At 42.3% G+C, this 128,585-nt stretch overlaps 1 protein-coding gene across 2 annotated transcripts; it reads left to right on the top strand.

The window, feature by feature from the left end:
- Positions 1 to 26,765: 26,765 nt before the first annotated feature.
- LOC139368141 (forkhead box protein O1-A-like) lies at positions 26,766 to 95,240 on the top strand. 2 transcript variants are annotated; one of them, XM_071106735.1, is made up of 4 exons: positions 26,766 to 27,632; positions 91,881 to 92,072; positions 92,352 to 93,820; positions 93,971 to 95,240. In XM_071106735.1, exons 1-3 carry the CDS (start codon positions 27,036 to 27,038, stop codon positions 93,783 to 93,785), a joined length of 2,223 nt encoding a protein of 740 aa, XP_070962836.1. In that variant the 5' UTR covers positions 26,766 to 27,035; the 3' UTR covers positions 93,786 to 93,820; positions 93,971 to 95,240. The 2 variants fall into 2 exon arrangements, with proteins under 2 accessions (XP_070962836.1, XP_070962845.1); XM_071106744.1 differs by having other exon boundaries at positions 26,777 to 27,632; positions 93,957 to 94,156.
- The last annotated feature ends 33,345 nt before the right edge of the window (positions 95,241 to 128,585 follow it).

The raw sequence follows: 128,585 nt of genomic DNA, 5'->3' as shown, positions 1-128,585 counted from the left end.
CCGGGAACGAAAATAAATTCATTTCTGCAAGACGGATATGTATCTAGCCCTATAATGCACTAAAGGAGCCTAATGTTACTCCTTAGTCCAAGGACCTTCCTTACATGTTCTAAAGCTTCTTCGGGATCGGTGTCCCTTCCACCAGAAGGTTGAGCTAACGTATGCTAATGCGATTAGCATAAGGTTGTAAGTAACAAGAACATTTCCCAGGACATAGACATATCTGATATTGGCAGAAAGCTTACATTCTTGTTAATCTAACTGTACAGTCCAATTTACAGTAGCTATTACAGTGAAATAATACCATGCTATTGTTTGAGGAGAGAGCACAATTTTTAACATTAAAAGTTATTAATAAACAAATTAGGCACATTTGGGCAGTCTTGACACAAAATTTTGAACAGAAATGCAATGGTTCATTGGATCAGTCTGAAACTTTGCACATACACTGATGCCATCTAGTGGCCAAAATCTAAATTGCACCCGGGCTGGAATAATACATTATGGCCTTTCTCTTGCATTTCAAAGATGATGGAACAAAAAAAATACAAAAGAACGGTTCTTTATTATCTTTTACCAGATCTATTGTGTAATATTCTACTACATTCCTTTAACATTTCCATAAACTTCAAAGTGTTTCCTTTCAAATGGAACCAAGAATATGCATATCCTTGCTTCAGGGCCTGAGCTACAGGCAGTTAGATTTGGGTATGTCATTTTAGGTGAAAAAAAAAAAAAAAGTGGCTAATCCGTAAGAGTGCAAATTGGCTCTGGAAGCCAAAACATAAAAATATCCTAAACGTGAATCGATTCTCAATTGCGGTTCTACTATCATACCACATCAAAATAATTTCACAAATGCAAAATATACACTTAATTGCAGCCGACAATATTTTTCAGTGACAACACGTTTGTGGCGTCTGTCTTCCGTTTATACACTGGTGTTCGGGAGACGCTTATAGCTAGCAGGTCTTCCGTCTGTTTTATGTAAACAAGCACTGTAACATGGAAATATGGCCTTGTGGGAGCCTAACCTTATAAATGTGTGTTCACCATGGAAGACAGACGCCAGAAACGTGTTGTCACTGAAAAATACTGTTGGCTGCAACTGTTTAAAACACTGTAGAGTAAGTGTGTATTTTGCATTTGTGAAATTATTTTGATGTGATATGACAGAGGGATTTATGTTAAGTTTGAGTTTTTTGACCATTTTTTCCCGCTGATAAAGATATGATCCTTATGCTTCCAAAACCATACCACAAGCATTGCGTGCTAATGTGGATTCATGGATTCATTGTTACAGCAGCTGACGGAGTCCTAGCCTAGCTTATTTTTTTGGTAGTGACTTATGTAGTCACATGTTACAAGGTTATATAATAGTATGCATTGTTACAGCAGCTGACAGAGTCCTAGCCTAGTTTATTTAGGTGGTAGTGACTTATGTAGTCACATGTTACAAAGTTACATAATAGGATTCATTGTTAGCATGGTGCTACACAGGAGACTGCAGAAGTGTAATTACAGAACATATTGTAACATTTGGAACAAGACATCTTGTAATTACATATACATAAATCATGAGTAATTACACATGGAATAACTCATGGAATGACAAGCTGAGTTGTAATTACATATCCTTGTTCCACTTATGTACTAACCTATATCGCTAAAACGTTTACAGCGTAATTACATTTAACTGCTATGTTATAAATACATATATTACTATTTAGTTACACATTAATGTACACTTAAGGTAAAGCGCTACCCATGAATGAAAAAGGTCCTCCATATTCACTAATCTGTTCAATTGAAAAAATATATGTTTAAGGAAAGGATGGTCCCATAACCAAGGATAAATGTGACTGACCGGCAGTCATTTGAAATGGTGTTTTTTACAATGGATAAAAGTAGAGACTCAGAGCTATAAAATGGTATATCATGCACTGCAGTTGACCAACAACGAGAAAGTAATTCTGCTTTGAAAGTTGATAAACTTGTTACCCCACTTTTGAGAAAATGTCCCTTTAATGTTTTGGTACACCTACTAGAGAGCTCTTCTTTGTCTACACCCATTCAGCATCGTTCATACCCTCTTAAGCCTGAGCCCCACCCATCTCACATGTGAGGCCATGTGCTAAACAGAGTGAGTAGTTTAGTAAATAACCAAAGATTTCAAGACAAAGTGATGAAAGTTGTAGAAAGAGTACACTTTATCTAGAACTTGGCCTATATCCTAGTCTGACTTTGGTGCAGGTGTTCTTCACATTACCGTCTCTGGTAAACACACTATATCAAATACAATCTATGTTTATTTGTCACATGCACAGGGTACAGAAAGTGTAAACGTTACAGTGAAATGGCAATATCAAAAATAGTAAGCGTCCAGATAAATATTGCATACATCTTTTATAATTATTAGATTATTCTTACACAGACACACTTGTCTAAATTGATGGGTCATGTAATCATCTGAAGTGGAGTATTTTGATTAGACATGTAGCTGGCTAGCTAACTAAACAATGAACCTAATGGTGCTTTCAAGACAGCTGGGAACTTGGAAAAATACGAGGTCAGAGATTTCAGTTCCCAGTTCCATGTTGTTTTGAACACGGTAATAATCCCAACCCATACTGATTGTCATAGCTAGCCACCATGCACAAATCTGCAGGTTGCTAAAGCTGACCAACTAGGTTCAATGTTAGCTAGGTTCAATGTTGCAAATGGCATTCTGAGATACAAATAATCTTACTACACATATCATACATGTAACACTAGCTAGCTAACAGTAAGCTTTAATGTCCAATGAAAACGACTTTGACTAAATTAGAAACGTATAATATCGAAAATGTAGCTAGCCAGACTCTTACCCGTATCCATGACTGAAAGCTTCTCCCTCTGTTATGGATGCCATGGTTGCCTTTAGTTTGACGATGTAATCCAGAGAGGTGTTTTATACAACAGCCTTTCTGTGTTCTCTATTCGACTCCCTCCACATATTTGTAATCAAACGGCAGAATTTTCTCCATCTCCTTAGCTATCATACTCTGCTTCCACCGAGCATTACATTTCAGAACTCTGTCAACTTCTTCCGCGACACCACTGTTGATCACCGTTTCTTCCCCATCACTGTGAACAGAAGTCTCTTCAATGTCTAGGTCAATGAAAATGTGTTTACCTAAATCAGAGATTTCCTCATCGTCGGACTCATTTTCAGCATGGCATGATCGTCCTCCAGAAGGTGGAGAGCAGTAGCAGCACCTTTGCAGTTCTACTACGTAATATCTTTTAAAGAAGAAGCATTAGAAAGGATTACCTACACATACTGATCAGCTCATATTGTAGACAGAAGCAGCTACATGGCAGACCAATTCAAACTAATTTCTCAGCATGTCCAGCCCACCCATTATCTCAGCCAATCATGGCTAGTGGGTTCCTGTCTTTTTCCATGGCTAAACCATTACGGTTCGTAATTTAACAATTTTATTTGTTTTTACAGATGGCATACAAGTTTGTTCTTAAGGCACATGAAATTTCACATGTTCCAGAAGGTATTTCTGCCCCCCAAAAAACACATTTAAATAAAAAATGTAATGTTGACGTTCAAATGCCTCTCCTAATAAGTAGTGATGTGTGACATACTCTTAATTTCCTGAAACAGGTCACAATTGGCTTCTACTTAGTTCAATCAAACCTTTTTACTTATCAAGCATCAGCCCAGCTGCTGGTTTTTACACCAAAACACAGGTCACATGGAAGTATGCCAGTGAAACAAACCGATTGTGAGATAAATCCCATTGTTTAAAATCCAGTACATTTCAGTTGGTATGTCTGGTGCTCCTTCTACAAAGGAACACCAGACACTGTATCCACCTGTTTCCAGGTGGATATAGACAGGCCTTCATGGTAACCGTAGTATACCAGGTGGCAAAGCCGCCCACCATGCTTTGCCCTGTCTGGCAATTCCCATACGTAACCTGTTTCCGGCTCCAAAATCTTGGACGAGGGGTTGGGTTTTTGAAAGGCTTGCAATGTTATTACTGCTTAACACTGTTTGGCAATGCAATGATATAAGATATATAAAAAGACTAACTACATTATTGAGGGAAAATGACTGACTTATTACACCTGTGATACGTGATTGTCACCTAGCTATCTTAAGATGAATGCACTAATTGTAAGTCACTCTGGATAAGACTGTCTGCTATATTTTGATTTCCTATTATGAATGATAAGAAGCCATCTGTGCTCTTTTAAGGTCCTTACTACTAGATAGTGTCTGTTACAGGTGCATAGGAGTCCAAATAGGAATACTGGAAAAGATTGAGACCCGCACTGTCGAAAAAAAGAAAAAAGGAATAAATCCAAAACTGAGGCTTGAATGCAAAATAAAGATGCTTATTAAAATAGCACCGTGCCAAAACAAATCAGGTGAAAACAAAACATGGCCTCAGGCCATCATCAGTGTAAATCGTTGGCACAAACACCTGGCTTCTATTTCAAGGATAATTGCATATGTCACATGATCCAGCAAGACAATGCATCAGAAAATCTATAAATCAGTGCTTAGTACAACAGAATGCATGAGATGATATACAAAATGTACACATGTGGACAGAGAAATAACAAATGATTGCTTTAACATAGGGTATACCATGTCAACATTTCCTCAGAAAACATAACACGGGATTGTAATAGAGTAGGTAGCTAGAGAGACCACTAGATGGGGGTATGCAACACCAGTGAGAGGCACGATACCAGTTACCAGTTACAGAATACACTTCAATAACAATGCCTGATGGGTGGAGAGTTTTTAAATGAACTCTCAACTGCGTTTATTTTCAGAAAACTTAACATGTGTAAATATGTGTATGAACATAACAAGATTCAACAACTGAGACATAAACTGAACAAGTTCCACAGACATGTGACTAACAGAAATGGAATAATGTGTCCCTGAACAAAGGGGGGTCAAAATCAAAAGTAACAGTCAGTATCTGGTGTGGCCACAAGCTGCATTAAGTACTGCAGTGCATCTTCTCCTCATGGACTGCACCAGATTTACCAGTTTTTGCTGTGAGATGTTACACCACTCTTCCACCAAGGCACCTGCAAGTTCCCGGACATTTCTGGGGGGAATGGCCCTAGCCCTCACCTTCCGATCCAACAGGTCCCAGACGTGCTCAATGGGATTGAGATCCGGGCTCTTCACTGGCCATGGCAGAACACTGACATTCCTGTCTTGCAGGAAATCACGCACAGAACGAGCAGTATGGCTGGTGGCATTGTTTTGCTGGAGGGTCATGTCAGGATGAGCCTGCAGGAAGGGTACCACATGAGGGAGGAGGATGTCTTCCCTGTATCGCACAGCGTTGAGATTGCCTGCAATGACAACAAACTCAGTCCGATGATGCTGTGACACACCGCTCCAGACCATGACGGATCCTCCACCTCCAAATCGATCCCGCACCAGAGTACAGGCCTCGGTGTAACGCTCATTCCTTCGACGATAAACGTGAATCCGGCCATCACCGCCGGTGAGACAAAACCGCAACTCGTCAGTTAAGAGCACTTTTTGCCAGTCCTGTCTGGTCCAGCGACGGTGGGTATGTGCCCATAGGCGACATTGTTGCCAGTGATGTCTGGTGAGGACCTGCCTTACAATAGGCCTATAAGCCCCAGTCCAGCCTCTCTCAGCCTATTGCGGACAGTGTGAACACTGATGGAGGGATTGTGCGTTCCTGGTATAACTTGGGCAGTTGTTGTTGCCATCCTGTACCTGTCCCACAGGTGTGATGTTCGGATGTACCGATCCTGTGCAGGTGAAGTTACACGTGGTCTGCCACTGCGAAGACAATCAGCTGTTTGTCCTGTCTCCCTGTAGCGCTGTCTTAGGCGTCTCACAGTAATTTATTGCCCTGGCCACATCTGCAGTCCTCATGCCTCCTTGCAGCATGCCTAAGGCACGTTCACGCAGATGAGCAGGGACCCTGGGCATCTTAATTTTGGTGTTTTTCCGTCAGTAGAAAGGCCTCTTTAGTGTCCTAAGTTTTCATAACTGTGACCTTAATTGCCTACCGTCTGTAAGCTTTTAGTGTCTTAACGACCGTTCCACAGGTGCATGTTCATTAATGGTTTATGGTTCATTGAACAAGCATGGGAAACAGTGTTTAAACCCTTTACAATGAAGATCTGTGAAGTTATTTGGATTTTTAGTAATTATCTTTGAAAGACAGGGTCCTGAAAAAGGCACATTACTTTTTTTGCTGAGTCTAGAACATCCACCTTCATTCTGTCTGGAGAAGACTAAGTTCAAGATTACCACCCCTACGTGAACATTTTATCTGCTGTATAGCACAGAAGGACATGGAGGAGACGGGGTGACCGGTCTCTGAGAAATGATGTGCAATAGGGAATGTGGGGTAATTTCTCCTTACAGCTCTCTTGTGTCCAATAATATGCGTTCTTATCTGTCTACTGGTTTTACCCTCATATTGCTTATTGCAAGGACAGGAGATACGGTCTATGAAGCTAGAAGAGCTGTATGTGAGGAACTGTTTGCTAAATATGCTCAATTTTTTATAGGAATCCCTACATGTCGCATAACTGCGGCAGGGGTACAAGCCAGTCACCTTGTCCAGTCTTCTGCCATTTATTTTCGGGGGGACATGAGTGTCAACCCGATTAATTAAGTCCCTGACATTCCTGGCCGTGTAATGTGAAAAGAGAGGAGGGTCAGAGAAAATATTTTGGCAAGCAGGATCAGCCATTCCAATGCTGCTTTATCACTCCCTTGATATCATCACTCAAAGGAAAACATATAGTGGTACAGACACATTCATGTTTTGGGATTTTTTACTTTTATCCTTTCAGGTTGACCTCTCATCAATGGTACATTCTTTACGGAGAGCATCATCAAGCCATTCTTTAGGGTGTGAGCTTGCCTCAAAATATTTTCATAGTCTCATTTCAAAAGTCTGTTTCATGTGCTTCAGTCTCAGAAATTGTGTGTACGGTAATCCCTTCTTCAGAAATGCGGGATACACACCAGAGGTATGTAGGATACTGTTCTTGTCTGTAGGCTTTGTATACAAAGTAGTGGACAAGGACAAGAGATCAAGGAAGGTTCTCACCCTGACTAATCTCGGCTGTGAACTTGATATATTGAACCATATCATTAAGGTAAGCGAGAAAATCATCGAACACATTGAGGGACCATTCGAAATGAGAAACACCTTATCAATATATCTTTGAGAAAGGGTTAGGGTTATTGTGCCAATCTGTTTTTATTAAAGGCACAGTCATTTTAGTGTATGTAAACGTCTGACCCACTGGAATTGTGATACAGTGGAATAAGTGATATAATCTGTTGGAAAAATTCTGTGTCATGCACAAAGTAGATATCCTAATCGACTTGCCAAAACTATAGATTGTTAACAAGAAATTTGTGGAGAGGTTGAAAAATACGATTTAATAATTCCAACTTAAGTGTATGTAAACTTTCGACTTCATCTGTAAATAGCGGGTGCTTACAGCGTGTCATGTGGGAGAATTATTGGTGCCACTCCAGGGTTTTTAAAAGGGTGTGTACCGTCTCAGGCCAGTTTCTAAACCTATTGCGCCCACTTGGGATTTGACTTTGGTTTTGGATGTGCTGTGTGAGACCCTATTTGAATCAATAGACACTGCAACAGACACTGTGGATCCTCTCTTACAACATTGCACTACTCGTGGCTTTGGACTTGACTAAATGTATGATTGAGGTCAGGGCTTTGTGATGGCCACTAATATACCTTGACTTTGTTGTCCTTAAGCCATTTTGCCGCAACTTTGGAAGTATGCTTGGGGTCATTGTCCATTTGGAAGACCCATTTGCGACCAAGCTTTAAGTTCCTGACTCATGTCTTGAGATGTTGCTTCAATATACCCACATCGTTTTCCAACCTCATGATGCCATCTATTTAGTGAAGCACACCAGTCCCTCCTGCAGCAAAGCACCCCCACAACACGATGCTGCCATCCCTGTGCTTCACGGTTGGGATGGTGTCCTTCGGCTTGTAAGCCTCCCCTTTTTTCCTCCAAACATAACAATGGTCATTATGGCCAAACAGTTCTAATTTTGTTTCATCAGACCAGAGGACATTTCTCCAAAAAGTACGATCTTTGTCCCCAAGTGCACTTGCAAACTGTGGTCTGGCTTTTTTTATGGTGGTTTTGGAGCAGTGGCTTCTTCCTTGCTGAGCGGCCTTTCAGGTTATGTCGATATTGGACTCGTTTTACTGCGGATATAGATACTTTTGTACCTGTTTCCTCCAGAATCTTCACAAGGTCCTTTGCTGTTGTTCTGGGATTGATTTGCACACTTCGCACCAAATTACATTAATCTCTAGGAGACAGAACGCGTCTCCTTACTGAGCGGTATGACGGCTGTGTGGTCCCATGGTGTTTATACTTGGGTACTATTGTTTGTACAGATGAACATGGTATCTTCAGGCGTTTGGAAATTGCTCCCAAGGATGAACCAGGCTTGTGGAGGTCTACAATTTATTTTCTGAGGTCTTGGCTGATTTATTTTGATTTTCCCATGATGTCAAGCAAAGAGGCACTGAATTTGAAGGTAGGACTTGAAATACATCCACAGGTACACTCCAATTGACTCAAATGATGTCAATTAGCCTATCAGAAGCTTCTAAAGCCATGACATAATTTTCTGGATTTTTCCAAGCTGTTTAAAGGCACAGTAAACTTAGTGTATTTAAACTGTTAGAAACTGTTTAAATTGTTAGAATGTACTATCTAATACTAGCCTGGTCCAGTGGTTCCCAACCTTTTTTGGCCATTGTAGCCCCCCCCCCCCCCCCCCCCCATTACATCTTGCTCTGCCCAGAGTGCCCTCAGAACACACCCCTCATGTGCATTTTACATGTAGGCATAAGAAATTAGTCTTTCTAAGTACCCACTTCAAATATTGGTTCCTGATTTGGAACCACTGTCCTAGTCTATCTACATAAGCCACATTAGGCAATGGTTTGTCCATCTGTTCCTTTCATCCCAATTGTCATTTCATTTGACTGGTGTAAACAAGGGATAGGGGATTTTTCACCATAATGCACCAGTCACTTTATTTAAGATTAATTAATGTGAATGATCAAGAGCACACTTCAGGCTTAAGGACATAGGCTTCATCCTGATTCTCTACCCTTTTTCAGAAGTGTGCACATGCACACTCCTTGTTATGGATTTAAAAGTATAGAAATGCTGTAACCATTGGCTAGTGGAAGTTTAAATTCATGGGAGGAGGTGTACTACTTTGGAAGAATCCTGGAGAATTAAGATGCAGAAAGAGAAAAGAGACACAGCTTAGCACCCAAAATAAGAAATGACACCATGTCAAAAATCTTAATTATATCGACTGTGTCACGACTTCCGCCGAAGTCGGGTGGTGTTCGGCGAGCGACGTCACTGGCTTTCTAGTCACCACCGATCCATGTTTCAGTTTCGTTTTGTTTTGTCCGTATTACACACACCTGGTTTCAATTCCCTATCATGTTCCTTATTTAACCCTCTGGCATACGTTTCTGTTCTGTCCGTGATTGTTGGTGTCTTTAGTGGTTGTTGATTGTGCTAGTGTGTATGTATGTTCCTATTTGGAATTTGTGCTTGACTTTTTGAGTAAACTCAGTTGTGTTGCTCAAAACCTGTGTCCTGCGCCTGACTCCGCTACATCTCTGCACCCAATTGCTGAGACTGATTGGTTCTGTATGAGGTCACCTGAAGAGATATCCTTCAAGTTCTCAATGGTGTTGATGCTTTGCCTCCAGTCATTGCTGACATCTGCCAAGGAGTTCTGAATGTCCTTTATATCCCCCATGGCCTTAGGGAGCTGAATGAGGCCTGTACGTATGAGGCCTTGTCTAACTGGGAGTGGATGGCAGCCTGGAGAGTGGGGACAGATAATTGTAAACAGTTCAGATAGGGCTTTACATTAACCAAAGGCCAGTACATATTCACAGAATCCAATGCTTCTACTAAAACTCCAGATCTGAATGGGTGACCAATAAATCATTGGATTTATGTCAGTTGCTAGGTCTTAGCTAGTGAATGACTGCTTTTCTCATGATTATGCTAGCTAGCAATGGCTCCATACCAGTGGAGGCTGGTGGGAGGAGCTATAGGAGGACGGGCTCATTGTAATGCCTGGAATTGAATAAATGGAAGATAGCATCAGGCTACAACGTTAGAGTTACACTTATAGAAAACTCTTATTAACAGTGACTTGGACAATAGCTTCCAAAAACTTATAATAAATAAGAAAAAAGCTTGCTACCTAGACAGAAAAGTAAGACATTTTAACTTACCCACCGCCATGGCAAATGGACTTCTTTGTTGGACATGCTCAATCAGGACATGCACAAGCAGATTGGCTGTCATCTCAGCTGTTTACAGCTAGCATTAGACAACCAGCTAGGAATCGTAGCTAAGACTTCAATGTCTCTCTGGTTGATAACGTTAACTAGCTGGGTCAAATAAATGTATAGCCAGATATGAGTATTTCTGGCATAGTTATAAATGGCTAGCTTGGTAAATACCTGGCTAGGTAGCTAACGTCATAACTTTTAGGACCTAGATGTGATCGCTGACAGGAAAATAAGTAATTGGTAATGTCAGCTAACAGGATAGCCACTTCACTCCGGGAGACCTGTAACTTACATGTCAATTGTATATCCAAGGTGTACAGGTCTCCCGGAATGAAGAGGATACTAGCAGGGGGAATGCAACGCTAACAAGCAAGCCTGTAGCTAGTTAACGGTGTCGCGTTTCCGAATGTCGCATGTCTGTAAATAGCTATTCAGATAGCGAGAACTTGGCTAGTTTGGTTTTCTGTGACATAATTTTAGCTAACTAGATACTTAGATAATTTGCTAGCTAAAGGTAGTCTCCTCTAATATTACAATGGCACCGTTCTATAACTTAATAACTTCAGGGGGAATTCCGAGTGGCTCCCGAGTGACTCCCGAGTGGCTCCCGAGTGGCTCCCGAGTGGCTCCCGAGTGGCTCCCGAGTGGCTCCCGAGTGGCTCCCGAGTGGCGCAGCTGTCTGTCTAAGGCACTGCATCTCAGTACTAGAGGCATCACTAAAGACCCTGGTTCGATCCTGGGCTGTATCATGATCGGGTGGGCCACAATTGGCCCAGCATTGTCCGTGCTAGGGGAGAGTTTGCCTGGGGTAGGCAATCATTGTAAAATAAGAATTTGTTCTGAACTGACTTGCCTAGTTAAATAAAGGTTCAAATTTTTATTTTTTTTAATAACCAGTTGAGCTGACAGCCGTTTTGCACTGTTTCGCTGTGACTTTAGTCATCAATCTAACAAGAGGGCTATTTTATTAATGTAGCAGTGTTTCCCCCCCTAGAAAGCTATGACCTTTGGCTTTCACCTGGAATTGTTTATTTATGTCTGAGAAAAAAAAAACAATTTTCAAGCTATATGATCTAGTACCCAATAAAAGTATAATAAAATATATACTGTACAAATATGATGACATGATAAAAAAAATGTGACTGAATAAGCCTTTTCAGACTTTATAATATGTCCATATACTGTTATAATCTGTTTTAGGAAAATCTACCCAAAATGGCTCCCGAGTGATACATATTTTAAGTATAGGCCCTTTGACGTAATGTTGCAGTGAAGTGATATTCATCAATGTAATGATGTACCCGATCACCAGAGGGAGGCAAATACAAGTTTATTCAACAGAGAACTGGATTGCTGTCTTCTGACTTATACAACGGTGGGAAATCAATAAAATAAGTCATGTAAACATATACACTACCGTTCAAAAGTTTGGGGTCACTTAGAAATGTTGTTGTTTTTGGAAGAAAGCACATTTTTTGTCCATTAAAATAACATCAAATTGATCAGAAATACAGTGTAGACATTGTTAATGTTGTAAATGACTATTGTAGCAGGAAACGGCTGACTTTGTATGGAATATCTACATAGGCCCATTATCAGCAACCATCACTCCTGTGTTCCAATGGCACGTTGTGTGAGCTAGGCTAATTTATCATTAGAAAACCCTTTTGCAATTATGTTAGCACAGCTAAAAACTGTTGTGCTGATTAAAGAAGCAATAAAACTGGCCTTCTTTAGACTAGTTGAGTATCTGGAGCATTAGCATTTGTGGGTTCGATTGCAGGCTCAAAATGGCCATAAACAAAGAACATTCTTCTGAAACTTGTCAGTCTATTCTTGTTCTGAGAAATGAATGCTATTTAATGCGAGAAATTGGCAAGAAACTGAAGATCTTGTATAACGTTGTGTACTTCTCCCTTCACAGAACAGCGCAAAAGTCTCTAACCAGAATAGAAAGCGGAATGGGAGGCCCCAGTGCACAACTGAGCAAGAGGACAAGTACATTAGAGTGTCTTGTTTGAGAAACAGACGCCACACAAGTCCTCAACTGGCAGCTTCATTAAATAGTACCCGCAAAACACCAGTCTCAATGTCAACAGTGAGGAGGTGACTCTGGGATGCTGGCATTCTAGGCAAAGTTCCTCTGTCCAGTCCTCTGTCCAATGTCTGTGTCTTTTATTTTAATTGGTCAGTCTGAGATATGGCTAATTCTTTGCAACTCTGCCTAGAAGGCCAGCATCCCGGTGTCGCCTCTTCACTGTTGACGTTAAGACTGGTTTCAGAACAAGAATAGAATGACGAATTTCAGAATAAATTTATTTTTCTGGCCATTTTGAGCCTGAAATCAAACCCACAAATGCTGATGCTCCAGATACTCAACTAGTCTAAAGAAGTACAGTTTTATTGCTTCTTTAATCAGAACTGTCACGCCCTGACCTGAGTATTCTTTGTTTTCTTTTTGGTTAGGTCAGGGTGTGACATGGGTGATGTAGGTGTTTTTGTACTGTCTAGGGTTTTTTGCAGGTTTATGGGGTTGTTTACCATCTAGGTGTTTTTGTATGTCTATGGTTGCCTAGATTGGTTCTCAATTAGAGGCAGCTGTTTATCGTTGTCTCTGATTGGGAACCATATTTAGGCAGCCATCTTCTTTGGGTATTTCGTGGGTTATTGTCTATGTGATGTTGCATGTTAGCACTCAGTTTTGATAGCGGTCTGTGTTGTGTTGTGTTGTGTTGTGTTGTGTTGTGTTGTGTTGTGTTGTGTTGTGTTGTGTTGTGTTGTGTTGTGTTGTGTTGTGTTGTGTTGTGTTGTGTTGTGTTGTGTTGTGTTGTGTTGTGTTGTGTTGTGTTGTGTTGTGTTGTGTTGTGTTGTGTTGTGTTGTGTTGTGTTGTGTTGTGGTGTTGTTGTGTTGTTGTGTTGTTGTGTTGTTAGGTTAGTGTACTTCGTGTTTTTCGTCTTTCATTAAAAGGATGTATTCACATCACGCTGCGCTTTGGTCTCCTCAATACGACGATCGTGATAAGAATAACAATTTTCAGCTGTGCTAACATAATTGCAAAAGGGTTTTCATTTTTTAATTTTAAACTTGGATTAGCTAACACAATGTGCCAAGAGTGATGGTTGCTGATAATGGGCCTCTATTCGCCTATGTAGATATTCCATAAAAAAATCTGCCATTTCCAGCTACTACAGTCATTTACGACATTAACAATGTCTGCACTGTATTCATTTTAATGGACCAAAAAATTTGCTTTTCTTTCAAAACAAGGACATTTCTAAGTGATCCCAAACTTTTGAACGGTAGTGTAATTTAAAAACAATAAGTAATTCTGTAATTCTGAAGGATTCCTTTACTAATGATTATGGTATCTAGCTAGCATAATTAATGTTAGCTGGATAGGTGGCTAGCAAGTACCTCTATGTTCAACGTTTAACGTTGTTAGCTAGACACAAACAGAATGATATGTACAAAAAGATCGACATTTAGATCGACATTGAAGATCGACATTAAGTTGCACCGAATGTCATGCCTTTCAACGGAGTGGCAACACAAGGCTCCATGCGGTAGAAGGCTCCGTTGTTGCGAGACACTCTGCGATGTCTTCAGTCTAGCCTCATCATAGACCGGAAGTTTCCAAAACACAGAAGATGAAAATATTGATGACTTTGTAGGATAGCTAACATGTTAGCAACTTGTAAATGATTACCCATTCCTATAAGTAAGTTCTAATAGGAATACTTATAGTAATGATAAATAATACACATTGGCTTTTGAGGCAATTATATTATATGACTGTTGCTTCCCGTTTAAGTTTATTGTTATGGTAATGTGTGTAATTTGTTTTTGATTGTAATTATTAGGTGGAGGTCGCTAGCTACAATGGTATCTTCAACCTAGCCTAGCTTTTAGCTAGCTAGCTGCTCCGCAGTTCAAGTTTACCGTAACGTTACAGAAACACGTTGAGGTAACTAAACAAAAAATAACTGATTATCACCTGAAACAATATATGTATCCTGTCTTTTAGAAGTCAAATGGACATCTTACAACGTATTCACCCTCCTAAGGTATTGTAATATAATTATGTTGTAGCACCATTAACATGCAAGTGTGGTAAGAATAAGGTTTGGGGTATGACTTTTCTTTAGGAAGCAAAGCAACTCCCTTTCATTGAATCATATGCCAAGTATTCTCATTCTTCCACCCATCTTACACAATGGAACTACAAAGTGTGTTTTTAAAACAAGACTATAAGTAGGAATTTGCTTTCTTAGTTTTTTCTCAACCTCCTTTTCATGTCAAAATGTTACATGTGAAAAATAATTTCACAATAATTATGCCATTCGGTTTCGGTCACAAAAGGTAATCTGTGAATTGCCCACAAGGTGGCAGTATTTTCCCTATTGAAGTGACTGCTCTGCTCTCTGTCACCCACTGCTCAGTCACTGCCGCACATTATCCCGTTTCTACTTGTGCTCAATTTTCCATGAAAGACAGAGGCCCAGTCCCAAATGGGACCCTACACCCTACACCCTACGCCAGATCTGGGCAATTATTTTCCATGGAGGGCCACATTAGAATATATTTTTTGCCACCTTGGGCCAGAATCATATTACAGGATTATACATCATGTGTATGACTGTGTTGACAGATATATCTACTGTAAATCACATCCAGATGTGCTACTTATTTTACTTTTTTTAACATGCACAGAAATAAACCACATCCATGTTCTCCTTTTGGTAGGTATTTTCATTATTAAACATGCAATGAACTACACAGAGGGAAGAGTATTCTGTGCATTCAGCACCACGGACAGAACTCTTGTTAACGGGGATGCACAAAAACACAAGAAAGAGAGAGCTCAACATTGCATTTAAAATACTCAATCAGTGTGAGGAGTGAAGTCTCTGATGGGCATTGACTAGAGCAGTGAAGTCAGGTATAGTTTCTGACGTCTCTATGCGCAGGATTGCTGAGAGGTGAGAGTCAGTAAGAAATGATCTGTGCCTTGACTTGTTATATTTCATCATTGAAAATGTCTGTTCGCATACATAGGTTGACCCAAACAGTACAAACAACTTCTGAGCATGACTCCTAATCTTTGGAAAGTTTGTTCATTGTTCATTTATGCTTAGAACCTCGTCAGTGACATTGTTTTGAATAGTTCTCCAATCACAGCATCCGATTGAAGATCGATAAGCTCAAGTTGTAGGTCAATTGGAGCGCTATCCACATTGAAGGTGAAAGGAGAGGAAACAAACAGCATGTCATTTTCCAACACTTTGAAATCCTCAAAACTACGAGAAAACTCATAGTTCAAAGCACGCAGCAGCGATGTGTACTTCTCCCGCTGGTCATCTAATAGGGAACAGACTAGTAGTGTCGGAAGGTGGGTAAGATTGGTGGCTTCTACTTGGCGGGTCAGAAGGAGTCATTTTCCCTTGAAGGCTTTGACAAGGCTGTACATCTGATTAGCAAAAAAGCCCTTCCCTTGTAGTTTGGAATTCAGTTAATTCATGAGGGACATGATGTCCACGGTGAAGGCAAAATCAGCCAACCATACTTTATGTTGCAGTTGAGGGAAATCCACATATTTTCCTCATTTGCAAAAACTCAACAATCTCCAAATTCAGGTCCCAGACCCTTTTAAGCACCTTCCCCAAACTCCGCCATCTCACGTTTGTGTGGTAGGGGAGATCTGCATGACCCGACTCTGTCTCTTCCAATAGTGAGACAAACTGCCTGTGGTTTAAAGATTATGCTTTTATGAAGTTTACCACTCTAGTGACTGTATCCACAACATGGCTCATTTTCAGAACACATATACAGAGCACCTCCTGATGAATAATGCAATGCAGGAAAATCATTTTCTGATCTGGGTTCAGCTCAGCTCAAAAGGACAACGTTTCTCCCTGTCAAGGTTGAGCACCCATCATTGGTCACACTCGAAAACTTTTGCAACACACTTATTAATCTCCTCCAATAAATCTTTCCCTGTGGTTGTGCTCTTCATTGACTGCACTGAAGCAAGCTCCTCTGTAATTTCAAAGTCTGGGGTTATGCCTCGTAAGAATATCAACAACAGCACCGTGTCACTTGCATCACTGCTCTCATCCAGCGCCAAGGAGAAATAGGTGAAATCCTTTACCTTGTCTTTCAACTGTTGTTCCATATTCTCTGCAATGTCCTCAACAGGCAGTGTCACTATTCGTCTTGACAGGGAAACATTTTCTTGTCGGGGCAAGGTATTGCTGCAGAGTCAATTAAACATTCTTGTCAGGTGTGTGCGTACTGACAGCGAAGTCAGGTGCAGGAGAGCAGAGTGTTGTGAACAGGCGCACACTTTATTGAGGCAGGAGAAACCAACAGACGGACGCAACTGCGTCAAAACCTCCAGCCAATATACCAATATAACATGGCTGAGTCAAATAGGAATGCTGACTTAATAAAGTGGTGATTGAAGAGCTCAGCCATGTGCTTCTTATCAGTAACAATCACATCACATCAACTTTAATCACATCAACTTTAAGGGAGATGGGCAGCTGTGAGGAGGAGGGTTTATTCTCCAGATCTTTAACCGTTTTCCAGAACTTCTTGGGTTAGACCCACAGAGAGAGAACTGCTCCTTAAAAAGAAGGTCCAAGCGTCTTCAACAGAGGGGGTCAAGCTGATTCTATACCATTTTACAGAGGCCAGTTCATGAAGGAAGGCTTGCTCATTTAAGTTTTTTAGCAAGAGTCTATGACAAATCAGGACAGGTCGTTTCACTGAGCAGCCATTACGAACACAGACTGTAAAACAGTGATCACTAAGGTCTTTACAGAAATCACCAGACTGATACCTATCAGGGTTATTTGTGTGGATAACTTTCAGTAGAGTAGCTTTTTCTGGGTGTTTGGAGTCATACCTTGTGGAATTGGTAATAATCTGAGAAAGATTTAAGGAGTCCCATGACTTTAGGACTTGGTCAGGTGGTTTAAGCATGTCCCAGTTTATGTCATCTAGCAGGACACATTCAGACTTAGTGTAAGGGGCCAGGAGAGAGCTTAGGGCATGGTAATGCCTCCAATACAGTAATAGTTCCATCTTGTTGTCTGATAGGCTAGGTTGAAGTTTCACTATATTGTTTATACTAATCACCTCCTCTCAGATCTCTACAAGTGCATAGGGTGTAGACTCTAGGGGTCCACTTGGGATTGGACCAAATACTGCACTGAGTGTACAAACTATTAGGAACACATGCTCTTTCCATGACATAGCCTGGCGCACCAGTTTGAGTGTGTCAAGAACTGAAACGCCACTGGGTTTTTCACGCTCAACAGTTTCCAATGTGTATCAAGAATGGTCTACCACCCAAAGGACATCCAGCCAACTTGACACAACTGTTGGAAGCATTGGAGTCAACATGGGCCAGCATCCCTGTGGAACACTTTCGACACCTTTTATAATCCATGCCCTGAGGGCAAAAAGGGGTGTTCCTAATGTTTTGTACACTGGTGTATGTGTGCAAGTTTAAGGACCAGAGGCAGATACAGGTTCAGATGTCCGACACAGGTTGCCTGTTTTAGCCAATGGGGTAATTGCCTGTGTGAGGGCAGTAGAAGTCACAAGGACGGACAGGTACCACTTGTATGGCAGGCTGTGTCCAAAATGGCAACTTATTCCCTACATGGTGCACTACTTTTGACCAGAGTCATAATCAGCCCTGATCAAAAGTAGTGTGGAATAGGGTGCCATTTGGGACCTAGAGTCTAGACAGGATAATGTGGTCAGACAGTGTGCTCAGGTAATTGCTCTTTGGCAGTGGTAATGTTAGGCCCAATGAAAGATTTTATGCTTACTGAATTCTCTGAGTCAGTCCCCTGTATTCAAGCCTGAGTGCCAGTCTGTTTGCGCTATCATGCCAACTCCTTGTCACTCATTGTCATGCCAAAACAATTGTTTTGAGCAATGGAGTTTGCAAGAGCACAAACAGATCTGGAAACAGGCTAAATGGATTCCCTTCTTTTCACTTTCCTGTACTTCCTCTTGCTGTCTTACAGAAGACACCGTGCCTCCAGACTACTACGCTCTAAAAAATGCTGGGTTAAAAACAACCTCATTTGGTTAAATATTGGACAGAACACAAGTTGGGTTATTTTGACCCAGCCAGTTGGGTTGCAAACATCTCATTACCATGCCCTGCTCAGATCAGAAGACTGGAGGCGTGGCTTATTTGGGGCGTGGCTTGCAGGTCGTTTTTTTTGGGAGGACCAACCATGATAGTAAATGTCATTCCAGTGAATCTGTTCAGTTGTAATGTCAACACATGCTGAGTTAGAGCACTGACACTCTTATAGCTTTAATAAGACTTACACAAAAGTATGAGTTCCTAAATGCTGGATTACCCCAAAATTGGTTAATTTAATCATCGGTATGGTATTTATTCAATTTCATGCAGGTTTGACCCTGCAGATGGGTGTTATTATGATGTAATCCATCTCTTAAGGTCTGAGAGCATGAGTTTGTTTTATGTGCTTGATGTCAGAATGCACTCACTGTTTCAAAATGTGATTGTTACGCAACAGAACAGTTATCCTGCACTGCCCTCAAACCAAGGCATGCTGCCTGCTAATGATCTATAGGCTGTTTCAATTTACCAATTTAAAGTTGTTTTCAAACAACAGTTTTATTTTCAAACAACAGTTTGAAATGAGGATTTCTGCCTCCTCATTAATGCACATAAAAGTACCCCATTTTACTGGGGCAGCCAATTTACTTTTGAGGCATGCTATGCTAATGTAAGGCCAGGATTAGCTAGATGAGCCGGGCAAACTACTCTCTTCGAGCCCAAGCAGTCCCCCAGTGTTTCCCCAGGTCAAGTATGCAGACACACCCCCAGTTAGAACCCGCATGAACTTTTCCCCCTGGCGCATGTTCCAGCTGGCGCCCACATTGCCTTCATTGCTGTTTACCTTATTCAAAAACTTTGGACATGTGTGCATTCCCATCAAAGTATGTGATCTTATATCATAATAGTTTCTGTATATTGTGTTATATAGTTTCTACTGTAGCAAACCATATTTCTGTATGGAGGATAATGTATATGTGTGTATTCCTTTATAACCGCAGACAAATCAGGTACTGATTTCATAACCTTTACAGTGTTTAATTGTGCTTATGTAGGTAACTGGCGCCGGAGGGGATGGCTGCAGTTGTACGGCCTCCTAACCAACTGTGCTATTTTGCTAGTTTTTTTGCGTTGTTCATAACTCAATTTGTACATAATGTGTTGCTACCGTCTCTTATGACCAAAAAGAGCTTCTGGACATTGGAACAGCGATTACTCACTTCGCGAAGAATATACTGCTTTGTCAAGACAAGGCCCAAATCCCTGTCATCAACGAGAAGAAAAGACAGAGAATAAGGGGGATGAGGGTGGGTGCCTTGTAAGAATTTGCAGATGAGTAGGTAAACCACCACTAGCCTCCGTATTATTGGCCAAAGTGCAATCATTGGAAAACAAACTGGACGATCTACAATTAACCTCTCTAGGGTATGTGGGAGCGTCCCACCTGGCCAACATCCAGTGACATTGCAGAGCGCCAAATTCAAATACAGAAATACTCATTATACAAATTCATAGGTTTAAAGATTAACTTCTTGTGAATCCAACCACGTGTCAGATTTTAAAAATGCTTTACGGCGAAAGCATACAATGCGATTATTTGAGAACATACCCCCTGGAGATAAGTCATTACAAACAGTAACCAGCCAAGTAGAAGAGTTACACAAGTCAGAAATAGAGGGAGAATTAATCACTTACCTTTGATGATCTTCATATGGTTGCACTCAGAAGACCTTCATCTATTCAATAAATGTTCCTTTTGTTTGATAAAGTCTCTCTTTATATCCGAAAACCTCAGTTTTGTTCGCGTGTTTTCTTGAGTAATCCACAGGCTCAAACGCAGTCACAACAGACAGACGAAAAATACAAATTGTATCCGTAAAGTTCATAAAAACATGTCAAATGATGTTTATATTTAATCCTCAGGTTATTTTTACCTAAATAATTGATAATATTTCAACCGGACAATAATGTCGTCAATATAAAAGGTAAACAAGAAAGGCACTCTCACGGCGCATGAAAAAGCTCTCTGACACGGCAGGGTCCACTCATTCACACTGCTCTTACTCCCTCATTTTTCAGAATACAAGCCTGAAAGAATTTCTAAAGACTGTTGACATCTTAGTGGAAGGCATAAGAACTGCAATTTGAGTCCTAAATCAAAGGATACTGAAATGGCATTGAAAAGAAAACTACACACAAAAAAATCCTACTTCCTGAATGGATTTTTCTCAGGTTTTCGCTTGCCAAATCACTTCTGTTATACTCACAGACATTAGTTTAACAGTTTTGGAAACTTTAGAGTGTTTTCTATCCAAATCGACTAATTATATGCATATCCTATCTTCTGGGCCTGAGTAGAAGGCCATTTAATTTGGACACACTTTTCATCCAAAATTCCAAATGCTGCCCCCTACCCTAGAGAAGTTAAGACTATCCTACCAACGGGGCATTAAAAACTTGAATATCTTAAGTTTTCACTGAGACTTGGCTGAATGACAACACAAATAATATAGAGCTGGCTGGCTTCTCAGTGTTTTGGCAGGACAGAGCAGCTACATCTGGTAAGACGAGGGGCAGGGGTGTGTGTCTATCTGTCAATAACTGCTGGTGCGCAAATGTCTATTATTAAAGAAGTAAGAAAGTTCTCATCTATATTATTCGTAGCTGTCTATTTACCACCACAAACCGATGCTTGCACTAAGACCGCAATCAATGAGCTGTATAAGGCCATAAGCAAACAAGAAAATGCTATTCCAGAAGTAGCGTTCCTAGTGGCCAGGGACATTAACAAAGGAAAACTTATTAAATCTGTTTTACCTAATATCTACCAGCATGTCACGTGCAACCAGAGGAAAACAACTCTAGACCACCTTTACTCCACACACAAAGACTTATACAAAGCTCTCCCTTGCCCTCCATTTGGCAAATCTGACCATAATTCTCTCCTCCTGATTCTTGTTTACAAGCAAAAACTAAAGTACCAGTGACTCGCTCAATACATAAGTGGTCAGATGACGCGGATGCTACGCTACAGGACTGTTTTGCTAGCACAGACTGGAATATGTTCCGGGGTTAATCCAGTGGCATTGAGGAGTATACCACCTCAGTCATCGGCTTCATCAATAAGTGCATCGACGACGTCGTCCCCACAGTGACCGTATGTACATTTCCCAACCAGATGCCATGGTTGGGAAACAACATCCGCACCGGGCTAAAGCTGCCACTTTCAAGGAGCGAAACACTAATCCGGACGCTTATAAGAAATCCCACTATGCCTTCAGACGAACCATCAAACAGGCAAAGCGTCAGTACAGGACTAAGATTGAATCCTACTACACCGGCTCTGATGCTTGTCGGATGCGGCAGGGCTTGAAAACTATTATGGAATACAAAGGGTAACCCAGCCGAGAGCTTCCCAGTGACGCGAGCCTACCAGACGAGCTAAATGCCTTTCGTGCTCGCTTCGAGGCCAGCAACACTGAAAAATGTATGAGATCATCAGCTGTTCTGGATGACTGTGTGATCACGCTCTCCCTAGCTGATGTGAGCAAAACCTTTAAACAGGTCAATATTCACAAAGCTGGATTACCAGGAGGTGTACTCAAGGCATGCGCGGACCAAGTGTCTTTACTGACATTTGCAACCTCTCCTTGGCCAAGTCTGTAATACCCACATTTTTCAAACAGACCACCATAGTCACTGTGCCCAAGAAAGAGAAAGGTTTGAAAGGTTGATCACACCATCATGCCAGAAACCCTAGACCCACTCCAATTCACATACACCCCCCCCCCCCAACAAATCCACAGGTGATGCAATCTAAATCGCACTCCATACTTCCCTTTCCCACCTGGACAAAAGGAACACTTATGTGAGAATGCTATTCATTGACTACAGCTCAGCGTTCAACACCATAGTGCCCACAAAGCTCATGACTAAGCTAAGGACCCTGGGACTAAACACCTCTCTCTGCAACTGGATCCTGGATTTCCTGACGGTCCGACCCCAGGTGGTAAGAGTAGACAACAACACATCTGCCACGCTGATCCTCAACACGGGGGCTCCTTAGGGGTCCGTGCTTAGTCCCCTCCTGTAACCCCTGTTCACCCACTAATGCGTGGCCAAACACGACTCCAACATCATTATTACATTATTACATTTGCTGACAACACAACAGTAGACCTGATCACCAAAAACGACGAGACAGCCTATAGGGAGGAGGTCAGAGATCTGGCAGTGTGGTGTCAGGACAACAACCTCTCTCTCAATGTGAGCAAGACAAAGGAGCTGATCGACTATAAGAAAAGGAGGGCTGAACAGGCCTCCATTAACATCGACGGGACTGAAGTGGAGTGGTTCGAAAGTTTCAAGTTTCTTGGTGTCCACAGACAGATTATTTCACTTATAATGTACTGTATCAGAATTCCAGTGGATCAGAAGTTTACATTCACTAAGTTGACTGTGCCTTTAAACAGCTTGGAAAATTCCAGATGATGATGTCATGGCTTTAGAAGCCTCTGATAGGCTAATTTTCAGGCTTTGCCACATTTCAGGCTTCAAACATAAAGATATAAAACTGTATTTTTTTGTGAAGAATCAACAACAAGTGGGACACAATCATGAAGTGGAACGACATTTATTGGATATTTCAAACTTTTTTAACAAATCAAAAACTGAAAAATTGGGCGTGCAAAATTATTCAGCCCCTTTACTTTCAGTGCAGCAAACTCTCTCCAGAAGTTCAGTGAGGATCTCTGAATGATCCAATGTTGACCTAAATGACTAATGATGATAAATACAATCCACCTGTGTGTAATCAAGTCTCCGTATAAATGCACCTGCACTGTGATAGTCTCAGAGGTTAAAAGCGCAGAGAGCATCATGAAGAACAAGGAACACACCAGGCATGTCCGAGATACTGTTGTGAAGAAGTTTAAAGCCGGATTTGGATACAAAAAGATTTCCCAAGCTTTAAACATCCCAAGGAGCACTGTGCAAGCGATAATATTGAAATGGAAGGAGTATCAGACCACTGCAAATCTACCAAGACCTGGCCGTCCCTCTAAACTTTCAGCTCATACAAGGAGAAGACTGATCAGAGATGCAGCCAAGAGGCCCATGATCACTCTGGATGAACTGCAGAGATCTACAGCTGAGGTGGGAGACTCTGTCCATAGGACAACAATCAGTTGTATATTGCACAAATCTGGCCTTTATGGAAGAGTGGCAAGAAGAAAGCCATTTCTTAAAGATACCCATAAAAAGTGTCGTTTAAAGTTTGCCACAAGCCACCTGAGAGACACACCAAACATGTGGAAGAAGGTGCTCTGGTCAGATGAAACCAAAATTGAACTTTTTGGCAACAATGCAAAACGTTATGTTTGGCGTAAAAGCAACACAGCTGAACACACCATCCCCACTGTCAAACATGGTGGTGGCAGCATCATGGTTTTGGCCTGCTTTTCTTCAGCAGGGACAGGGAAGATGGTTAAAATTGATGGGAAGATGGATGGAGCCAAATACAGGACCATTCTGGAAGAAAACCTGATGGAGTCTGCAAAAGACCTGAGACTGGGACGGAGATTTGTCTTCCAACAAGACAATGATCCAAAACATAAAGCAAAATCTACAATGGAATGGTTCAAAAATAAACATATTCAGGTGTTAGAATGGCCAAGTCAAAGTCCAGACCTGAATCCAATCGAGAATATGTGGAAAGAACTGAAAACTGCTGTTCACAAATGCTCTCCATCCAACCTCACTGAGCTCAAGCTGTTTTGCAAGGAGGAATGGGAAAAAATTTCAGTCTCTCGATGTGTAAAACTGATAGAGACATACCCCAAGCGACTTACAGCTGTAATCGCAGCAAAAGGTGGCGCTACAAAGTATTAACTTAAGGGGGCTGAATAATTTTGCACGCCCAATTTTTCAGTTTTTGATTTGTTAAAAAAGTTTGAAATATCCAATAAATGTTGTTCCACTTCATGATTGTGTCCCACTTGTTGTTGATTCTTCACAAAAAAATACAGTTTTATATCTTTATGTTTGAAGCCTGAAATGTGGCAAAAGGTTGCAAAGTTCAAGGGGGCCGAATACTTTCGCAAGGCACTGTAAATCATACTTTTTGGAGAAATGTCCTCTGGTCTGATGAAACAAAAATAGAACTGTTTGGCCATAATGACCATTGTTATGTTTGTAGGAAAATGGGTGAGGCTTGCAAGCCGAAGAACACCATCTCAACCGTGAATTACGGGGGTGCCAGCATCATGTTGTGGGGGTGCTTTGCTGCAGGAGGGACTGGTGCACTTCACAAAATAGATGGCATCATGAGGGAGCAAAATTATGTGGATTTATTGAAGAAACATCTCAAGACAGCTTGGTCGTAAATGGGTCTTCCAAATGGACAATGACCCCAAGCATACTTCCAAAGTTGTGGCAAAATGGCTCAAGGACAACAAAGTCAAGGTATATTAGTGGCCATCACATAGCCCTGACCTCAACCCTATAGAAAATTTATGGGCAGAACTGAAAATGCGTGTGCGAGCAAGGAGGCCTACACATCTGACTCAGTTACACCAGCTCTGTCAGGAGGAATGGGCCAAAATTTGCCCAAGTTATTGTGGGAAGCTTGTGGAAGGCTACTCAAAACGTTTGAGCTAAATTTAGCAATTTACTCAAATACTAATTGAGTGTATGCAAACTTCTGCGAATGTGATTAAAAAAATACAAGCTGAAATAAATCATTTTCTCAACTATTTTTCTGACATTTCACATTCTTAAATAAAGTGGTGATCCTAACTGACCTAAGACAGGGAATGTTTACTAGGATTACATGTCAGGAGTTGTGAAAAACTGAGTTTATATGTATTTGGCTAAGGTGTATGTAATCTTCTGATTTCAACTGTATATTCTGTATATAGGCTTTTTAAAAATGTGTACATTTCTCTTTTTTTTATGAATATATCGAACAACAACAGATTATACACATTTTGGCCAAGCTATCCGTGGAATAAGTTTAGAGGGTGTTAAATAATATTACATTGTATTATATTTTATATATACAGTTTATGTTCTTAACCCATTAATGCACTGTAATGTAAAGCTAAAATCCTGAGTTGCCTCATGAGCGTAGTTCAACTATAGTACCCCATTAGAACCCAAATTGTAAGCTTGTAAATGTAAAAAAACACTGTATAGGCTCAAAACATTGTTCAAAAATATAATTTTGCTATCGTGGGATGGTCAGTCCATCGTTCTGTTTATGAATTTGAGAGTGTTTATAATCCTCCAGGCCCATCCCTAAGCTTTTTACTAAAACAGAGGCTTGTAAAATTTCAGGAAATTAGCTTGAAAACGGCAACATTTTATCTCTTATGCCAAGAGGTGGGCTTTTAAAATCTTCCTTTCCTGGTCCAAAGAACTGGTTCGTCCGGCCATGCACTGCCGAAGACATAGTAAAACTCCTTGTATGCGATTCCTATCTCACTCAAGTTAGAGGATCCCTGATGAATTTGCTATCACAAAATGGGTCCCCGGCCTCAAAAACTTTGAGAACCCCTGCCATAAGTCATTGCAAAATATGTAGAATTTCAGGAAATTAACTGTAAAACGGCAAAAACGTCTCTCCACCCCACAGCAAAATGTGTAGAATTGCAGAATATGTACTGTAAAATTGCCAATATTTCTCTCCACCCAAACCAAATCTCACTTAGGGCCCCCATAAAGGATAGAGCCAGCCATGCTATGTGTTATAACTGTTTATTATATATACCATTCTATAAAATGTTTATTACATTTATAAGCTATATATAATAAAGAAAATATAACAGTTAATAGTATATAGACGTTATTAATTATTTTATAAATCCAAGGCTTGTCCAACATTATATAAAGTATCTTAGGCCTATACTTAACATTGACACGCCAGACAACTTTCCCCTAAGAAGTAGCCAACAAATGTTTTAACAGACATAACTCGAAAACACATTGCTCTGACCCGCTTGCACTTCCTTCAACATTTTCCATGTTTAAACGTTTTAACTCATTGCTCTGGCCCCCGTTTTCAGGGTGGGAAATATTGTTCACGTTAGAATCAGAACAGAAACATGTATTATGTCAAAACCAAGTCCTGTTTACCTTATACACATACCATTGGTGGCCGCTGACTGTCACTCAAGGTCTTAGTGGGTGTTACCAGTTGACTTCGTAGGATTTACGAACGTAATAGATCTGTGATTGACAGTAGACAACGACAGTCAGGCGCGATAGACACTACGAACAGAACACAGATACACTTTGCCTGTAACCGCGCAGTTTTAGATAAAGGACATCCAGAGTGAGTTGTATTTTTTTATTCCATCATCGCAAACAGACGGTTTTCAACTAGTGCCCTCTATCAGAGTTCATGAAGAAGTGACGACGCTTTTTACACTTTTACATTTGGTGCCTGGACTGGACGATTCATTGAGTGTCTTTATGTGACAGTTGAGCTATTTGTCCGTTTACTTTAGAGATGGCAGATTTACCGCTGCCGCAACAGTTGGTTGATATAGACCCGGATTTCGAGCCACTCTCGAGGCCCCGGTCATGCACCTGGCCTCTGCCTCGACCAGAGTTCATCGAACCTGCCTGCTCAAACACATCTTCACCGGCGCCTTCAGTCAAACAGGAGCCTGTCGAATACATCAGTAACCTCACTTTTTTAGAAGAGTCAGAGGACTACCCGGAGGATCAGAAACCGCTTGTTTTGTGCAATGATTTTCAGTGCCAGGGGAACTGCATACACCCGCAGCAGGAGAAACAACATCCACAGCAGTTACAGCATCATCAGCAGCACCCGTGTCCTCAGCTGCCGCACCAGCAACAGGTGCCCCCGGTCTCATCCCCCAACGGGTCGAATTCGGTGGCCGCCGCCGCAGCCGTGCAGAGGAAAAGCAGCTCGTCGCGTCGGAACGCGTGGGGGAATATGTCCTACGCGGACCTCATCACCAAGGCGATAGAGAGCTCACTGGAGAAGCGACTCACCTTGTCTCAGATCTATGACTGGATGGTGAAGAGCGTGCCATATTTTAAGGATAAAGGAGACAGTAATAGCTCAGCAGGTTGGAAGGTAAGCAATACTTATCAGTTCTTACGTGATATCTATATAACATTATGTAGGCCTATTTTATAACCAACTCGTTTTGTAGTAAATCCTGTTTAATTTTTCAAGTCAATACAATTACGAGATTTAATGCCAAGAATGTCCCACTTCATTAATTCACTGTGTGCCACAATGTCCTGCAGTGCAGCGTCATGGATAGATAGAAGTATCTGGGGATCACGGAGCAGTGATAAAAGACAATAACCAAATTGTGTATAATTATGAAGGACGGCTGATATTCCCCCCACCTGTTGCATGTACATGGTGCCGTGGTCTCACCCAGTGAGTACGGTGCGGTCGGTGGCTGGTTAGGCATTGTCTATTTTATCAAAGCCAGATTTACTCACAAATAAACCTTGATGAAGCCCAAGTTCACCATACAACATATAACTCCAACAACCAGAGTGACATAGGCTATTCACCGAATTTGACAAACAATTTTCACCAAATGTATATACCAAATGTAAATATCAAGCTATACAAGAAATAGCCTCTGATGGCGGCATATTTCATGTCATCCAACAAAAGGACACACTGTTCAACTCAGCTCAGCCATAGAATAATGGAGCCAATACAGTGCATTCAGAAAATATTCAGACCCCTTGACTTTTTCCACATTTTGTTACATTACAGCCTCATTCTAAAATGGATTAAATCGTTTTTTTTCATCGATCTACACACAATACACCATGATGACATCACAATACCCCATAATGACAAAGCAAAAACAGGTCTTTAGAAATTTCTGCAAATGTATAAACCCCCGAAATAACACATTTACATACAGTACCCATCAAAAGTTGGGACACACCTACAATTTTTTTGTTCTTCTAAATTGTTACTATTTTCTACGTTGTATAATAATAGTGAAGACACCAACACTATTAAATAACATATGGGATCATGTAGTAAGCAAAAAAGTGTTAAACAAATCACAATATATTTTATATTTGAGATTCTTCAAAGTAGCCACCCTTTGCCTTAATGACAGCTTTGCACACTCTTGGCATTCTCTCAACCAGCTTTACCTGGAATGCTTTTCCAACAGTCTTGATGGAGTTCCCACATATGCTGAGCACTTGTTGGCTGCTTTTCCTCCACTCTGCGGTCCAACTAATCCCAAACCATATCAATTGGGTTGAGGTCGGGTGATAGTGGAAGCCAGGTCATCTGATGCAGCACTCAGTCACTCTCCTTTTTGGTCAAATAGCACTTACACAGCCTGGAAGTGTGTTTTGGGTCATTGTCCTGTTGAAAAACAAATGATAGTCCCAGTAAGCGCAAACCAGATGGGATGGCGTATCGCTGCTGAATGCTGTGGGAGCCATGCAGCCTTGAATTCTAAACAAATCACCTGTATTTGGGGAGCTTCTCCCACTCTTCTCTGTAGATTCTCTCAAGCTCTGCCAGGTTGGATGGGGAGTGTTGCTGCACAGCTATTTTCGGCTCTCTCCAGAGATGTTCGATCGGTTTCAAGTCCGGGCTCTGGCTGGGCCACTCAACGACATTTAGAGACTCCCAAAGCCACTCCTGCGTTGTCTTGTCTGTGTGCTTAGGGTCATTGTCCTTTTGGAAGGTGAACTTTCACCCCAATCTAAGGTTCTGAGCGCTATTGTGCAGGTTAGCTACATTCTTTGCTCCGTTCATCTTTCCCTCGATCCTGATTAGTCTCCCAGTCCCTGACACTGAAAAACATCCCCACAGCATGATGCTGCCACCACCATGCTTAATCGTAGGGATGGTGCCAGATTTCCTCCAGACGTGACGCTTGGCATTCAGGCCAAGGTGTTCAATCTTGTCTTCATCAGACCAGATTATCTTGTTTCTCAAGGTCTGAGAGTGCTTTAGGTACCTTTTGGCAAACTCCAAGCAAGTTGTCATGTGCCTTTTACTGAGGAGTTGCTTTTGTCTGGCCACTCTACCATAAAGGCCTGATTGGTGGAGTGCTGCAGAGATGGTTGTCCTTCTGGAAGGTTATCCGATCTCCACAGAGGAACTATAGAGCTCTATCAAAGTGACCATCAGGTTCTTGGTCACCTCCCCGACCAAGGCCCTTCTCCCCCGATTGTTCAGGTTGGCTGGGAGGCCAGCTCTAGGAAGAGTCTTGGTGGTTCCAAACCTTTTCCATTTAAGAATGATAGAGGCCACTGTGTTCTCTGGGACCTTCAATGCTGCAGAAATGTTTTGGTACCCATCCCCAGATCTGTGCCTCGACACAATCCTGTCTCAGACCTCTAGGGACAATGGAAACAGTATTCCCCTGAGCTCAATTCAAATCTCATAGCAAAGGGTCTGAATATTTATGTAAATAAGTTATTTCTGTTTTTTATTTGTAATACATTTGCAAACATTCTAAAAACCTTTTTTCACTATGTCATTAAGTCGTTTTTCTTTGTCATCATGGGGTATTGTGTGTAGATTGATGAGGGAAAATATTAATTTAATCAATTTTAAAATAAGGTTGTAACGTAACCAAATGTGGAGAAAGTCAGGTGTCCGAATAATTTCTGAATGCACTGTATATGGCACATTTCTTCTCACTAGTTTGCAATACAAACACCATAGACAGGTTGGTTGTTTAGCAACGAAACCAGCGTGTGCGCGCAACTATGTTTTGGACAGGGTTGGCTTAAATTGTTGACAACCTGTAAACTATGTTTTGGACAGGGTTGGCTTAAATTGTTGACAACCTGTAAACTTTGTTTTGGACAGGGTTGGCTTAAATTGTTGACAACCTGTAAACTATGTTTTGGACAGGGTTGGCTTAAATTGTTGACAACCTGTAAACTATGTTTTGGACAGGGTTGGCTTAAATTGTTGACAACCTGTAAACTATGTTTCATCGCCGATGTTTATTGAAAACATAAATGCATTTACACAATTTGCACTTGTGTCTCTCAAATACATTGTAACTGTTAGCTATACGGAAAATTTGAGCTGTATTAGCAATGACATGAAATCAGTCAAAACACCTCAAAAGACATGGAATCAAGAACACGATAAAACTAGCTTAAACAAGTCACTTACAATTCCTCACATGGCAGTTTCTTGTCATTTTTGCTAACTATCTGGCCATCCAGAATCAAACCAACACACTGACTTTAAAACATTTAAAACGTCAAAGTGTCATCAAAACACAATTCTAGCTTGATAAATCAAATGCATGAAAGCGATGTTGTCTATTATCATGTTCATTCACAAATGAGAATAGTCTATGCTCAGGCTTAGGCTATAGACCTTTTTTTCTTAACACCTTAGGATAGAATATTTGGGAAATAAGATACTGTTAATAACTTTAACTTTAATTTAAGATTTTATGATAGGCCTAGTAGGAGGATAGATTATTGGCCATTTAGTTTTCAACCTTGCGTGAATGCATTTTCCCGGCCCGCATGGGTCATTATTAAGCCTAAACTTGATTAAACTTGTCATTAAATGTTTCTATAGGCTATTGATATGGTTTGTTCTCTCTAGTTATTAGTCCCATTGCTACCTTACGTTTTTAGGCTATTAAAACCACCTTTTGAGATGGAACTCTTGTCACATTCACAGTTTGATTGGGAGAAAGCCATGCATAAAACAATAAAAGACTAGCCTAACCCGCAACCAAAAATGCATTCGTAAGTCTTTCATGTTGAACTTCTCTGTGAAAAAGTGATAAAAATGATCAAACCTGGCTTTCATTTGAACACTGATATTGTAAGAAACGACATTCCTCTCATCTCTGACCGGCTGCCTGCTCCAGGTTGCTGTGTCTGTCAAGCTGAGTGTGGTGCCTGCGATCTGATGATATTCTGTCCATTCCTCTGATGAAGGTCAGGACGATACAGCTAATTCGTGACCTTAATTTATCAATCAAGTACAAGGGAGGAACAAAAATCCACAGACACTCAGCAGAATGACTTTGACACATGTACAAGTGTGTAGTGTATTTTTTTTAACGTATCCTACTCCCCCAAATACACCCTCAGATAGTGGGGTCAAAACCAGGGACCAGCCATTATTGGCAGCAACCCTGGAGCAATTATAGTTAAATGCCTTCCTTGCTCAAGGGCAGATCAACAGACTTTTCATCTAGTCAGTTTAGGGATTCAATCTAGCAATCTTTCAGTTATGGGACCAACCACTCTAACCGTTAGGCTACCAGGGTACACCAGCATGGAGACCTAAAGCAGCACCTAAAATTTTACCATGCCGTCACGTTAATCTGAGCGAAGTCATCTGACCTCCCTGTAACGCAAGTCCTGCTAACATGCCCCGTACACTCACACTAGGCTGTGAGGTCACAGTTTGTCTTGTGATTTAATGATCAGTTTGACATATTAAGTCTTGTGGGGCCTCAGTGTGTCTGGTGACTGCTACTAGGAATCACAGATTCAGAGGTGCGGATTAGACCAGCCTGACCAGGGATCAATAGCATTCTTCCTGCTTTATGCTCTGGTTTACCATGATGGTTAGCTAGATGGTCATCTTTAGCTTAGTTGGTAAAGCACGGCGCTTGCAACAGCAAGAGAGTGGGTTTGATTTCCAGACCACCCATACGTAAAAATATGATGCATGCATGTAAGTCACTTTGGATAAAAGAATCTGCTTAATGGCATATATGATAATCACATTGTAATTCTGAATTGAGTTGCAAGTTGCTCTTTTTTTTTCAGTTCTTGAATTTGAATTGGCCACACCCCACAGGAAACGTAATTTGAATTAAAACCTCGTAAATGTTATTAAATGTAATTGAAAATGTAATCTACGTAATCCACAAAAGTAATTATTTATCATGAGAGGGCCATAAACAATAAATAGTAATCCTGCATACTCCAAGAAAGGTTCAAATCTCACCTTTCTGGTAAAAATTGTTATAAATTGCTGAGGTATAGTCACTTTTGAGGACAAAATCTCAAGTACAAATATGATACAAATATTATTTATTTCCTATTCAACAAAACTGTATGAATAAGGCTTGAAATGACTCATATCATTTTAGTATATTGAATTTATAAAACAACTAACTATAAGATTTCACCTTCTTTATAACTGTAAAATACATATTTGTATATTTAGCGTTAGAGAAAATGTGCATATTTTCTAAAGTTCTCTCTTGATCAAAACATCTGCCCCTATTGCTGTCAACGTCTCACAGATATCTAAGTAATCTTTTTTTAAATATATATATATTTTTACCCCCTTTTTCTCCCCAATTTCGATCTTGTCTCATCGCTGCAACTCCCCAACTGGCTCGGGCGGCGAAGGTCGAGTCATGCGTCCTCCGAAACATGACCCGCCAAACTGCCCTTCTTAACACCCGCCCGCCTAACCCGGAAGCCAGGCGCACCGACACCAATGTGTCGGAGGAAACACCATTCAACTGACGACTGAGGTCAGCCTGCAGGCACCCAACCCACCACAAGGAGTTGCTAGAGCACGATGAGCCAAGTAAAGCCCCCCCGGCCAAACCCTTCCCCGATGCTGGGCCAATTGTGCGCTGCCCCATGGGACTCCCGATCACTTCCGGTTGTGATACAGCCCTGGACCGAACCCGGGTCTTTAGTGACGCCTCTAGCACTGCGAAGCAGTGCCTTACACCGTTGCGCCACTCGGCCTGATCTCATCTTTCATTTCATATTAATCTCTTCCGTCTATGACAAACAGAACGTTTTTTTTTGTTTAAAATCAATGAATTATTTTAGATTACTGACATGAAATCCATCTCTGAATGAGCTACAGCGACGGAACCACTCTAGCCTGCTGCGCTACGGTGTACGGATTCCAGGCATGTATGTTGTTAGTGGCTGTGACGTAGATTTCATCCAGGAGTTGATGGGACAGTCGGAAGAGCGAATGAAATGGTACGAGGGACATCCCAGCTTCAAGTAGTGTCAGATTTCACATCCTGCTTCACATAGGCAGAAGAGACATACTCCTGTGTCTGTGAGAATCAGGGCTAACCCTCAATGCAATTAATTTCGAACTATGGTGTCCAAATATACATTTTAAAGTGAAAATCTCTATCGGAACCGGTACCAGAACCCAAAACAGGGGACTTTACATATAAGAGAAGTTACATTTTTTATTCAATTAAATTCAATGAAATTCAAATGACTTAATTGCCATAGTAATGTTTATTTTGACATGTAGTATAAGGTCATATTTAAAAGTCATTCTCCTAAAACAATTTGAAATAATTAAAGTGGTCATGTTGAGGGTTCAGTTGTCTATAATAGTTGATAATTCCTTACTTATATTGAAATATATACGTTACATACGTTACGTTATTCTAAAATGGATTCAATTAATGTTTTCCCTTATCAATATTCACCAAATACCCGATTATGACAAAGCGAAAACAGGTTTTTAGAAATGTTCGCAAATTTATTACAAATGAAAAACAGAAATATCTTATTTACATAAGTGCAGACCTTTTGCGATGAGACTCGAAATTGAGCACAGGTGCATCCTGTTTCCATTGATCATCCTTGAGATGATTCTACCACTTGATTGGAATCCACCTGTCTATATAAGGTCTCACAGTTGACAGTGCAGGTCAGAGCAAAAACCAAGCCATGAGGTTAAAGGAATTGTCCGTAGAGCGCTGAGACAGGATTGTGTTCAGGCACAGATCTGGAGAAAGGTACCAAAACATTTCTGCAGCGTTGAAGGTCCCCAAGAACACAGTGGCACCTAAAGGACTCGTGGACCATGAGAAACAAGATTCTCTGGTCTGATTAAACTATCAGACCAGAGAATGCCAAGCGGCACATCTGGATTAAACTTGGCCCCATCCCTATGGTGAAGCATGGTGGTGGCAGCATCACACTGTGGGGATGTTTTTCAGCAGCAGGGACTGGGAGACTAGTCAGGTTCGAGGGAAAGATGAATGGAGCAAAGAATAGAGAGATCCTAGATGAAACCCGCTCCATAGTGCTCAGGACCTCAGACTGAGGCGAAGGTTCACCTTCCAACAGGACAACAACCTACGCACACAGCTAAGACAATGCAGGAGTGGCTTTGAGACAAGTCTCTGAATGTCCTTGAGTGGCCCAGCCAGATCCCGGACTTGAACCCGATCGAACATCTCTGGAGAGACCTGAAAATAGCTGTGCAGCGACGCCCTCCATCAAATCTGACAGAGCTTGAGATGATTTGCAGAGAAGAATGGGAGAAACTACCCAAATACAGGTGTGCCAAGCTTTTAGCGTCATACACAAGAAGACTCAAAGCTGTAATCATTGTCAAAGGTGCTTCAACAAATTACTGAGTAAAGGGTCTGAATACTTATGTAAATGTAATTTTTAAGTTTAGGATTTTTTTATACTTTTGCAAACATTTCTGAACCCGTTTTTGCTTCATCGTTATGGGGTGTTGTGTGTGGATTGATGACGGGGAAAAAAAGATTTAATACATTTTAGCACAAGGTTGTAACATAACACTGTGAAAAAAGTCAAGCGGTCGGAATACTTTCCGAATGCACTGTATTTAAAAATATCAGAATTCATTAGATCAAACATCTCTTGACAAAGAAAAATACTGTTTGATATATTTGAGTTGTAAACAAACTAATATTTGAAATGGTATGTGTATTCTTTGCATTAATAAGTGGCATATATCCCTTCGATAAAATATTTGCCAAATTAATGAGATTTTCATGTTTTATGTTGAATTGGTTTGAATTGCTTGGAATTAAATTCTACTTCCTTGAATTCAAATTCAATTCAAATTCTGCTTACTGTGGTGTGGGATCAATTCATTGTTTTAATTGAATTAAATGTAGAAATTCCGAATTGACCCCAACATTGATATTTATGTGTCACGTTCGTTGAATGAATGAGACCAAGGCTCAACGTGATGAGAATACATCTTCTTTAATGAAATGAAGAAACTTAACAAACTTACCAAAACAACAAAACGAACGTGAAGCTATATATAAACAAGTGCAGACACAGGCAACTAACCATAGACATACAAAACCCCTAGACAGGAACAAAAACACATACATCACCCATGTCACACCCTGACCTAACCACAAATCATTCAAAAAACGAATGGTAATAAAATGTACAATAAAGCCTTTATAAATGGTTGTTTGCCGAATCTGTGGACAGGAATGGAGGCCTACTCACAGGCACAGGTAACTGTGTGTTTAGAACTGCCTCTCATTCACTCCACTACAGAGCTGAAGTTTTTGCGTATCAGTCTTGAGTATGTTATGTTACTCTTATGGATGCCAGGCACCCCTCCCTTCTTCAGGCTAAAAATAGAGGATTACCTGGAATTACCTGCGATACTCCAGAGGTGTGTTTCAAGACGTAACAGTTATTGCCATTTGCCCTCGTTCTCCTTGTTAAAGGTCAGTGTCAACGTTCCATGCGGTCATGGGATGTTTCTTTGGATCCACTTTTAAGCTTTAGCTGTGGGTATGTGTGTCAGAGAGAGAGAAAATAAGAAATCGAGAGAGACAGAGAGAGAGAGAGAAGAAATAGGAAGAGAGACAGAGAGATAATGAATAGACAGAGAGAGAGAGAAGAAAGAGAGACTAGCAAAGTCTTCTCTCTGTCTCATGGCAAAATGTGTAGAATTGAAGGATATTAGCTTAAATTCTGCAACAACAAAATATGTCTCTGCCCCATGACAAAATGTGTAGAATTGCATGAAATTAGCTTGAAAATTGCGAGAGAAAAAATCAGCCTTGCCCAGAAGCCGCTTCTAAAATGTGGCCTTCCAGGGCCTGAGACTTGGTTCGTCCGTCCGTGCACTGCTGAATTTATAGTAAAACTATGAGTGGGTCCCTGATGAATTTGCTATCACAAAAGGGGTCCTCGGCCCTAAAAAGTTTGAGAATCCCTGCTCGGAGGTTCCCCTCTAGTATAGAAAGGCTATTGTATTATGGTCTTCTTTTCAGTCCAGCATTTCGTTATGATGGACTCAGCTCAGCCAAGACTGAAGAATAGTTTCTCTCCATCATAATAGACTTGCTAAAGAAATGTCCCAAAGTAATTTACACCACCTATACTTTATGCACATTTTATTTCAGAGTATTGCATTTACTGTCCTTCTAAAGCAGAATAAATGCTATATTTTCTCACATAATCCTTTTTGACCCAATTTAACTATGCCTATAGACACAGTGTCCATGATGCTATGGTTTGTTTGTGTGTCAATCCTGAATGTTTGGTTCCTTTTAAACTCTAACACAAAAACACCTCTGTTTATTTTAGTAATGTATTACTCTGTGTACCTGTCCATATTCCTCAACAGCACTGTTTATGTAGCAAAATACCCTGCTGCTGGTGGCTGTGCAAATGTTTAACAGTCAGCATTGATGTGGCTGGTTGCTGGATGAACCTTGGTACCCCAGCAACTTTTAAATTCCAGAGGAGTGAGGGAAGAGAGCGGAGAGATTCCCCCCTGTCCAGTGATACAGCACGTGCTTCGGCCTCCCTCCTCTCTGTCACTCATTTTAGTGACTTCTTTCGAAACAAACAAGTTCTAGAACCTCTGTCGGAAAACTAGAGAGAGAGACCCGTAGCAGACTTATCTGAAAGTAAACCAAACAAAACACACTATCGGTCGATACACACAATGATATTGTAGGACAAGAGAAGCACAACAAACAGTGAGTGAGTGTGTGTGTTCAGAGTTGGTCACGGAAAGATTTGGCATGCACTGCAGGTTATTGGCACCCAAATGCACTGCATGACTCCCGTGGACACAATGACACAATTCCCTGTTGTTGTCCATTCTACAGCGCTCTGAGTTTGTTGTGGTGTCTTACAGACATCCAGGCAATCAGAGAAAGCTTCACTTAGCTCTATTTCGCCACTTAGTGTTGGGTCACACGTGAACAGCAGACAGTGACACTGCACTAGACTAGACAGTTGTAAAAGTACCATAAGCCTCAGTGGAGCTGGTCTGGCACTAGGCCAGTTCAATAAGAGCTATCATAATGCTGGCACAGGAAGTTGTCTCCTTTACTACAGCACTGTGAGCTGAGAGCAGGCTTGGGCTCAGACTAGAGGCCACATGTATCAAGCATTTCAGAGTAGGAGTGCTGATCTAGAATCAGGTTCCCCCTGTCCGCATCATCTTATCCATTGTGATCTTAAAGGCAAAAATAATCCTAAATCAGCACTCTTACTCTGAGACACTTGATAGGCTACACATAGCCCTGGACTAGGGTGATTGACTGCTGTAAGTGTGTGGTTGGAAGAGTAGAGAGAGAAAGAGCAATGAGAGAGCCCAATGGATATTGCAGAATAACAAGAAGAGCATTGCTTTGGGGATTCGTCATAGAAGAATTCTCCTCCTCGACGTTCGCCAAAGACATTCCTTAACGGCTTGTTTGTGCTTTTAAAAATGCCCCACCAAGGTTATTATAGTACACTAAAACTGCATCTAAAACTAATCATGAATAACTATTTAGTAAATTGAAATAAAATAATGAAGAAACCTGTTTGAAAAACTTAAAGTATATGAAGCTTTGAATCCAAAAAAACGAACTAAAATGAAATAAAAACCATATTGAATTTCTCCTTTACCCAAATCCAGATAGCTGATGTTCTGAAAGAGCTGCAAAATCTGGACCCCTACAAATCAGCCGGGCTAGACAATCTGGATCCTCTCTTTCTAAAATTATCTGCCGAAATTGTTGCAACCCCTATTACTAGCCCGTTCAAACTCTCTTTCGTATCGTCTGAGATTCCCAAAGATTGGAAAGCTGCCGCGGTCATCCCCCTCTTCAAAGGGGGTGACACTCTAGATCCAAACTGCTACAGACCTATATCTATCCTACCCTGCCCTTCTAAGGTCTTCGAAAGCCAAGTTAACAAGCAGATTACTGACCATTTCGAATCCCACCATACCTTCTCCGCTATGCAATCTGGTTTCAGAGCTGGTCATGGGTGCACCTCAGCCACGCTCAAGGTTCTAAATGACATCATAACCGCCATCGATAAGAGACATTACTGTGCAGCCGTATTCATCGACCTGGCCAAGGCTTTCGACTCTGTCAATCACAACATTCTTATTGGCAGACTCGACAGTCTTGGTTTTCAAATGATTGCATCGCCTGGTTTACCAACTACTTCTCTGATAGAGTTCAGTGTGTCAAATCGGAGGGCCTGTTGTCCAGACCTCTGGCAGTCTCTATGGGAGTGCCACAGGGTTTAATTCTCGGGCAGACTCTCTTATCTGTATACATCAATGATGTCGCTCTTACTGCTCTTAAACGCAAGTAAAACTAAATGCATGCTATTCAATCGATCACTGCCCGCACCTGCTTGCCCGTCCCGCATCACTACTCTGGACGGCTCTGACTTAGAATACGTGGACAACTACAAATACCTGGGTGTCTGGTTAGACTGTAAACTCTCCTTCCAGACTCACATTAAGCATCTCCAATCCAAAATTAAATCTAGAATCCGCTTACTATATCGCAACAAAGCATCCTTCACTCATGCTGCCAAACATACCCTCGTAAAACTGACCATCCTACCGATCCTCGACTTCGGTGATGTCATCTATAAAATAGCCTCCAACACTCAACAAACTGGATGCAGTCTATCACAGTGCCATCCGTTTTGTCACCAAAGCCCCATACACTACCCACCATTGTGACCTGTACGCTCTCGTTGGTTGGCCCTCACTTCATACTCGTTGCCAAACCCACTGGCTACAGGTTATCTACAAGTCTCTGCTCGGTAAAGCCCCGCCTTATCTCAGCTCACTGGTCACCATAGCAGCACCCACTCGTAGCACGAGCTCCAGCAGGTATATCTCACTGGTCACCCCCAAAGCCAATTCCTCCTTTGGTCGTCTTTCCTTCCAATTCTCTGCTGCCCACGGCTGGAACAAATTGCAAAAATCTCTGAAGCTGGAGACTCATATCTCCCTCACTAGCTTTAAGCACCAGCTGTCAGAGCAGCTCACTGATCACTGCACCTGTACATAGTCCATCTGTAAACAGCCCATCTATCTACCTACCTCATCCCCATACTGTATTTATTTGTATTTTTTTTGTGCTCCTTTGCACCCCAGTATCTCTACTTGCACATTCATCTTCTGCCGATCTACCGTTCCAGTGTTTAATTGCTATATTGTAATTACTTCGCTACCATGGCCTATTTATTTCCTTAACTTACCCAATTTGCACTCACTGTATATGGACTTTTTTAAAATTTTGTTCTAGTGTATTAGTGACTGTATGTTTGTTTATTCCATGTGTCGAATTGCTACGCTTTATCTTGGCCAGGTCGCAGTTGCAAATGAGAACTTGTTCTCAACTAGCCTACCTGGTTAAATAAAGGTGAAATAAATAAATAAATAAAAATATTTATTCTATTTTTTGGGGGGAAAAAAATCTAATTAGTGTTTCAAGCACATTGAGATTTACTTCATAATTTAAAGATAGACTCAGCGAGATAACATTGCCACAAGCAGCACCTCAAGATAGTGGGAGCGTGTTTGAGTGGTAAGGTTAAAGTCACCAATGGTACACGAAAGCCGAGGACTGAAGTCGGGGGAGGTGCATCTGCAACAGCTGAAAGTCAGATACTAATGTGGTTTTCTAACAGCAAGACTCAGATCAACATCGCAGTTTTGCAATTTTTTATATAAAGAATATATATATTATAATGTTGAATTTAACATGTATCTAACCCCCATATCACACATTACACACTGAAATCATAATATAATATTATGTGTGTACACATTGTAAAATCAGTTAGTGAGAGAGAGCTTCCAATATCAAATATTGTTGTAAATATCCACTGTACACATAAATAATGGCAAATTGGTTCCTGCTTCAGTCATGTCTTTGCTCACATTTGTGTGGGTTAAACAAAAACACCAATGATTGGTTGACAATAGAGCCTTCGACAATGCAGGCGATGGCTGCAGGAGGAAATTGGTGAAGAGCAACTGCAGAAACATGCAGTCGACTGCAGTCAAAACTTCATGACCTTTGATCCCAGGATTTTTGTAAAGTTCCTGCAGTTGAAATGTAGGCGCAAGTCTGACAATTTTATCCCCAGAATGCAACACACTTTGAAATGCTGACTTGACCAAAGTGATCTGCTCAAACGTGCCCATTGATTTTAGTAGACAGAGTATCCACACTACAAAGTGGTAGCCACAGGACCAAAATAACAGAGTTTAGCCTCGCGTTTCAACACTCTTGGTTGTGGCGAAGATTTACTGTTTACTTCATGCATCTACGTCATCTCGCTGAGTCTACTTTTAAACCTCACCTAACCTATGACCTGACCCATCACCCCAACAAAACAAAAGCTACACAACACATAAATGTCTCCTAGCCTCCCATGTATAGGCTACTTTATGTCCCTAATACTAAAACAGAAACAAAATATAAATGTTTTTATAAAAGTTCAACTAAATAAAAACTAGTCAAGTGGATCTGAAAACTAACTGAAACTAAACTGAATTTCATATAAAAATCGTAAAACTAAATAGAAAAAAAACCAAATAGAAAAACACAAAACTATAATAACCTTGGGCCCCACATACTATATTTTGGGACTCTAAACCAATCCCTCTGGGCGAAAGGAATGTATAAAATATATATAATAATGCACAACAATATTCTTGTATGGACCGTCATTTTCTTTTTCAGTCAAAACACTTGGACTCTTACAAGATCTATTTCATGTTTTTTATTTTGGCGCTATCTTGCCAGCGCTGTCTGAGGCTAAGTGTTAATATGGATGTGTGAGTTCAGATAGGGTAAGAGATGTTCTGCAACAAAAATGTACTGGAATTGGAATGCCCTGGGCCAAAGCCGTGGTAGTTAGTTAGCTCAGTGGTGATGATACAGGAGAGGAGAGCCGGGGAGAACCGACTCGGGAGGTGAGGAGGATTATGTGAGCTACACTTCTAATTAGATCAGATACACAGACAGACAGATGGAATAACAAATAGAAGAGGAGATGCAGACATAGTTAGAAATACAGAATGACAGGTAGCTGTGGACTGACAGACAGTCAGGAAGACAGGCACAGACACGAACATGGACTCACAGGGATTAAGCCTAGCATTTTAACTCATCTCACACATCCTTGTGTGCTTGACTTGTTTTCAATTGACGTTCTGCACTAAATGCCTAATAGTTGAGTGTTAAGGGAGTTCAAGTGCAGACAGAAATACTTCTGAGCTGTAGTACCTCCTCTTCTGTGAGATGAAACTAACAACCTTATGTCAGGAAATGCCTGCAGAGCTATGTGTGACTGACTGGCTGCCGGGGCTGAACAAAATCAGTTTCCCTCGTGTGAAAACCGTACATGTACAAAACGGCTTCGTCACTGCATGAATTACTGCCCTGTCTATAAAGCAGCCGTTTTCCTCCTAAATATGTCTGATATATGTCCGTTTTCCTCCTAAATATGTAGGGACGCTAGGCGCTGCTAGTAGCCACAGACCTTATTTTAGGCCTGAAAACCATAACTCAATTAAATGTTCTTCTTACTTGCTAAAACAAACAACAGTTTAGACCAGCATTAATTTTAATCTGGTCGGACGCTTGTCAAGCTATTGTGACCAGCATGGTCTAACTGGTGCTGCTGGCCGACCAGCTTTTGTTGTGTTCTCGCTGGTGATCAGTATTTGCTGTGTTTTCAACACTGGTAACCAGCATTAGCTAAAAAATACTAGCATCAAGTCACATTATACAGCCTTATGAAGACATGATTCATTCCTGTTGAAATCCAATCAGAGTGAATTCCCACAAACTGCATTCAGAATGACTGCCAGGATTAGAACAATACACGAGACTACCTAAACCATCTAAACTGGAACAATCATTTCAGTAACAGGTGAAATAAGTTAAACTAACACCTTAGATTAGTTTAGTTTTGTTATTTATATTTGTGTAGTATAAGATACATGAATTGATTAATTAATCCATCAATGGACAGTACATGCAAAACACAGATATTGAAACAAACAATTTAAAAAAATCTAACTGCAAAAGAGCATGCTGGGAAATATGAAAAGTACAGGTGTGGTTTTGCAGACCAGCAACATTCTGATTACTTGGGAGTCAGCCTCATTTGAGATTGGATCTCACAACTTCTCAGTTTCCTGCTTTGCCACTGGATCTGTGAGTATAATAAAGATTGTTAAAAGACTAGAACCAATAGACATTCTGTCATTTTTTCCCTATGGGGGAACCCTTTTTGGTGCCACATAGAACCCTTAGATTTGTCCCTATAAGGGAACCCTTTTGAGTTGCATTAGAACTCTCTCATGAAGAACCCTCTGGTTCCAAGTAGAACCATTGACAAGTTCTACAGTTATACTTATAGGATACTTCAGTTATGCATATGGCACACATTGTTAAAAATGACCTGTAATTTGATAGTAAGTTACCGGCTACTGAGTTGTAGTAACTCAGTTTAGCTGGTGCCCTTCATTCAATAATCCAGCGGTTTCCCTCCTTCAAAATGCATACAAAATGAATCCCAAACGTTACCAATAAACTTCTCCAAACAAGTCTAACAATGTTTATAATCAAACCTCAGGTACACTAATACGTAAATAAACTATACAATTTAAGACAGAGAATTGTTATTGTCTTTACCTACAACAAAGAACACGCTCTCTTCCACGAGCATGAAAACACTACAGACAAAATGGGAGCCACTTAGGAAATTCTAGCTAATTTTTCCAAAAACAAGCCTGAAACTCTTTCTAAAGACTGTTGACATCTAGTGGAAGCCCTAGGAACTGCAATCTGGGAGGATTTCATCTCACAATAAACATGACAGCCATTGAAAACAGTGGTAGGCTGAATTTTTTTGTTGTTGATGGCTTTTCCTCTGGGTTTCGCCTGCCATATCAGTTCTGTTATACTCACAGACATTATTGTAACAGTTCTAGAAACGTTAGAGTGTTTTCTATCCAAATCTACCAATTATATGCATATCCTAGCTTCTGGGCCTGAGTAACAGGCAGTTTACTTTGGGCACGCTTTTCATTTGGACGTCAAAATACTGCCGCCTACCCCAAAGACGTTAAGAGATAACTTTTCATTTTCCAGTAACTTGTAGTAATTTAGATTTGAACTGAAGGATGTTCAGCTTATGTTTTGATTCAGGGCTGGGTTTATTTTAATGTTACCACCCACCAGCGTAGTGCTGTTTATTAATCAGAAACAGCTGCAAAGTTATTCCTCTTTGAGACTGAGATGAGCCAAACAGCCTTGTGTCCACTTGGCCACAAATTAAAATAGAGGGTGCAAACTTGTTTTGACACCTGCACTTTTTTTACCTGAAAAAATCATAAGCCATTGGATAATTTGTCCCCAATTTTTTTTTGTTAGCTAGTCTGTATATAAAATGATGTATGACCATTTTATAAATTGTAGCCACTGGGATTTTTGCCCATTCTTCAAGGCAAAACTGATCCAGCTCCTTCAAGTTGGATGGGTTCCGCTGGTGTACAGCAATCTTTAAGTCATACCACAGATTTTCAATTTGATTGAAGTCTGGACTTTGACTAGGCCATTCCAAGATATTACATTTTTTCCCCTTAAACCATTCGAGTGTTACTTTAGCAGTATGTTTAGGGTCATTGTCCTGCTGGTAGGTGAACCTCTGTCCCAGTCTCAAATCTCTGGAACACTGAAACAGGTTTCCCTCAAGAATGTCCCTGTATTTAGCACCATCCATCATTCCTTCATTTCTGACCAGTTTCCCAGGCCCTGCTGATGAAAAACATTCCCACAGCATGATGCTGCCACCACCATGCTTCACTATGGGGATGGTGCGCTCGGGGTGAGGTGTTGGGTTTGCGTCAGACATAGAGTTTTCCTTGATGGCCAAAAAGCTAAAAAAAAATCTCATCTGACCGAAGTACCTTCTTCCATGTTTGGGGAGTCTACCACATGCCTTTTGGTAAACACCAAACGTGTTTGCTTATTTTTTTCTTTAAGTAATGGCTTTTTTTGGCCACTCTTCCGTAAAGCCCAGCTCTGTGGAGTGTACAGCTTAGTGGTCCTATGGACAGATATTCCAATCTCCGCTGCATAGCTTTACAGCTCCTTCAGGGTTATCTTTGGTCTCTTTGTTGCCTCTCTGATTAATGCCCTCCTTGCCTGGTCCGTGAGTTTTGCTGGGCGGCACTCTCTTGGTCGGTTTGTTGTGGTGCCATATTCTTTCTTGTTTTTAATAATAGATTTAATGGTGCTCCGTGGGGTGTTCAAATGTTCTGTACTTCTCCACAACTTTGTCCCTGACCTGTTTGGAGAGCTCCTTGGTTTCCATAGTGCAGCTTGCTTGGTGGTTCCCCTTGCTTAGTGGTGTTGCAGACTCTGGGGTCTTTCAGAACAAGTGTATACTGTATATACTGAGATCATGTGACAGATTATGTGACACTTAGATTGCACATAGGTAGACTTTATTTAACTAATTATGTGACTTCTGAAGGTAATTGGTTGCACCAGATCTTATTTAGGGGCTTCATAGCAAAGGGGGTGAATACATATGCACTCACCACTTTTCATTTTTTATTTTTAAGAATGTTTTGAAACAAGTTATTTTTTCCATTTCCCTTCACCAATTTGGATTATTTTGTCCATTACATGAAATCCTGGACTATTTTGTGTATGTCCATTAAAGCTAGGCCTCAAAATAAAGCCTTATGAGCTATTTAATGTATGGTCATAAAGAGTTTAATTATAACTTTAACACTTGCCACAGGACTGAAAGTTAACAAATTCAACAACCATGTCTCTGTCACTAAAAAGTACAGTCATGGGTGGTAACTCTACAATTCACTCAAAAGGAGGGGGGGGGGGGGGGGGCATCAAACATCCTCAAATTCCAGAGTTGTGTGCTCATATCCCTGCCTTGTCCGTGTCCTCTAGAGTTTCCTGAGCGGATGCCACTGCTTGGCCTTTTGGGTCTGCATCTAGTGCACTGCTTTTGACCAGAGCCCACAACATAGGGAATAAGGTGCTATTTGACCAGGAGACCAGGCCCAACCAGGCTCTGTCTCTCTCTCTCTCTGAGAAAGAAGGGCTAGTTGTTGTTGTATCTTCTCCTAGAACTTCCCTTCCCTCTCTGGTTTTACTGTATGAAGTGATGTCTGACTGTATATGTTTAAAGCAGTGAGAGTAGTGTGCAGTGGTTTGGGTTCATGTAGCATATAGCTTTATTGATAATAACAATAACAGAGATCTGAAAATGCTGATAAGCAGATGACAGTCTCAATGGTGGACTCATGATAATTTGATTTATTTGTTACATGTCTATAATTTGACTTATTTTGTGTATCTTTAACTGTCATACTTTGTCTAACCCATCGTTCATAATACATGTTCGATATAACAACATCATGCCTGTATGTGAATGCGGCCATCTGTGTGTCTGACTGTCTGTCTGTAGTGTGTATGCTGCTATGCGACCAGAAATCAGTACAAGACTCAGTTTAGCAGTGGGACAATCTTGGGGGGTGGGGTAAGGGAGTGTGTGTGTTTGTGCGCGCATGCATGTGTGTTGGCCATGGGGTGAGTTGGAGTGTGGTATTGCATGTAGTCACCATGAACTCTAAGGATTGGAATCAAGCACTTTAACCACTCATGACCACAAAGTCTCCTGTCTGAGCCTTTAGCCCTCAGCCTTGTCCTGCAGTAGAGGACCACTCAAATAGGACACACAGGGTGAGCTGCAGCCTGAATGTTTGTGTGGGTCAGTCAGAGAAATCCTTGACATGAACTGAGGTCATGGCTTTGGTACTGAGGTCATGGCTTTGGTACTACTTTGTTGTCAACAACCAATATATAAAACACAAGAATACTGCCATGACAAATATCGCATAGATTGTGGTTTGAAATATACAGTACCAGTCAAAAGTTTGGACACCTACTCATTCAAGGGTTTTTCTTTATTTTTATTAATTTCTACATTGTAGAATAATAGTGAAGACATCAAATCTATGAAATAACACATATGAAATCATGTAGTAACCAAAGTATATTTTATATTTGAGATTCTTCAAAATAGCCACCCTTTGCCTTAAGGACATCGTTGCACACTCTTGGCATTCTCTCAACCAGCTTCATGAGGAATGCTTTTCCAACAGTCTTTGATGTAGTTCCCACATATGCAGACATCATCTGTTCAACTACTCTGCGTCTCACAAAAACACAGCGATTGAAACCAAAAATCTCAAATTTGGACTCATCAGACCAAAGGACAGATTTCCACGGGTCTAATGTCCATTGCTCGTGTTTCTTTGCCCAATCAAGTCTCTTCTTCTTATTGGTGTCCTTTAGTAGTGGTTTCTTTGCAGCAATTCGACCATAAAGGCCTGATTCACTCCTGTCTCCTCTGAACAGCTGATGTTGAGATGTGTTTGTTACTTGAACTGCAATTTCTTAAAATAATGATGGACTGTCATTTCTCTTTGCTTATTTGAGCCGTTCTTGCCATATTAGGGACTTGGTCTTTTACCAAATATGGTTATCTTCTGTATACCACCCCTGCCTTTTCACAACACAAATTATTGGCTTAAACGCATTAAGAAGGAAAGAAATTCCACCAATTAACTTTTAACAAGGCAGACCTGTTAATTGAAATGCATTCCAGTTGACTACCTCATGAAGCTGGTTGAGAGAATGCCAAAGAGTTTGCAAAGCTGTCATCAAGGCAAAGGGTGGCTACTTTGAATAATCTAGAATCTAAAATATATTTTGATTTGTTTAACACTTTTTTGGTTACTACATGATTCCATATGTGTTATTTCATAGTTTTGATGGTGATTGGGTCTAAATCGATGTTTGTCGTTTGGTAGTCTGAATTAAATGTCCTTGTCTTTAACTGCCATTTCCTGAAAGTCAACACATTTTTCTCAGCCTCAGAAGCATCTGCCCTCACCAGATTTTGTATCGTTATCCTTAGACGTATTATCCAGAATTATACATCGGTAATTGTTAATATGTTTTATTTTTGTTAATTGTAGATACCATTTTCTCTGAAAAAAATGGATTTTTTTTGTATTTTACAGATAGAAAAATGTAATGTTTTTATCCACAATCGGGCTGTGTATTAAATCCATTCCTGGAGTGTCTTAACCATATTAAACCAAAATATTTAGGCTGACTTCATCCAATGTCCAGAAAAATGGATTTGCGTGATATGCATATATGTGCATATTCACAGAATTAGCATATTTTTATACAATATTCAAGAAATTGTTAATACAAAAGTACTAGTTTTGTGTCTACACTCATTTTCTAGAGAGTGCTGTGACAAATTCTCCTGAAAGACAACCTCAAAGAGCATCCTCACTTGTTGCTTGCCAACTGTCATTTTCCTTTAATGTACAACTAAAAAACACAACAGGAGCTTTTCATGTCATGTAATGCCGGCCGATCCCAGCCCCAACCCCAGCTGCCAAGCCCCTGGCCCCAGCCCCCAGCCCCCGGCCGCCAAGCCCCGGACGGTGGAACCTTTGGCGATTGGTTATTTTTACCCCTTCCTGTAAAAACAGCAGCAGCTCGGTTGGTGTGTTGGTTCGTCCCCCACAATGAACTATGATGCACATCCTGCTGACTGGCTGGAAAATAGCACCGGCCTGCTGTTCACATCTCCTCCCTTTGCCCTGAAAAACATAAGGGCCAGGCAGGGAGAGAGGGGAGGGAAGGAGGGAGGGAGAGGTATGGTTCCTGGCTCAGGCTAATTATGTGTATGTGCGTGCACGTGCATGCGTGCATGTGTTTTCTCTAGCTGCTCTCCATTCTCCACAACGGTCATTCCCTGTGCTCACTGTGTTGTCTATCACCTTATCAACAGTTTTCTCACTGCTCTAGTAGTGATCATATCTCTAAAAAGGTCATAGGTCAGAGCTTATCTACAGTACATATTTAGTATGTACAGTAATTACACTACCATAATTCTGAAACAATATAGGGTGTGGGAAATCATTCCCCAACACCACACCCAGTGATACTGACATAATGATGATAAGGGTGATAGTAGATAGTAGGGTTGGGTGGTATCCAGATGTTCATATCGTCATACCGTCCTTCTCTCATATAATATATATATAATAATATACATTATTACCACGCTTAGTATGCATGCGCCATATATTTATGTGGATGCACCATGTATTTATGCGGTGGACACTTGATACGGTCACATGATATTGTTGTGGTATGTCACAAAATCATGTTACGACCACACATATTCATTTTATATATCAATATTTTGCTAAGTCTCGCTAAGTGGATGGGTCTCTACAGAAGGTGTAAACGGTACAGCCAAATGGTTACTTGCATAGTAGCAATATCAGAAAAAGATAGTGTCAAAATAAAATAATATCAATAACAATATCAGTGGTAGAGGTAGTTATATGCATACAATCAGGGGTAGAGTGGCTGAGCAGCGGGATAAAAAATAGTAGCAGCATCGTATGATGTGTGTGTTAGGAGAGAGTCATTTGAATAGAGGCACTGCAGATAGTGCTGATGAACTGGTCCGCCCAAACCACGCATGAACAAGGGAATCTATATTCTCAGAGCCTGTTTCTGTTCTGCCTTTGACTTTGGTACAGGGCATGTGATGTCCATAGCCTCTTCGTCGCAAAACTCCCTGATCTTCTCAAAAAGATACATTTGTCGAGCTGTGTCAGCGTTGCGCAGCAGCTGAAACCTGGTCCCGACAGTCCGAACGCTCCTTGGCGACAACAACACCAGGCTCCAGAGCATCGAAGTTGTAAAACAGTGAATAATAACAACAAAAAATCTTGCAAAACATCAATTCACTTCCCAAGTTTAGATAAGAAGAATAACCTCAAACAATGAAAATGATTTTCACCTGAAGTGCTGGTACTGCTTGATCTGTGGCAACGGCCGAAAGTACGGAGTCAGGTGTTGTTGCCAGTCGTAGCTTTCACCAGCTCCATACCATCCTCCAGTCCAACCAGCTGTGGGATGTTGACCCCTGTCACAGTGCTGTCCTTTACAACACCAGCAATCTCAGACAAAGTGTTCACTCTGGTCTTTCTGAAGTGCTGCTTGATGAGGCCGAACCACCAGTCGGGGGCAAACTTGGTGTAGCCTGTGATCAGGAAGTGAAGGTTCAGACTGTGGTGTAGCTTGTACATGTTCCACCAGGCACAATACCAGAGCACAGACTTGTTCTTGTTTTGGCCACTGCAGTTATCACAATTCAGGTCCACACGTGTTTTCCCAACTCTGTAGTTGGTGAAGAAATGGTGCATGTAGTTGATGACTGCGCTGCTGCCTTTTCTTGCTTGGGCCAGCTCTCTTTTTGATGGGAGGCATTAGACCATTCTCCTATGACTGATGGAGGAGATTCATGCGTGTTCTACTGATGCTGAAAGACAGATACAAATATTTTAGCATTATTATACAATAGATGTGAAATGGCATCACTACACACACTTCATACACGTAATGTTAGCTAGCTAGCCAGCTGTATAACGTCAGCTGGCTAGCTAACAGCAAGCTTTAACTAGCAATACAAACCGATTGTCATAGCTACCTAAAGTTAACTAAATAGGTTCAATGTTAGCTAGCTAACATTAGGCTATAACTAGCAATGCAAAATGGCAATTCTGAAAAACATCACTAACGTTACACACAATTCATACACGTAAATTAATGTTAGCTAGCAATCCAGCCATCTAACATCAGCTAATGTTAGCTAGCTAACAGAAAGCTTTAACTTGGGGTCTTTTGTTTAGACAGGTCACATTAACATTAGCTAGTTAAAAAATGACCTAGAATCACAATCCATAGAGTAACATTACTAGCAATACAAACCGATTGTCATAGCTAAAGTTAACCAAATAAGTTAGGTTCAATGTTAACGTTAGCTAGCAAGCCAGCCATCTAACCTCAGCTTACGTTAGTTAGTTAACAGCAACCTTTAACTTGTGTTTTTTTGTTTAGATATGTCACGTTAATGTTAGTTAGCTAACAGAAAGCTTTCACTTGGGGTCTTTTGTTTAGACATGTCACATTAACATTAGCTAGCTAAAAAATGAACTATAATCCCAATCCATAGAGTAACGTTACTAGCAATACAAACCGATTGTCATAGCTTATTGTCATAGTTAACCAAATAAGTTAGGTTCAATGTTAACTTAACTTACAATGAAAACAACTTTCTGACAAAATTAAAACGTATAATATCTGAAACTATAGCTAGACTCTTACCCGTATACATGGATCAACGCTTCACGGCAGACTGCAACCCCTTTCATTGAATAAGACGTCATGTGTCATTTCTGTTTAGTTTGCACAGTTTGTTTGGCCCGTTGTATTCCACCGATTTCAAAACTCAACTTCTCCCGTGACAACACCACTGTTGATCGCTGTTTCTTCCCCATCACCGTCATCAGAAGACTTTACAATGTCTTCGTCAATGAAAAGGTTTTTACCTAAATCAGGGATTTCCTCATCATCTGATTCATTTTCAGAGTCAGAGAGTGTCAGCATGGCCCGATTGTCCTCCAGAAAGTAGTCCATCACAACTTTTTCCCACTGATCTTTGTTGATAGCGCCTACTAAATTCAGTGCAGCAATGTTATTGAGAGCAGTAGCAACATATTTGCTGTTCTCCATGGCTAACATTATATCTTTAGAAAAAACGGCATTAGAAAGGACTATCTACGCATTACGAGCAGCTCATTTTATAGACACAAGATGCTGAACCAATCTGAAACTCATCTCTCGGCATGTCCAGTCGACTCATTATCTAAGCCAAAAATGGCTAGTGAGAAGGTTCCTGACTTTTTCTTTGGCTAAACCAACTAGGCTCTTATTTTAACAACTTTATTCGTATTTACAGATGGCATAAAAGTTTGTTAGTAAGGCAGCTGAAAGTTCAAATATTCGAGAAGGCATTCCTGCCAAAAAACACATTTTGATTAAAAAAATATTTAAAATGGCTCTCCTGTGAAGTCGTGACTAGCGACATATGCCTAGTTTCTAGTTTTTAAATAATAATAATACTGTCGCTGAAACAAAGACGATTCTGATGAGTTGTCCTGCAGAGTTATTCGAGGAAGGAAAGAGAAGAAGGCTCACATCACTCTCTCACTTAATCTAATTACTGCTCTTTTTGTAGCTTTAGCAACTATGTGTGTGTTTTCTATACCTATTTCCTTATCTCCCTGTAGGCTTTACAGATGCTCCCCACCCATTTGCTGCAACCCTTCTAATTTAGTGTACCTTGCGCGCACAACCCATGTGGAATTCCGGGTCTCTGGCAGCGTTTGGAACTGCCGATCTGCAGTCAAGAACGGCGAGTTTATCTCAGCCTATGCTTCCCTTCAGCCACTTTACTTTTTGGCACTGACATAGATCACTCCAGAGAACACGGCTAATCCAGCTGCTCTCTTCATCTGACTATGTTTTCTCTCATAGTCCGAGAGTTTCTGGTCATCGCAGGGGTGGCACAGGGCTACTCATTTCTCCTGAATTGAGATTTTCTCTTTTCTCCCTCTCCCACCTGTCCATCTCTTCATTTGAATTCCATGCTGTTGCTGTCACTGTCACTTGTCCACTCAAACTTGTTGTCATTTAGCTTATCAAAGTTTGACACTTTGATAAATTATTTTCCTGACGATGGCTCACTGCTCTTCCTACTTGGCGACTTCAACCGCCTTCGATCCATTTCTTTCCAACTCACACTTTCCCGTCCTTGCCTCTTTTGACCTCACCCTTTCCCAATCCCCTCGAAAGGCAGGCAATATGCTTGACCACATCTTTACTAAAGGTTGCGCGCCTACTAATCTCACTGCAACCCTGATCACTACTTTGTTTCCTTCTCTGTCTCCCTTTCCTCCAACCCTAACCACTCAGGCCCTATCCAGATGGTCATGCGCCATCACAATCTTTGCTCTATCTCTCCTACTACTCTCTCTACTGCAACTCTCTGTTGGCTGGGCTCAATGCTTGTGCCATCAAACCCCTGCAACTTATCCAGAACGCTGCAGCCCCCCTGGTTTTGAACCTTCCCAAGTTCTCTCATGTCACCCCGCGCCTCTGCACACTCCACTGGCTTCCAGTTGAAGCTCACATCCACTACAAGACCATGGTGCTTATTTATGGAACCGCAAGAGGAACTGCCCCTCCCTACCTTCAGGCTATGGTCATTGGACCTCCCACCCCTACAGGAGGGTAGCTCCCGCTCAGCCCAGTCCAAGCTCTTCTCTGTCCTGGAACCCCATTGGTGAAACCAGCCTCCCCCTGAAGCTAGGACAGCAGAGTCCTTGCCCATCTTCCAAAAACATCTGAAACCCTACCGTTTCAAACAGTATCTTAAATAATCCCCCTCCTCACCTCGACAAGAAAACCATCACTTGCACTTGTTCTCCCACCCCCTTCTAGCTCTGACTCTACTGACATTTCTATGCCTGTGATATGTGGTTGACCCACCTAGCTATCTGACTGTTAGTCGCTCTGGATAAGCGCGTCTGCTAAATGACTCAAATGTCAAATGAAAATGAAGCTATTTAATGCCGAATGTGTTGTATTTCTGTGAAGGAAAACTATAGTTGCACATCCCTGATCACTCTATTGAAGCAACAAATCAATACACAGTTTGACTCACCTGCTCCCGCTTTCTCCTGTTGTGCTATTTACAAATACGTGACTGGCTCAACTTTTCTGGGGAACTACGGTAAGCTTCATAATGTAAAATAATGTGACAGGTGAAATGAAGAACTCAATCTGCTTAATCTCCTAATGTAAATTGACTTCAGGTATTGACTCAAAAAGTAGCTACAAATATTAAAATGTATTGCAAAACTTAAAAGGAATTGTTTCAATGGTATTGACCTATTGAAAAACCACCCCGTGGCTATTTCCAAATACCCCGGTATACGGGGTTGATTTTGCAAATACAGCAACTTTTGGATGTTAAATGTTTTGGAAAGTGAAACCTCTTGAAACCTCTTTTTGTCTATCTGAATTATTTCTTCACTTTTGTCTGGAAACAAGATCTAATAGTGGCTGAGACCATACCATTTAAGAATATAAAGATTTTTATTGGTCTCCCCAAATACCCGAGGGGAAATGTCACTACCACCACGTCTCAAAATTTGCTATTTTAGTTGAAAAGGAAATTACAGAAATTCAATTGTAAGGCATTCTGCATTGGGGCAGGTGACTTTCTCCTGGTACACGCCAAACCCAGATTCGTCTGTCGGACTGCCAGATGGTGAAGCGTGATTCATCACTCAAGGGAACGCGTTTCCACTGCTCTAGAGTCCAATGGCTGCTAGCTTTACACCACTCCAGCTTGGCATCGTGCATGGTAATATTATGCTTGTGTGCGGCTGCTCGGCCATGGAAACCCATTTCGTGTAGCTCCCGACGAACATTATTTTGGCTGACGTTGCTTCCAGAGGCAGATTGGAACTAGGGTGGTGAGTGTTACAACGTTGGACACATAATTTTTTACACGCTACGTTCTTCAGCACTTGGCGGTTCCTTTCTGTGAGCTTGTGTGGCCTACTACTTCTAGGAGAAGTAGAAGGAGGAAGGGATGGAGGTAGATGGGACGGAGACAAGAGAGGAGAGAGGGAGAGAGATGATAGAAATAGAGAGGGAGAGAGAGGCTTGGTGAAGGGGAGAGAGGGAGTGGAGCGGGAACGAGAGAGAGAGGGGCTTGTTGAAGGAGAGGGAGGGTTGGGAAATGGGCTTTCACAGGGGGAGAGAGACTTAAGTAAGACGGGTGTCTGTCTGGAACTGTCAGCTGACTGCTGGGGCTGTGGTTTAGAGCTCAGGGGCTGAGGAGGGCTAAGGGTTTGAGTACAGTGCAGGGTCTGTGTGTGTGTGTGTGTGTGTGTGTGTGTGTGTGTGTGTGTGTGTGTGTGTGTGTGTGTGTGTGTGTGTGTGTGTGTGTGTGTGTGTGTGTGTGTGTGTGTGTGTGTGTGTGTGTGTGTGTGTGTGTGTGTGCCTACCTGCCATCCTGCATCTGTGTCTATGTGTGTGAGGTTGAGGCCTGAGAGGGGCTGTGCAGAAGCAGTACAGTGCAGGGTCTATGGTGCAAGAAGCAGACTGTGTGAGGCTGTGGAATGTGTGGCACGCTTGGCCGCTGCATTGTCCTACAGTTCCAGTCAGCCAGCGACAGGATAATCACATCCCTTACACTACACCCCACCCCTCACTTCCCCCTCTATTCGGGGCACTGGGGGGCCTCTGGGCCACCACTAACAATACAACACACATCATATAAATGCAAGTATTTAAGAGGATTCATCAGGCTGGCAGGGGGCTGTTGTAGGGCAGACAGACTGGAAGAACATGGGGTGGTTTCTATAGTAGTAGAGGATTCATCAGGCTGGCAGGGGGCTGTTGTAGGGCAGACAGACTGGAAGAACATGGGGTGGTTTCTATAGTAGTAGAGGATTAATCGGGCTTGCTGGGGCTGTTGTAGGGCAGACAGATTGGAAGAACATGGGGTGGTTTCTATAGTAGTAGAGCATTCATCGGGCTTGCTGGGGCTGTTGTAGGGCAGACAGACTGGAAGAACATGGGGTGGTTTCTATAGTAGTAGGGAGGACGGATAAACTAGTTTGAAATTGTTTTTACTGTTGTTGTTTTTCTATATGTGTTGGTAGAAATATGTTGTAGTTAGACCTTGTTGTAGACCAGGTTAAAACACAAGCTATAAAGTCACTTTGAACTCAGTCAGTGTGCCTGCCTGCCTGGGTGCATTTGTGGTGAAACAAAGCAAGTGGAAATAAAAACGCAGGCCAGTTTCCTGCTTCCAACCTCTTCCTCTACCAAACTTCTCAGCCATTCTCCAATGCTCTAACAACAGATTCCCACAACTCTTCAAAGTTTAAGTGGGCATCAGCACATGTCATCCTAACCCATGTTAGATATTGGACGTCATATCGATATCTGCAGATGTTGTGATGACTAGCTGACCACGTCAAATCAAATCAAACGTTATGGGTCAATATTGGACCAATACAACAAGTGTAGACCTTACTGTGAAATGCTTACTTATAAGCCCTTAACCAACAGTGCAGTTCAAGAATAGTTAAGAAAATATTTACCAAATGAACTAAAGTCAAAAATAATGAAAAGTAATAACAAGGCTATATACAGGGGGTACTGGTACCAAGTCAATGTGCGAGGGTACAGGTTAGTCAAGGTAATTTGTACATGGAGGTAGGGGTGAAGTGGTGAAGCTCACATTGAGGGAGAGGTTGTTGTGCTGGCACCACTTCCCTATAGGCTGTCTCATCGTTGTCGGTGATCAGGCCGACCACTCTTGTGTCGTCTGCAAACTTAATGATAGTGTTGGCCACGCAGGCGTGGGTGAACAGGGAGAACAGGAGGAGACTAAGTACATAGCCCTGTGGGGCCCCAGTGTGGATCAGCGTGGCAGGTATGTTGTTGCCTACCACCTGGGGGGCGGCCCGTCAGGAGGTCCAGCATCCAGTTGCAGAGGGAGGTGTTTAGTCCCAGGGTCCTTAGCTTAGTGATAAGCTTCGTGGGCACTATGGTGTTGATTGCTGAGTTGTAGTCAATGAACAGCATTCTCAATGAACAGGTGTGGCTTTTGTAAAGGTGGGAAAGGGCAGAGTGGAGTGCGATTGAGATTGCGTCATCTGTGGATCTGTTGGAGGGGTATGCGAATTGCAGTGGGTCTAAGATATCCGGGAGGATGCTGTTGATGTGAGCCATGACCAGCTTTTCAAAGCACTTCATGGCTACTGACGTGAGTGCTACGGGAGGTAGTCATTTAGGCAGGTTACCTTCTCTTCCTTGGGAACAGGGACTATGGTGGTCTGCTTGAAACATGTACGTAGGTATTACAGACTCGGTCAGGGAGAGGTTGAAAATGTCAGTGAAGACATTTGTCAGTTGTTCTGTGCATGCTTTGAGTATACGTCCTGGTAATCCGTCTGGCCCCATGGCTTTGTGAATGTTGACCTGTTTAAAGTTCTTTCTCACATCTGCTACCGAGAGTGTTATCACACAGTCGTCCAGAACAGCTGGTGCTCTCGTGCATGCTTCAGTGTTGCTTGCCTCGAAGCGAGCATAAAAGGCATTTAGCTCGTCTGGTAGGCTCGCGTCACTGGGCAACTCGCGTCTGGGTTTCCCTTTGTAGTCTGTAAGTTTTCAAGCCCTGCCACATCTGACGAGCGTCAGAGCCGGTGTAGTAGGATTCAATCTTAATCCTGTATAGATGCTTTGCTTGTTTGATGGTTCGTCTGAGGGCATAGAGGGATATTTTATAAGCATCCGGATTAGTGTCCCGCTCCTTTAAATTGGCAGCTCTAGCCTTTAGCTCAATGCGGATGTTGCCTGTAATCCATGGCATCTTGTTGGGATATGTACGTAGGGTCACTGTGGGGACAATGTCGTCAATGCATTTATTGATGAATCTGATGACTGAGGTGATATACTCCTCAATGCCATTGGATGAATCCCGGAACATATTCCAGTCTGTGCTAGCAAAACAGTCCTGTCGCGTAGCATCCGCGTCATCTGACCATTTTTGTATTGAGCGAGTCACTAGGACTTCCTGCTTTAGTTTTCTCTTGTAAGCAGGATTCAGGAGGATATAATTATGGTCAAATTTGCCAAATGGAAGGTGAGGGAGAGCTTTGTATGCATCTCTGTGGGTGGAGTAAAGGTGGTCTAGAGGTTTTTTTCCTCTGGTTGCACATGTAACTTCCTGGTAGAAATTTTGTAAAACGGATTTAAGTTTCCCTGCATTAAAGTCCCCGGCCACTAGGGGCACCGCTTCTGGATGAGCATTTTCTTGTTTGCTTATGGCGGAATACAGCTCATTTGCTTATGGCCTTATAGAGTTGGTTGAGTGTGATCTTAGTGCCAGCATCGGTTTGTGGTGGTAAATAGACGGCTACGAATAATACAGATGAGTACTCTCTTAGTAGATAGTGTGGTCTACAGCTTATCATAAGGTACTCTACCTCAGGCTAGTAATCAGGCTAGACTTCTTTAATATTTGACGTCGCGCACCAGCTGTTATTGACAAATAGACACACACCCCCACCCCTCGTCTTACCAGACGCAGCTTCTCTGTCCTGACGGTGCATGGAAAATCCCTCTAGCTCTATTTTATCGGTGTCGTCAATGAAACATGAGATATTACAGTTTTGTATGTCTAGTTGGTAGGATAATCATGTTTTATTTTATTTTCCAATGGTTGCACGTTAGCCAATAGAACGGATGGCAGTGACAGTTTACTCGCTCGCCTACGAATTCTCAGAAGGCATTCCGACCTCCGCCCTATTTTATCTCCATTTTATCTTCACGCAAATGATGGGGATTTGGGCCTGTTCCTGAGAAAGCAGTATATCCTTTTCGTCGGACTTGTTAAAGGAAAAATCTTTGCCCTGTTCGAGGTGAGTAATCGCTGTTCTGATTTCCAGAAGTTATTTTTGGTTATAAGAGACGGTAGCAGCAACATCATGTACAACATAAGTAAAAAATTAAGTTACAAACAATGCAAAAAAACAAACAAATAGCACAGTTGGTTAGGAGCCTGTAAAACGTCAGCCATCCTCTCCAGCGCCAAACATGCATGTTTCTTCAGCTGATGTGGCCAAACCATTTCCCTCACTCACAAAATCTCTCTCCTGTGATTGGAGGTTTGGTTTTAAGAGGCTGTTTTGGAAGGATGTAGACCCAGGTATTCTCTAAGAACATGAAGTATGGCTGCCATCTTCAAAAGGCAGCAGAGGTCCCTTCTTCCTGACTCATTAGACGTTTCCCCCTGACTTCCCTGGGACGCACGCACACACATTCATGCACAAACACATACAAACACACAAACACATGAACACACACACACCCACACACTTAGCCCCAGTGTGTTCATGGTGCCCTTTAGGGGGCCACTGTCTCCTGTGTTTGGCAGTCAGAAAGGCCATATCAGCACCAGGCAGCACTTCCTGAGCGGATATGATGGAGAAGGGAGTGCAGTGCTCTGACTGAACTGCCCACTAACAAGCCCAATGGGGCACTGAGGTCTCTCGCTCTCTCTCTGTTCTCTCTCTCTCTCTGTTCTCTCTCTTTCTCTCTATCTGTTCTCTGTTCTCTCTGTTCTCTCTCTCTCTCTTTCTCTCTCTTTCTCTCTCTGTTCTCTCTCTTTCTCTCTGTTCTCTCTGTTCTCTCTCTCTTTCTCTTTCTGTTCTCTCTTTCTCTCTCTCTGTTCTCTCGCTTTCTGTTCTGTCTCTCTCTCTCTCTCTGGCATAACACTGCTCTGGCTTCGTACAGAGTACTGCAGACTATCACAGCACACACACACACACACACACACACACTTAGTCATGTACTTATGTCCAACACACACACACACCCACCCACACCCACACCCACATACACACACAATCTGATCTTCTGAAATCCATTATATAAATCACAGAGAGAGAAAAAAAGAGAAAGAAATGGTGAGAAATAGAACATGAGACAGAGAGAGGGAGGGAGAACGAGAGACAAAAAGAACGAGAGAGGCAGGACAAAGAGTGTGACATGGTGTGAAGAAAAATAAAGAAATTAGAGTTAATTCCTGTTAAGACTATTTGGCCTTTTTACCATGTATGCAGAAATGTGAGACATTCATTTTCAGATTAGACCCAGTCAGAGATGACAGTTTATAATATCTCTGTCTAGAATTTATGCCTCAATTTCATACTGTGGAACTATTACAAGTCTGAATATATCTGTCATAGCTTCAGCCTGTGGAACTAAGACTGAGTCCTTATTATCATGCAAATAGACCTACACGGGGAATATAAAACATTAAGGACACCTGCTCTTTATTTGACGTAGACTGACCAGATGAATGCAGGTGAAAGCTATGATCCCTTATTGATGTTACTTGTTAAATCCACTTCAATCAGTGTAGATGAAGGGGAGGAGACAGGTTAAAGAAGGATTTTTAAGCCTTGAGACAAATGAGACATGGATTGTGTATGTTTGCCATTCAGAGGGTAAATGGGCAAGACTAAATATTTAAGTGCCTTTGAACAGGGTATGGTAGTAGGTGCCAGGTGCACCGGTTTGTGTCAAGAAATGCATAGCTGCTGGGTTTTTCATGCTCAACAGTTTCCCGTGTGTATTCAGAATAGCAAAGATGTCCCGAAGGACATCCAGCCAACTTGACACAACTGTGGGAGGCATTGGAGTCAACATGGGCCAGCATCCCTGTGGAACACTTCCGACATCTTTTAGAGTCCATGCCCCGACATATTGACCCTGTTCTCGCAAGACTGACCTGAAGATACCTCTGTATCCCAGCGAAATCGGTGCCATGCAAGGTTGCCATGTTTGCAGTTTTCTAGACAAATTGGGCTACTTTAAAAACAATGTTGCAGGTGAAAATATTTTGGTCAAGAATTGCAGGTTTTGGGCTACTTCTACATTGCACCGCAGCCGCCGTGGCATTTCTCTCTCTCTCAAAACGAAGATTTCACTGTGACCTGCTGCTGCATCAGGCAGTGAGCAGGCTGTTGCTGAGTGAGTGTGCGGTGGGGAGGGCTGGATGTGTGTGTCACATGACCGAGGAGAGTGAGTGAGGAGACTCACTTCCTGCAAACTTTTTACCGGTTGTAGGTAGGCTATTCAAATCAAATGAAATGTTATTTGTCACATGCGCCAAATACCACAGATGTAGACCTTACAGTGAAATGCGTACTTACAAGCCCTTAACCAACAATGCAGTTCAAGAAATAGTTAAGAAAATATTTACTAAATATTTACTAAATCAACTAAAGTAAAAAATATTAAAAAGTCACAGAATAAAATAACAATAACGAGGCGATATACAGGGGGTACCGGTACCGAGTCAATGTGTTGGGGTACAGGTTAGTTGAGGTAATTTGTACATGTAGGTAGGGGTAAAGTGACTATGCATAGATAATAGCGTGTAGCAGCAGTGAAATGAGATGTAGGCCTATCAGGGGCCATAAATCAAATCAAATGTATTTATATAGCCCTTCGTACATCTGCTGATATCTCAAAGTGCTATACAGAAACCCAGCCTAAAACCCAAAACAGCAAGCAATGCAGGTGTAGAAGCATGGTGGCTAGGAAAACTTCCCTAGGCCAGAACCTAGGAACCAGGCTATGAGGGGTGGCCAGTCCTCTTCTGGCTGTGCCGGGTGGAGATTATAACAGAACATGGCCAAGATGTTCAAATGTTCATAAATGACCAGCATGGTCAAATAATAATAATCACAGTGGATGTCGAGGGTGCAACAGGTCAGCACCTCAGGAGTAAATATCAGTTGGCTTTTCATAGCCGATCATTCAGAGTATCTCTACCGCTCCTGCTGTCTCTAGAGAGTTGAAAACAGCAGGTCTGGGATAGGTAGCACGTCCGGTGAACAGGTCAGGGTTCCATAGCCGCAGGCAGAACAGTTGAAACTGGAGCAGCAGCATGACCAGGTGGACTGGGGACAGCAAAGAGTCATCATGTCAGGTAGTCCTGAGGCTCAGGTCCTCCGAGAGAGAGAAAGAAAGAGAGAACTAGAGAGAGCATACTTAAATTCACACAGGACACTGGATAAGAGGAGAAGTACTCCAGATATAACAAACTGACCCTAGACCCCCGACACATAAACTACTGCAGCATAAATACTGGAGGCTGAGACAAGAGGGGTCAGGACAGTACCCCCGGATAGGGCCAAACAGGAAGGATATAACCCCACCCACTTTGCCAAAGCACAGCCCCCAGGTAGCCATAGGCTACCTGCATCTAGCTCAGCAAACCATGGCAAAATGAAATTACAATCATAAACCCAGATTTTAGTCAGTAGCTTATGCTTATTGAAATTACAAGTCAAACTCGCAAATAGTCCATTTGTAACGGCGTATGGTCTCAACATCTGGCACATAATAACAGCACAATTGCCAGAAAATAGCCTGACATTCGTTTTTTGAACTTTGTCCAATTTACACAGAGATTTCGAGATCCTCTCTCCAACTTTCATCACTCAAACTCGCCTGTCGGATTTTTCTATAGTTATGCACATGCGCAAACAGGATTTATTTACAATCATAGTTCAAACAAGTTCAGTCAACATCCACGGATGGAAAATGATCTGGCGAGGTTAATAAAGGAAAATTATATTTTCTCTTCAGACATATTCAAATTCCTTAACGTCACGTTAAGCTTGCAATTTTTTTTATTTTGATGGAAAACCAAATTTAGCTTCTGACGTTGTTACGAATTACATCGATATTCCTTCTTAATCCAATCGATAACATTTTGGAAAAAGGGTTTATTGGATAAATGTGGCAACTCCTCTCTTGCTGCACAAAAAAAAAACATGTTAGGAGAGTTTTCAGGCCTTGTGGGCGGGCTTTGAATAGTCATTGGTCTGGAAATGTTTTGCTAGACATGGCAACCCTGGTGCCATGAATAGGCTAGGATAGTCTACAGTGCATTCGGGAAGTATTCAGACCCCTTGACTTTTTCCACATTTTGTTATGTTACAGCCTTATTATGAAATGGATAAAAAAAAAAAATTCTCATCAATCGACACACAATATCCCATAATGATAAAGCGAAAACAGGTTTTTAGAAGTTTTTGCAAATGTATTAAAAATAAAAAACGGAAATACCTTACATAAGTATTATACGGACGGCAGGTAGCCTAGTGGTTAGAGCGGATAGAATCCCGAGCTGACAAGGTAAAAATCTCCCCCTGAGCAAGGCAGTTAACACACTGTTCCCCGGCACCGAAGACATGGATGTCGATCAAGGCAGCCCCTCGCACCTCTCTGATTCAGAGGGGTTGGGTTAAATGCGGAAAGACACATTTCAGTTGAATACATTCAGTTAGACAACTGACTAGGTTATCCCCCTTTCCCTATTCAGACTGGAGTTGAGATTGGAGTCAACTCGTGGTAAATTAAATTGATTGGACATGATTTGGAAAGGCACACGCCTGTCTATATAAGGTCCCACAGTTGACAGTGGATGTCAGAGGTTGGAGTTTTCCAAAAGGCACCTAAAGGTTCTCTGGTCTGATGAAACCAAGATTGAACTCTTTGGCACGAATGCCAAACGTCACGTCTGGAGGAAACTCCATATGGTGAATTATGTCGGTGGCAGCATCGTGCTGTGGGGATGTTTTTCAGGGACTGGGGCTGTTAGAATAGTCGAGGGAAAGATGAAAGGAGCAAAGTACAGCAAGATCCTTGATGAAAACAACGCAGGAGTGGCTTCGGGACAAGTCTCTGAATGTACACAGTACATTTTACTGGTGGTCCCAGAAATCAAACCCACTATCCTGGCTTTGAAGTGCCATGCTCTACCAACTGAGCGACAGAGACCTGGAATCAGACATAATGAGTTGTTTTCTGAAGAACTGGTACCTCAGCTACTGTTAATACAGCATGTAGATATGAGCAGCAACATGAAGTGTTAGACTGTCTATGCTAGTAAAATGTGACTCTCTCGGTCCATTAAGCCTGATGAAGCTTTGTTGTTTTCAACCTGACTATGCGCTCACTCACAAGCAAATTAGCAGGCCTGGCATAAAAAGGTCACTCATCACGTTGCTTAGTGTTCACAGAGGAGAGTATGCAACCCAAATGGCACCATATTCCCTGTGTTGTTCACTAGTTTTTACCAGAGCCTTATGGGCCCTGGCCAAAGTAGTGCACTATATAGGGAATAGGGTGTCATTTGGGACATAGACGTCATGTTGCTTAGTGTTCACAGAGGAGAAGGCTGCACTATACTAGGACCATTAGAAGTCCTTCCCAAATGGCACCATATTACCTTTGTAGTGCACTACTTTTGACCAGAGCCCATAGGTGCCATTCAGCTCTCTCTCTCTCTCTCTCTCTCTCTCTCTCTCTCTCTCTCCCCCCACCCTCTCTCGCTCTCTCTCTCTCTCCCCCACCCTCTCTCTCTCTCCCCACCCTCTCTCTCTCCCCTCTCTCTCTCCCCACCCTCTCTCTCTCCCCTCTCTCTCCCCACCCTCTATCTCTCTCTCCCCACCCTCTCTCTCTCTCTCCCCAACCTCTCTCTCTCTCTCTTTCTCTCTCTCTCTCTCCCCCCACCCTCTCTCACTCTCTCTCTCTCCCCCACCCTCTCTCTCTCTCCCCACCCTCTATCTCTCTCACCCCACCCTCTCTCTCTCTCTCTCTCCCTCCCCACCCTCTCTCTCTCTCTCTCTCTCTGTCTCCAGATTGTGCAAGAAGAGTGATGTTCATCTGCACCCATTGTGCACATGCATCACTACTGGCCTCTTTACAGGCCCGTAACACCAGCCAAGACTGCTCTCTCTCTCTGTTTCTCTTTGACTCTGCTTTCTGCTCAACTCTCATTTTGTAATTGTCAGTTTGCTCCTGGGCTAGCGAATGTGTGGAGTGAGAGAAAAAAGAGGTCGGTGGTGGAGAGTGTCAAGGGGGAGAGAGACAGAGAAAGATATAAAGCTTGAAAGGGAGAAAAGAGAAGAAAGAGATAGAGAGTTATGTACAGGAAGAGCACATAAGGATGTGGGTAGCCCATTCAGCCTGTCATTGTGAACGTCTCTTCTTTCTCTCTCTCTTGTCTCTCTCTCCATTTATTATCTTATCTCCGTAAGACTCCAGTTCTCTTAAACCTCTTAAACAAATCTCAGCAATGTGAACATGCTTGTCGTTCTAATCATGACCGTCGGACCCACTTGAAAACTGACACTGACAACTGTGTATCTTAAAAAGCAGGAATGTTCTTTGTGCTGTTTTGCTAACACTCTTATGGTTGTTGTCAATCTCCTGGAGATACTTTTGGCAGTTACAATTAGTGAGGTTGTGATGCTTCTGTCAGTTAGTATTCTCTCTGTAGATAGAGCAGTCAGTATACCCTCTATTAGCTGTCGAGGCTGTTCGGTCACCCAGGGTGCGCCTGGCAGGATCTGGGTCTTGTTGTGACCTGTGACCGTTAATGTGATCCTCCTCACACCTCACTAGTCTCAACAGCTGGGACCATGAACTGGTTATTCATATTAGAAAGATGATGATTATGTTGTTGTTGTTGGAAAACAGTTCAGTTCATCATTAAGACTTAAATACGTCGGAGCACTTGAGAATCACCACCAAGACCGATGCCTTAAATCAAGACATCTATCTCCTGGATACATCATAGAGTATATATCATCTCTTTAGAGGTCACCGTTTACTCATAGACTTATTTATAGACTCACAGAACAATGGGTAGAATAGGGAAGAGGAGAGTGTCCAGTGGTCACATGGTGAGTGGTGAGATGTAAAGATGCTTAGCACTGGTTAGCAGATGCTTAACTGTCTCAGATAAACAGATGGATGGTCGGGCAGACATGCAGACAGTCAGACAGACATATGGACAGACGGACAGATAGACAAACAGACAGGAAGCAGATGGGACCAGGGCATCAAACCATCAGATGTGATGACATTGAGAGGTGAGAGGGGGATACCTTTATATCCCATTGGCTGACTGCCCTCTGCTAACTTTAAACCCCACACCATGAACATGCACACCACTGGCATCTCTGACTTATTGTGGGCAACACTGGAAATAGACCAGAGAGGAGACATTCTCCTACAGAAAAGCTGTATGTCGCCTGTGAAAATGAACCTACAGTACAACAAACTGTTTGTTTGCTTAGAGCACCTTTGAATTGTAAATACGTTTGTCATCAGTAGAACTGAAGGTGCCAGCAGCAGGCCTGCCTCTTAACGTGCCTGTAGATTCAGTAGATAGCTATATAATATATATATATATATACCGTTTAGCAGACTTACAGTCACACATTTTACATATGAGTGTCCCCAACAGGAATCTAACCCATAACCCTTCGCACTGCAAGCGCCGTGCTCTACCAACCGTGCTACACAGGACCAGAGACACAGATACATAGAGCAGATGATATCCACTCATAGCCAGAGAAAACAGAGGTTTCTGTCTGTAGGGAAACACAGATCTAAGGGATGGAGTTCACACTGCTATCATTTATCTAATCTCCCATACCTACCTCTCAGCCTGACACTTTGGCTCTACTTTGGTTTTGAAGACGGGGTGCCTCAAATGACTCACTGGGTATTTTTTTGGGCAGGGTTGACATTTTAGGGTATTGTTTCTGAAGAAGAGTGGGAGGAGGGGACACCCCCAACCCAGAGTCATTGATGTTGTTGAGGTCTCTTCTGCTGTGTCCTGCAGAGTGAGACCTGTTTCAGTTTAGGGATTTAAAAAATGTCTATTTCACTTTTATTTATCCAGGTAAGTCAATTAAGAGCACATTTTTATTTACAATGTCGACCTGTCAGCGAGCGAGCGCACCACGTATAACACACAAGTAGGTGAAAAAATATCATACAAACAACAATACACATAATGAACAGTCAGCAATACATTTAGTAATAGGCAGGATTTAAGAGGCAGGGGGAAAACACATGCAGTTTTTAGACTAGCCCCCCAGAGGAATGGCCATCTCTCCTTTGATCCCCCCCATATTTTTTTATTGAATTTTAAAACATACAATCTACTTGCAGTGAAGACACTAAACATTTATATTACATTCCAGTCATCTAACAGACTCCTTTCCAGAGCGACCCACAGGAGCAAGAAGGGTCAACGCCCTGCTCAAGGGCACATCGACAGATCTCCCACAAGATCTCTTCAACCAGTCAGCCACCGGCCCAAGCTCCCAACCGCCAGGCCACCAGCTCTCCAAGATCCTCCCACAGTTTCCCGAGTGCTGCCCCTCAACCATCCTAGCCCCCACCCCACATTCCCCTCCAGTAAAATAAAATGATTCCATTTCCCCTCCCCAAAGACCCCACCGCCATGCACCAACATCCAACAAAATGAACAAAAGAGAGAAAATGAAAACAGAAAACAACAATACAACAAAAAATCATAACAGACCAAATGAATATGTTTGAGTGTATGGCACTATTTACATATGTGTATGTTTGTGTGTGTGTGTCCGTGTGTGTGTGTCTACTGCAAGATGCAGTAGATGGTATATGTGTGTGCGTTTGAATGCAAGTGTGTGTATATGCATGTGTACACGCGTACAAACACCTGTGCAGCATCAGCCTCAGGCAAGCAGACATTAGATGTAAAAACTTTGCCCCTCAGTGTCATTCAAACATACTTTTTTTTAAATAACGTTTTTTTTCAAACATCCTATCCCACGCCCAGCAACTCCTCTCCCACTTGTCAACCCTCAGCTTCCCTCCACCCATCCCTCAACCCATCCCTCCACCCATCTCTCACCCATCCCTCCACCCATCCCTCAACCCATCCCTCAACCCATCCCTCCACCCATCCCACCACCCATCTCTCAACCCATCCACCACCCAACCCACCACCCACCCCTCAACCCATCCCACCACCCATCCCTCAACCCATCCCACCACCCATCTCTCCACCCATCCCTCCACCCATCCCTCCACCCATCCCACCACCCATCCCACCTATCTCTGCTGGCCACCCTCTTCTGAATTCTACGCACCATATATGTTTAACATCCCATTTGTATCTATCTAATCAAATAGATTCCACATATTGTGAATACTTATAATCAAATCAAATCAAATTGTATTAGTCACAAACACATAGTTAACAGATGTTAATGCGAGTGTAGCGAAATGCTTGTGCTTCTAGTTCCGACTGTGCAGTAATTCTAACAAGTAATCTAACAATTTCACAACAACTACCTAATACAGACAAGTGTAAAGAAATGAATAAGAATATGTACATATAAATATATGGATGAGCGATGGCCGAATGGCATAGGCAAGATGCAGTAGATGGTATAGAGTACAGTATATACATATGAGATGAGTAATGTAGGTTATGTAAACATTATATAAAGTGGCATTGTTTAAAGTCACTAGTGATACATTTATTTCATCCAATTTTAAATTATTAAAGTGGCTAGAGATTTGAGTCATTATGTTGGCAGCAGCCACTCAATGTTAGTGATGGCTGTTTAACAGTCTGATGGCCTTGAGATATAAGCTGATTTTCAGTCTCTTGGTCCAAGCTTTGATGCACCTGTACTGACCTCGCCTTCTGGATGATAGCGGGGAGGACAGGCAGTGGCTCGGGTGGTTGTTGTCCTTGATGATCTTTTTGGCCTTCCTGTGACATTGGGTGGTGTAGGTGTCCTGGAGGGCAGGTAGTTAGCCCCCGGTGATGCGTTGTGCAGACCTCACTACCCTCTGGAGAGCCTTACGGTTGTGGGCGGAGCAGTTGCCGTACCAGACGGTGATACAGCCCGACAGGATGCTCTCGATTGTGCATCTGTGCATCTGTAAAAGTGTGACAAGCCAAATTTCTTCAACCTCCTGAGGTTGAGATGTTGTTTCCTACCCTCACCACCTGGGGGCGTCCCGTCAGAAAGTCCAGGACCCAGTTGCACAGGGCGGGGTCGAGATCCAGGGTCTTGAGCTTAATGACGAGTTTGGAGGGTACTATGGTGTTAAATGCTGAGCTGTATTCAATGAACAGCAATCTTACATAGGTATTCCTCTTGCGTTGTCTGTGGACCTATTGGGGCGGTAAGCAAATTGGAGTGGTCTAGGAGGTGTGCATGGCGGTGGGGTCTTTGGGGAGGGGAAATGGAATCATTTTATTTTACTGGAGGGGAATGTGGGGTGGGGGCTAGGATGGTTGAGGGGCAGCACTCGGGAAACTGTGGGAGGATGATGATCCTTTACTAGTCTCTCAAAGCACTTCATGATGATGGAAGTGAGTGCTACGGGGCAATAGTCATTTAGCTCAGTTACCTTAGCTTTCTTGGGAACAGGAACAATGGTGGTCCTCTTGAAGCATGTGGGAACAGCAGATTGGAATATGTCCGTAAACACTCCAGCCAGGTGGTCTGTGCATGCTCTGAGGATGCGGCCGGAGATGCCATCTGGGCTGGTAGCCTTGTGAGGGTTAACACGTTTAAATGTTTTACTCACGTTGGCTGCGGTGAAGGAGAGCCCGCAGGTTTTTCTGAGCTGTTAAATTGTGACTACTTTGTCTCTATACTGACACTTAGCTTGTTTGATTGCCTTGCGGAAGGAATAGCTACACTGTTTGTATTCGGTCATGTTTCCGGTCGCCTTGCCATGATTAAAAGCAGTGGTTCGGGCTTTCAGTTTTCCTAAAAGTATTAGTAATTGACTGACCAGGTGTCTCCAGATCTCCCAACAATGTTATTTTTAGGGTCAATTTTAGATTAATGTTATGCTTTTTCAGCCATTCCTGAACCTGAGACCATAAACATGCTACCTGAAAGCAATACCAAAACAAATGGTCTATTGATTCTGTATCCTCACAACAAAATCTGCAGAGCTGCAATGATTGTATTCCCCAAATATTCAACATTTTGTTGGTGGCAAGAATACTGCACGATAATTTTTGCTGAAAAACACTTCTTGAATTTTTTTATGTTTCAACTCATACACCCTGTACCACAGGTCTTTTATTAAACAGCACATTTGAGTTCAACCGTAATATTTGTTCTATCTTTTCAGGGGGATGAAATTCAAGTTGTAACCAGCTCTGCAATGCTTGTTTGAAAAAGAGAGATACTTTGAAAAAGGTTTCATTTTCAATTAATCGAAAATGAGACTGTAACAGCTTTCTTCTGTGGACGAAGGAGAGGACCAAAGCGCAGCGTGGTTAGTGTTCAACATGTTTAATAAAGACAATAAACATGAACACTACAAAAATACCAAAACAATAAATGTGAAAAACCAAAACAGTCCTATCTGGTACAAAGACAGAAGACAGGAAACAACCACCCACAAAACCCAACAGAAAACAGGCTACCTAAATATGGTTCCCAATCAGAGACAATGACTAACACCTGCCTCTGATTGAGAACCATATCAGGCCAAACATAGAAATGGGAAAACTAGACACACAACATAGAATGCCCACTCAGCTCACGTCCTGACCAACACTAAAACAAAGAAAACACAAAATAACTATGGTCAGAACGTGACAGAGACATGGCAATCTTTAAACAATGGATGAGCTTTTCTTAGTAATCCACTTGAGAACCATTTAGGGTTCAAGTAAAACCGTTTGTATAAGTGAAGCTTTTAGAGAGAGGTTTAGTGCTTTTATATTTAATCATCTCAACCCACCCAGTTCATATTCATTATATAGATAGGCATGCTTTATCTTGTCTGGTTTAGCATCCCAGATAAAGCAAAATATTTTTTGCTCATATCATTTGAAAAACCAATCATCAGGAGTAGCCAGTGCCATTAGTAAGTGAGTAAACTGAGATATTAAGGAGTTAATCCGTTTTTGTACTAGTTTTCTATTGAAATTCATTGTGGAGAGCTCATTGTGGAGAGCTCATTTATATATTTTGTGATATGAATACCAAGTATGTCTACTTCACCATCAGTCCATTTTATAGGTAAACTGTAGGGTAATGTAGAAGTTGCATTTTTTTTAAGATCCAATATTGTACACATCATAATTAGGTTTTAGTCTAGAGAATCCAGAAAAGTTATTTAGAATTTCAATGAGAATCGTATCTACCTTGCGGACTTAATATAAAACTTGAGACATCGGCATACATGGCCACTTTTGTTTTTAAGCCTTGGATTTCTAATCCTATAATGTTGTTCTATGCACTGCTTGTAATAGCTGGCATTTCGATGGCCATAACGAATAGATATGGTGACAGCGGAAACCCTTGTTTAACTCCTCTTGACAATTCAAAACTCTCTGAGAAGTAGCTGCTATATATTATTTTACACCTGTGGTTGCTGTGCCATTTTATAAGAGACTCATCGAAATTGAAAACATTTATGAATTAAATCCAATTTTACTTTATCAAAGACCTTTTCAAAATCCTCTATAAATACCAGGCCTGGCTTCTTAGATGTTTCCTGTTGTTCTATTATTTCTAGTAGTCATCATATATTATCTCCAATGTATCATTCATGTAAAAAACCTGTCTGATCAGGATGAACAATACCTGGTAAAACCTTTTTATTTCTGAGTGCTATGCATTTCGCAAATATCTTTGCATCACAACATTGAAGTGTAAGAAGCCTCCCATTTTTTAGATGGACTGGGTCTATATATTTGCCATCAGGGTCTTGTTTTAAATAATAGAGAAATCAGACCCTCCTGCTGAGCACCTGATAGACTACCATTTTTATAGGAGTAGTTAAAACAAGCTAATAATGGAGCTTTTAGTATATCAAAAAGGCTTTATATACCTCTAACAGAATGCCATCAAGCTTGGGTTTTTTCCAGACTAAACGGATTTAATAGCCTCAAAAAGATATTCCTCTGTATCTTGGCCTTGGTTCTGATCTTTTTGTACATTTTTTTATAATCGTTTGGAAAGTATTCCTTACACTGATTGTCATTTAGAGGGTGAGGATGAGACAGAAAAGGTCTACATCTATGTAACGATCGGCGTTTGTGGAATTAGACCAAGATGCAGCGTGGGGTAGGTTAATCATATTCTTTAATGATAACCAGAGAAAACAAGAAAGAGAGAACCAATGAAACGTACAGCCTTGTAGGGCTTAACAGCAACAATACAAGGACAAGATCCCACAACATAGGTGGGAAAAAAGGCTACCTAAGTATGATTCCCAATCAGAGACAATGATAGACAGCTGCCTCTGATTGGGAACCACACTCGGCCAAACACAAAGAAATACAACACATAGAATGCCCACCCAAATCACACCCTGACCAAACCAAATAGAGACATAAAAAGGCTCTCTAAGGTCAGGGCGTGACAGTACCCCCCCCCCCCCAAAGATGCGGACTCCGGCCGCAAAACCTGAACCTATAGGGGAGGGTCCGGGTGGTAATCTATATTTGGTGGCGGCTCCAGTGCGGGATGCAGACCCGGCTCCACCTCTGGCTCCCCCCACTTTGGTGGTGCCTGGGGACCCTCTCAGCAGGCCCCGGACTGGGGACCCTCGCCGCAGGCCCCGGACAGGGGACCGTCGGCGGAGGCCCCGGACTGGGACCGTCGCCGGAGGCTCCGGACTAGAGGCTTGGTGCCATGGATCATCCCTGGAGGCTTCGTGCCATGGATCATCACTGGAGGCTTTGTACCAGGGATCATCACTGGGGCTTCGTGCCCTGGATCATCACTGAAGGCTTCGTGCCATGGATCATCACTGGAGGCTTCTTGCCATGGATCATCACTGGAGGCTGGGTTCGTGGAGCTGGCACAGGATATACTGGGCCGTGGAGACGCACTGGAGGTCTGGAGCACAGAGCTGGCACCACCCTTCCTGGCTGGATGCTCACCCTAGCCAGAAAACTGTTGGGCGCTGGCATAGGACGTACTGGGACGTACTGGGCTGTGGACGTACTGGGACGTACTGGGCTGTGGAGATGCACCGGAGACACAGTGCGCCGAGCCATCACAGGATATCCTGGAACGAAGAGAAGCACTGGAGGCCAGATGCGCTGAGCCGGCACTATCCGTCCTGGCTGAATGCCCACTCTAGCTCAACAAATGCGAGGAGCTGGAATGTAGCGCACCGGGCTATGCATGCGCAGAGCCACATAACATGGTGTCTGACTAGTCACACTCTCCCAACGGAAACGCCAATCTCCCCGTCTTTTGGGGGGGGCTGCCTCTCGTGCATGCTTCGTCGTGCCAACTCCTCGTATCTTCGCCGTTCTGCTTTTGCTGCTTCCATTTCCTCCTTAGGACGGCGATATTCTCCAGCCTGGCCCAGGGTCCCATGCCTTCCAGTATCTCCTCCCATGTCCACTCCTCCAGAAAACGCTGCTTGGTCTTTTTGTGGTGGGATCTTCTGTAACGATCGTCGTTGGTGGAATTAGACCAAGATGCAGCGTGGGGTAGGTTAATCATATTCTGCAAATCACACCCTGACCAAACCAAATAGAGACATAAAAAGGCTCTCTTAGGTCAGGGTGTGACAATCTACTTCAAATATTTAGCTTTCTCTTTTAAAATATAATTAGGAGAATCATAGATGACTCTGTCTTCAGTAAAGAAGAGTTTCTGCAAATTATTTTTGGTTGCGTTCCTGTGTTGGAGATTCATTTTTCTCCATATTCCATCCAGTTTGCTTTATTTTTGTAATAGATTACATTAGATCATTCTTGAATAAGTTCCTCAAGTTCTTTTTGTTTTTCCTCCAGCTTATTTTGTATCTCTGTAGTAACGTTTTTATTGCCATCTATCTACTATTAGTTCATGTATTTCCTTGTTAGTCTTGTCTCTTTAGACTGGAACTGCTTTTTTATTAATGATGCGTACGGAATTGAAGGACCTCTGAAGGTACAGTACATTTAAAGGTATCCCAAACAATAAGGGGACTTTGATTACATTTCCAATATCCCCGTCCACGTGGGAATTCTGTAAGAGTTATGTGAAAGCCAATTAGATGTCAGGATGAGTAAGACTATAATGTGTGATGTCTAAATAAATAATAACCCAGCCATTTTGCATTGTTGATTGTCGATGTGTGTAACATGAAGTGAGTATAGCCTCAATATTCAGGATGATAATTGTAATCATTATCGTATCACCATCATAGTTGCATCATATTTACATTAAACATAACTCTCATAGAAAAAAACATCCTAGTATTTCCATATTTCCTAGCATTTTCTAGAGACGTCTTCACTACAGTACAAATGTATACCGTACAATATGTTATTATTTCCCAACGTCCTTGTTCTGATATCTTCCCATTGCTTGTTGAAAACAAGACAACCAAAAAACACATTACATTATAGAAAAGTTCTCAACAATAGAGAGAGAGGAGAGAAGATAGAGAGAGTGAGAGATCAAGTGTGTGTGTGTGTGTATCAACTTCATAGTGTTCAGATATTTTTACAGTCCCCATTATTTTTTCTGGAGCCTGATGTCCCCATAGAATTTAGTATAGCCATGGCGTTATGGAGCTGTCGCAGAAGAGCTGTCCATCTATAAAGCGTTTGTTCACAATGATAAAGGCACGCTTGCCCTTCTCCCTCTGTTGCCTTTACGCCGGTCGTTTATCTCCCTTGGAAATTGGTCATTGAGCCCGAATTTGGCCCCTTTAAGCTCCCTTCCCCTGCTTTTGATCATCAAATCAAATGTATTTATATAGCCCTTCGTACATCAGCTGATATCTCAAAGTGCTGTACAGAAACCCAGCCTAAAACCCCAAACAGCAAGCAATGCAGGTGTAGAAGCACAGTGGCTAGGAAAAACTCCCTAGAAAGGCCAAAACCTAGGAAGAAACCTAGATAGGAACCAGGCTATGAGGGGTGGCCAGTCCTCTTCTGGCTGTGCCGGGTGGAGATTATAACAGAACATGGCCAAGATGTTCAAATGTTCATAAATGACTAGCATGGTCAAATAATAATAATCACAGCAGTTGTCGAGGGTGCAGCACCTCAGGAGTAAATGTCAGTTGGCTTTTCATAGCCGATCATTAAGAGTATCTCTACCACTCCTGCTGTCTCTAGAGAGTTGAAAACAGCTGGTCTGGGACAGGTAGCACGTCCGGTGAACAGGTCAGGATTTCATAGCCGCAGGCAGAACAGTTGAAACTGGAGCAGCAGCACGGCCAGGTGGACTGGGGAAGGAGTCATCATGCCAGGTAGTCCTGAGGCATGGTCCTAGGGCTCAGGTCCTCCGAGAGAGAGAAAGAAAGAGAGAATTAGAGAGAGCATACTTAAATTCACACAGGACACCGGATAAGACAGGAGAAGTACTCCAGATATAACAAATTGACCCTAGCCCCCCGACACATAAACAAATGCAGCATAAATACTGGAGCCTGAGACAGAAGGGGCCAGGAGACACTGTGGCCCCATCCGATGATACCCCCAGACAGGGCCAAACAGGAAGGATATAACCCCACCCACTTTGCCAAAGCACAGCCCCCACACCACTAGAGGGATATCTTCAACCACCAACTTACCATCCTGAGACAAGGCCGAGTATAGCCCACAAAGATCTCCGCCAAGGCACAACCCAAGGGGGGGGGGGGGGGGGCGCCAACCCAGACAGGAAGATCACATCAGTGACTCAACCCACTCAAGTGACGCACCCCTCCTAGGGACGGCATGAAAGAGCACCAGTAAGCCAGAGCCCCTGTAATAGGGTTAGAGGCAGAGAATCCCAGTGGAAAGAGGGGAACCGGCCAGGCAGAGACAGCAAGGGTGGTTCATTGCTCCAGAGCCTTTCCGTTCACCTTCACACTCCTGGGCCAGACTACACTCAATCATATGACCCACTGAAGAGATGAGTCTTCAGTAAAGACTTAAAGGTTGAGACCGAGTCTGCGTCTCTCACATGGGTACGCAGACCATTCCATAAAAATTGAGCTAAATAGGAGAAAGCCCTGCCTCCAGCTGTTTGCTTAGAAATTCTAGGGACAATTAGGAGGCCTGCGTCTTGTGTAGGTATGTACGGCAGGACCAAATCAGAGAGATAGGTAGGAGCAAGCCCATGTAATGCTTTATAGGTTAGCAGTAAAACCTTGAAATCAGCCCTTGCCTTAACATGAAGCCAGTGTAGGGAGGCTAGCACTGGAGTAATATGATCAAATGTTCTGGTTCTAGTCAGGATTCTAGCAGCCATATTTAGCACTAACGGAAGTTTATTTAGAGCTTTTTCCGGAAAGTAGAGCATTGCAGTACCTAGAACCTAGAAGTAACAAAATAATGGATACATTTTTCTGTATCATTTTTGGACAGAAGGTTTCTGATTTTTGCAATGTAACGCCGAGGTCCTTCACATTTTTATTTGAGACGACTGTAAGATTAATGGTTGATCAGCTCCCTAATGATCAGCTCCTTTTGTTGGTAGTGTTCACATTTTGTGATAATCGGTCAGGGACCCTTGGTCTTGTCACTCCGAGCTCCAAGTCTGTGCACTCGGTGGAAAGCCACCTTGTTTACGGTCTATAGAGGAAGTTTCAAGGCGGATTTAGGTAGAGTGCTTGCTGCGTAGTCTGGTTGGACTATTATTATCCCTGGACCTGGGAACCTAGTTCCCAAATGGCTGCCTGCTGCTCCAAAGCCCGAGAGCTAGACTGTCCCTTTTTATAATTACTTCAATATAATATACATTCATACCATTCTCATTCTCCAAGTGGAAATCTTGTTTGGATAGCTCAGAAACTGCACAACACTTGTCATAAATGGTTTGGTTTGGTTTATTTAATTGCATTTACTAGTTTACTGTCAATGTCTTTGTTGTTTTTGTTTGGAGAGCACGTGTCCAGTTTGTCTGTCATGTTTAATGTTGTGTGAACATGCACGCTTTAGTGTGCGTAGATATACCTGGCCTGCGCCCCAAGAATAGGTGTGGCCAAATGTACACTACATGACCAAAAGTATGTGGACACATGCTCTTCAAAAATCTCATTCCAAAATCATGGGCATTAATATGGAGTTGGTCCCACTTTGCTGCTATAACAGCCTCCACTCTTCTGGGAAGGCTTTCCACTAGATGTTGGAATTTTGCTGCGGGGACTTGCTTCCATTAAGCCACAAGAATAATAGTGAGGTCATGCACTGATGTTGAGAAATCAGGCCTGGCTCGCAGTCGGCGTTCCAATTCATCCCAAAGGTGTTTGATTGGGTTCAGGTCAGTGCTCTGTGCAGGCCAGTTAAGATCTTGACAAACCATTTATGTATGGACCTCACTGTGTGCACAGGGGAATTTTCATGCTGAAACAGGAAAGGGCCTTCCACAAACTGTTGCAACAAAGTTGGAAGCACCGAATCGTCTAGAATGTCATTGTAGCTCTAGCGTTAAGATTTCCTTTCAATGGAACTAAGGGTCCTAGTCTGACCCATGAAAAACAGCCCAGACCATTATTCCTCCTCCACCAAACTTTACAGTTGGAACTATGCATCGGGGCAGGTAGCTTTCTCCTGGCATCCGTCAAACACAGATTTGTCCATCGGACTGCCAGATGGCGAAGCGTGATTCATCACTTCAGAATACCCATTTCATGAAGCTCCCAACGAACAGTTCTTTGGTGACTTTACTTCCAGAGGGAGTTTGGATCTCGGTAGTGAACCACCGACAGATGATTTTTACGTGCTACTTTCTTTAGCCCTCGGCGGTACGGTTCTGTTTGCTTGTGTGGCCTACCACTTTGCATCTGAGCCGTTATTGCTCCTAGACATTTCCACTTCACAATAACAGCACTTACAGTTGACCAGGGCAGCTCTATCAGGGCAGAAATTGGACGAACTGACTTGTTGGAAAGGTGGCATCCTATGACAGTGCCATTCTACTGCCAATGTTTGTGTATGGAGATTGTATGGCTGTGTGCTTGATTTTATACACCTGTCAGCAACGGGTAGCCAAATCCACTCATTTGAAGGGGTGTCCACATACTTTTGTATATAGGTGTATTTAAGTGCCCATTTGAGGAAGTTCCAGCTAGTTAGTAACGTTTTGGGTAAGGAGAGGCAGTATCTGAGCCTGGTAGACCCCACCAGGAGAGGCTTTTTCTTTTGAATGCCGACATTTTGATGTCAAAACTTTGTAAATATTACCGTCACCTTTGAAACACCAGCGCAGTGTAAATAAATCCAACACTCATTTGCACCTCTACTGTACTTGCATGCCTCCTGCTGAATCTTGTACTTGAATGCCCTTATTTTACGCTGACACAGCGCAGCGGAGATGGGCTACAGATTTCCCGCCAACCAATGGTCTCAGTGGTCTCGGAGTCTCTGAATTTCAACTTGATGTTTATTGTGGTATAGTGTGATATAAGCAGAATTCAATATAATTCCAATGCAAGAACCCCCCAAAATGTAGCTCGCTGATTTCATCTGCCCCCTGGCGCCGGGTCTGACCTGGTGACCGAACAGGCTACCAGCTGGGGGGATAGCTCCAGGGGCCCTTGGGGGTGGGCTGGGCATTCATGGCCAGTTTGGCGGAGACCCGGGGGGGGGGGGGTGCTGTCGACATAGGGTCGTCAGCACACCACAGGGTCGTCAGCCTGCCAGGGGTGGTCAAATCTCCCATCCCTGAAGTTGAACTTTAACCGTTAATAACTGGCACACAAGAGCATGTCTAGACGTGCATTTTCCCATAATCAAATCCATTTTGGGATAAAGTGTAATATAGGATAAGGTGAAGACAGCAGGGGTGGAGGAGGTGGGGGGAAGGCGTTCTGGGGGGGGGACAGGTCCGGTTCGAACGTTGGTAACTGTAGGGTGAGACCAAGAGAGGGGCACTCCATCCAGCCAGCTTCCTGCTCTGACCCACGGAACTTACTCTGCCCCCCAGAAGGAAAGTGTCACTTACCCAGTCACCTACCTCTAGGCCTCAGAAGCCCTCCACTGACTAGAGGCCCAGTAAGCCAGAAAAAGGGGGGACAGAAAAGCCAACCTCCACAGATGCTGCCTGCTCTGCTCTCCTGAAGGACAGTGTCACACACACCTATTTACATAGGCCTTCTCCCTGGGGTCTACCTGACTTCCAGACAGGCTCCCACGGACCTGGTGACCTCTTCTACTGTCAAAGCACCCGTTTGGTTCTGACTCCTACCTCACCCTCCTTGGCTCTCTTTGGGCATCACCCATCACCACGTCCCGGCCAGGGCTCAGCCACCTCCACAACCTCGCCCCCAAGGCGAACCTGGGCCCCACACTCAAGCAGCCCTCTCCCGGCCACGAAGAACTCTATTGCTTCGCTGTCAGGGACCTGCAGGCCTCCACACCTACTCTCCCAGTCCAACACCCCTCTCTCTGGGCATAACCCATGACCAAATAACTGTATGTATTTAACAGTGGATGAAGGATGTATTGCTGCCTCGATCAGAGCTCTGGCCTGACTTGGCTTTTTATTTGCAACTCTGCCTAGAAGGCTAGCATCCCCGGGGTCACCTCTTCACTGTTGATGTTGAGACTGGTGTTTTGCGGGTACTATTTAATGAAGCTGCCAGTTGAGGACTTGTGAGCCGTCTGTTTCTCAAACTAGACATTGTAATGTACTTGTCCTCTTGCTCAGTTGTGCACTGGGGCCTCCCACTCTTTCTATTCTGGTTAGGGACCGTTTGCGCTGTTCTGTGAAGGGAGTAGTACACAGCGTTGTACAAGATCTTCAGTTTCTTGTCAATTTCTCACATGGAATAGCCTTCATTTCTCAGAGCAAGAATAGACTGATGAATTTCAGAAGAAAGTTATTTGTTTCTGGCCATTTTGAGCCTGTAATCGAACCCACAAATGCTGATGCACCAGATACTCAAGTAGTCTAAAGAAGGCCAGTTGTATTGCTTCATTTATCAGCACAACAGTTTTCAGCTGTGTTAACATAATTGCAAAATGCTTTTCTAATGATAAATTAGCCTTTTAAAATTCTAAACTTGGATGAGCTAACACAACGTGCCATTGGAACACATTAGTGATGGTTGCTGATAGTAGGCCTCTGTACCCCTATGTAGATATTCCATAACAAATCAGCCATTTCCAGCTACAATAGTCATTTACAATATTAACAATGTCTACACTGTATTTCTGATCAATTTGATGTTATTTTAAAGGACAAAAAAAATGCTTTTCTTTCAAAAACAACAACATTTCTAAGTGACCCCAAACTTTTGAACGGTAGTGTATATTGACTCTATGCACAATCACAGGACTCTACACACTCACTCACACACACTCACACTGACACTCCAACACAAACACACACTTAATTTTGTCACACACATAAAACGCACAGACATTCATACTGACTCTACGCACACACACACACTCACATATAATCATCATATACGCTGCTGCTACTCTGTTTACCATATATCCCTTTTTACAGAGTGGTGCGACAAACAAAAAACATCCAGTCAGCAGCAGTCCTGTGGGAGAAAACAAGCCCAGTTCCTGTTGCGTCATGCTGATGACAGAGTCAGGATTTGACGTAAACAGCATGAGTCCATGGCCCCTTCCTGTGTGGTGTCAACGGTACAGGCTGGTGGTGTAATTGTGTAGGGAATGTTTTCCTGGCACACGTTAGGTTCCTTGATACCAATTGAGAAACGTTTGAACGCCAAACCATGTAGAATAAATGCCCCAGAGAATTCAGACTGTTCTGTAGGCAAAGGGGTGTCAAACCTGGTACGAGATGGGTGTACCTATAAAACTGGCCTCTGAGTGTATATTTGATTATTTTTTATTTTATTTATGCACTTAGAGAATATTCTTGTATAATGAAAAGCACATTTTACGAATGTAATAAATTATTATTATTATCATTATTATTATCATTATGTATCTCTACCCCTACCACTCCAGTATCCCTGCACATTGTAAATATGGTATTGGCACTGACCCTGTACAGTGCCTTGCGAAAGTATTCGGCCCCCTTGAACTTTGCGACCTTTTGCCACATTTCAGGCTTCAAACATAAAGATATAAAACTGTATTTTTTGTGAAGAATCAACAACAAGTGGGACACAATCATGAAGTGGAACGACATTTATTGGATATTTCAAACTTTTTTAACAAATCAAAAACTGAAAAATTGGGCGTGCAAAATTATTCAGCCCCCTTAAGTTAATACTTTGTAGCGCCACCTTTTGCTGCGATTACAGCTGTAAGTCGCTTGGGGTATGTCTCTATCAGTTTTGCACATCGAGAGACTGAAATTGTTTCCCATTCCTCCTTGCAAAACAGCTCGAGCTCAGTGAGGTTGGATGGAGAGCATTTGTGAACAGCAGTTTTCAGTTCTTTCCACAGATTCTCGATTGGATTCAGGTCTGGACTTTGACTTGGCCATTCTAACACCTGGATATGTTTATTTTTGAACCATTCCATTGTAGATTTTGCTTTATGTTTTGGATCATTGTCTTGTTGGAAGACAAATCTCCGTCCCAGTCTCAGGTCTTTTGCAGACTCCATCAGGTTTTCTTCCAGAATGGTCCTGTATTTGGCTCCATCCATCTTCCCATCAATTTGAACCATCTTCCCTGTCCCTGCTGAAGAAAAGCAGGCCCAAACCATGATGTTGCCACCACCATGTTTGACAGTGGGGATGGTGTGTTCAGCTGTGTTCAGCTGTGTTGCTTTTACGCCAAACATAACGTTTTGCATTGTTGCCAAAAAGTTCAATTTTGGTTTCATCTGACCAGTGCACCTTCTTCCACATGTTTGGTGTGTCTCCCAGGTGGCCTGTGGCAAACTTTAAACAACACTTTTTATGGATATCTTTAAGAAATGGCTTTCTTCTTGCCACTCTTCCATAAAGGCCAGATTTGTGCAATATACGACTGATTGTTGTCCTATGGACAGAGTCTCCCACCTCAGCTGTAGATCTCTGCAGTTCATCCAGAGTGATCATGGGCCTCTTGGCTGCATCTCTGATCAGTCTTCTCCTTGTATGAGCTGAAAGTTTAGAGGGACGGCCAGGTCTTGGTAGATTTGTAGTGGTCTGATACTCCTTCCATTTCAATATTATTGCTTGCACAGTGCTCCTTGGGATGTTTAAAGCTTGGGAAATCTTTTTGTATCCAAATCCAGCTTTAAACTTCTTCACAACAGTATCTCGGACCTGCCTGGTGTGTTCCTTGTTCTTCATGATGCTCTCTGCGCTTTTAACGGACCTCTGAGACTATCACAGTGCAGGTGCATTTATACGGAGACTTGATTACACACAGGTGGATTGTATTTATCATCATTAGTCATTTAGGTCAACATTGGATCATTCAGAGATCCTCACTGAACTTCTGGAGAGAGTTTGCTGCACTGAAAGTAAAGGGGCTGAATAATTTTGCACGCCCAATTTTTCAGTTTTTGATTTGTTAAAAAAGTTTGAAATATCCAATAAATGTCGTTCCACTTCATGATTGTGTCCCACTTGTTGTTGATTCTTCACAAAAAATACAGTTTTATATCTTTATGTTTGAAGCCTGAAATGTGGCAAAAGGTCGCAAAGTTCAAGGGGGCCGAATACTTTCGCAAGGCACTGTATATACACTATAAAATCAGCAAAAAAAGAAACGTCCTCTCTCTGTCAACTGCGTTTATTTTCAGCAAACTTGTGTAAATATTTGTATGAACATAACAAGAGACATAACAACTGAGACATAAACTGAACAAGTTCCACAGACATGTGACTAACAGAAGTGTCCCTGAACAAAGGGGGGATCAAAATCCAGACGTGCTCAATGGGATTGAGATCCGGGCTCTTCGCTGGCCATGGCAAAATACTGACATTCCTGTCTTGCAGGAAATCATGCACAGAACGAGCAGTATGGCTGGTGGTGTTGTCATGCTGTAGGGTCATGTCAGGATGAGCCTGCAGGAAGGGTACCACATGAGGGAGGAGGATGTCTCCCCTGTAACGCACAGCATTGAGATTGCCTGCAATGACAACAAGTTCAGTCGGATGATGCTGTGACACACCGCCCCAGACCATGACGGATCCTCCACCTCCAAATCGATCCCGCTCCAGAGTACAGGCCTCGGTGTAAAGCTCATTCCTTTGACGATAAATGCGAATCCAACCATCAGTGAAGAGCACTTTTTGCCAGTCCTGTCTGGTCCAGCGACGGTGGGTTTGTGCCCATAGGCGACGTTGCCGGTGATGTCTGGTGAGGACCTGCCTTACAACAGGCCTATAAGCCTCTCTCAGCCTATTGCGGACAGTCTGAGCACTGATGGAGGGATTGTGCGTTCCTTGTGTAACTCAGGCATCCTGTACCTGTCCCGCAGGTGTGATGTTCGGATGTACCGATCGTGTGCAGGTGTTGTTGCACATGGTCTGCCACTGCGAGGACGATCAGCTGTCCGTCCTGTCTCCCTGTAGCGCTGCCTTAAGCGTGTCACAGTACGAACATTGCAATTTCTTGCCCTGGCCACATCTGCAGTCCTCGTGCCTCCTTGCAGCATGCCTAAGGCATGTTCACGCAGATGAGCAGTGACCATCGGCATCTTTCTTTTGGTGTTTTTCAGAGTCAGTAGAAAGGCCTCTTTTGTGTGCTAAGTTTTCATAACTGTGACCTTAATTGCCTACCGTCTGTAAGCTGTTAGTGTCTTAACGACCGTTCCACAGGTGCATGTTCATTCATTGTTTATGGTTCATTGAACAAGCATGGGAAACAGTGTTTAAACGCTTTACAATGAAGATCTGTGAACTTATTTGGATTTTTACGAATGATCTTTGAAAGACAGGGTTTTGAAAAAGGGACGTTTCTTTTTTTTGCTGAGTTTATATACAAAAGTATCTGGACACCGCTTCAAATGAGTGGATTCAGCTATTTCATCCACACCCTTTGCTGATAGGTGTATAGAATCGAGCGCACACCCATGCAATCTCCATAGACAAAGATTGGCAGTAGAATGGCTTTACTGAAGGGCTAAGTGACTTTCAACGTGGCACCTTTCAAACAAGTGAGTGTGTTAAATCTCTGCCCTGCTAGAGCTGCCCCAGTCAACTGTAAATGGAAACGTCTAGGAACAACAGCAGCTCCACACATGCTCATAGAACGGGACTGCCGAGGGCTGAAGCACGTAGTGTGCAATAGTCATCTATCACCGGTTGCAACACTGACTATGGAGTTCCAATCTGCCTCTGCAACCAACGTCGGCACAAGAACTGTTCGTCGGGAGCTTCATGAAATGTGTTTCAATGGCCGAGCAGCCGCACACTAAGAGTGGTGTAAAGCTTGCCGCCATTGGACTGTGGAAACGCGTTCTCTGGAGTGATGAATCACGCTTCACCATCTGGTAGTCCAATGGACAAAGCTGGGTTTGGCGGATGCCAGGAGAACACTACCTTCCCCATTGCATAGTACCAACTGTAAAGTTTGGTGTAGGAGGGATAATGGTCTGGGGCTGTTTGTCTTGGTTCAGGCTAGGCCCCTTTGTTCCAGTGAAGGGAAATCTTAACGCTACAGCATACAATGACATTCCAGACAATTCTGTGCTTCCAACTTTGTGGCAACAGTTTGCGGAAGGCCCTTTCCTGCATGACAATGCCCCGTGCACAAAGCCAGGCCTAATCTCCCAACATCAGTGCCCGACCTCACTATTGCTCTTGCCAGAAGAGTTGAGGCTGTTATAGCAGCAAAGGGGGACCAACTCCATATTAATGCCCATGATTTTGGAATGAGATGTTCGGTGAGCAGGTGTCCACATACTTTTGGTCATGTAGTGTAGCTTACTTCCATTCTCGTGTTCTTCTTATTTCTATTTCCTGTCTGTTTTTATTCTACTTTATTTTATAGTACTACTGTTATTGATTACTGCATTGTTTGGAAAGAGCATACAAGAAAGGCATTTCACTGTGCTTGTGCACGTGACAATACAACTTTGGAACTTAAAATTTGAGTATATGCTGTTGTTGCCCTTTACATCCTTCTGCTGACCTTACAGTTTGCTTGAACAAAATAAGAAATCTGTGGTCATTGAGTGTGTGTGTGTGTGTGTATTCGTTCTCTTTAAGCTCTTCCCAGCAAGCAGGGGACATCCTGATGATGATGGTGATGTTCCCATTTGGTCCCTTAAGGGTTTCGACGTGATGTTATCCCAATGACGTTCTGAGATTTTATTTTATTTATTAGGATTGTTCTAAGAACATTATAAGAACATTGAGTGATAGTCCCAAGGGAATGTTCTCTGGGGGACCTTTGTCATCTTCCCTGTAAGTTTTCAGCGTGTCACTGAGGACTATGTCAGGACCTTTTTAGGACGTTCTCACAACTTTAATTTTACTAGTCCTTAGGATGGTCCGAAGGCAACATTCTCTGCGGGACCTTTATATAGAGTTCCCGGTTTGTCCCACGGGAGTTTTTAGGATTTTCTTGGGTATGATCCCCTTAAGGTCACATTCACTTTCTTGGTAGGTTTTGTCTAGATCCCGGTTTGTAATTTTTAGGACATGCTTGGGACGTTTGTGTCATGGTCCCCTGAAAGTTTTTTGGACGTTCTGTCATTGTCCCCTGGAGGTTTTTGTCACGTGATGGTCCCAGGTGTCCCAAACCACATTCATTACTTATAATACATCTCTGCACTTAGCAAAAGAATGTCATCTGCACTGCTATTTTAGTTATCAGGTAATCTGACTATTCTCTCACTGATTTAATTTACTAATTTCAGCAATTTGAGTTTGGGGTTTCGGAGTTGTTGGTGGGGCTTATTATTCAGTTTTAATGTTACTCCTGAATCACTATGATAAATGTAATAGTTTTTCTTCAGTCTGTTTTTACCAGAGCTGAGATTTACTTAGATGTGAAACGTGTAGGAAAAGGCCATCAGTCAATGATGCAGACATGGTGGTGTAGCAGGAGGATTGGAATGCTGTGAATCAAGAGGTTGTGAGTTCAAATCCCAGGTGACGACATGTTGAATAATAAGTACTGTATGAATAAACGTAACATCATGTGTGTCAAATATGTAAGTTGAAAACATTGTGTTGAATGCTGTGGTTGTGACTGGATCAGTTTTGGTTCACCAATCAGGGTCTTGATGGGCTTGGCAAAAGTAACAAGGGTGATGTAAAATGAAACTAGGGTGTGTGTGCCCTGGGAAAATAAAGAACACATTTGGGGTGGGTGTTTCTTTGTGACAATCAGGTGACAAAGACCTCCAGGGGACCATGACACAGTGTCTCAAAAATGTCCCTGGGACTAACTGGGAACTAGGCAAAACCTCCATGCAACCATGACAAAAAGTCCAGATGACTTTAGGTGGCAATTTTGTGACATCCCGGGGATGTCCTAATGCCTCATTATTGTTTGCAGGATTACTCCAGTACTTACTGTATTCAACTCAACTCCACCCACACACACACACAGAAGGGAAGTGAGTCATGTGGAGACAGCGTTGCTTTAAACCCCTCTGAGTAAAGCCAGGCTAATCATATCTTACCTCACAAAACCCACTGGCCAAGTCGGGCTGGAAGAGAGAAAAAAAAGCTTTATTGTCACATACACCAGATAGGACTAACTATTCACTTGTCATTGTCACTTCACCAAAAAACTATAACGTTGTTTTCATACAGTATATATTCTCTTGTGACTGAAAAACATTGCAGTTAATGTTGAGATGTGTTCTTTACTTGAACTCTGTGAAGCATTTATTTGGGCTGCAATTTCTGAGGCTGGTAACTCTAATGAACGTATCCTCTGCAGCAGAGGTAACTCTGGGTCTTTCATTGCTGTGGCGGTCCTCATGAGAGCCAGTTTCATCATAGCGCGTGATTGGTTTTTGCGACTGCACTTGAAGAGACTTTACAAGTTCTTGAAATTTTCCAGATTGACTGACCTTCATGTCTTAAAGTTATGATGGACTGTCGTTTCTCATTGCTTACATGAGCTGTTCTTGCCATAATATGGACTTGGTCTTTTACCAAATAGGGCTATCTTCTGTATACCCTTGTCACAACACGACTGATTGGCTCAAACGCATTAAGAAGGAAAGAAATTCCACAAATTAACTTTTAAGAAGGCACACCTGTTAATTGAAATGCATTCCAGGTGACTACCTCGTGAAGCTGGTTGAGAGAAAGCTTTGCACACACTTGGCAATCATCAAGATGAAGGGTGGCTATTTGAAGAATCTCAAATATAAAATAGATGTTGAGTTATTTAACACTTTCTTGGTTACTACATGATTCCATATGTGTTATTTCATAGTTTTGATGTCTTCACTATTATTCTACAATGTAGAAAATAGTACAAATAAAGAAAAACCCTTGAATGGGTAGGTGTTCTAAAACTTTTGACCGGTAGTGTATGTGGTTGTGAAATTGTAACTCAACTTACTGTCATCTAGGTATATTGTTTGTCAGTTATGTTCTTCATTATTGTGTTTTTTGATGGAGAAACTATTTGTGTGGGGAACTATTTCCATTGTCGTTTACTGAGCTCTTCAAACTGTTTCTCTGGGTGTCTTTTGTAATGCTGCCCGGCCCCGCCTGTAAAAAGAAAACCTTTTTTTGATATTTTCCCCTCCCTTTGTTCTTTCTCTCTCTCTATTTTCTCTCTGTTTGATGGTGTAGGCAGTTAGGGTGTGTGTGTGTGTGTGTGCGCATGTGCATGCTTCTGAGGGGGAGTTGATAGATGAGTGGGAGAGGGTTGTACAGGTGAAACAGGGTGGAGTTCTACAGGAAACGTGTTACTCAGAGCTATTGTGAAAAGGATTACAACCATTGGTTGTGTGTGTATGCGTATTCGTGTGTATATGTGCTGTCAGTGAAATGTAAAACAAACAAAAAAACACTATTATGCTTTCTGTTTTGTTTCTTTTTAAATCACACCGCAAGGCTAGCACCTCCCCTCCCTCTCTGGCTCAGAGTGCAAACCTCAAAGATCTACACATATTTTTTTGATTATATTCAAGGTTCTAGACCTTTTCAACAGTCAAAACAATAACATGTTCCAAATGCAAGCGCAACCAAGACCTTCTCCAGTAAACATCCAATCCTGCAGATCACCATAATTGTTAACTACCTAGTTAGTTGGCTAGCTAGCACAAAATTATAAGTTAGTATTTATTGATCCAACCCAAAAATGTAACAAATGAATTATATACACACATTGACTTGTTGCTACCAGATCTACGAAACAAAATCATCAGAATTTTTTTATTTCCCGTTTATTATCCGTTTAATCTGATGGTGTTACATTTGGCTAGCACAGCAAATAACCAGAGTTAGCATTGGGAAGGTAGACAAAGATCAGCTTACCTTGTTAGCCAGCAATATAGATTAATTTATCTCACGACAGCTAACAATATAACTAAACTAAATGTAGCTAGCATACGAGTCCAATGTTTGACGGCCACATTGTTTAGCTACATCAAAGTTAGCTAGCAGCAGTAATTACCCCACTATCGACCTCTCTCTCTCCCCCTCACTAATCTCTCTCTCCTAGCTCTTCATCTGCTTCCTCCAAAACGCAACTATATTTTAACCAGGTGTACTGCCCACTTAGTTTCAATTAAGGAACATACTGTAGTTTTAATGAACCGCTAGCTTGTGCTAGACATGTATTATAAACCTCACGTTACGAGACCAAGCTAGTTGTTTGTTTACATGTAGTAAAGCTTATAATACAAATGCTGCACCTTGTGGTGATAATGTTGAACTGCATATTAATTACTCCAGGATGATACATTACATGAAGCAAACAAATTGCAACTTTATTTCAACCATCATGTATTTTGAGAGTGACCACTGTGAAGGGTAACTTTTACATGGGCTGCAAAGCAGCTATGTAGTAATGTGTGAGTTCCATCTTTGTATGGCTGACCGGCCAGGACACAAACCCTAACCAAATGACACTTGTAGCTAGCATGCTAACCACTGGAGAAGGAGGACAATGAGTGTAGCGGAATGAAACAAATCGGTGCAAAGTTGCAGGAGGAGATCCTCCCGTAGCCGAGATGCTTACAGTATTAAAATATAGATACCGTCATGATAGACAGGAGGATACACTACTTCAAGTCTCAAGAGGGATGACATCACATTGGCTACTAGAACTCACATGCAGCTCACCTCTACTACAGTCACAACCCTTTCACCTCCTCCTATGCCAGCGACAGTATAACTCAGCCACCGACTGTGTGATCAGAGTCAATGTAGCAGAATTAAATATCCACAAAATTAATTCTGTGGGTGCTAGATTGACTCAGTTCACACAGTCTGCTCTGCTGGCTGCTGAGTTTGATGCGGAGGAGGACGAGGTCAGTGAGTGTAGAAGAGAGGTGAGTGTGTATCACATGTGAGCTAGTTGACAGGTGAGTGCTAGGCTCTTTCTCAATTCATCATTACTCAATTCCTCTCCTAGTCTCCTTCTAAAAACCCATTGGTTAGGTCAGAGGTAGGTCAGAGGGGAGGGACTTTGTACCTTCTCCTCCAATACAGTTGCAATATAATACAGTTGAGGAGATAGGATGCAAATAATCAAGGAAAGATAAAGTGAGAATGTCCTAGTAGCCATGGTGTGGTGACCTCACCTGCCCTGAGACCTAAGGTACTGTCATCCTAGCCCAACCAAGATCAAGGTTTTGGTATGATAATAGACGCTGCTTTGTGGGTATGCAGTGCTGTTGTGGACCGGGGTTGCATCCTAGGTCAGCCATACAGGGATTGTTACAACCACAGCAATGATCAAGGACGTCAGCTGCAGCTGCAAATCTGTGCAATATCATCAGACAAAATGAGAGTGAGTGACAACCAAATAAAACAGAAACAGTGACTGTTCAATGACCAAAAAATCCACTATACTTAATTAAACACTTTACACTTTATTTCATATCATACATATCATGTAAATTGTTAGTGGGTTTAGACATGAATCTTACTCCAAAACAAGAGAATATTGAATAGTTCAAATAATAGTGTCTAATACAAATAATAAGCAGAATATCAGGGATGGTCTGGAACAGAAACCTGAAGACCCGGTAGCTACAGTACCCTGCCTTTCTAAGGTCTTTGAAAGCCAAGTTAACAAACAGTTCACCGACCATTTCGAATCCCGCTGTACCTTCTCCGCTATGCAATATGGTTTCCGAGCTGGTCATGGGTGCACCTCAGCCACGCTCAAGGTCCTAAACAATATCATAACCACCATCGATAAAAGACAATACTGTGCAGTCGTCTTAATCGACCTGGCCAAGGCTTTCGACTCTGTCAATAAATCTTATCGGAAGACTCAACAGCCTTGGTTTCTCAAATGACTACCTCGCCTGGCTCACCAACTACTTCTCAGATAGAGTTCAGTGTGTCAAATCGGAGAGCCTGTTGTCCGGACCTCTGGCAGTCTCTATGGGGGTGCCACAGGGTTTAATTCTAGGCCGACTCTTTTCTCTGTATACATCAATGATGTCGCTCTTGCTGCTGGTGATTCTCTGATCCACCTCTACGTAGACAACACCATTCTGTATACTTCTGGCCCTTCTTTGGACACTGCGTTAACAAACCTCCAGACAAGCTTCAATGCCATACAACACTCCTTCCGTGGCCTCGAACTGCTCTTAAATGCTAGTAAAACTAAATGCATGCTCTTCAACTGATCGCTGGCCGCACCTGCCCGCCCGTCTAGCATCACTACTCTGGACGGTTCTTACTTAGAATATGTGGACAACTACAAATACCTAGGTGTCTGGTTAGACTGTTAACTCTCCTTCCAGACTCACATTAAACATCTCCAATCCAAAATTAAATCCAGAATCGGCTTCCTATTTCACAACAAAGCATCCTTCAATCATGTTGCCAAACATACCCTCGTAAAACTGACCATCCTACCGATCCTTGACTTTGGCGATGTCATTTACAAAATAGCCTCCAACACTCTACTCAGCAAATTGGATGTAGTCTATCACAGTGCAATCCATTTTGTCATCAAAGCCCCATATACTACCCCCCACTGCGACCTGTATGCTCTCGTTGACTGGCCCTCGCTTTATTTCGTCGCCAACCCCACTGGCTCCAGGTCATCTATAAGTCTTTGCTAGGTAAAGCCCCGCCTTATCTCAGCTCACTGGTCACCATAGCAGCACCCACCCATAGCACTCGCTTCAGCAGGTATATTTCACTGGTCATCCCCAAAGCAAACTCCTCCTTTAGACGCCTTTCCTTCCAGTTCTCTGCTGCCAATGACTGGAACAAATTGCAAAAATTACTGAAGCTGGAGTCTTATATCTCTCTCACTAACTTTAAGCATCAGCTGTCAGAGCTGCTTACCGATCATTGCACCTGTATACAGCCCATCTACAAATAGCCCACCCAACTACCTCATCCTCATATTGTTATTTTTCTCTTCTCCTTTGCACCCCAGTATCTCTACTTGCACATTCATCTTCTGCACATCTATCACTCCCGTGTTTAATTGCTAAATTGTAATTATTTTGCCACTATGGCCTATTTATTGCCTTACCTCCCTTATCTTACTACATTTGCACACACTGTATATATATTTTTCCATTGTGTTATTGCTTCACGACTTCCGCCGAAGTCGTCGACTCTCCTTGTTCGAGCGGTGTTCGGCGGTCGAAGTTACCGATCTTCTAGCCATCACTGATCCATTTTTCAGTTTCCATTGGTTTTTGCCTTGTTTTCCTTCACAACTGGTTCCAATCCCATCAATTACATGTTGTGTATTTAACCCTCTGTTTCTCCTCATGTCCTTGTCAGTGATTGTTTGATTGTATGTTTGTGCAAGTTATGTGTTGGTGCGCAACAGGTTTTTTACCCACTTTGATTATTTTTATTTATTTTGGTTTTTGTAGGTTTGTTAACTTTTATTAAACGATTACGTTCATACCAAGTTTGTTCTCGTGCGCCTGACTTCCCTGCCATCAACACGCACCCATTACATATTGACTTGTTTATCCCATGTGTAACTCTGTGTTGTTTGTGTCGCACTCTTTTGCTTCATATTGGCCAGGTCACAGTTGTAAATGAAAACTTGTTCTCAACTGGCCTACCTGGTTAAATAAAGGTGAAATAATATATATATATAATATATATATATAATATATATATATATATATATATATATATATATATATATATATATATATTTTAAACTCCCTCCCTCCCCTCACCAGAGAGGCCCAGTGGGGGTTCTGCCAACAGGTCTCATCCGGGTAAATAAAGCTGGCTAGACAAAACATCATTAGGAAGGATGTGTGTATGTACATGTAGCGTAGACAAAACATCCTTAGGAAGGATGTGTGTATATACATGTAGCGTAGACAAAACATCCTTAGGAAGGATGTGTGTATATACATGTAGCAGGGCACTGTCCGTCTGGCCTGTTTATTTGATTTCACTCCCACCTCCTTCTTGTATGAAAAACTGGCAAATTAGGTTTCCCTTTCAAGCCCAATAGGCCATGCCTTACCTATGTAGCTCATATTGAGTGGCTGGGACTGTGGCAGCCCTTGTGTGGTCTCTGGATGTGTGTGTGTGTGCACGTGTGTGTGCACGTGTGTGCGTGTGTACGTATGTGTGTGATGTGGTGTAACGAGGCAACACTTGATCTACAAGTAGTTGGAATTGTCTCCTCAAATACACACTGACATGTCACACCATGTAGTGTTTCGTAGGGACATTAGGTCAGGTTAGATATGGATTATTTAATGGAAGAATACTGGGGAGGAAGACAAAGTTACACCATCATCGTAAATCAGAGGACAGACTTTATTTGAGTATAGATTGTATCCTGAAATGTTGAAGACAAGTAAAGCCTGAATGGTGTTATTAGCAATGTCTATTATGATGTTAAATCCAAACTTAAATCCTCCCCTCCAGAATTCCATCCGCCACAACCTGTCCCTCCACAGTCGTTTTGTTCGTGTGCAGAACGAGGGCACAGGGAAGAGCTCGTGGTGGATGCTGAACCCCGAGGGAGGGAAGAGCGGGAAGTCCCCCCGACGTAGAGCTGCCTCCATGGACAACAACAGCAAGTTCACCAAGAGCAGAGGACGGGCTGCCAAGAAGAAGGTAGGAAGGAGCAGAACAGTACATACACTGTCTATCATCAGCTGTATTTCAGCACCTCTACAGTGTTTGTTTGTCAATATGGGAAAGTGATTGGGGCTCATCACTTAGACCATTATAGGTTAATATGAGGTGCCACAAAGTGCTGAAACTAAAACAATCTCTAATTTTACCTACTGTGCAGAGTTGTTCTGCACGTCTGTCAGCTTTGTGTCAGTGGCCTGTCCACCTGTGTACCTTTATCTACCTGAGCTCACCTCTGTCCCTCTCCTGTCTCCCCAGGTGGCTCTCCAGGACGGGGTAGTTGGGGGTGCAGACAGCCCGGGAGGCTCCCAGTACTCCAAGTGGCTCGGCAGCCCCAACTCCCACAGCCACAGCAATGATGACTTCGAGGCCTGGACTACCTTCCGGACGCGTGCCTCCTCCGAGGCCTCCACCCTCTCTGGCCGTCGCTCTCCCTTCCTGGAACAGGACATCGACCTATCAGAGGCCGATGTCCAAATGGGCTACCCTGGAGGGATGGGGCCTAAGATTACCTCCATGGCCACCCTGCCCAGCCTATCAGAAGTGGGCCTGGCCGGCTCCATGGGGGGTCATCATCATGGTCACCACGGAACAGAGAATGTCATGGAGAGTCTCCTTGACAACCTCAACCTGCTGTCCCCCAAGAATCAAGGCCAGCTGGTGGTATGTGGCGGGCCTGGGTCTGGGCCTGACTCCTCACGGTCCTCCCCCTCCTCCATGCTTCAGAACAGCCCCTATAGCTCCCCCTCCATGAACCCCCAACCCCAACAGCAGGACTACAGGAAGTGCCTCTATGGCCAGGCTGGGCCAGGCATGAACAGCCCACATCTCTCCCCCATCCCCATGCAAACGCTGCCAGAGAGCAAGCCTCCAGGGTCCTTTGCACACTTCAGGAGCCATTACAACTGCCCTGCTGGGCTCCTTAAGGAGCTGCTGACCTCTGAAGTAGCTGACCCCCGTGGTGGGGAGGCCATGCCCACCATGGAGACAGTAGTGTCCCAGTCAGGGAGAGGGCGAGGAGGAGGAGGGCGGATGCTGCCCAACTACAGCAGCCAGGGGCAGGTGGGACAGGTGGGGGGGCACGGAGGGGTGAAGATGATGAGTCCCCCTCCTCAGCAACACACACGACACCCTCAGTCCCACACTCAAAATCCACACCCTCACCCACATCTGCAGCCTTTCCACAGCCAGGGCCAGTGCCCTCCCCCATCTGGGTCCTCCATGAACGGCTGTGGCCTGATTCCCCTGACCAGCCTCAACCACGCTGGGGGCCCTGCCCGTCTAGCCAGCCTCAGGACACACATCCACCAGCTACAGCAGCGGCCCCACAGTGGTGGTGGTCACCCAGTCTCAGGCCATCACAACCACAGTCCCCACCACAACGGAGCTCCCCCACCCAGCTACAGCAGCAGTGCTAATGGTTATGGGAGACCAGGTCCAGGTCCCAGCTCTGCTCATCCCCAGTCCCACCACCACCACCACCACCATCATCATCATCATCAGGAGAGGCTGCCTAGTGATCTAGACGACATGTCCATCGAGAGGTTTGAGTGTGACATGGAGTCTGTTCTTCATGACACGCTGATGGACGGAGACTCGTTGGACTTCAACTTTGACCCCATGGTGACCACCCAGGGGTTTAGTCAAGGCATTGGGGTGAAGACCACCACACACAGCTGGGTGTCTGGCTAAGACACACACACACCTCTCCGACTCAGAGCAGACAGGTTAGTGTATAGAGATGCAATATAATACAACAGTGTAAATATAATATCATATATTTACTATTAAATTGTGTCTCAATGGTAAATGTTTTGCAAATCCTTTAATAGATTCATTATGCAGTTATTGATGGTTTTACAGTTTTGATTTTTCAGATTTTTCAACATTCTCCACTGGCATTCATTAAGAGAATGGAAGAGTCTAAAGAAACCATTGCCCCTCTCCAGAGGACTATCATCAGCCCGTCCCAATTCTGTCACTATCCATTGCAGATATGTAAGGTGGAAGAAATCAGGTGGAAGCTCCATCACTAAACTGTGTTCACATATCTAGACCCTTTAGATTTGTACGGAGGGACTACGCTGGCTGAGACTGTGAGGGAAAGGATGGTCTGAAGTTGGCCTTGTAAATATAGCAGCACAATACCATTCACTTCAACAGTACTTGGAAGAAGCTGGAGACTCTTAAAGCAATGTTTTATTGTGAAAAATGTTTTGTGTTTAGTATGTTATTTTAGTTTTTTGGATCTCACATTATGTTTTTGCGAGTGTGTATTTATCTTTTTTAGTTTGGCTTTAGCTCTTCAAAAACAACTGGAATGGAGTCGGTTCTGTTTCACATTCAAGTGGGGTCTGTCCCACCCTTCAAGGTGCTTCTCTATAAGGTTGTCAAAAAAACTTTGACATATTATGTCTGAGTAAGATATTATCGATGTAAATATGCTACTATACTTCAAACATACAGTGCATTCAGGAAAGTATTCAGACCGCTCAACTTTTTCCACATTTTGTTACGTTACAGCCTCTTTCTAAAATTGATTCAATTGTTTTTTGCCCCCAGATTTTTGCCCCCGCATCAATCTACACACAATACACAGTAATTACAAAGCAAAACCTTTTTTTTTTATTATAAAAAAAAGAAAGTAATTGTTTAAAATAAAAAAACTGAAATGTCACATTTCCATAAGTTTTCCGACCCTTTACTCAGTACTTTGTTGAAGCACCATTAGCAGCGATTACAGCCTTGAGTCTTCTTGGGTATGACACTACTGTCACGTGTGCTCCCTCTCCGGCCTCTAGGTCACCAGGCTGCTCATTATGGCGCACACCTGTCACCATCGTTACCCGCACCTGCGCATTATCAGACTCACCTGGACTCCATCACTTCCCTGATTACCTTCCCTATATATGTCACTCCCTTTGGTTCCTTCCCCAGGTGTTGTTGTTTCTGTTCCAGTTTCATGTCTGCGTTGTTCGTGTTTCGTTTTTTGTATTATGTTTTCATTTATTTATTAAATGATTCACTCCCTGAACTTGCTTCCCGACTCCCAGCGCACACATTACAACTACAAACTTGGCACACCTGTAGTTGAGGAGTTTCTCCCATTCTTCTCTGCAGATTCTCTCAAGCTCTGTCAGGTGGGATGGGGAGAGATGTTTGATTGGGTTCAAGTCCGGACTCTGGTTGGGCCACTCAAGGACATTTAGAGACTTGGCACATCTGTAGTGGGGGAGTTTCTCCCATTCTTCTCTGCAGATCCTCTCAAGCTCTGTCAGGTTGGATGGGGAGCATCACTGCACAGCTATTTCAGGTCTCTCCAGAGATGTTCAATCACATTTAAGTCCGGGTTCTGGCTGGGCCATTCAAGGACATTCAGAGACTTGTCCCGAAGCCACTCCTGCATTGTCTTGGCTGTGCTTTGGGTCGTTGTCCTGTTGGAAGGTCAACCTTTGCCCCAGTCTGAGGTCCTGAGCGCTCTGGAGCAGGTTTTCATCAAGTATCTCTCTGTACTTTGCTCAGTTCATCTATGCCTCGATCCTGACTAGTCTCCAAGTCCCTGCCACTGAAAAACATCCTCACAGCATGATGCTGCCACCACCATGCTTCACCGTAAGGATGGTCCCACATTCCTCCAGACTTGACTCTTGGCATTCAGGCCAAAGAGTTCAATCTTGGTTTCATCAGACCAGAAGGTCTTGTTTCTCATGGTCTGAGAGTTCTTTAGGTGCCTCTTGGCAAACTCCAAGCAGCTGTCTTGTGCCTTTTACTGAGGAGTGGCTTCCGTCTGGCTACTGTTCCATAAAGGCCTGATCGGTGGAGTGCTGTAGAGATGGTTTATCTTCTGGAAGGTTATCCCATCTCCACAGAGGAACTCTCCAGCTCAAGGCCCTTCTCCCCCGATTGCTCAGTTTGGCCGGGCGGCCAGCTCTAGGAAGAGTCTTATTGGTTCCAAACTTCTTCCGAGTTTCATAGCAAAGGGTCTGAATACTAATGTAAATAATGTATTTATGTTGTTTATTTTTAATACATTTGCTAAAAATATATATTTAAAAAACTTTTCGCTTTGTCAGTATGGGGTATTGTGATGTCAATATGGGGTATTGTGTGTAGATTGATGGCAAAATAAATGTATTTAATCCATTTTAGAATAAGGCTGTAACGTAACAACATTTGGAAAAAGTCAAGGGGTCTGAATACTTTCCAAATGCACAGTATATGCTATATGCTGTGTGTATATTTGTGATACAGAATATTCTTAAATTTTTTCATATTTCCCTAAAACCAGAAATGTCTTAGTTTCTCTCAGTCTATGCATTAAAAAGCCTTTCAAACTGACGATATTCTATACCCAGGAACCAGTCCAGCATAGGAATAGCATAGGAATAGCCATAATCACAGTGATTTATATATCAGTGAGAGTACATATCAGACTAGTTCAGTGATAATAGATTCAGTGTTTTTCAGTGACAGGACAAATCCGAGAGGTGTAGCAAGGGGTTTACTTATCCAACATTTTAGGCTATTCTCACCTAAGCCTTTCATCGGTCTTCCATTCTCTCCCTCTTCAAGTCACTCACTCCTCAGTTACTATTCCTAATTCCATCTACTTTTCTCTCATCATCTAATGTATTTGACAATCAAACTCTCCCTTCCTGGCCTTTCTCAAATCAGCTCACTTTCCAATACACCACTTGTTCTCTGTCCCTCTTCCAAAATATCTCCCTCCCACTCTCCTGAATCTGATTTTACTCACCTCTCTTTATGCCTTAATATTCTCTCCCACTTAATCTCTACTCCTTCCTTCTCTCTCTCGCCCTCTCTCTGTCTCTCCCTCCCTGCCTGTGGGTGTGAGGGCGCTGTATGCTTTAGTGGTCATTTGAAAGGCTGATAATGGAACCTAGTTTAACTCACAGAACACAAGATTTGAGCTATTTTCTTCCATATGAGCCCTGCATCTTTGCTTCCCTGTTTATCATGGACCACAAAGTGTTACCCAACTAACCTGATGTTTTGGAGTCAGTGTACTTATTCTACAGGTAACTGCCAAAATAATATCACACAAGTATATGGGGGATACAAAGTCAATTGAAAGCAGGTGCTTCCATACAGTTGTGTTTCCTCAGTTAATTAAGCAATTAACATCCTATCATGATGAGGAACATTATTTTGACTACCATGGCTATGCCACCCTAGGATGACAATGCCCCATCCACAGGGCACGAGTGGTCACTGAATGGTTTGATGAGCATGAAAACAATGTAAACCATCTGCCATGGCCGTCTCAGTCACCAGATCTCAACTGAATTGAACACTTATGGGAAATCCTGGAGCGGCACCAGAGACAGCGTTTTCCAGCACCATCAACAAAACACCAAATTATGGAATTTCTCATGATAGAATGGTGTCGTATCCCTCCAATAGAGTTCCAGACACTTGTAGAATCTATGCCGAGGCTCATTGAAGGTGTTCTGGCTTGTGGTGGCCCAACAACCTATTGAGAAACTTTATGTTGGTGTTTCCTTTATTCAAGTTTTATTAGTCGTATGTTCCTTCTCGACAATGCAACAACAAAAAAAAAAATATTACAAAATAACAATATGTACATAAAGGAAATTGCTCAGTAGAATAAATTAACATTTTAGCATAAGTATAATACATTTATAGTCCAATATTTACACGTTTTGGAGAATGGGGGATTGGGGGGGCAAGTGTTTAAATTGTGCTGTATTTATCAATAATAATTAGAGGCTGGTAGCAGCAGTTGTGAATGTGTAGCATGAATGTGTTTGTGAGTGTGTGTGTGTTTGTTTGTTGGTGTGTGTGCGTGCGTGCGTGTGTGTGTATGCGCATGTCTGTCTGTGTGGGTGAGTGAGTGCATGTGTGCCGAGGTGCGGAGAGTCATTGCAGGTGGTCAGTCCAGTTCAAGTGTTCAGCAATCTGATGGCTTGTAGATAGAAACTGTCTCTGAGCCTGTTGGAGTCAGACCTCATGATGCAATACTGTCTGCCCAATGGTAAGGAAGTGAACAGCTCGTGGCTGGGGTGTGTGGGGTCCTTGACGATGCTGCAGGCCTTCCCCAGGCAAGTAGATGTCCTGGATGGGTGGGAGCACGGTCCAGGTGATTTATTTTGGCAGTTACCTGTATATAGTCTCACATTTTGCTGAAAATAGTTGTTACTATTCTGTTCCTATTCATTTAGAACATTATTTTCCCGAGATGTTGTGCGGTCCTCCCATTAAGAATCGTCGGGAAAGCATGTTGTTTATTAGGCTACATATGAAATAAGTTATAATGAACTTCACATGGTGGTGAAAGTGCAAGGTGATGAGTTTGATGTTAGTTTCCAATAAATATTGGGGGTCTTATTCTGGAGACATGATCAATGATGCTTGGCTGCCGTTTGGTAATCTCTTTCTTTTTTCCATAATAATCTCATCCTGTAGGCTATACCCGCACTGTATCTGCAAGCTTTTGGCTATATAGCACAATTTATTTTGTGAGAACACCATCAGTAGATTTAAAATTGAGATGGAAATGAATTGAACTTGTATTTTTTATTCTGTACAAAGTCCTCATGCACAGCCTTTTATCCACAATAAGTAAATGATGGAAACGTCTCTGTTAATGCACATATAGTTATTTTATGCAGATTTTAGAATATTTGCATGAAAATCAGTCGCCAATTGGATGGAAATCTAGCTAGTGACAGTCACCCAATTAGCATTTTTTTTTTTTTAAGTCTAGTCTCCAGCTATCTAAACTTGTAGTAATCATGGTTGAATTCTTGACTGGGGAACCCCCATTGATTTTGTTAGTCACTCTCCCTCAGAGATCATATTAAAAACTACAAACATTTCTCTCCCCCCATGGCAAAATGTGTAGAATTTCAACAAAATGTAGCCTAGGGCCCCCAAAAGGCAAGGGCCAGCTCTGAATGCATGTGTGGGAACGGATGTGGGTACGCAGACGCAGCCACTGCGGCCTCTCATCATAAGTTTTTCTTGACCCCAACCCCATCAAAATTGCCCATCCCTGATTTAGAATCTAAGTTTGGGAAAGTGAAGGCTTAGATGTTATTTGTTAGTGGACGTAGTATTGTCATGTATAGTAATTCCCAGAGTAACCTGTTAGAGTCTAACTCTGCATTCCAAATGGTACCCTATAGGTTCCTTTTGGGACATGAGTCAGCAGTCTCAAATTCCAGGCCCGGGAGCGATATCAGGCCTGCAAGATGAGTTAGTGCACACTCACACACTCATACCTCAACTTTTTACCTCTCAACATCTTGAAGGGATTTTTATTTTTTTTGCATTTCCTTTTTCTGCCACAGTGCGTAGGGATTGTGTATGGAAAATATGATTACGTAACTGTTTTCTTAATTTACAGTATGGATAAGTTGTTGATGCTAGAATAGACTGTTCACAAACCTTACCAGCCATGTGTGTACTGAGTTATATATTTATTCTTTCAATTTCTGTTGTTTGCATTTTTTTTTGCTTATTTGAAAATAATAGCCATTACGAACTTTCAGCATATATATGTGACCTCACTGTAAATAATAATACATTAATATGTTGATTGTTTAAAATGAATGAAAAGTTTAAGATAGGGTATGCAGTATCTACAGAGATCTTATCGTGAGTGACTCCGTCCCAAATAGTACCCTAGTTCCTAAATACAGTGCATTTGAAAGTATTCAGAGCCTTCCCCTTTTTCCACATTTTGTTACGTTACAGCCTTATTCTATAGCCTTAAGTGTATAAAATCCTTTTTTTACTCATCAATCTACACACAATACCCTATAATGACAAAGCGAAAACAGGTTTTTAGACATTTTTGCACATTTATTAAAAATACAACAGAAATACCTTATTTACATAAGTATTTATACCCTTTGCTATGAGACTCGAAATTGAGCTCAGGTGCATCCTGTTTCCATTGATCATCCTTGAGGTGTTTCTACAACTTGATTGGAGTCCACCTGGGGTAAATTCAATTGATTGGACATGATTTGGAAAGGCACATACCTGTCTATATAAGGTCCCACAGTTGACAGTGCATATCAGAGCAAAAGCCAAGCCATGAGGTCAAAGGAATTGTCCTTATAGCTCCGAGACAGGATTGTGATCTAGGGAAGGGTACCAAAAAACGTCTGCAGCATTGAAGAAGAACACAGTGGCCTCCATCATTCTGAAATAGAAGAAGTTTGAACCACCAAGACTCTTCCTAGAGCTGGCCCCCCGGCCAAACTGAGCAATCAGGGGTAGAAGGGCCTTGGTCAGGGAGGTGACCAAGACCCAATTGTCACTCTGACAGAGCTCCAGAGTTCCTCTGTGGAGATGGGAGAACCTTCCAGAAGGACATTCATCTCTGCAGCCCTCCACCACAATCAGGATTTTATGGTAGAGTGGCCAGACCGAAGCCGCTCCTCAGTAAAAGGTACATGACAGCTCGCTTGGAGTTTGCCGAAAGGCACTTGAAGGACTCTGACCATGAGAAACAAGATCTGGTCTGGTTTGATGAAACCAAGATTGAACTCTTTGGCCTGAATGCCAAGCGTCACGTCTGGAGGAAACCTGGCACAATCCCTATGGTGAAGCATGGTTGTGGCAGATGCTGTGGGGATGTTTTTCAGCGGCAGGGACTGGGAGACTAGTCAGGATCGAGGGAAATATGAACGGAGCAAAGTACAGAGAAATTCTCGATGAAAACCTGTTCCAGAGCACTCAGGACCTCAGACTGGAACGAAGGTTCACCTTCCAACAGGACAACGACCCTAAACACTCAACAAAAACAATGCAGGAGTGGCTTCAGGACAAGTCTCTGAATGTCCTTGAGTGGCCCATGATAGAAACTCCCCAAATACAGGTGTGCCAAGCTTGTAGCATCATGCCCAAGAAGACTCGAGGCTGTAATCGCTGCCAAAGGTGCTTCAACAAAGTACTGAGTAAAGGTTCTGAATACTTATGTAAATGTGATATTTCATGTTCTTTTTTTTTTTTCATTTCTTTTGTTTTATTACTGTTTTTGCTTTTTCATTTTTGGATATTGTGTGTAGATTGATGAGAGGGGGAAAACGAGTTAATCCATTTTAAAATAAGGTTGTAACATAACAAAATGTTGGAAAAGTCAAAGGGTCTGAGTACTTTCCAAATGCACTGTAGTGCACTTTTTGGGGCTAAATTCCATAGGGATTAGAGTGCAATTTGGGATGCAAACACTTTTGTAAATCCCAGCTTTAAGATAATCATCCATGAGACAATTGTATTGTATAAAATATAAACTTTCTGTTACTATTTTGATTTTGATTTAAGTGTTGTTTTTTGATTTCGTAACATACATTGTTATGTAGCTGCTGTTTGTATATATAAAAAAAAACAATAACTAAAGGTAGAAATGTTAAAATAGACTTTATCAACAACATACACGGCAGGTAGCCTAGTGGTTAGACCATTGGGCCAGTAACCGATCGAATCCCAGAGCTGGCAAGGTAAAAATCTGTTGTTCTACCCCAGAGCAAGGAAGTTAAACCACTGTTCCTAGGCTGTCATTGTAAATACGAGTTTGTTCCTAACTGACTTCCCTCGTTAAATAAAAAGATAAGTTCAATGAATACAAGTAGGACCAATTTTCATTTTAAATGTTGCACTTCTAAAGTTTTGTAGTTGCTCAAGTGTTTCTTAGAATTTGTTTTGATTAAAAAGATTTTACCGAAAAATGCTTATCTTCAAACGTAAAAAAGTGTTTGAGCCGGTTACATTTCTTAACTTATGTACAGAAAGAAAAATGTATTTTGATATACAGTATGTGGGAAATACCATAAAAGTATAATATAATTAATTATTCAATGCGATTTGTTTATGCATTACAGATTATCTATATTCAGAATATATATTGTAAGGTAGCTGTTGCTGTTTTTTATATAGACAATTTACTGTTTTGTTAGTTATGATTTGGAGCGAGGTAGAATTGTTAACTGTTGATATGATTTGTATCATATTTTGACCATGGAAGTCAATGGTTATTGTTCAATGTTAATTCTGACCTTAAAATCACTGTTGATGAGTTGGTGTTGACTCTGACTTGAAGTTGTTTCTGGTAAGTGTTCATTACATGTTAATGTTATTGGTAAATGTTTATTCTGCCATGAAAATGCTGTCTGGAATTATTTACCCTTGGTGTTTAAAAAATACATCCAACCACCCCCTAGAGTCGATGTCCGAGCCCCCACGGAAATCTAATTAGCATAAAACAAAAATCCCCATCAAAATCTTTCTGTCTAAGGTGAGATGTGTTTTCTTGCATAGGCTGCATATCAATCCACTGTATCCCTCTATGTCAGCCTTCCACCGCAGATGCGGAGCTTGTCAGACCAGGAGACATCTAGAAAATCGGTATTCTCACGAAAATGTCTAGCGTCCGAGTGCTTTGGCCTCACAAGTCTCGCCCGGTACAAACAATGTATCGGAGTATATACAGTTCGGAAGGTATTCAGACCCCTTGACTTTTGTCACATTTTGTTACGTTACAGCGTTTTAAAAAAATGTATTAAATTGTTTTTTTTTCTCATCAATCTACTACACACAATACCTTATAACAACGAAGCAAAAACGAGTTTTTAGAAATTGCTAATAATTTATTGTAAAGAAAAAGCTGAAATATTTTCAGGTCTCTCCAGAAAAGTTGGATCGGATTCACGACCCTGGCTGGGCCACTCAAGGACATTCAGAGACTTGTCCCGAAGCCACTCCTACGTTATCTTGGCTGTGTACTAAGGGTCATTGTCCTGTTGGAAGGTGAGCCTTCACCCCAGTCTGAAGTCCTGAGCGCTCTGGAGCAGGTTTTCATCAAGGATCTCTCTGTACTTTACTCATTTCATCTTTCCCCTCAATCTTTACTAGTCTCCCAGTCCCTGCCACTGAAAAACATCCCCACAGCATGATGCTGCCACCACCATTCTTCATAGTAGGGATGGTGCCAGGTTTCTTCCAGATGTGCCGCTTGGCATTCAGGCCAAAGAGTTCAATCTTGGTTTCATCAGACCAGATAATCTTGATTCTCATGGTCTGAGAGTCCTTTAGGTGCCTCTTGGCAAACTCCAAGTGGGCTGTCATGTGCCTTTTACTGAGGAGTGGCTTCTGTCTGGCCACTCTACCAGAAAGGCCTGATTGGTGGAGTGCTGCAGAGATGGTTGTCCTTCTGGAAGGTTATCCCATCTCCACAGAGGAACTCTCCAGCTCTGTCAGAGTGACCATCGGGTTCTTGGTCACCTCCCTGACCAAGGCCCTTCTCCCCCGATTGCTCAGTTTGGCTGGGAGGCCAGCTCTTAGAAGTGTCTTTGTGGTTCCAAACTTCTTCGATATAAGAATGATAGAGGCCACTGTGTTCTTGGGGACATTCCATGCTGCAGAAATGTTTTGGTACCCTTCCCCAGATCTGTGCCTCGACACAATCCTGTCTCGGAGCTCTACAGACAATTCCTTCAATGTCATGGCTTGGTTTTTGTTCTGACATGCACTGTCAACTGTGGGACCTTGTATAGACAGGTGTGTGCCTTTCCAAATCAAATAGCTAAATGATCCTTGATATGACCATCTTAAAATAATTACATGTGTTAGCTTAGTAGAAATCCAGCCCCAGGCCTTTAGACATTAGTAGTCATATCTTTAAATGACAACCCAGACCAGCTATCTACACCACAGTGGAACCCGGAACCTCTCCTCGAGGAGCAAGTGCCTAAACCTATTCTATTTGCGCTACATTTACAACAACAAAATGCAACAACTTCAATTTTTGCAAATGTTTTTGAAGCCATATATGTATATAAATGATCTTACTGAAAATCTTTGTCGCGGTCTCTTCATTGTATAGTTAGTTGGTGACCATCTCTCTTTGTAACCCCTATATCAATGGCCTGACACTAAAAGGCTGCTTTTAACTACTTACTGTACTTTCCACCTTGCTACACCCAACCCCTATAATCTACAGTACATGTTTACTGTTATCTTCTCCAGTTATTTGCACAATGTTTAGACATACTGTAGCAATAACGGTGCTAGGTTCATTTAGATTGTACAGGCTCTTGTGATTTGTTGTAAATCCATGCTGAATGCGTTTTCCGAACTACACCCCCTTACCCCCCAAAAAAAACAGGCTTCTGGACAACAGTTTGTCAATTTTCTGCAAATTTGAGGCAAGCTCATATTTTCACATGCAAATTAATTTTGTGACATACTGATGCGGTAAATTTGCGGCAACTTGTGAACTTCTGGGGAACTTGTGGCAAACATTCTGTTTCTGAAAACTCAGTATGAATATGCAAATTCTATCAGGTTTTTGGTTACTGTGTGTTAAACATTGAAATATATCTACATAAACCAAATCACATAACTTTAAGTACTTCGGAGTAAAAAACATACTAAATGTAGTAAATATACTTAACAACATATAATCAATGTCAGATAACAGATAAAAATCTATTCTAAAATACAACTTGAAGTCATCAACATGGTAAATGAAGAACATTGCCAACTGTATATTTCCCAAATTAATTGTTTAATAAAAACAACATTTGCACTATGGGGAGGATGACCTTAGGATGTTAAAAGGGACAACTACATAATTATTTACATGAGCCAAGTGATAGCTGAGCAATAGATGAACCAATGGAAGTTTAAAAGATAATAAATATAATAAAAACAAAACCGGTTTGAGTTCGGAGACGGTGGCCCTGTGGAAGTCCTTCGTTCAAAGCGTACTGAATGCAGACACTGAAACAACCAGAAAACAAAATTAGGATACAGAAAACTATTTATATTTTGTCATCTTAAAAGATTTTTAATTTTTCCAAAATGAATTATTGTTACTCTAAAAAATGCTGGGTTAAAAATAACCCAATTTGGGTAATTTCGACAACCCAGTGCTGGGTCAATATTGGTCAAAATGTATTGACGGCCGACACGTCCCTAGTGTCCTATGTGCCAAAGAAAGGGAAAAATACGGTACTCATGAGTATGCTGCATAGGGATGGGAGAATCTGTGGCCAGGAACATCAAAAAACAGAAATCATAATGGATTACAATGCCACAAAAGGAGGGGTGGACAATTTAGAGACTGGCTACAGCTGCAAAAGAAGAACCCTATGCTGGCCACTTGTGATATTCTTCAACATCTTGGACATCTCGGTGTACAGCCCGTTTGTCATCTGGATGTCTTTGAATACAGATTGGAACAGAGGAAAGCTCCAGAGGAGAACGGCTCTTTCTCAAGGAGCTGGTAAGACCTAAAATCCAGAGAAGGCAACATATCCCAAGGACCCCAGCTTCTGCAGTCATCGTGCAGAGCATTCAGGAGGAGGATGCTGATGTGTAGGCCGGCCTTCATTTGTTTTCAATTGGACTCATTTATCATTTCCATAAAATACTGTGTGTAAAATTTGTCCTTCCAATTTGTTCAGTTCAAAGCAATAAACATCATTAGTGATGAAATATATTTGTTCAAGAAAAACATGATTTATTCAACCCATGTCTTGAAAATCACATTTGATAAAAAACGAATAATGCTTTTAATAGTAAATGTGATCTAGCAAAGGTAAATGGCAAATATGAACCATGTATGCTGTCTATATTGCTTGTAAATGATATACGTCAACATCAAATAAAATAAAAGTTGATTTGTCACGTGTGCCGAGTACAACAGGTAGGCCTGATCACCGACAACGATGAGACGGCCTATAGGGAGGAGGTCAGAGAACTGGCAGTGTGGTGCCAGGACAACAACCTCTCCCTCAATATGAGCAAGACTAAGGAGCTGGTCATTGACTACAGGAAAAGGCGGGCCAAACAGGCCCCCATGAACATCGATGGGGCTGTAGTGTAGCGGGTCGAGAGTTTCAAGTTCCTTGGTGTCCCCAGATCCTTAAAAGGTTCTACAGCTGCACCATCAAGAGCATCCTGACCGGTCGCGCCACCCCCTGGTATTGCAACTGCTCAGCATCTGACCATAAGGCGCTACAGGGGGTAGTGCGAACAGCCCAGTACAGGACCTATATAATAGGCGATGTCAGAGGAAAGCCCATAAAATTGTCAGACTCCAATCACCCAAGTTATAGACTGTTTTCTCTGCTACCGCACGGCAAGCGGTTCCGGAGGGCCAAGTCTAGGACCAAGAGGCTCCTCAACAGCTTCTACCCCCAAGCCATAAGACTGCTGAACAATTAATAAAATTGCCCCCCCCCTCCTTTTTGTACAGTGCTGCTACTCGTTGTTTATTGTCTATGCATAGTCACTTCACCCCGACCTACATATACAAAATACCTCAACTAACCTGTACCCGCGCACACTGACTCGGTACCGGGGCCCCCTGTATATAATCTCATTATTGTTATTTTATTTTAGTCTACTTGGTAAATATTTTCTTAACTCTTCTTGAACTGCACTGTTGGTTAAGGGCTTGTAAGTAAGCATTTCACTGTAAAGTCTACACTTGCTGTATTTGGCGCAGGTGACAAATCAAGTTTGATTTGATTTGATTTGTGGGGCCCCCGTGTTGATGATCATCGTGGCAGATGTATTGTTACCTACCCTTACCACCTGGGGGCGGCCCGTCAGGAAGTCCAGGATCCAGTTGCAGAGGGAGGTGTTTAGTCCCAGGGTCCTTAGCTTAGTGATGAGCTTTGAGGGCATAATCTGTGGATCTGTTGGGGCGGTATGGAAATTGGAGTGGGTCTAGAGTTTCTGGGATAATGGTGTTTATGTGGGCCGTGACCAGCCTTTCAAAGCACTTCATGGCTACAGACGTAAGTGCTTCGGGTCGGTAGTCATTTAGGCACATTACCTTAGTGTTCTTGGGCACAGGGACGATGGTGGTCTCTTTGAAACATGTTGGTATTACAGACAGACAGGGAGAGGTTGAAAATGTCAGTGAAGACACTTGCCAGTTGCTCAGCACAAGTCCGGGTAATTCGTCTGGCCTGCGGGATTTGTTATAAGCGTCCGGGTTAGAGTCCCAGCTCTACCCTTTAGCTCAGTGCAGATGTTGCTTGTAATCTGTGGCTTCTATTTGGGGTATGTACTTACAGTCACTGTGGGGACGACGTCATCGATGGACTTATTGATGAAGCAGGTGACTGATGTGGTGTACTCCTCAATGCCTTCGGAAGAAACCCTGAACATATTCCAGTCTATGCTAGCAAAACAGTCATGTAGCTTAGCATCGGCGTCATCTGACCACTTCTTTATTGATCTAGTCACTGATGCTTCCTGCTTTAGTTTTTGCTTGTAAGCAGGAATTAGGAGGATAGAATTATGGTCAGATGTGCCAAATGGAGGGTGAGGGAGAGCTTTGTACGTGTTTCTGTGTGTGGAGTAAAGGTGGTCTAGAGTTTTTTTTGAAAGAACCAATCAAACCCCGTTGCACAATTTATTAGCGAATATTACATTAACAAATCTCCTCTTTTCCAGACCAGTGTGGTCACAGCTCTCCCTGTGCTGTGAGTCACGTCAGCCAGGCCAGTTAATCACAGCAAACAGAATCAAATTCAGTCTAATGCTTTTGTAAAAAAGGTAAGACACAATGCCTGGAGTATACAGCAGACGTGGATACTCTCAGACTATTTTGACTGTCTTGGCCCCATTCTGTCTGGTCCACTGAGCCCTCTGGATTGCGGCCAGATGTTGTTCAGCCACTTTGTCATCTGGGCTGCTCTCTCATATTTGACTCTGTTGTGAGCACAAAGTACTGAATTAATTATAAATTCCCTTTAACAATCAATTTTCAAAATACAAAACAGATCTTTCAACATGTACCTGGCAAGACCCGGCTACTGATCAAGCTTGGTCGGTCCACATTCCTATCTTTTCACGTGTGTGTCTCAAGAACCTCCCCTCGTGTATTTACGGAACACTCACTGCGTGTAAGGCTTTTATGTTCTTCTTTATTTCAGGCTATAGTTGTGCAAAAGAAAGTGTGTTTTTGCACCTTGCTGGCTCTGGGATTCAAACAAGCGACATATTAGTTACTGGCCCAATGCTCTTAACCTCCTGGCTTAACCAGGAGTGGGGAGTTTTTAAGGGATAGTTTCATCCACATTTCTAAATTAAATACTTTGAGGGAAGGGTTGATAAGCCAGGTCAAATGGTTGAACAAAGGCAAGGGAGTGAGGAAACGCAAAATTTATAGGTGTGGCAGTAGCTTCGAGGTTAGAAAGGCAGGCCGATATTCGAACGCCTGAGCTGCCTGCGGGGAAATCTGCAGGGAGTGATCTGTTAGCCAGGGGGTTACCATCTATAATATCTCTATACTACCTACTGATGTTGAGGAAGTGCCCATGAGCTGCTCCAAGCCTGTGATGTGTGTAGTGTGTCAGGTTGGTATTAAAGAGGCAAGGTTCCACTCATTCAGTGTATGTTTACAAAGCTGTTCATTCATTGGTCTTGACCTCTGCAATGAAGAAATGTTAGCTAAACTAACCTGACTACATCCAATTTAAGATAACTCTTTAAGATAAACTCTAACATTAGCTAGCTAACAGAATTTGCATCCATCCTCCTCAACTACACAAGTCCGAATAAAGCTGCCACTGTCAGCAACCATTGACAACCAGTACAGTAACGCTAGCTAGCTAACTCAATCAATCACCATGCAAGCATGAGATAAGCCTGCTAAATAGCTTTGTTAAATTATATCAGATGGAGAATAAGTAAAATCTAGCTATGGTAACTTAGCTAGTTAGCCAGCTAATGTAACTAACGAGTGAAACAGTGTCCGAGACAGTCCAGAAGAAGTGTCAGACTAAGCTAGCTAAGGTAGCTAAATTTAGCTAGATACTGTTACAGACACTGACATAGGTAGCTAGCTAGCCAAACGTTGACAAAAAACCTACATTTAGTTACAACACTTCAGTAACCTTGCGTTGAGAGCATGGTCGCGAGGCTAATGTTACCACAGCTAGAGATATTAGAACAGAAAATGGCTAGCTAGTTCATTCGCTAACATTAGCTACCTACCTAATTATGATAGGACAACATATTTAACCTGAATGACCATCAAATTCATAATTCGTTACGTTTGTTACTTAGCGTTTTCAGTTAGCCAAAATACCCGTAGTCTGTCGAAACTGTCAGTCACTCAGTCACACTAACTATAACTAGAATACTTGCAAGTATTCTGGTGGAATTCACGTGCTGGTGATGGGACAATTATCCCACTGGCTGGGTCAAATATCCATAACCCAATCTTAATAACCCAGCACCAACAACCCAACATTGCTGTACAGTATTTACAGTAAACTACCAAACTATTTTAGCCTAACTGATTGCTTCTAGAAAGAGAAAAGGAACAACACATGATCAAGATGAACTAGCTACTATTTTAAAGCAATGAAAGCTCTAATTGTTACAAAACATGAATCTATGGGCTACATGTATGAGAATAATACCTGCATTTACTTACCCTATCAATCTTGAAGACGATACACTAATTTATCACTCAAAAAATGATGCATCCTCCTCCCAATACATCCTCTTCCAACACCATGGATTAAGGGAAGGTTATCCATCTTCAAAAGTTTTGTTTTGCGTTGATGTCAAATAAACTCATAGTTTTGCTAGATAGCTACCTACCTTAGCTGTTAGGCTAGCTAACATGATATTGAACCGTGACACTAGCATATTGACATGCATATTGGTTTTAAAAGACAACAACGTATTCACCTAAAAATAGGCAAATCATGAGTTATCTAGCTAGCTACCTATCACATGAATTATGCAAAACTATGATATCTAATGTTAGCTAGCTATGCGCTAGCCAGTCAGTCAGTGGCACTGACAGATTAAAACTGGTATCAACAAAATATGTTTCACTCTCTCCGATAAAACATGACATTGCTAACATGACATTTAGTTTATAAAATGTTAAAGTTTATTAGGAAGTTTCATTAATAAGTTAGACACTCACAGGACAACATTGGTAGGTAGCTAGCAAAAAAGCTTGGTGTCCATTTAACCAACAGATGCTTCTAATCCCCCTGATTGGTCATCAACTGTTACTGGTCTTGGAAGTTGTTGCCATAAACAAATTGCGCTAGTGGCAATAAATATTGGGTGTGTTCATAAATTCAACTGTAACTGTGCTGCTGAAAACAATTGAATTAAGTTTTTTTGCCGACACAGACGAGTGTGCTCTGAAAGTGGAGTAGACAGCCAGAGTGAATTTACGGTTTGCAGAAGATTTAACACTAGTGGCAAACGTTTGTAAACTTTTGGCAACATTTTGTGCTACACTATTTATTTTGCAGCAAATTTGCCACAAACTTACGGAAAGTTTGCAGCAATAAATACATTTTTTGTAAGGGACCGCAGCAGACCAGGGTTCAAATATTATTTTAAATCTTTCAAATACTTTGAGCGTTTGCTTTAGCCTGCCTGGAATGCAGACTAAAGATCGGTGTGTTTTACACTTTTGGAACACTTCAACACTATTGGTTCCATTTTGCCTGGCAAGCTCAATCAAACACAACTGAAGTATTTTACATGATTTCAAATAATATTTTTCACCAAGGTCTGCGCTGCAGTGACCTTCTCATGACTCTCTTCAATCTTGGGTTCATCGTCAGCAGGGATGGCCAAAAATGAAACAATACATAAATAAATACCATAAAATAACCACTAAATTCATTTTAAAATACAGAAATACATTTGCAATTACACGGCCTGAACAGCAACAATATTCTCAGTAACGGTTACAGAAACCGTTACTGACTTGCTATGATGTGTGTTGCTTATAACTAACTACCTTAGTTGAATGCACTGACTTTAATTCTCTCTGGATAAGAGTGTCTGCTAAATGACCAAAATGTTAATGTAAACATGAAAAGTGAACATACCTACATGAACTGCAAAGCACACTGGGTATTATTATTGGCCTTGTTTCGAGCTCATGTCTAGACAGGATACAGCTTAATCTAATTATCCTAACCTGCTATGTTAACTATCCTAACCTGCTGCGTAAATTCTCCCAAAACTGCTACGAAAAGTACATTATTACAAAAGTTGGAACAGAAATACTGCCCATCTCTGATTGCATGAGCAGGATGTGAAGAGAAGATGTGTCATCCTTCAGACAAATTCAAAGCCAAAGTAACACACCAAGTCTGACTGGGATAGATACAATACCGGTTTAATGTTTTTAGCTGAAGGTGCCAAGTGTATATGAAACTCTGTTGATGGCCATCTTCAACCTTTATTAGACATTTATTTAACATTACAGGACACGCCTGTCTGGGGGTCCTCCTCGTGCCATTCACTCAGTAGGAAGAGCCTGCAGGTATAATGCTATATAACTTGTTATAAATATATATACATATATATGTCTCAGACAGTCAAACAGACGGGTATCAGAAGAGAACTGGCTCTAGAGGAATGTTGCGTGCTGGTGCAGGATAGACATGCATCATTAACAAGCAAACGTAGTCCAGAGAGCCAGAGGCAGCTCCAAGGAAGCTTGAGGACTTGAAGACACATAGCACAGGGGAGATGGGTTCACTAGCTGGGGCAGTGCATCTGTAGGACAACCCCACAACCCTTCTTTCTTTCTTTCTTTCTCTTTAATCAAATTCATTTTGGGGGAATGGGTTATGGCTGTTATGGGGAAAGTGTTTCAGATTACACATTCCAGACCTACACTCTTAGTGGTGACTCGAGGAACCCTGGAGATCTTCAAGGAACCCAATGCTAGTCAATGGTTCATATTTGCACCTTCAGGTAGTATCGGGGTTATTTGACGAACCTTTAGTGGTTTAATATAGCAACAGGTTCCTGGAGGAACCCTGGAGTGGAGGAGGGGCTTGGTAAGGGGCATAGCATTACAATATATATATTTTTGGGCCACCCATTAGATTAAATGTTATTCCTGTTCATCTGTTCTGTTTAATTGTCATTACATGGCCGTGTTGAACACTGACAATTGTGTAACTTCAATGAAGTGGTGGCAGGTTGCCTAGTGGTTAGAGCGTTGGTGTAACGTGTTTCGTCTTCATACGAAGGAGAGTCGGACCAAAATGCAGCGTGTGGTTTACGATCCATGTTTATTAATAATACGAAACACGAATCTCCAATACAATACTACAAAACAAAACGTAACGAACGTAACGAAAACCTAAACAGCCTATCTGGTGAAAAACACATAGACAGGAACAATCACCCACAAACACACAGTGAAACCCAGGCTACCTAAATATGGTTCCCAATCAGAGACAATGACGAACACCTGCCTCTGACTGAGAACCATATCAGGCTGAACATAGAAATAGACAAACAAGACATGAAGCATAGAATACCCACTCAGATCACACCCTGACCAATCAAAACATAGAAAATACAAAGTAAACTATGGTCAGGGCGTGACAGTACCCCCCCCCCCCCAAGGTGCGGACTCCGGCCGCAAAACCTGAACCTATAGGGGAGGGTCTGGGTGGGCATCTGTCCGCGGTGGCGGCTCTGGCGCTGGACGTGGACCCTACTCCATGACAGTTTTAATCCCCCTCCTAAACGTCCCTAAATAGGTTACCCACCACAATGATAACATGGGACAGAGGGACAGCTCGGGACAGAGGTAACTCGGGACAGATGGGTAGCTCAGCACTGAGAGGAAGCTCAGGCAGGTAGTAGAAACTACCAGAACCTGGCTGGCTGGCGGTTTCAGCAGATCCTGGTCGACTAGCAGATCTGGGAGAATCTGGTCGACTGGCGGATCTGGGAGAATCTGGTCGACTGGCGGATCTGGGAGAATCTGGTCGACTGGCGGATCTGGGAGAATCTGGTCGACTGGCGGATCTGGGAGAATCTGGTCGACTGGCGGATCTGGGAGAATCTGGTCGACTGGCGGATCTGGGAGAATCTGGTCGACTGGCGGATCTGGGAGAGTCTGGACGACTGGCAGATCTGGAAGAGTCTGGACGACTGGCAGATCTGGAAGAGTCTGGACGACTGGCAGATCTGGAAGAGTCTGGACGACTGGCAGATCTGGAAGAGTCTGGACGACTGGCAGATCTGGAAGAGTCTGGTCGACTGGCAGATCTGGAAGAGTCTGGTCGACTGGCAGATCTGGAAGAGTCTGGTCGACTGGCAGATCTGGAAGAGTCTGGACGACTGGCAGATCTGGAAGAGTCTGGACGACTGGCAGATCTGGAAGAGTCTGGACGACTGGCAGATCTGGAAGAGTCTGGACGACTGGCAGATCTGGAAGAGTCTGGACGACTGGCAGATCTGGAAGAGTCTGGTCGACTGGCAGCTCTGTCTGCTCCATGCTGACTGGCTGCTCCATGCTGACTGGCAGCTCTGGCTGCTCCATGCTGACTGGCTGCTCCATGCTGACTGGCAGCTCTGGTTGCTCCATGCTGACTGGCTGCTCTGGCTGCTCCATGCTGACTGGCTGCTCCATGCTGACTGGCTGCTCCATGCTGACTGGCTGCTCCATGCTGACTGGCGGCCCTGGCTGCTCCATGCTGACTGGCGGCCCTGGCTGCTCCATGCTAACTGGCAGCTCTGGCGGCTCCTTGCAGACTGGCAGCTCTGACGGCTCCTTGCAGACTGGCAGCTTTGGCGGCATCCTGCAGACAGGCAGCTCTGGCGGCTCCTTGCAGACTGGCAGCTCCATGCAGACTGGCAGCTCTATGCAGACTGGCAGCTCCATGCAGACTGGCAGCTCCTTGCAGACTGGCAGCTCCTTGCTAACTGGCAGCTCTAAGCTAACTGGCAGCTCTATGCTAACTGGCAGCTCTGAACAGGCGGAAGACTCCAGCAGCGCTGTAGAGGCGGAAAGCTCTGACAGCGCTAAACAGGCGGGAGACTCCGACAGCGCTGGAGAGGAGGAGGGCTCCGACAGCGCTGGACAGGCGAGGCGCACTGTAGGCCTGATGCGTGGTACTGGCACTGGTGGTACTGGGCCAAGGACACGCACAGGAAGCCTGGTGCGGGGAGCTGCTACCGGAGGGCTGGGGTGTGGAGGTGGTACTGGAAAAACCGGACCGTGCAGGCGCACTGGAGCTCTTGAGCACCGAGCCTGCCCAACCTTACCTGGTTGAATGCTCACGGTCGCAGGTGGAATAGCCCGCACCGGGCTATGCAGGCGAACCGGAAACACCGAGCAAGGCTGGTGCCATGTAAGCCGGCAGCGCCTCTCTGCTTTCACCGCCTCCATTCTACGGTAACCCTCCTCGCACTGCTCCAGCGAATCCCAGGCGGGCTCCGGCACTCTCCCTGGGTCGGCCGCCCACCTGTCGATCTCCTCCCAAGTAGTATACTCCATACTGTACTCCTCCTTGGGCTGTTCCTGTTGTTTCTTCTCCCGCTGCACCTTAGTGCGGCTACACTCCCCTGGTTTAGCCCAGGGTCCTCTCCCGTCGAGGATTTCCTCCCATGTCCAGAAATCCTTATTGCGCTTCTCCTCGCGCTGCTCCTGCCTGTTGACACGCTGCTTGGTCCGTTGGTGGTGGGTGATTCTGTAACGTGTTTCGTCTTCATACGAAGGAGAGTCGGACCAAAATGCAGCGTGTGGTTTACGATCCATGTTTATTAATAATACGAAACACGAATCTCCAATACAATACTACAAAACAAAACGTAACGAACGTAACGAAAACCTAAACAGCCTATCTGGTGAAAAACACATAGACAGGAACAATCACCCACAAACACACAGTGAAACCCAGGCTACCTAAATATGGTTCCCAATCAGAGACAATGACGAACACCTGCCTCTGACTGAGAACCATATCAGGCTGAACATAGAAATAGACAAACAAGACATGAAGCATAGAATACCCACTCAGATCACACCCTGACCAATCAAAACATAGAAAATACAAAGTAAACTATGGTCAGGGCGTGACAGTTGGACTATTAACCAAAAGGTTGCAAGATCGAATCCCTGAGCTGATAAGGTAAACATCTGTCGTTCTGCCCCTGAACAGGGCAGATAACCCACTGTTCCTAGGCTGTCTATGAAAATAAGAATTTGTTCTTAACAGAATTGCCTAGTTAAATAGAAGAAAAATAAATAAAACAGATCCCAAAATTGGAATGGTTAACACTGCATTTAATCAGCAATGATAAATATTGAATAAACGTTTTATTTTTTGCAGTGTACAAACTTCTTATTTCTATGGTTATGACCTGCCGCGGTCATTCCCTTGTGAAAAGGCAGTGTCAAGATCATGTTGTTCAAAGTGACTAGAGAGGACTCCGTAATGAGAGAGAGAAATATTGATACAGCCTACAAGATTCAATCAAGCTACGCTTCCTTCAGTTCAGTTGCATTAATGAGAGGAAATAAAGGCACAGACGTCAATTTTACCTCTATTCCACCTTGGTTCAATATCATTTCATTAAAATTACGTGGAAACATTCAACCAGTGTGTACCCAGTGGGACTTGCACATACTGTATTCTGATCCTCATGACTTTCTTACATGTTTACAACATTTTACTTGACACCCAGTGTCATAACATGGCACCATGTGTCAAAACAGCTGACAACCAATGTTGATGGTGCCGGAGAGAATGGCTGCCGTTTTTCAGTCTCCTAACCAATTGTGATATTGTGTGTGTGTTTTTTTTGCCTTATTTGTAACTTATTTTGTACGTAATGTCTCTGCCACCATCTGTAATGACTGAAAAGAGCTTCTCGAAATCAGAACAGCAATTCTTAAGGTTTTGCTCGCCTGAGGTAGAGTATCTCATGACAAGCTGTAGACCACAGTATTTACCAAGAGAGTTTCATCTATATCCTTCGTTGCTGTCTATTTACCACCACAAACCTATGCTGGCACTAAGACCACACTCAATGAGCTGTAAACAGGAAACCGCTCATCCATTTGGCCAATCAGAGTTCCTCTGCCCAGTGGCTGTGTTATTTTGCCCATCTTAATCTCTTATTTTTATTGCCCAGTCTGAGATATGGCTTTTTCTTTGAAACTCTGCCTAGAATGCCAACATCCCTGAGTCACCTCCTCACTGTTGATGTCAAGACTGGTGTTTGAAGCTACTATTTAATAAAGCTGCCAGTTGAGGACTTGTGAGGCATCTGTTTCTCAAACTAGACACTCTAATGTACTTGTCTTCTTGCTCAGTTGTGCACCGGGGCCTCCCACTCCTCTTTCTATTCTGGTTAGGGACAGTTTGTGCTGTTCTGTGAAGAGTATTACACAGAGGTGTGCGAGATCTTCAGTTTCTTGGCAATTTCTCGCATGCAATATCCTTCATTTCTCAGGGCAAGAATAGACTGACGAGTTACAGAAGAAAGGTCTTTGTTTCTGGCTATTTTGAGCCTGTAATCGAACCCACAAATGCTGATGCTCCAGATACTCAACTAGTCTAAAGAAGGCCAGTTTTATTGCTTCTTTAATCAGGACAACTGTTTTCAGCTGAGCTAACATAATTGCAAAAAGGGTTTTCTAATGATGATTTAGCCTTCTAAAATGATAAACTTGGATGAGCTAACACAACGTGCCATTGGAACACAGGAGTGATGGTTGCTGATAGTGGATCTCGGGAACTCCTATGTGGATATTCCATATAGAATCTGTCGATTCCAGCTACAACAGTCATTTACAACATTAACAATGTCTACACTGTATTTCGGATCAAGTTTATGTTATTTGAATGGACAAAAAAAGAGCTTTTCTTTAAAAAAAAAATACATTTTTAAGTGACCCCAAACTTTTGAACTGTTGTGTCCATATTACCTCAATTACCTTGACTAACCGGTGCCCCCGAACATTGACTCTGTACCGGTACCCCCTGTATATAGCCTCGCTATTGTTATTTTATTGTTGCTCCTTAATTTGTTGCTTTTTTTTCTTGTTTTTTTTTCACTCTAAGGTTTGTTACACCTGTTGTATTCGGCATTTCACTGTAAGATCTACTACACCTGTTGTATTCAGCACTTCACTGTAAGGTCTACTACACCTGTTGTATTCAGCATTTCACTGTAAGGTCTACTACACCTGTTGTAGTCAGCATTTCACTGTAAGGTCTACTACACCTGTTGTAGTCAGGATTTCACTGTAAGGTCTACTACACCTGTTGTATTCAGCATTTCACTGTAAGGTCTACCAACACCTGTTGTATTCAGCATTTCACTCTAAGGTCTACTACACCTGTTGTATTCAGCATTTCACTGTAAGGTCCTCTACACCTGCTGTATTCAGCATTTATCTGTGAGGTCTACTACACCTATTGTATTTAAGATTTTCCCTGTGAGGTCTACTACACCTGTTGTATTCAGCATTTCACTGTCAGGTCTACGAAACATGTTGTATTCAGCATTTCACTGGAAGGTCTACTACACCTGTTGTATTCGGCATTTCACTGTAAGGTCTACTTCACTTGTTGTATTCAGCATTTCACTGTGAGGTCTACTACACCTGTTGTATTCAGCCCATGTGACAGATAACATTTGATTAGATTTGATAACCTTTTATAATATGGTCATAACACCGTCATGACTCATATATTTAGACCTGTTATGATGTATATTGCATTATTTTATGGCTGGTTATGACACCTACATAAAAGTGTCAAAACCCACATTTATATATATATTTAAAACAATTCTGTCGAGTTTGTCTATTAAATCTTCTGATTTTGTTTTAATTAATTCTTCATTGTATTTTTCTGATCATATTTGAAATAACTGGTAGAAAATACACTTTATGACACTGTCAAGAAGCATTATGACCATCCTGTGTCCCTTTATTCGGACTGATAAAATACACTTTTTCACACTGTGACACTGTATATATAACATGCTGTTTATGTGGGTTTTGACACTCTTGTGTAGGTGTCATTACCAGCCATAAAATAACTTAATACATGTCACAACAGGTCTAAATTTATGTGTCATGACAGAGTTATGACCATATTATAACAGGTTATGAATGAAAAGTTATCAGCTGTTTTGACATATTATGAAATGGTTAAGACCATGTCATAATGTGTTATGAAGCTGGGTGTCAAGTAAAGTGGTACCCAATTTTGTTTTGCTCATTTCTGTTATATTGTTTGTCCCTCCTCTCTTATTAAGAGATGGAGTCCATAAACAGGCTACTTTAGGAAACTTTCTGAATGGACATAGAGAGAATTAGCTAACTTCCACACACACAACCACCCCACCATGGCCTTTTTTTGCCTTTACCTCCCTTATCTCACCTCATTTGCTCACATCGTATATAGACTTGTTTCTACTGTATTATTGACTGTATGTTTGTTTTACTCCTGTGTCGTTGTATGTGTCGAACTGCTTTGCTTTATCTTGGCCAGGTCGCAATTGTAAATGAGAACTTGTTCTCAACTTGCCTACCTGGTTAAATAAAGGTGAAGAAAAATTTAAAATTAAAATAAAAAAGGACCCATCAATCAAAGCCACCAGCGCATCTCAGACACACAGAAATCACATTTCCTAAAATCCTGTTCAAAACCTACCTTCAAATCTGTAGTCCATCAGAAAGTAGACCTTGGCTACATTAAACATAATGGGTGATATTAGAGAACTATACTTTTTTATTGCACATTTAATTAAACTGCCACAGTTGGCGATGTTCAACTTCAATTCATTGGCTCATATGTTCTTGTCCCTGGCTTGCATAGCACAATTGATGGTCGCCTAAATTCACTATAGTAGGCTAGCATACAAATGGTGGATGAATAGTCCAGCCTATGAATCAATTCCTAATTTACACGTGTCTTCACTGTTCCCTGCTTGCGTAATTCATGCATCTTCCATCCTCTCTCTATTCCTCTTATAACTCTTGAACCAACCTAGCTGAATTTCATTTAACCAGGCAAGTCTGTTAAGAACAAATTCTTTTTTACAATGACGGCCGACACCAAACCTGGACGACGCTGGGCCAATTGTTCACCGCCCTATGGGACTCCCAATCATGGCAGGTTGTGATACAGCCTGGATTCGAGCACTGAGATGCAATGCCTTGGACCGCTGCCCCACTCTGGAGCACCTACAGTGTGCAGTGTGTCTGTCCCAGAAGTAGCAATATGGTCACTAACTTTGAGCAATGAAAAAAAATATATATTCCAGGAAAGAAGCACCTTGCTCTTGGCCACAGCCTTCACAATGAACTGTCAGGGAAGTTTGAATGGCGAGAGCTTCTCTGCCTTGATGTGATCACATTGATTGGTGGTAAAAATGCAATAAATGGGAATCCTCTTTCCCCGTGCCCAATACATACAATTTAATGCATTACGTCAGAATGCCCAATTTTAGAATGTTTCCAATCAAATGTATGAATTAATCAGTCTATTTGCATAAACATGGGGATTGACTGATAGCTGTGAGGGTTCTCAAATTAGGATCAAGTCCTTAGATGTTCATATTTGAAGATTGACAAAAGGCCAGCCTCTTTGGCAAATGACAGGAGTTGCAAGGAGTAGAATGTAATAGCAGAGACGGCAACCAGGCTATTCCAGACCTGCATTGTTTGTTGAATTGACAGAATTATCACAATAGGCAACCAACAGTAATGCTCTAAAAGAATGCTGTATCTGAGTTCATCAGTAACTGCACTTAGTTGCTTTACAGTGTTACATCAACACTTTCCTTGGAGTTCCAGTATGACCTCAGCGAAGCCTTTGAAGTTTTGCCCGTGCGGTGTGGTCACATTTGATGGAAATTCCTCCCAAAGTTTGGAAATTCAATATGGAGCCTTTCATGTTTCACAGTGTGAGCCACTCCAGAATTCCATCATGGTGTGCAGCAAGCTGGGAATAGTCTCTTATTCACTCTGATCACCCCTTCTCACCTCTCGGATTCAGAGGGGTTGGAATAAATGCAGAAGACACATTTAGGTTGAAAGCATTAGGTTGCGCAACTGACTAGGAATCCCCTTTCCCCTGTGTGTTTGTCAGAGAATTTTCTGACTGAGTCAGGTGAGTTCAACTAACCATGCTCATCGTGTCTCGTGTCCTGGCTGTTTCCCTCTCTAGTCACAAGCGATCTGTATCCACCAGCAGCCATCCCCATATGACTCTGCCCTCCCTTCAGCCTACTGATGCCCAACATCAGTATCAACGGGTCGTTTAATTTTCTAAAAGAGCGTGGTCACTGTGTTTACTTCATATGAGGAAGAGCGAGAGGTATCTTTAGAATTTTCTCGTGGCACGAATGGCTGTTTTCTTTCTCTGTTTCTGACATAATGCCAGAGAGGTTTCATAATCTGTGCCACCCATCAATGACTGGGCACAATTGGACATGCCCAGAGTAAGTTTTAAGCACATGACCTGTTTTTGATGAGGAAGTGAGAGTGTGTGTCCCTCTCTTGCCAATGTCACCAACTTGCCCAATACACTTTTTAGCTGTTTGGGCAGAAAGGATGTCCATTGTGGTGAATGCATTAGATGCCACCATTGTTACCTGCATCGCACAAATGTTATCTGTGCCACACAAATGCAGACATGAAGTATTTTGATTAATTTCCTCTATTCCATGGATAAATTCGGTTTTGTTGCAGTTCATGAATTACAAGCTGTTGTGTTATTAATTGGCCAAGGAACCTCTACCTACCTGTCTCTGTCTGTCTGTCTGTCTGTCTGTCTGTCTGTCTGTATGTATGTCTGTATGTATGTCTGTCTTTGTGTGCAGCTGTACTCTGCTTGTAATGTGTCAGACCATATTGAGACAATTAACATTATTCTATTGTCTTTATAGGTTTCTTATGTTTTTTATATAACAGCTATTCTGAGCTTTCATTCTGTATTTAGTGTTTTGTGCAGTTCAGCATACGTACAAGGCTACGTGGCTTCCATTGGAACAACATTATACATTGTAAAACTTTGTCTCTCGCTCTCTCTGGACTTTGATATTTACTTCAGTTTGATTGAGATTCCAGTTTTTTATTTTGTATCATAAAAAGGCTGAACAAGACAGACAGAGCAGAGCAGGAACTGTTGGTTTAGCTGCATGTTGGTTCGTTGCACGCAGTGTCATTTTTTTCTACTGTCTTATTATATGTTGACTGGGATGAAGAATGAAATTATAAAACTGCATCATTTCAAATAACTGGGGAAGTTAGACAGAGGCCATAAGACGATAATCTCATCTACAGTACAGAGTGCGTTGGAAAACCCTGGTCCAGAGCCAAATCATTTCTAAGCCTATATCAAAGATTGCAGAATGAATCTGATATTCCACCATTGTCTAACAACCTTTTTGTTTAGATGTGCCTGAGTGTAAGTCAACCTTACAGATAGATGGCTGGTTATTAGCGACCTATGATGTCATGGAAAGATGTGCCGCTCGCCTATGGTGGAAAATAGTGCCAAAGTCTGTCATTCAATGAGGATTTAGAGTGTGGGGTATCCCTGGTGATACAGGATGGTGGTGCAGGTGGTGTGGGTTAACGGCAGCAAGGTGATGGATGCAAAGACATACGTTTACTCTCCTCTCTGCTCCTCTCCCCTTTCACCATTAACGTAAAGCTTAAGGTCTCTATTAAGATACTGTATGTAGGTTGTAAAAATTGACAGTGTTCTGTCTTAATTACTCATTTGACGGGAAGCAGCGAAAGGACAGTATAAAATGTGCTTTTATGTCTTTACAATCTGTGCCATGTCAAGAGACACGCTGTATCACAGACTATTCATGTGACTAAAATGAACAAAATGGAACATAAGATAACACAAGATTTCTATAAGACAACAGGGAAACCATTCCTTCTAATAAGTTTGGAAAAACACAAAGAGCTTCAAGGTATAATGCCTTAGAATTACATATAGAAATGAATAGGATCTCTGTTCCATTTACATAAAAAAAAATACTAATGGACTTAAGAGGTGAGCAAATTACAAGCAACATTGATCTATCATCCATCTCCAACAATTAAAGAAAAAGAGAGGGTCAAATGACAGATAATTTCAGTGTGCTCTTTAAAGGGGGAGTAAAAATGAGAAAGCCTTGGTATTAAAGCTACACTACTCACCCTCACTTACCACTCTATCACCCCCCCCCCCTTTCTCGCTACTCTCTCTTTCTCTCCATGAAAACATTCCCTCCCCCTCTATTTCTCTCTCCCTCACTATCTCGCTCACTCTCTCTTTACCGCCCTCGATCCCTCTAACTTCCCCACTCTCACTACCCGCTTCCTTCCTTCCCTCACTCTCTCTCTCTCTCTCTCTCCCTCACTATCTCGCTCACTCTCTCTTTACCGCCCTCGATCCCTCTAACTTCCCCACTCTCTCTACCCGCTTCCTTCCCTCACTCTCTCTCTCTCTCTCTCTAATCATCAGATTACCAGATGCTGCAGTTTCACACTCAATGATTCCCGGTAAGATTGGTCAATCAAGTGGACTGAGAGTCATTTAGCAGCGGGGGGCGGATGACAATAAAATGCCTTAATTGGTTTCTGGATCCAGACCTCTGATTGGTCCAAGAACAAGTAAGCGAGTGATGGGGGGAGAGGGGTTGGGTGGTGGTGGGTCATACACTCTGAGAAAAAAAGGGGCCAAGTAGAACCATATAGAGTTGTTTGGTTTGTCCCCATAGGGGAACCCTTTTTGGCGCTAAGTAGAACCATATAGAGTTGTTTGGTTTGTCCCCATAGGGGAACCCTTTTTGGCGCTAAGTAGAACCATATAGAGTTGTTTGGTTTATCCCCATAGGGGAACCCTTTTTGGCGCTAAGTAGAACCATATAGAGTTGTTTGGTTTATCCCCATAGGGGAACCCTTTTTGGTGCTAGTTACACAGTAAACTTTGCAGGGTTAAATCAAAACTTAAAGAGTTCATTTGAATACTATCTCAGAGTACATACTGTATGGTCCCACTCTACATAGTGTAATAGGTACTCTGATTATAGTGTTACATTAACACTCAAAATGTAACACACCATAGTGTAAAAAATTACCACTGCATTACACTTGCCAGTGTTACTCAAATGTATGGGGTAATTAACACTCAGTGTTATTTGTATTCAACACTAGTATTGATCTAGAGTTAACTCCTATTAGTGTTAAACAAAAACACTGTTACAGTAAGTAATTTTGGGTGTTGTTTTAACACTGTATGTTGTAAAGCCTAATTTGCGTATTTCCAATGGTTCCTTTTCCTCTCGAGGGATATGTAGAGTTACCACCCATGACTGTATTTGTTAGTGACAGAGACATGGTGTGACGTCCCTCCCACTCAGTCTCCTGTGTTCTCCTGTTTGGTAGTCTGTTTGTTGCAGGAGGCCAGTGGGCAGACTGTTTTCACCATACAACACACTCTCCATACACTGCATACACTACTGATCCTATGGATGTCCACAACTCATGTCACATTTTTGTATTTATTATTATTTGTTTAATAAATGTACAGTTGAAGTTTGAAGTTTACATACACCTTAGCCAATTATATTTAAACTCAGTTATTCACAATTCCTGACATTTAATCCTAGTAAAAATTCCCTGTCGTAGGTCAGTTAGGATCACCGATTTATTTTAAGAATGTGAAATGTCAGAATAATAATAGAGAGAACTATTTATTTCAGCTTAAAAAAAAATTGTCACATTCCAAGTGGGTCAGAAGTTTGCACAGACTCAATTAGTATTAAGGAGGCATTGCCTTAAATTGTTTAACTTGGTTCAAATGTTTTAGCCTTCCACAAGCTTCCCAAAATAAGTAGGGTCAATTTTGGCCCATTCCTCCTGGCAGAGCAGGTGTAACTGAGTCAGGTATGTAGGCCTCCTTGCTCGCACATGCTTTTTCAGTTCTGCCCACAAATGTTCTATAGGATTGAGGTCAGGGCTTTTCGATGGCCACTCCAATACCTTGACTTTGTTGTCCTTAAGCCATTTTGCCACAACTTTGGAAGTATGCTTGGGGTCATTGTCCATTTGGAAGACCCATTTGCGACCAAGCTTTAACTTCCTGACTGATGTCTTGAGATGTTGCGTCAATATATCCACATCATTTTCCATCCTCATGATGCCATCTATTTTGTGAAGTGCACCAGTCCCTCCTGCAGCAAAGCACCCCCATAACATGATGCTATCACCCCCAGTGCTTCACTGTTGGGATGGTGGTCTTCGGCTTGCAAGCCTCCCCCTTTTCCTCCAAACATAACTATGGTCATTATGGCCAAACAGTTCTATTTTTGTTTCATCAGACTACAGTACATTTCTCCAAAAAGTATGATCTTTGTTCCCATGTGCAGTTGCAAACCGTAGTCTGGCTTTTTTTATGGCGGTTTTGGAGCAGTGGCTTCTTCCTTGCTGAGCGGCCTTTCAGGTTATGTTGATATAGGACTCGTTTTACTGTGGATATAGATACTTTTGTACCTGTTTCCTCCAGCATCTTCACAAGGTCCCTTGCTGTTTTTCTGTGATTATTTTGCACTTTTCTCACCAAAGTATGTTCATCTCTAGGAGAGAGAACGCGTCTCCTTCCTGAGTGGTATGAAGGCTGCGTGGTCCCATGGTGTTTATCCTTGTGTACTATTGTTTGTACAGATGAACGTGGTACCTTCAGGAGTTTGGAAATTGCTCCTAAGGATGAACCAGACTTGTGGAGGTCTACATTGTTTTTTCTGAGGTCTTGGCTGATTTCTTTTGGTTTTCCCATAATGTCAAGCAAAGAGGCACTGAGTTTGAAGGTAGGCCTTGAAATACATCCACAGGTACACCTTCACTTGACTCTAATTATGTCAATTAGTCTATCAGAAGCTTCTAAAGCCATGACATCATTTTCTGGAATTTTCCAAGCTGTTTAAAGGCATAGTCAACTTAGTGTATGTAAACTTCTGACCCACTGGAATTGTGATACAGTGAATTATAAGTGAAATTATCTGTCTGTAAACAATTGTTGGAGAGATTACCTGTGTCATGCACAAAGTAGTTGTCCTAACCGACTTGCCGAAACTAAAGTTGTTAACAAGAAATTTATGGAGTGGTTTAAAAACAAGTTTTAATGACTCAAGCTAAGTGTATGTTAACTTCTGACTTCAACTGTACATGTTGGATAACAGATATTGCTGAACACTCTTGTTCCAGCTGGGCTTCACCTTGTCTGTTAATCAAGAAGCCTGATTCATATTTTAGGCCATGCACAGACTATCGCAAAGTTAGCAACATTACAAAGCCTGCTGCTTTTCCTCTTCCTCGTATGGAGGATTGTGTTGATCAAGTGGGTTCTGCAAAATTTGTGAGCAAGTTCAATCTTCTAAAAGGGCACCGGCAGGTCCCCTTGTCTCCTAGAGCATGGGAGATTTGTGCTCTGATCACAACTTCTGGACTGTATTTCTATACAGTTGTGCCTATTTGCAGTGTTAAGCATGGCAATTCACAGTAGCTGTCCCTTATAGAATTAATTACATGGCTACAGTATGTATGTTTGCTGCATTCATTTAATCACTAACAATTTGTTATTACCTCTTTGCCACTGTTTGCAATTATCAGGGCCAGCTTGACAGTGGCCAGGTCCTAATGTCAAAGATGGAAGCTCTTCACAAACTGAACTTACACTGTGAGAAGAACAAACTGTATCCTCTCAGACAGAGGCACAAACGTCAACAGTTGTATTCAGCTGTAGTGCTGAGACCCTAAAATGTGAATTGCTATCTTAAGAAGATTGACTTTTATACCGTTACATTCTTTCTTGCATTTATTTGTGTAATTTGCCAAAAAAGGCAACTTCAAGTGCATTTACAATGAAGTCATACAATCCTCTGAGCATTGATGTTTCTAAATCTGGATTATTTATTGAAGTCAAGTGAAGGAGATAAGTGTGAGATTAAAAAATACACGTTTGTCCCGATTCCGAGCCGAGTAAAATATGCATAAATGCATAAATATGCGTAAATTCCATTTTTATGGACTTTTCTCTCTATGCATATTCTGTTAATGAATTTAAGCATGAGAATAAGGGCTCCTGAGTGGCGCAGCAGTCTAAGGCACTCCATCTCAGTGCCAGAGGGGTCACTACAGGCACCTGGTTCAATTCCAGTCTGTGGGCACTCTCAAATGTCTTCATTATAGTCTACCTCAACTTTCTGTTTCCTATTTCTATCATGTTAAATGTTAGCCACTATCAGTATCGACCGTCAGTAGGTCTAATAACAACATATATTCAACTCCCAATTTAATGTTAGTTCCCGTCGGTTGCTATAGCCTACATTATCATTTCATTTAATTACATCATTTTGCTTACCTTCATTTGTAAACGCCATTGTGGTTGTTGCTGAAAATAATTAGTAACATTTATTAATATAAAAAAAAGTAATGAAGGCTAATTCAATCTTTATGGGGTGTTGAGCTGACCAAGCCGTAGTGGTTGGAACCAGATGCATAGCGCACAGTTCCATGGTTAGTGCAGGCAATAGACGAGGGTATAGCCTACTAGTGTACACTATTCTCCCTATCATAATTATATGTACATTAATCTTTCAACATTACCATGGGTCAAACTTGATGTTTAAGATTCATACTGTAAATACTTTTCTAACCTTAAATAATCTACAAGATCAGAGTATTTTTAAATCTACCAATTGGTGCTGAAACGGAGATGAATATGCATATATTTAGATGGCTTTCTTTCATTGATGGGGTGGCAGGTAGCCTAGTGGTTAGAGCGTTGGACTAGAAACCGAAAGTTTGCAAGATTGAATCCCTGAGCTGACAAGGTAAAAATCTGTCATTCTGCCCCCGAACAAGGCAGTTAACCCACTGTTCCTAGGCTGTCATTGAAAATGAGAATATATTCTTAGCTGACTTGCCTAGTTAAATAAAGGTAAATAAAAAATGAATCTCTAATACTGTCAACCTGTTCTCTCTATATATTCTATTGAGTCTGTCAACAGAATTCTAACTAAAAGATACACCGTATTTAAAGGTATGGCTTAAGCTTAATATGCTGAAAACCCTATTGAATGAAAACTCAATTAGAAAATCTGTTGGCCAGCAAGTGGGAGGGTTTTGGGCAGTTAAATTACATTTATTCAGTGCGCACAAGGGAACAACGACTTCAAAGCCTGTTACGGGACTGAATAAGTTAAGTCTGAATACCTACTGAGAAGTTATAGGAAAGACTTGTGTAAGAAAGGTGTCATTTCCTAAGTCGGAATCAGGCCCTTTATGAACAAGTAACTATGGGGGACAGGTCACAACTTGGCCCACTCATTTCTGTAAAAAACCCAATGATTTATTTATTTGCGTTCCAATTTTTTGTTCGTTTCGCACTGTTGGGGGTATGTGCACATGATTCAGCAGCCCTAATATGAATTGGTGCACGAGACAGAAATACAATAATGCAGTGCGACTTGAGTTTCACCATCAGCTGGAAGACTGTGTCCCCTTGTCTCAGCGGAGGGCAGAGGGACAGTGAGCCTTACCGCTGTTCCCTCCCTCCTCTCAGACCGACCATCAGATGCAGGCCATCAGTCCAGTAAAAAGTAAATCAGCTAATTGTTATGCTCACTTAGCTGTGCTTCAAGTAATACAACAAATTATATATTACCAGTGTGAATATATACCTGCATTTCTTGTAAATATAGCCCAATTTCAAAATGGTCTGAGAAGAACAACATTGGTAGGCCAATTAAACCATAGCCAATACGCAGTGATAATGTATGTGAAAATTTGTACTTTGGTCTGATGAGTCCAAATTTGAGACTTTTGGTTCCAACCGCCATGTATTTTTGAGATGCAGAGTAGGTGAACAGATTATCTCCGCATGTGTGGTTCCCACCATGAAGAATGAAAGAGGATGTGTGATGGTGAGGGGGTGCTTTGCTGGTGACAATTTATTTAGAATTCAAGGCACACTTAACCAGCATGGTCCGATAGTCCAGGATTATGAGGAAAAACATTAAGATGTGCAATATTTATTCCACGGAACAAAACTAGGTCCAGATTATGACTGTGGCAGTGAGTATGTCCGGTTGGACAAACCCCACTGAGTCGATGATGGCTCTGAAAGCCTTTTGGAGTGGGTCTGTGGAAAAATGTGAATATTAACTGCCATGACTACAAAGTCCAATAGGAATTCAGGGAACTCAGTGAGAAACGCTGTATGCGGCCAAGGAGGCCTATAAACAGTAGCTATAAAAAGTGATTGAGTAGGCTGCATAGATTTCATGACTAAAGCTCAAAGACGAAAACGCAGTCATTTTTTTTGTAAATTGAAATTTGGTATCGTAAATGTTAGCAACACCTTCGCCTTTGCGGGTTATGGTCACTAGTGTAACCAGGAGGAGAGGCCTCATTTACACAGTAAATTCATCAGGCTTAAGCCATGTTTTAGTCAGGCCAATCACATCAAGATTATGATTAGTTTATTGACTATAATTGTCTTGGAAGTGAGGGATCTAACATTAAGTAGCCCTATTTTGAGATGAATGCCTGGAAAATGCCTGGAATGGAAGAATTCTTAGTTCCAGTGAGATTGCTAAAGCAAACACAGTCCTGTTTAGTTTTACCCAACCTAGATCGAGGCACAGACACGATCT

The sequence above is a fragment of the Oncorhynchus clarkii genome, chromosome 2 (assembly GCF_045791955.1).
Source record: "Oncorhynchus clarkii lewisi isolate Uvic-CL-2024 chromosome 2, UVic_Ocla_1.0, whole genome shotgun sequence".
Taxonomy (NCBI): domain Eukaryota; kingdom Metazoa; phylum Chordata; class Actinopteri; order Salmoniformes; family Salmonidae; genus Oncorhynchus; species Oncorhynchus clarkii.
Note: the sequence above shows the minus strand (reverse complement) of the source record. Positions and strands in the feature narration are given on the sequence as shown.

Bases quoted from the DNA above. Each gene is read 5' to 3' on its own strand.
- LOC139368141 (XM_071106735.1), top strand. From the start codon at position 27,036: ATGGCAGATTTACCGCTGCCGCAACAGTTGGTTGATATAGACCCGGAT. The intron at 27,633-91,880 runs GTAAGCAATACT...CCTCCCCTCCAG, and splicing joins ATAGCTCAGCAGGTTGGAAG to AATTCCATCCGCCACAACCT. The intron at 92,073-92,351 runs GTAGGAAGGAGC...CTGTCTCCCCAG, and splicing joins GACGGGCTGCCAAGAAGAAG to GTGGCTCTCCAGGACGGGGT.